The following is a 130137-nucleotide window of genomic DNA, read 5'->3' as shown; positions in this document are numbered from 1 at the left end:
GGTGGTAAGGAGCCAGGGGTCCCGACTGCGAGATGTCTGACTGCTGGCTCAGCCTGATCCCTGGGGGGACCAGGCCTAAGCTGGCAGGTGGACATCCCCTGAGGGTTCCCGGATTGCAAGAGGGTGCAGGCCCAGCTGAGGGACCCCTCCACCACCCCCAACCCCCGACCCAGTACACAAATCTCATGCACCGGGTCTCTAGTAATCATAATATCAATTTAACATTTTCCACCATATAAATTTAACATTCATATAAAACTTTCATTTAATTTATAGTTTATATTCAAATTTCTCCCATTGTCCCAATAACATATTTTATCACTATCTGCCCTCTATCCAGAATTATACTTTGTTGTCATGTTTCCTTAGTCACCTTTAATCTGGAATAGGACTTACAGGTTTAAAATCTTCTGTTATTGTTTTGTTTTTTATGACACTGACATTTTTTACAGTCTTCATCAGGCTTTTTATTTTACCTTTTTATTAAATTTATTGGGGTGACATTGGTTAATAAACTTTAAAATTTTATAATTAAAAAATTAAACCTTGGGAGATTAAAAATGGCGGCAGAGTAAGTGGATGTTGCACACTCCCAGGAACAAACTGGAATTAAACTAAAATACAGAAAAACTTCCTGAATAATCAACGGAAGAGAACTCTGATACCTGAGGACTGAAAGTGGACACTGCATACAGACCAGTAGGAGAGGTCGGGCGCCCGCAGACAGCAGCAACTGAAGTCCCAGAGAGATAGCTCAGCTGAGGGGGGTTGCCACTGAGAACTCTGGGATCTAATCCCCAAGATGGGCCCCCCAGCAGAGAGCACCAGAGCTGAGAAGAGTACCCACATAACATCTGGCTGTGAAAAGCAGAAGTATTGCTGTCTGCCAGGGAGTGAGGTTGGAAGGCACCCTCTTAAAGGGCCAATGTACAAAATTCCCTGTGGAGCCACTCACCTTGTGCTCCGGCAGAGGGAGGGCAGAGTGGACTGAAGCTGAGTGAGCAGAAGCCAGGGTTGGGACTCAGGGGTTAGAGTTCAGAAAGCAGACACCCCTGGTTTCCTATGCTGAGTCATTCCCTCACTCAGCAGAGGACATCTTTCCCACACAGACATTTGCTGTATAGGTGGCCTTGTCTGGAGGAAAGATAGTTGACCCGCTTTATAGGAAAACACCTTGCGTGGAGGTCACTTAAGAGACTAAAAATAGCCCTAACTGGTTTGGCTCAGTGGATAGAGCATCGGCCTAGGGTCTTAGGGGTCCCAGGTTCAATTCCGGCCAAGGGCATGTACCTTGGTTGCGGGCACATCCCCAGTAGGAAGTGTGCAGGAGGCAGCTGATCGATGTTTCTAACTCTCTGTCACTCTCCCTTACTCTCTGTAAAAAATCAATAGAATATATTTAAGAGAGAGAGAGAGAGAGAGAGACTAAAAATAGGCCTACCTCAGTGATGGCGAACCTTTTGAGCTCGGCGTGTCAGCATTTTGAAAAACCCTAACTTAACTCTGGTGCCGTGTCACATATAGAAATTTTTTGATATTTGCAACCATAGTAAAACAAAGACTTATATTTTTGATATTTATTTTATATATTTAAATGCCATTTAACAAAGAAAAATCAACCCAAAAAAATGAGTTCGCTTGTCACCTCTGACACGCATGTCATAGGTTCGCCATCACTGCTTTAGCTGGTTTGGCTCACTGGATAGAGCATTGGCCTGAGGACTGAAGGGTCCCAGGTTCAATTCTGGTCAAGGGCACATGTCTGGGTTGTGGGCTCAATCCCCAGTAGGAGGTGTGCAAGAGGCAGCCAATCAATGATTCTCATCATTAATGTTTCTGTCTCTCATCCTCTCCCTTCCTCTCTAAAATCAATTTTTTTAAAAAAGAGAGACTAAAAATTAGCCTCCAGGCAGAAGCAACTGCCCCACCCTGCTGATAAAAAACTCTCCACACAGGGACTCTTTCCCCCACCCCACCTGAGAGTCTGTGCTGTGAGATTCTTTCTCCTTCCCCATGTGGGAGTCTGTACTTGTTCTTCAATAAATTTCCACCTTTGCTATAAAAAAAAACTCTCCCGCCCTGACCAGTTTGGTTCAATGGATAGACCATCGGCCTCTGGACTGAAAGGTTCCAGGTTCGATTCCGGTCAAGGGCATGCACCTTGGTTGCGGGCATATCCCCAGTAGGAGGTGTGCAGGAGGCAGCTGATCGGTGTTTCTCTCTCATCGATGTTTCTAACTCTCTATCCCTCTTCTTTCCTCTCTGTAAAAAATCAATAAAATATATATGAAAACAAAACAAAACAAAACAAAAACTCTCCCCACACCTGAGGATGATTGCCTGGGGCAATTCAAGTTGGAATCCTATCAGTCTGCAGGCAGTCTCTTCAGCAGCGGTTCTCAACCTGTGGGTCGCAACCCCTTTGGCGGTCGAACGACACTTTCACAGGGGTTGCCTAAGACCATCCTGCATATCAGATATTTACATTACGATTTATAACAGTACCAACATTACAGTTATGAAGTAGCAACGAAAATAATTTTATGGTTGGGTCACAACATGAGAAACTGTATTTAAAGGGCCAGAAGGTTGAGAACCACTGCTTCTAGAGGCATTGAGTCTTTGCCTAATCTAATTAGTCTGAAACAGTGTTTGACACTGTCTGCACTAAAGATTGAGAGGCGTAGAGGATCTACCTATTACATAGTCATAAACCCAAATAAGCAGCCAAAATGAGGAGACAAAGAACCCCCAAATGAAAGAACAAAAGAATTCTCCAGAAAAAGATATAAATGAAGCAGAGGTAAGAAATTTATCTGAAACAGAGTTCAGAGTAATGATGGTAAAGATGCTCAACAACATGAAAAAAGATAAAGTAATGATGAAAATGGAAATAAAGAATGACATAGAATAAATAAAGGGCACATTGGTTTGAGAACCTTTGAATACAAAACATCGAAAATGTAAAAAAAGAAAGAACACATTGGAAGGAATACACAGCAGATTAGGGGAAGCTGAGGATCGAATCAGTGAATTAGAAGACAGAGTTGAAAAATATCACTCAATCAGAAAACCAAAAAGAACAATTAAGAAATAGGAGGACAGTTTAAGGGAGCTGTGGTACAACATGAAATGTAACAATATTAGAATAGCAGGTGTGCCAGAAGAGGTGGAAAGGGAGAAAGGGATAGAAAATGTGTTTGAATAAATATTGGCAGAAAGCTTCCCTAACCTGGTAAAGGAAAGGGTCACACAAGTTCAGAAGGCAAAGAGAACCCCAAGCAAGAAGAACCCAAACAGGCCTACACCCAGACATATCATAATTAAAATGCCAAAAATTAAAGACAAAGGGAATCTTAAAGGCAGCAAGAGAAAAGCACTTTGTTATCTACAAAGGAGCTCCGATAAGGCTGACACCTGATTTCTCATCAGAAACTCTATAGGCAAGAAGGGAATGGCATGAAGTACTCAAGGTAATGAAAAGCAAGGATCTGAAACCAATATTACTATATCCAGCAAGGATATCATTCAAAATAGATGGTCAAATAAAGAGCTTCCTGGGGAAAAAGAAAAAAAAAGGATAAAGGAATACATCATCACCAAGCCAGCATCATAAGAAATGCTAAAGGTACTGCTGCAATGAGAAGAAACACATAGAGAAACCTAGGCATACAGAATTAAAATGGCAATAAATAAGTACCTATTAATAATAACCACAAATGTAAATGGATTAAATGCTCCAATCAAAATGCATAGGGTAGCAAAATGGATACAAAAACATGACCCAACTATATGCTGTCTAAATGTGACCCACCTCAGAACAAAAGACATACTATATAGGATAAGAGTGAAGGGATGGAAAAAAAAATTTGGAGTAAAAAGCTGGAGTAGCAATACTCACATCCAACACAAAAGACTTCAAAATGAAGGCCATCACAAGAGACAACAAAGGCCACTACATAATATACTAAAGGGATCAATCCAACAAGAGGATATTACCCTGGTAAACATATATACACCCAACATAGGAGCCCCTAAATAAATAAATATATATATATATATATATATATATATATATATATATATATACTTCTAGAGGATTTTAATGAAGAGATCGACAACAATACAGTCATAGTAGGGGACTTTAACACCCCTCTGTCTGCACTGGATAGATCTTCCAGACAAGGAAACAGAAATTGACATTTATAGAACACTAGAGGCCTGATGCACGAAATTCATGCAAGAGTAGGCCTTTGGCCCTTGTGGCCCCCGCTCCTTGCAGCCCCGTGGCCCCACCCCCTGCCCACTGGTCATTTCGGAAGGTCGTTCCATTGTCTGGTCTAATTAGCATATTAGCTCTTTATTATATAGGATTTCACCCCCAACGCAGCAGAATATACATTCTTCTCAACTGCACATGGATCATTCACAAAGATAGACCACATGTTAGGACACAAAACAAGTTTCTAAAAGTTCAAGAAGATTGAAATCATATCAAGCATCTTCTCAGATCATAGTGGAATGAAATTAGAAATCAACTACAGTAAAAACACCCAAAACATTCAAACACATGGAGGCTAAATAGCATGTTATTAAACAATGAATGGGTTACGAACGAGATCAAGAAAGAAATCAAAAACTTCCTGGAAACAAATGAAAATGAACACACAACAACACAAAAATCTCTGGGACACCACAAAGGCAGTCCTGAGATGGGAGCTCATAGCACTACAGGCATACCTCAAAAACAAACAAACAAACAAACAAACAAAAATAAACATTAGAGCAGAAATAAATAACAGATTAAAAAAACAATACAAAAAATCAATGAAGCCACGAGCTGGTTCTTTTTTTAAAAATATATATTTTATTGATTTTTTAGAGAGGAAGGGAGAGGGATAGAGAGTCAGAAACATCAATGAGAGAGAAACATCGATCAGCTGCCTCCTGCACACTCCCTACTGGGTGTGTGTCCGCAACCAAGGTACATGCCCTTGGCCGGAATCAATCCGGGACCCTTGAGTCTGTAGGCTGACGCTCTATCCACTGAGCCAAACTGGCTAAGGCAAGAGCTGGTTCGTTTAAAGGATAAACAAAATTGATTAACTGTTAGCCAGACTCATCAAGAAACAAAGAGAGAGGACCCAAATAAATACAATCAGAAATGAAAGTGGAGAAGTAACCACTGACACCACAGAAATACAAAGGATTCAGAAATGCAAAGGATTGTAAGAAAATACTATGAACAACTATATGCCAACAAGCGGGACCATGTGGAGGAAATGGACAAATTCCTAGACAAATACAATCTCCCAAAACTGAATCAGGAAGAATCAAAAAACCTGAATAGGCCGATAACAACTGAAGAAATAGAAGCAGTAATTAAACAAACAAAAGTCCAGGTCTGGACAGCTTCACAGGGGAGTTGTACCAAATACTCAAAGAGAACTAACACCTATACTCCTCAAACCATTTCAGAAACTCCAAGAGGAAGGAACACTTCCAAACTCTTTTTATGAGCCAGCATTATCCTAATTCCAAAACCAGATAAAGACACTACAAAGAAAGAGAATTACAGGCCAATATCCCTGAGGAACATAGATGCTACAAAATCCTCAACAAAATATTAGCAAATCGCATCCAGCAATATATTAAAAAGATCATACACCATGACCAAGTGGGATTTATTCCAGTGGTGCAAGGCTGGTATAATATTTGCAAATCAATAAATGTGACATATCATATAAACAAATTGAAAGACAAAAATCACATGACCATATCAATAGACGTGGGAAAAGCATTTGACAAAGTCCAACACCTATTTTTTTTTTTTTTTTTTAAATATATATTTTATTGATTTTTTACAGAGAGGAAGGGAGAGAGATAGAGAGCTAGAAACATCGATGAGAGAGAAACATCGATCAGCCGCCTCCTGCACATCTCCCACTGTGGATGTGCCCGCAACCCAGGTACATGCCCTTGACCGGAATCGAACCTGGGACCTTTTAGTCCGCAGGCTGACGCTCTATCCACTGAGCCAAACCGGTTTCGGCCAACACCTATTTTTGATAAAAACTCTCAGTAAACTGGGAATAAAGGGAGCATATCTCAACATGATAAAAGCCATATATGACACCCTGACCGGTTTGGCTCAGTGGCTAGAGCGTCGGCCTGCGGACTGAAAGGTCCCAGATTCGATTCCAGTCAAGGGCATGTACCTTGGTTGCAGGCACATCCCCAGTGGGGGATGTGCAGGAGGCAGCTGGTCAATGTTTCTCTCTCATCGAGGTTTCTGACTCTCTATCCCTCTCCCTTCCTCTCTGTAAAAAAAAAATCAATAAAATATATATATTTTAAAAAGCCATATATGACAAACATACAGCGAAGATCATACTCAATGGGTAAAATCTAAAACCATTTTCCCTATGAACCGGAACAAGACAGGGATGCCCACTTTCACCAGTCTTACTCAGGATAGTACTGGACGTCCTAGCCACAGCGATCAGACAAGAAGAAATAAAAGGCATCCAAATTGGAAAGGAGGACATAAAACTCTCATTATTCACAGATGACATGATACTGTACATAGAAAACCCTCAAGACTCCACCAAAAAACAACTAGATTTAATAAATGAATTTGGCAATGTAGCAGGATACAAAATCAACACCTAAAAATCTATGGCTTTTAAAAAATATATATTTGTATTGATTTCAGAGAGGAAGGGAGAGGGAGAGAGAGATAGAAATATCAATGATCCTGCACACCACCCACTGGGGACTGAGCCCACAACCTAGTCACACGCCCTTGACCGAAATCAAACCCAGGACCCTTCAGTCCTCAGGCCAATGCTCTATCCACTGAGTCAAACTGGCTAGGGCTTGATGGCTTTTTTATATACCAACAAGAGGCCCAGTGCATGAAAATTTGTGCACTTGGGGGGTCCCTCAGTCCGGCCTGCACCCTCTCACAATCTGGGACCCCTTGGGTAGGGTCGCTAGGCGTGGCCTGAGATCAGGGCCTAGCAGGGCTTTCCTTCCCCTGGCTGCAGGCAGCTGGCCCCACTCCCGCTGCTGCCATTGTTTGCTATCTGTGCAGCGCTGCCCCCTCTCCCCTGCCACTGCTGACCTCCTTCTGTAGGCGACAGGCTGGGGTGCGATGGCTTGGCTGGCCTGGGCCTCCCTCTATCTTTGCTGGGGGGCAGGGCCAGCCCTGCAAGGGGCAGTCTGCCTACCTGATTGCCCCTAACTGCTCACCTGCCTACATGATCACCCCTAACCACTCTGCCTGCCTGCCTGCCTGCCTGATCACCCCTAACCGCTTGCCTGCCTACCTGATCACCCCTAACTGCTGGTCTACCTGCCTGATCATTCCTAACCGCTGGGCTGCCTACCTGATCCCCCTAACCACTCTGCCTGCCTGCCTGATTGCCCCTAACTGCTTGCTTGGGGGAGGGGCCATAGTGGTCTGGTCTTTGGTCATTCCAGTCGTGACACCTGGCCTTTTATTAGTATAGATGATGAATCCTCAAAAAGAGAAGCTAAATAAACAACCCCATTTACCATTGCAACAAAAAAAAATAAGATACTTAGGAATAAACTTAACCAATGAGTCAAACGACCTGTACTTGGAAAACTACAGGATGTTGAAAAAATAGATAGATGAAGATATAAACAAGTGGAAGAATATACCGTGTTCATGGATTGGTAGGATCAACATCATTAAAATGTCCACACTAACCAAGGAAATCTACAGATTCAATGCAATCCCTATTAAAATACCAACGGCAGTCCGACCAGCATGGCTCAGTGGTTGAGCATCGACCTAAGAACCTGGAGGTCACAGTTTGATTCCTGGGCAGGGCACATGCCTGGATTGTGGGCTTGATCCCCACTGTGGGCCATGCAGGAGGCAGCCAATCAATGATTCTCTCTCATCATTGGTGTTTCCATCTCTCTCTCCCTCTCCCTTTCTCTCTGAAATAAAAAAATATATATTAAAAAATAAAAAAGAAATAAAATAAAATACCAATAGCATATTTCACAGAGCAAGAACAAATATTCCAAAAATTTATATGGAATCAAAAAAAGACCCCGAATAGCTGCTGCAATCTTGAGAAAGAAAACCAAAGTTGGAGGAATCACAATACCAGATTTCAAGTTATATACAAAGCCACTGTAATCAAAACAGCTTTGTACTGGCACAAGAACAGGCATAGAAATCAATGGAACAGAACATAAAATGACCCAAGCCATTATGCTCAATTAATATTTGACAAAGGAAGCAAGAGCATACAATGGAGTCAAGAGAGTCTCTTCAATAAATGGTGCTGGGAAAATTGGACAGATACATTTAAAAAAAATGAACTAGACCACCAATTTACACCATACACAAGAATAAACTCAAAATAGATAAAAGACTTCAATGTAAGTTGTGAAAATCAGACCGTCAAACCTCAGAGGGAAGGTAGGAGAGTGTGGGGGTAAGGGGGAGACATCAACAAAGGACTTGTATGCATGCATATAAGCCTAACCAATGGACACAGACAATAGGAGGGTGGGGACAGGAGTGGGGGGGGCAATGGGGGGATAAGGACACATATGTAATACCTTAATCAATAAAGAAATTTTAAAAAATCTTAGAAGAAACCATAGGCAGCAAAATCTCAGACATCTCTCATAGCAATATGTTTACAGATACATCTCTGAGGGCAAAGGAAACTAAGGAGGAAGTAAACAAATGTGACTACATCAAAATAAAAGGCTTCTGCACAGCAAAAGAAACCATCAACAAAATGAAAAGAGAGCCCACTGTATGGGAGAACATATTTGGCAATGATACATCTGATAAAGGGTTAATATCCAAAATACATAAGAAACTCATACAATTTACCAAAAGGAAGACAAACGATCCAATTAAAAAATGGGTATACCTTAGCAGGTTTGGCTCAGAGCATCAGCATGTGAAGCAAAGGGCCCCAGGTTTGATTCCAGTCAAGGGCACATAACTTGGTTGCAGGCTCCTCCCTGGCAGGAGCCCTGGACAGGGCTCATGCAGGAGGCAACCAATTAATGTGCTTCTCTCACATCGATGTTACTCTCTATCTTTCCCTCTCTCTTCCACTTTCCCTAAAAATCAATGGAAAAATATCTTCTGGTGAGGATTAAACAAAAAACAAAACAAAAAAACAAAGAAGGGCAAAGGACCTAAATAGACATTTCTCCAAAGAGGACATACAGATGACCAAGAGACATATGAAACAACTAGAGGCCCAGTGCACAGAAATTTGTGCACTCGGCGGGGAGGGGGGGGTCTCTTAGCCCAGCCTGTGCCCTCTCGCAGTTTGGGACCCCTCAGGGGATGACCACCTGCTGGCTCCCTGGGGGATTGGGCCTAAGCTGGCAGTCAGACATCCCTCTGGCAGCCCGGGAGCCCTCGGGGGATGTCCACTTGCCAGTGGGGAGCAGGCCTAAGCTGCCGTCGGACATCCTTAGCGCTGCTGAGGAGGCGGGAGAGGCTCCCACCACCACCGCTGTACTGGCAGCCATCAGCCTGGCTTGTGGCTGCAAATATCAAAAAATTTCTATATGTGACACGGCACCAGAGTTAAGTTAGGGTTTTTCAAAATGCTGACACACCGAGCTCAAAAGGTTCACCATCACTGTTATAGAGTGTCCCTCATTTTGGTGTCTCATGTTTTCTCATGATTAGGTTCAGATGATGGATTTTTTTGGGGGGCGGGGGGCAGGAAAACCACAGAGGTGATGTTGTGTCCTTCTCGGTGCATATCAAGAGGCACATCTTGTTGATCTGTTCCGTGACTGGTGAGGTTAACTTCTATCACCTGGCTAAGGTGATGTCTGCTGGTCTTCTGCACTGATACTATTTTTCTCCCTTTATAATAACTAAGTAATCTGTGGGAAGACACTTTGAGACTAGATAAATGTCCTGTTCCTCCTTGAATTTGCATCAAAGGTGTAAACCTCCCTTCATGATTCTGGGTGGAATCTCCTGTTTAATATGCCAGGACCATCACAGACCCTAAGAGGCCTGGGTCTCTTGTGATCTCTTGAAAGGGGTGGGGCTGGGGAGACAGTACAAGGCTGATGGTGGCCAGAGAGATCTAAATGGAAATGAATAAGTCACTAGGGTGGCCTAGGGGGACGAGGGACCCGCAGAGCTTAGAGATTCAGTGAAAAACTGAGGCTGGTGAGAATTCATGCCCCCAAATATGTATAAAGGCCTGCTTTGTACCAGGTGCTGAATTAGGCCTGAGGCACAGCATTGAACAAAATCATTCAAGTCTCAAGCCTCCTGCAGCTGACACTGACGTGGGAGGGTAAGACAACAGGAACATATACAGGAGGCCCTTCTCCCCACCCCTTCATCCCTGGTTTTGCTTTCTGCTGCTTCACTTACTTGAGATCAACCATGGTCTAAAAATATTAAATGGAAAATTCCAGAAATAAACAATTCAGAAGTTTTACTAGTAAATTGTGCGCCATTCTGAACAGCGTGATGAATCCCACCCAGGATGTGAATCATCCTTTTGTCCGGTGTATCCCATGCTGCATACTCTACCCACCCACTAGTCACTTAGCAGCCAGCTCGATGACCAGGCCGATGGTCATGGTATCAAAGTGCTTGTGTTCAAGAAACGCTTATCATAAGAAGGTCGATAGTAGCCTAAAGTCACAGTGCCTTCATCATCCACCTCACTTAACCTCATCACGGGGGCATTGTCTCATCTCACATCTTCAAGAAGATGAGTACATTACAAGATATTTTGAGAGACTACATTCACATAACTTTAATGACAGTATATTGTTATGTGTCCTATTTTCTTTTTTTATTAGTTATTGTTGTTATCCTCTTACTGTGCCTAATTTATAAATTAAACTTTATCAAAGGTATGTATGTACATATAGGAAAAAGCATTGTACTAGTATATACAGGTTTTGGTACTATCCACAGTTTCAGGCACCCACCCAGGGTCTTAGAACATATCCCCTGTGAATAAGGGAGACTACTGTAATATGTTTCAGTAGCCAAGATGGAAAACCAATGAGAGAGAGGTTAAGAAGATAGAGTAACGGGGTATTTCTCCCAGACAAAGCAATCCTGCTCCCTTTTTCCTCTCATCTACCCTCCCATAGTCTCCCTGCAGCTGCCAGACACTCTGGCTGATTCAAGTGCTCTCCTGCGGAGTGGGGTGGTGCCAGCTCCAGCGCAGGGACTCTTGGCTCAGAGCCGCCTGCGCACCCCCTCCCCTCCCCTGGCTGGCCCCACATCAGGCAGGGAAGCCTCCAGTTTGGCTGACAGGGACTGGTGAAATGGAGGGCTTCTGGGAAAGGGAAGCCGGTGCAGGCTGAGTGGGCTCCATGAAGGAGGAGAAGACCCGCAGGGTGAGGGGAGTCCCCTACTCAGACTGATGGAGATGGATATAATTAATAATAATAATAATAATAATAAACATAATCAAACATGTTTCCAGTGCTTACCTTGCCAGGCTTTGGGTGAATATTGGACATTGTAATCTCACCTAATTTAAGTGGCTGATGTATGTCATCACCTCTGCAGGCAGGGAGCAGTGACACCATTTTACAGGTGAAGATATTGGGTTCAGAGAAGGGATGCCATTTTGCAGCGGTCACACAGCAAGTGATCTGAAGAGCCTGGAAAGGAACTCAGGGCCCTGTGGGTCCAAATACTGACTCAACCACCGCCTGTACCATCTGATGACCAGCACAACCCCCATCCCAGGCCCGTCCCACCTCATCCTCCTTTCCTGGAAAGCCCCCAGGTCACCTTCTGCCTTTGCTTCCTCCCCTCCCCTTGACCAGCAAGGGATACAGCTCTGGGGTGCAATCTGCCAGGCCTAGTTCCAGTTAACCTTGGCCAGGTGAGCACACATCTCTGAGCCTCAGTTTCTTGATCTGCAAAATAGGGATAGAAATAGAGCTACTGAGAGGAATCAATGCGTTGATGCGCTTAAGCACTTAACCCAGGAGGTAGTCTGCACTCAGTGAGCTGCAGGAGGCGCGCACCTAAGCCTCTCTGTGCCTGCTTCCTCCTGTGTACAACGGGACAATAAACAAGAGTGCCCTTGCCCTGGTCCACTGGCTCAGTGGAGAGAGCACTGCCTGTGGACTGAAGGGTCCTGGATTCTGGTCAAGGGCACGTACCTTGTACCTCGGTTGCAGGCTTGATCCCGGCCCGGGAGGCAACCAATGGATGTGTCTCTCTCACATCCATGTTTCTGTCTCTCCCCTTCCCTTCCTTCCACAATCTCTAAGAATGATTGGAAAAATATTGAAGATTGAAAAAAAAAGAGTGCCTCGTTGGTCGTTCTGAGGATGTATGTGCACACGCCTCCGCCCGGCAGCACTTAGGCCAGGTCTCGGGGGCTCAGAGCTCGCAGTGCCGGCCACCCTCCTGCTGCCACGCACTCGGAGAGTCAGGGGCCCACGTCTCGTGTTGAGGTCGGCGTTCAAGGCCCCCTTCCAGGCCGCCGCGGAGGGCGGAGTCCGGAGTCCGGAGCCCACCGCCCCGCCCTCATCCCCGCCCCTGCGCGCTGCTGGCCGGGACCGAGAGGGGAGCCAAGCGGACCGCGCAGACTCCGCGCCCCCAGGCTTGGGCGGGGGAGCGTGGTGCTCACTGAGGTTCCCAAGCCCAAGTGGCAGGGTCGGGGCCGGTGTCGGGGTAGGGACCCGGGAGGTCCCGGCTTCGAGCCGTGGGCGGTGAGGGAGGGGCACAGGTAAGGGCACCGCCCCTCCCCCGGGTCCTGGTGTTGGGGATGGGGAGGCAAATCCTTAGTGAGGGAATCGGCTCAAACCAGGTTTGGAGTGAAGGCTGGAGGCTTGCGGGGGTGGGGGATGGGGGGTGGGGAATGGGGGGTGGGGAGTGGAGGGTGGGAACCCTTAGGGGGATTGTGGGGCGAGGAGAATATTCTTTGTTGAGTACATACGAGTGTCTGGTGGGTTGGGGGTGTTATGGGGTAGGTATGCCAAGGTGGATTCTGGTAAAACTGGAGGTGCCTAGGAGGTGTTGGGTGCGCAGGGGATTGTGTGGGGTCATCGATGTGGGTGGAATAGGTGAGGGGTACAAGGACTGGTCTTTGGAGCAGGTGTGCAAGGAAAGTGATGGGAACAGGGGAGGGTGTCCTGGGGTGCATGTGTGGGAAGCTTGTGCGTATGTGTGCATATGGGGGGATCTGATGCTGGGGAGATTAGGAGTGTGCAAGGAGTCACTTAGAAAGAGTGTGTAAGAAGGTTGGGGCTCAGAGGGTATTTTCTGGGAGCTGATGTTGCCTGAGGCAAGTATGCAAGGCGTCTCTTGGGAGATGAATGCATATAGATGGAGGTGGGGGTTGGGCTTGTCTGGATGGGTAACTGTGGCCAGGGACTTGGGTATTGAGAGTGTGCAGGCTTGGGGGTGGGGGGAGCAGCACAGGAGGTGTGAACTAGAGTAAAATGCAAAGTGTCATTGGGGAGGGGTCTGAGGGGAAGGGATGGTGTGTGAACCTGGGATGGGAGTGTAGTTCATGGGGCAAGTAGGTGTGTAAGGCACGGTTTGGAATAAGTGTGCAGCAGTGGGAGGGGCTGCAGGTGGGCTTCCTAGATTTCCAGTTGTGGTTTTCCTGTTCTCCTTCATCCCGGGTTCTTTGGCTTTTCCTCTCCAGATTTGCCTCTCATCTTTTTTAAAAAATATATTTTATTGATTTTTACAGAGAGAAAGGGAGAGGGATAGAGAGTTAGAAACATTGATGAGAGGGAAACATCAATCAGCTGCCTCCTGCACGCCCCCTACTGGGGATCGGGCTTGCAACCAAGGTACATGCCCTTGACTGGACCCTTCAGTCCTCAGGCCCACGCTCTGTCCACTAAGCCAAACCAGTTAGGGTTGCCTCGCATCTTTATTCCCTAGCCTTTGGCTCCGTTTGTCTTCCATCTGATTTCCGACTCCCCTGCTCTCTAACTGTCTATCTCTCGCCAGATCCGACACACCTCTGGCCTCTGCTATGGTCTCTTTTAAAAAAAATTGTCACTTTTATAATTTTTTATTCCTTATCTTTTATTTCTCAAACATGGTTTCCAGGTCATTATCTATATCTATAAAAAAGGATAATATGCCAAAGTGTCCCCATGGGAGTTCAACCGAGAGAACAGGAGTTTGATTGCTTGCTATGATGTGCACTGACCACTAGGGGGCAGCACAGAACATGGTGGGCGACCATCCGTGGCAGCAGGGGTGCTGAGGGAGTGAGGGAAGGAGGAGGTGGGGAAGCAGGGAACCTGATTGGCCCTGATCGACCAGGCCTAGGGACCCAATCCGTGCACGAATTTCGTGCACTGGGCCTCTAGTTGTTGTATAAGAAACCACTACAAAAATTAGTAGCTTAAAATAACAGCAATCATTATCACTCACGGTTTCTTTGTGTCAGGAATTTGGGAAGGCTTCAGTGGGTGGGTCTGCCTCAGGTCTTTCATGAGGTTGCAGTGAGCCAGTGTAAGATCTGGAACAGTCAGGGTGGTTAGTGTCTCTCTTCATGTAGTCTCGGGGTTTCTACATGTGTCTCCCCATGTGGGCTGGTGTGGGCTTCCTTCCAGCATGTTGGCTTCAGGGCAGTTGGACTATTTCTGTGCCTCCAGTCTCCAGCAGGAGCGTCAGCAACACAGGAGCTGCCTCACCTTCCTGACTTAGGAATGAATTTTGTGGAATCAATTCCACTACATCTATCAATTATGAGTGAGTCACAGTCTGTCCAGATTCCAGGAAAGGGGACACAGAGCTCTCCCTTGACGGGAAGAGTATCAGTCACACTTTAAGAAGAGCATGTGGGATGGGAGAGATGATTGTGGCCATTTTTGGGGAAAACACAGCCTGCCACATTGTTGCTGTAGGCATCACTCTGATATTGTGTCTATTTGGTCTTTTATCTCTCATGTTCTCATTCATGGTTTCTTCTATGCCTGGTTATCTTTGACTGCATGCTGGTCATCATATTTGAAAAATTATTTTGAGGCCTAGAATGAAGGTACCTTCCTCCAGAGGATTTAGTTTGCTTCTGTGAACTGCCTAGGGCCATTAGCAGTTAAAGATCATTTAAAATCTAGTTCAAGGTTTGAAAGGTTAATTATTCTGTGCCTCATTTTCCTCATCTCTGAAATTGGAATAATTCCTGCCTCAGGGTCATTGTGAGGATCAAATGAGTTAGAATGGTGGCATATACTAATACACGTATACTAGAGGCCCAGTGTGCACGAAATGGCGTGGTGTGCGAGTAGCTCGCTTCTGTTTGCCCAACGCTGGTAGCTCGTGCCCTGCCCTCCGCCGCTTGTAGCTCGCACCCTGCCCCGCCAGCCCTGAGAGCCGCTGCTCGTTGGGTCGTCACCACATTAGGGCCACGGGCCTTTTATAATATTAGATCTTATTAGTCACCTGGAATCCCCAGTGCCCAACTGTGCCTGACCCAGTGATGCTCCACTTTTAGAATATATGGATGAATGAACACATGGTTGTATCCTGTGGGGAAGGGGCTCAGGCTTCAGGAAGCAGGGAGAGCAGAGGGGATGCCGGAGTCACTGATGCCCAGCACCTCCACAGACCAAGACTTGGGCCCAGGGGGATGTCCAGGGGGCAGGGGCCACCTCCCGCCATGCCTTCCTGCTTGGGGTTCTGGCTGTAGGACTGGGCGTATGCACACGTGGCAGCCCTGGTGACCCTGGCTACCTACCTTGCCTCCCGGGACCTGCCCTAGCAGCCCCCGCCATGAACCAGGGGCCGGTGAGCCAGAGCATACATTGGTAGAGTGAAGAATCCAGGTGGATGTGGCAGTGTTAGCATCCAGCAATGGGACAAGCTGGACAACTGCCTCCCGCCACCCCCTCCCCTTTCCTGTCCACTGCAGTGTGGGATTAAACACCAGACACTCTTGTAGTCAAAACTGTATCCGTCTGTGTGTGTGTGGGGGGGGGGGGGTGGGGGGCTGGGAGCACCTGACAGGCTGTCCCCAGGGTGCTCCCGGACACCTCAGAGCTGGAGGAGGAATCTGAGGGGTGGAGGATTTCCAAGTTGCAGAATGTTCTCTTTACAACTGAGGGTGATCAGCAGAGAATTAGAACCGGGTGCCAAGGACTTACTCCTCCACACATTAGGTGTGTGACCTTGGCCTGAGCCCGAGTGACTTCACTTTTTGTCATCTGCAAAATGGGACGAATTTTCCCCTCCTGGGAAATGGGTCACACAAGTAAAAGGCAGTCTCCTCTTGGGCTCTTTCAACACATGGCAGAAAATCAACTCAAGATCACCTTACACCCTTACACACAAAACACACACACACACACACACGGGAAGATAAGGTAGAGCAGGATTCAGGACTCAAATGAAATCAATGTTGATTGCTCCAGCTTCTTGGCTCCATTCCACGCAGGCTCCCCCTTCTGGAGGAGAAAAATGGCTGCGGTAACTCAGAGGACTCCAGAGGCCCCTTTCCCAGGGGCCCACTCAGAGGCAGCCCCAGTTGAATCACACGGCCTGACACTGGGGTGTGGGTGGGGAGAGAATGGAGCCTTCCTTAAGGTAATATCAAAGTGCTGGCTTCTGGCAGGTAGATTGGAGTTCTGCCATGAACAGCGCTTTGCAGAGGGGCTGATATGCTCACTAAATGGGGCTTACTATGACCAAGCAATGAGGGACAATTTGGTTTTCTCACTCCGTTCACTGCCATCCCAGTGGATCTTCCTAGAGCACTTCCCCATTTGGCATTCTGCTGAGCATTTCATGGAGCACAATTTCAAGCTAGACATATTTATGCATTTCCTCCCTTTCCAGGATGAACATGGCACTGCCCAAAGGGGCAGTTGTGGGAACTTCGAGCTAGTTCAAACATGTGAAGCCTGCAGCACAGGGCCCATCACGAACCCCCAAACATAAGCAGCCAACGGGACCTGGCAACCAGGTGGCCCACTTGTAGGAGTTATTCCTTGATGCTCACATATTCTTGGTTCCTGCCCACTAAACAAAAGGATGGGGAACAGTCAAACGGCAACTAAAAATGTCCCGTGTATTTCCAAATGCCCCCTAGGGGGTGCTACCAGCCCTGAAAACCAGCAGACCTGTCATATCCCTGTGCGGATGGGGAACCACAGTAGTGTGCTGGCCTCCCTGGGTTGTGAATATCTAGGGCCTGGGGCGGGGCTGAGCGGGACCCATGATCCACTGCTGACAGCAAACTGGCTTCTGAGCTTTTCTTCATCTTAAAATGTGGACTTTATGCCCTGACCTGTTTGGCTCAGTGGTTAGAGCGTCAGCCTGCGGACTGAAGGGTCCCGGGTTCGATTCCGGTCAAGGGCACATCCCCAGTAGGTGTGCAGGAGGCGGCTGATCGATGTTTCTAACTCTCTATCCCGCTCCCTTCCTCTCTGTAAAAAAAATCAATAAAATATATTTTAAAAAATAAAATAAAATGTGGACTTTATAACAGCCCCACCTCACTGGGTTATTGGGCTCAGAGACAGACCCTTTCCAAGCCATGTTCTCTCCCTGACCATTTTTCCTTCTCCTGTCCTCATGTGCTCAGCTCCAGCCACACTGGCAGCCTTGCTGGTCCTCCACTTCCATGGGTCTCTTTCTGGGGCTTGTCCCCATGTCTATGAGCCTGCTGCCCGGCTTCCTCCTGGCTTCCCTCAGCTATCTATGAAGGTGTCCCTGACTGATGTATTAAACTTGCCTTCCCTCAGCCCCCTTCCCCGCTTTTTTGTTTGATCACAGCATTTACCATCATCTGACTTTTTATTTGCCCATCACCCCAGTACTCCTCGAACCTGGGTTTCTCGTTCACTGCTGGGTCTTGTTCACTATAGAGAAGTGGGTCCTCAATAGATATGTTAGACTAAATGAATTCATTCAATAAATGTGCAATCCTAGTACTGTTTTCCCAGTGGAGGTGTCTGTGTTCCCCAACCCCCAACCGTCAGGGACTGCAGGTAAGTGCTCTCCTCAGGTGGCCAGGTCAGCGGCCCTGCAGCTACAGGCCCACAAGCTCCCCAGGCACACAAGGACGGAGAGGCAAGGCTGGGCTGCTGGTTTATTTTGTGCTTGAGGTAGTGGGTGGTGGCAGCGGGTGGGGCACCTTGCCCCAGCTTGCCTCAGCTCTTGGAGTAACGCCTCTGCAGCGATTCCCGGTAGAAGCGGAAGACGTGCTGTGAGGCGGCTTGGGCTGCAGCCAGGCACTGCTGGAGCTGGGTGGGGAGAGACTGGTCAGTGCGGGGGACGAGGGGGGCATCCCTGCACCTACATGGCCTGGCTGGCGCATCTGATTTCTAGAGCCCACAAACATACCACTTCCCCTGCACCTGGCCACCCTCCCCCCACCCCCACCCCCACCCCCAGGTGAGGCAGGCGGGGAGGGGATTATTCCAAGTGCATCTCCTTCTTCTCTACTGTAGGATCTTTTAGAGGGGAAGTGAAGGAAAAAAGAGAAAGTGAGGGGTTCAGGGACCAGCTTCCGGCAGCTCCAAGGCCTCACATCAACGGGATCAGGCATTCTGACAGCTGGAAGGGACCGTAGCTCAGGAAACTTAGAGCTCAGCTCATGGACCTGGAGAGATCCTAGAATTTTAGAGCCACAGGCCCCGTGACACTGAATAATGTTGAGAGCCATGGAATCTGAGACCCCAAATCTGTATTGCCACAAATCCCTAGATTCTCAGGAGTCCAGACTGGAAACGCTTTTGGAGACCATTTGGCCCAACAGTTTCCAAACTCTTCATACCTGGGATTGGGGGGGGAGGGGGGGGGAGCACTGCTCTGAACTGGAAGCTGGTGTGGGCCTTCAGGTGCTCCCACCTCCTGATTTCAACCTGAGCTCTTCTCCTCTTTTCCCGTCTCATTAATTGGGCTTCCCCTTTAAAATTCTCAGAGGTTTCTGTGGCTACAAAGTTTACAAACTCTATTTACAGAAGGAGTGCAAGGAGGGAGTTTTCCTTGAACCCCCGAGTGTAGGGCAGAGTTGGGACAACACATGGGGCGGGGCGGGGGGGGGGGCGGGGCTAGGGTTCACCCGCATCTGCATGCTGGTACCTCAGCATTGGAGTAGAGCCCCTTGGTGGTGGACATGAGCAGCTTCTGGTCCACACTGTCGAGTGCAAAGGTCAGGACTGCCCGGGCCTCCTAGGGATGAGGGAAGAGGGTGAGGGACCTGGATCTCCCCTCAGACACACTCTCAGGGGATCCCAAGAAGGGACTCGCCTTCCCTGCAGGCAGGTGCTCTTGCATGGAGTGTCTATATACCACCCCTCCTGGCTTCCTGCCTTTCCTCTGGATCTACACCTGCTTCCATCCACATGGTCCTGACAGGCTTCCAAGCAGTATCCCTGCCTGTAGGGTGGTCACAGCGCACATCATTTACCAGCGCCTCCTAGCTTCTCTGCTGGGAGACTGGCAGGAGGGACAGCATCCGCGTCCTTACTCTGATAGTGGCAGGTGTTGTGGTTGTGGCAGCTGCCACAGTAGCTGTGAGGGTGCGACAGGTTCTGGACTTCTGTAGCCAGTGCAAAGCCAGGATGTCTGTGCACCTAGAACTGGCTGCAGTGATGCCTTTAACAGCTTAAGTGCATGTTGGCTACAGGCTGCTGATCTCTGGGTGACCCTCCTTCTTCCTTTTTGCTCCTTCAGCTCTTCCAACACTGTTGTAACCAGTTCCCTGCATTAAACTCTCCGTGGGAAATCCTCCAGGTGGTTTCTGCTTTCCTGACTGGATGTGACTGGGCAAATAACTCAAAGTAACCACAGCCCGAGGGCACTGTGAGCTTGAGCGATGAGGAACGCTCCCTCCTCCTTTGCTTCTGAGCCTCTTAAGATGTAAGCACAGAGCTTAAGGGGCCAGTTGCAGCCTCAGGAGAGATGCTGACCAGAGAATGGATCTGATATGCAGAAAAGAGCAGCCTAACAAAGGAAGGAAATCCTGATGGCGTTTGAGGTCCTGGCTCTGGCTCAATCTCTGTTCTGAGTTTGGCATCGAATGTCAATAAATTCCTTTTGCTCAAGCAGTTTGAGTTGGGTTTCTTGCACTTCCCTGATGAGCAAAGCAGACCTTGCTAGTTGGGACTGAGCTGGTAGCCAACTGCTGTAGAGAAGCGTGGTCTAGAGAGAGGGACAGGGTCCCTCTTCTGGCAGGAATATGGTAGGCAGCCAGCCAGCCGCCACCATGACAGTCCTTCACCACCCCGGCCTTCATACCTACCTTTTCTTGCTTGGCTGTGGGGTCCAGCACGAGAGTCCCATCAGAGTCCAGGGCACAGGTGACCCCACAGAAGAGGGCTTGCATGGGCACACCTGCGTCGACCAATGCCATGCAGGTGGCGTTCAGGCAACAGGCCATGAGCTGAGTGCCACAGGGAATGGTTAAGAGATTCTACTGCAGGTCTGGCCAGCAGAGTGTGTCCTCGCCTCCACCCCCTGCCAGTGCTGTGGCTGCATCACTAACTGGTCACAGGAAGGCAGTGTGGCCGAGTTCCAAGTGGTTCCTTGGGTTCCAGAACTGCCTTTGTGACCTTGAGCAAGTGACTTACTCTCTCTGAGCCTCAATCAGGGAACATGATATTCACCAGTTATGTAATGGCCTGTGCCAAGCACCTGTAGGGAAACTGAGTGCAGAGAGGGGGAGAAACCTTCCAGATCACACGGGAGGTATTGGCAGAGCCAACCTGGAGCTTGGATATCTGGCAGGCAGGCAGGCGGCTGCCACCATGACAGCCTGGCAGGGACATGGAGGGAGGAGTCATTATCGCTGCCCGCAGGGAGCCCACCATCTGGGGGAGGGGTGTGGCTGTGGCGAGGTGGGAGGCAAGCCCAGGGCTGAGCCAGACAGCTGGCCCCACCTGTTTGCTCCCCAGGTCTATACAGCAGGTAAGGGCCCGGCTTTAGAACCCATCCATCCCACTTCTGCCACTGACCCTCTATTACTCCCTCCGAGCCTCGGTTTCCCCCTCTGTGAAGTGGGGCTACAACAGCTCTTCCTTCCTCCTGTCTATGAAATGCCCGTTTCTGGTCCTCAGCCTCAACCTGTCGCCCAAGCCATAGGGATCTCCAAAGATGAGCTGTTGGCCCAACTACTCTGCTTGCTCATGGCTCTCCCAGCATTGAGTCTCAAGCATAAGCTCAGGGTCAGAGTGCAGGTCAGTGGCACAGGCTTTGGAGTCAGGAGTGAGCATGAGTTTTGTCTCTGCTGTCTTCAGCTGTGTGACCTTGGACAAGTGACTTTCCCTCTCTGGGCCTAGTTTCCTCACCTGAAACAAAGGAACGTAAGAATTCCACCTGCCAGGGGCCTTGGGCTGTGGCACCAGATGACCTGGGTTCAAGTCCTGGCTCTGCCAATTACTAGTTATGTGAGTTGACTGTGCTGTGCAGATTAAATGGGTTAACATGTGTACAGCACTCAGAATAGTGCTTGACACACAGTAAGCACTCAAGCTGTTTGCTAATCTTTTTCAACAAGTTGGTGCCTATCAAGTGCTTGGAGCTCTTGTCCATCAGCAAGGGAGGTGATCAGGGAGATTCTGGAGAACTTCCTGGAGGAGGCAGCTTGGGAGAAAGGATACAGAGCCAGCATCGCTGATGACCTGCAGCACGATGGTGATGGAGGTGCGGGGGTGCAGCGCCCCCAGCACCACCGCTTCACACGTGTTCCTGATCAGCCGCTCCCGGCTCTTCTCTGCTACACCTGGGAAGTCAGGGGTGGGGAGGAGTCAGGCTCTTCCCTTTCTCCATATGCCCCACCCAGGCCTCTGGAAAGGACCTGCAGTCTCAGCCTGGGTTGGTGCAGGACCCTGCATGGATGACATGGATTCTGAGTGGGCAGGAGGCAGGGTCTGGCTGCTGCCCACCCCACCCCTGCCACCTCCAGCATCTAGCAAGGGAGCCTCCTGGGGGAGGAAAACCCAGAGTTCCCATGTCCCGTGCTACTGCCCAGGCCCATCCCAGTGGGCTCAGTCGCAGAAGTGAGGGAGATGGGAGTTAGAGGGCAGAAAAACAGGGCAGAAAAACAAATTAATGGAAAGAAGGGAAGGTGGAGCCAGGAAGGAGAGGAAGGGAAGACTTAGAGAAACAGAGAGAGGCAAAGAGAGGAGTAACAGAAGCACAGACACAGAGACTCAGAGGCAGAGTTGGAGACAGACAGGAACAGCTGAGGGGAAACGAGGGGACAGTAGACACTGGGGACAGCAGTGAGGGAGGAGCTGGGCGGGAGGTCCCAACAGAATGGACCTCTGGAGACCAATTACCAGGCAGCCCGATCTTCGGCCTCAGGATCACTTCCAGTGTGGCCTTGTTGAAGATCTCTTTGCTGACCTTCACCTCAGCTGGCCCGTACACGCCTGCCAGGACAGAGGTATCCCCTAGGGAGAGAGCATGGAGGCCTCACCCACACATGCCCTGCCTCGGGCCCACTGCGAAGCACTTAACAGTGTGGGTGCTGAGCCGGGTGGCCAGGGTCCCCCCTACCCCTATCGCCCTGGTCCACCATTTGTTGGCAGTGATTCTTTGAGCACCTGCTTCATTCCCTCCCTCCACTTCCTCACCTGTAAAATGGGGACATTAACAGTACCTCCCTCACAGCATTGCGAGGACGAGATAATCCATGACACTGCCTGGCACATGCTGAGTATGCAACAGGCTTTAGATAATATTATTAACTTTAATAGGAAGTTCTTAGCACCTTCCTTTTTTAAAATATATTTTTATTGATTTCAGAGAGGAAGGGAGAGGGAGAGAGAAACATCCATGATGACCTGCAGCATGATGGTGATGGAGGTGTGGGGGTGCCTCCTGCACACCCCACACTGGGGATTGAGCCGTAACCCGGGCCTGTGTCCTGACCGGGAATTGAACTGTGACCTCCTGGGTAATAGGTCGATGCTCAACCACTGAGCTACACCGGCCGGGCTAACCTTACTTCTTCTTACTGCAGCTGGTCTCGACTTCTCTCAGAGCTTCACCCAGCCCCACTCTCCTCCCTCACCCAGACTCTTGTCCCCAAACTCTGCGGCAGTCAGGAAACCTAAGAAAAGGATAAATCTCTGGGTGTGGGTCCTGGCTGCTGCTTAATTTCCCAGAGTGGGTATGGACCAGAGAAGAGAAGCAAGACCTGGGAAACCAAAAGCCTGGCTTGTAGTTCTTCCTGTCCGCCTCCTCCTGGCTCTGCTCTCTTGGCTGATTTTGATCACTTCTCTGGACCTCAGTTATACCATCTGCAAAATGGAGAGACTGGACCACAGCAGCGGCTTCCAAACTCTTCTGACCATAGCTCCCAAGAAATACATTTTACAGCGGGATTCAAAACGCCCACAGACCTTGTGTGTGTAAATGGAACAAAGGCCTCACAAAACACCTGACCATTACTGCTTTGATATGCTGATATTTTTCTACTCGATTCCAGCGGAAAAATGAATGCGGTGCTTCTCAGCCCTGACTGTGCATTAAAATCACCCCGAAGCTTTAAAGACACAGATGCCAGAGCTGCACAGGCCATTCCGATGTGTTGGGAGGAAGGGGGAACCTGCGACTGCGGTGTGAGGAAATGAGCTCAAGCAGTGCTTTCAAACTCTGGTCTGCAGTCAGCACCCCAAAGCACTTAGTGAAAAATGTGGAAGGCAGCCTTAGCAGGTGTGGGTGGCTTCAGGCTCTGCATTTTAAGCTGACCACAGGTTCCGAGGCCAGAAGCACCTGGAACACACGTTCAAGGGTCTTTAAGGACTCCCCTTGTGCCTGGGTCCCGGGGCTCTGGGGTTTTAGAACACGGAAGAGGCTACCCTTACCAGTGTTGCTAAGTTCTAAGACATCTGAGGCATCTGGATTTAGCAAGAGAGCTAAGCCTATGGGCGGGCCTGAGACAGTTCCCAGTTGGGGCTGTTTTTCCTGGGGTTGGGAGGGGGGACTGCTGCACTACCAAGGGCTTCTCTGTGTTCTAGGAGAATTTGCCCCAAGTGGGGAAGTTTCCTAAGAGAATTTGATCCATGCTGGGGTCTTCATTCCTGTTATTCCCGATGAGCTGTCTGTGGTACAGGGTCCCTCCCCTCTCACCTTCTCCACGACACGGCTCCAACAATTCTCTACCCACATCCAGCTTCAACTCCTGCCCCATAGATCTCATCCTCTTAAAGACAGACTCCCAAAGAGCTGTCTCTATTCACTGTCTCCTTTTCCTCCTTGACCCCACCACCCCACGGGAGCAGCTCTTGACAGCGCCCACACTGTTCAGTGCTTCGCATACATCCAAACTGTCAACCACAGGTCCGTTCCATCCTCACAGGATGCAACCTGTCAGTGGTTGGCCCCTACATCTCAAACACGTTCTCTGGGCTCCAGGTCACTGCCCCCTCTCGGTTTTCCGCTTCCCTTACTGGCTCCTTCTCAGTGTCTTTCTGTTAGCTCCTCACAGTGAGACGACTCAGGGCTCAGTCCTGGGACCTCTTTTCTTTCCCATCTATCCTCAGGTTGTTGGTGATTTCATTTAATCAGGAGCTCAAAATACTACCTATAGCCAGAGGATTGCGAATTGTATGTCCGTAATGGGTCTCACTTCTGAATTCCAGATTTGTATGTCCAACTGCCCAGGCCACCTTGACACTGTGATATCTCCTAGGCAACACAAACTTCATATTCCAACTGAATACCTCATCTCTCCCCAGCACAGCTGATCTGGGTAAAAAACTTAGTGCTGTCCCTTTCTTCTCAAACTCCAAAACCAAACCATCTGCAAATTGTGTCAGTTTTACCTTCAAAATACATCCAGAGTTTTACCACTTCCATTGCTTCCACTCTAGTCTGAGCCATCATCATCTCCCCATTTCCCCCATACCCTTTACAGGCAACACTGAAGCCAGAGACTTTGTTGAAATATATTCAGATCAGGTCACTCTTCTGAGCAAAACTTCCAATGGCTCTCATCTCACTTACTAGGCCTTATATGATGTGCAAGTCTCCTTACCTCTCTCCAAAACCTCCTCTCACTGCTGCAGCCATACTGGTCTCCCGACTTCCTCAAGCATACCAGGCAAGTTCTGCCGTAGGGCCTTTGCGCCTGCTGTTCCCCATGCTTGGTATACTTTCCCTCCTGATAGTTTCAGGGTTAGGTCTTTATTCAAATGTTGCCATCTCATTGAGGCCTTTCCTGACCTATTTAAGATCGCAACCCTTGCCCTGGCCGGTGTTCTCAGTGTTTAGAGCATCGTCCTGAGCACTGAAGGATTGTGGATTCAATTCCCGGACAGGGCACATACCCAGGTTGCAAGTTCTATCCCCGGTTGGGGCATGCATGGGAGGCAACCAATTGATGTTTCTCACATCGATGTTTCATTCTCTCTCTCTAGAATCAATGAAAAAAGAAGAAAAAAGAAAAAAAAAAAGGAACACACAAAACATATCCTTGAGTGAGGATTTAAAAAATGGTAACCCTCTCTGGCACACCCTATCCTCCTTCCCTACTGTATTTTTCTCTGTAGCATTTTACTTATTACTGTCTATCTTCTTTATTAGAGTGTAAACTCCATTAGGTCAGGGGTTTATTTATTTATTTATAGAGGAAGGGAGAGGGATGGACAGAAACATCAATGAGAGAAGCATCACCAATTGGCTGCCACCTGCACATCGCCTATTGGGGATAGAGCCTGCAACCTGGGCATATGTATGTCCTGACCAAAATTCGAACCAGCGATCTCTTGGTTCATGGTTCAACGTTCAACCACTGAACCACACTGGCCAGGCAGTGAAGATTCTTCACTAATTTAAAAAATATATTTTTTTATTGATTTTTTTTTTTGAGAGAGGAAGGTAGAGGTGGAGAGTGAGAAAAACATCGATGCTAGAGTGGAACATTGCTCTGCTGCCTCCTGCACACCCCCCTTGGGGATGGAGCCTAAAACCAGGGCATGTGCCTTGAGCGGGAATCGAACCAGCAATCCCTCAGTGCACAGGATGGCACCCAACCAACTGAGCCACACCAGCCAGGGCTAGGTCAGGGATTAAAAAAAAAAGTATTGCTATATTCTCAGTGCCTAGAAGAATACTTAGTACAAATACGTACCTCTTCAATGAATGAAAGCTGGTTTGTAACTGAGTAGAAGGTAGTGCCCTAGGGAAGGCACTAAGGCATCTTGGGGGTGATCATTAGGCCTATCTGCAGAGGAGTATTTACCTGGGTCAGGGAGTCTGAAAGGTATTTAGCTAGAGGAAGGGGATGGTGAGATCTACTCCAATCTCTGGAATATTTATTCATATGGAGAGAAGTGTATCCCAGTCAGAGGGGTATTTACCCAATTGGTGGGGTAGGGGTGGGGAAAATCTTTCTAAACCCAGGATGTGGACCTCACCCTCAATCTGAAAAGTATGTACTTGGGTGAAAGGTCTGCTAATGGCAGAAGTAGGCCGGGAATGGTGATCTGCCAATCTACAGGGGATTTATACAAATAGGCAGGTTTGCCTCAGTGTGGGATGTATGGACCCAGGGTATGTGTGTGGGAGGCGGAGAAGGGATCTAATCAAGGCGTTATTTACTCTGGTGAGATTTTTCCCTATTCTGGAGTATTCATGCTTGTGGGGAGGTCTGCTCCTCTCTCCGATATCTTCGGGAGAGGGGGAGGGGGAGGAGGAAGGGGAAGGAGGAGGGAGAGAGGTGAGGGAGGTACCCTAGAGTATCTAGTGGTATTCACCTGGGCAAGAAGAAGTTCTGTACGAGTCCTGGAGGGACATTTACCGGCTAGTATCAGAGGAGGTGGGCACTCCTTTGCAAGATACACCACAGCCATTCCCTAAAACAACTACGACCTGGATGAACGTGGCCCGGGCAGTATCCAGTTGGATTAAGTTCTCACCTTGCAGGAACGAGGCAGAGCCATCCGGCCGGGACAGCAGGTTCTGTTCGCAAGCAAAGTGCCGGAGGCTGCAGCCGGGACCCTGAGGACTGGAATCCGTTCCATGCTCAGTGTGGATCTTGGCCTCAGACTGCATGGCCCGCTCCCTCCGTCAACACCACGAGTGCAGTCGCTTCCGCACCGAAGCGCGCGCCGGCGTGTAGGCTGCGTCCCCAGTGCGCACGCGCCAATCCCCCGGCGCCAGTACCCTGGGCCCGCACGTGTCTTCCCGTTTACTAACAATTTGATCCCGCCCACTCCCGCCTCGAAATTCCAGAGAAGCCATTGGACAATGGAAAAGAGGGGGCGGTCCTTGGCCAGGGCTAGTCCTACCCGAGGCCCCGGGCCTCAAAACCGCGAGGCTCTGGCCAGGTTGTCCTCTTCTTTGCCTGTTATAAAAACAACTACGATGAGGCGACCAGAGTAATTTTGGGGGGAAACTAGTTCGTTTTACCCACTCATAGATGTATTATAGAAACATCAGGACTAGTAACAGGTGCTATATTTGCAGGGTGGTGCTGGCATTTGAGTCAGGCTCATGAAGGGGCAGCCCCCAGTATCGCGGAGGAGAGGGGCGGGTCACCACTGGGTTGTTTAGTCAAGATGGCGTTGGCGGCCGGTGCGGCGCGGGTCTGGGGACCAAGTAGAGGCTTGGGCCGGGCTAGCCTTCAGCTCCTGCGGCGGCTGGGCACTCGGGGGCTGGCTGTATCTGTGAGTACTTGAGGCACCAGGGCGTTTTCCCCAGGGGGAATAGGAATGTCAGTGCCGTCTTCAGAATGCGGGTCCTGCAGGGAGTGAAGGAAGGGCTGTCACAGGAGGGACAACTTGGAAAGAGTGAGGGGGTTCCTCTGTCGTTGCCACCCATCCCCAGGGAAGCGGGTGGCCACTTGGAGGGCCGCTTGGAGCGAGACCTTTGCCTCAGAGTTTGGGGAGTGAAACTGCCTTATGAGGAGGAAGGACTTCTCCGTAAGGACCCTCCCCTTCAAGAGGAGAAAAGGGAGATCAGGTCTCCAGTCACGGACTTTTTAAAAAATAGGGCCCTGTACTTATTTGCTCTTTTGCCGCAATTCTGATTTTAAAATGAGTTGCATAGAAAGTAGTTTGGTCCCGTGTCCCCCTCATCAAATGCCAGGACAAGGACCTTGTCTGTTGTGGTCAGACTGGAGGAGATGACCCGTGAATACTCGTTGAATTAGAGAGGAGGGGGAAAGGGGTCCTCAGGGGCCCTTGGCCCACATTTCTTAGAAACAGGTCTTATTGGAAGTCCCCGTGGGCTGCACTGAGCTATGAACTAAAATCCCACAGGAAGAGGTTCTCAACCTTCTGACCCTTTAAATACAGCTCCTCATGTTGTGACCCAACCATTAAATTATTTTCGTTGCTACTTCTTCACTGTGATGTTGCTACTGTTATGAATCGTAATGTAAATATCTGATATGTAGGATGGTCTTAGGCGACCCCTGTGAAAGGGTCGCCAAAGGGGTCGCGACCCACTGGTTGAGAACCGCTGGTTAGAAGGTTATGAAGCTCGGTCACGTTGGGTCCTATCCCTCATCTGCCACTTTCCAGCCGTGTATCTTGGGCCAGGGCTTGGTGCTCCCTGGGCCTACCCCTCACCCCCCCCCCCCCTCTAAAATGCTAACAGTGGCACCTCACGGGGTGGTTGTGAAAATTAAATATGTAGAATGCCAAGAACTGGTATACGATGTGGGCAGTAGGAATGCAGGCCGCTTTTGAAAGTGAGGCTGTAGGGAAGGGAGGGAGGAGAAAGGTGGTTTTTGGAGGGCCTGGATTGATGGGGCCCTGGAGGGAGATCTGTCAGGATCCTGTGGGGTTGGCCCTCCGACCCTCCAATCCAGAAGGAAGGGAAGCTAGACACTCTTGGAAGAAACCCTATGCGGGAGAAACGGGAGGAGGGTGCAGAGGATGGGCTGGCAAGGCGGGGCGGGGTGTTAGGAAGGTAAGCGTTGCTTGATGGGGGTGGGGCAGTCTCCTGCCTTTAGGTTGGTCTTTGTGGCTTTTTTTTTTTTTTTAGCAATCAGATCCTCTGTAGCCGCTGCTGTCAGTCCCAGGAGCCCATTGGCTGGGCCAGGGGGCGGGATGTGGGCAGGACTGGGGCAGAGCTGGGAAAGGTCATTCGTTTGATTAAATCAGCTTCCTTCTGGTTCAGTCTCCCTGCGGCCCTTCCCGGTTGACTCCCCTCTTTCATATTTTGGGGATGGGTGGAGGGAAGGAAGAGAAGGTCTCACAAAGTCCTACTTTTTATGTATGTATATTTAAAAATGTATATATTTTTGGAGCCTTGGTTTTTCTTCCCCACTTTTATTTCTCTTACTTGTTCTTTCTAAAATTAAAAAATACTTCTTTTTTTTTTTTGAATGGAGGGAAGGAGTGGAAGCATTTAGTCAAAGAAGGTTTTAGGCCAGGGCTGTCCTGCAGAACCTCTTGTGAAGATGGAAGTGTTCTGTGTCTGGGCTATCCAGTACAGTAGCCACCTGAGCACTCGCAACATGGGTGTGCCACTGAGGAACTGAAATGTTCATTTTACAGATGGTTCCTAACTTATGATGGTTTGATTTACAATTTTCCGATTTTACAATGGGGGAAGATGAAACACATTCGTTGTAAACCTTACTTTGAATTTTGATATTTTCCTGGACTAGCAATATGTGGTTGTGCTGGGCAGAGGCAGCGGCTATAGCTCTCAGTCAGCCACAGGATCACGAGGGCAGACAACCGCAGTGTACTGTGGCCAACATATTTTGGATATTGTGTTTTGTGTTTTCACATCCCATGATGTCTACAAAAGGCCCATCTATGTCTCCTGCTTCTGGTGAAGAAAAACTCTTTTTTTAAAAAAAAATTAAATCTTGCCCAGCTGGTATGCTTAGCAGTTGAGCATCAAGCCAGGAACCAAGAGGCCACTGGTTCAATTCCCAGTCAGGTCACATGCCCAGGTTGTGGGCTTGATCCCCTGTGCAGGGCGTGCAGGAGGCAGCTGATCAATGATGTTTCCCTCTCATTGATGTTTCTCTCTTTCCCTCTCCCTTCTTCTCTCTTTAAAAAATCAATAAAATATATTTAAAAAATTAAATCTTTATTGTTGAGAGTATTACATATGTGCCCTTTTCCCTCCCATTAACCCCTTCTAACCCACCCTAGGCCTTCACCATCCTATGGTCTGTGTCTATGGGTTATGCATATATGCATTCTTTGGATGATCTCCCCCCCACCCCTTATCTCTGGGGTTCCACAGCCTGTTCTATGCTTCTATGTCTCTGGATCTATTTTGTTCATCAGGGTTTTTTTATTCATTAGATTTCACATAAGAGTGAGATCATATGATATTTGTCTTTCTCTGACTGGCTTATTTTGCTTAGCATAATACTCTCCAGGTTCCTCCATGCCATCTCAAAGGGTAAGAGATTATTCTTTTTTACTGCTGCATAGTATTCCATGGTATAAATGTACCACAGCTTTTTAAAAAATTATTATTTTTTAATATATTTTATTGATTTTTTACAGAGAGGAAGGGAAAGGGGTAGAGAGTTAGAAACATCGATGAGAGAGAAACATTGATCAGCTGCCTCCTGCACACCTCCTACTGGGGATGTGCCCACAATCAAGGTACATGCCCCCGACCGGAATCGAACCCGGGACCCTTCAGTCCGCAGGCTGATGCTCCATCCACTGAGCCAAACCGGCTAGGGCTACCACAGCTTTTTTATCCACTCATCTACTGATGGGCACTTGGGCTGTTTCCAGATCTTAGCTATTGTAAATTGTGCTGCTCTGATCATAGGGGTACATACATTCTCTCTGATTGGTGTTTTGGGTTTCTCAGGATATATTCCTAGAAGTGGAATCACTGGGTCAAATGGCAGTTCCATATTGAATTTTTGAGGAAACTCCATACTGTTTTCATAATGGCTACACCAGTCTGCATTCCCACCAGCAGTGCACTAGGGTTCCCTTTTCTCCACATCCTCACCAGCACTTGTCATTTGTTGATGGTATCCATTCTGCAGGTGTGAAGTGATAACTCATTGTCATTTTAATTTGCATCTCTCTGATGATTAGTGACTTTGAGCATGTTTCATATGCCTCTTGGCCATCTGTATGTCCACTTTGAAGAACTGTCTATTTAGGTCCTTTGGATGGCAGTTACCTCTTGAGATGAAACTCAAGATAATGCCCAGCTATAGGTTAATGTAAGTGTTCTGAGAACATTTAAGGTAGGCTGTGATGTTCAGTAGGTTAGGTTTTTATTTTATTTTATTAAATATCTATTTTTTCTATTTCTACTTTTTAAAATAGTTTATTGAGAGGAAGGGAGAGGGAGAGAGAGAAATATCGATGTGAGAGCAAAACATCAGTTGGCTGCTTCCTGCATGCCCCATACCAGGGGATGGAGCCCGCAGCCCAGGCATGTGCCCTGACCTGCAATTGATCCGGCAACTTTTTGGTGCATAGGATGACACCCAACCGAGTCACACTAGCCAGGGGAGTAGATCAGGTGTTTTAAATACATTTCAATTTATGATGTTTTCAATTTATGATGGGTTTATCAGTACTTAACCCCATTTTAAGATAATTAGCATCTGTATTTAATTTTAATGAATTGAAATTTAAATAGCCACAGGTGGCTGCTGGCTGCTATATTGGATGGTGCAGTTTTAGCTGATCACAGTGGAGCCAGGCGATAGTGCCTTGGGAGAAGGTTGGGAGGCTGTGTTGCAGTGGACTGGTTGGGTTGTTGGAACAGGCTGGATTGGGAGGAAGAGTGGGGCTGCCTTCTCCCTGCCTGCTTGCCCTTCCTTTTACCTCGGAGGCGTTTGCCTGGTTCTGTCTCCCTTCCTCCCCTTCCAGTTGCTGGCAGATGTGTTAGTGCTCAGGGAGAAGAGAAAGGAGGAAAACTTGATTGTCAAAGTGTCCTGAGTCAGTTTCTCAGCCACCATCCCAAGAAGCAAGTGGGACCTTGGCCAAGATGCTTCACTTCTCTGAGCTTAGCAAGTGGGTAACTAGAGTCCCTGCCCTGTTGGAAATTAGGAAGCACCTAGATCAGTGATGGCGAACCTTTTGAGCCGTGTCACATATAGAAATTTTTTGATATTTGCAACCATAGTAAAACAAAGACTTATATTTTTGATATTTATTTTCTATATTTAAATGCCATTTAACAAAAAAAAATCAACCAAAAAAATGAGTTCGCGTGTCACCTCTGACACGCGTGTCATAGGTTCGCCGTCACTGACCTAGATCTTGGTCTGTGCAAATTAGAAGTATTTCTCCTTCCCAAGGGCTCCAGTGTCTCCAAGTGGTTGGTGTCCAATGTGTATTGTGGGATGAATGGAGATGGACGTTACTGGCCTCTAACTGTATGTGTCCATCTCCTTGGCCTGTGTCTTAAGGAACCCAGTCTCTTTTTTCACATCATGAAGCATTTTATGATTTACAGTGCCCACTCACACCCATATTATATTTATTATAGCCACACTGTAAGGTACCTATTGGTAGTTTTCTCTCATTACAGGTGAGAAAGTTGAGACACAGAAAGGTGAAGTCTGAACTTGGAGCTCTGGACTCCAAAGCCCAGTTTCTTTTCATAGTACCAGGCTGCCAAGAGGAGAGTATTAGGGCTTTCATTTAGGTCTTACAACATCCTGCTTAGTCCAGTCTTTACTTGTATTAGGGCTTTCGTTTAGGTCTTGCAATATCCTGCTTAGTCCAGTCTTTACTTGTATCACCAGCCTTTGCCCAGGTCGGCTGGTGGGAAGCTGGGTGACAGAGCCGGCCTCAGCCCTTTCCTTCCCTCCCTCAGCCCCGCTGGCCATTTCCCCCATTTGGATGAGCCCCTTTTACCCAGAGGTCTTTGTAGGAATATGGTCTTTCACCACTCATGACCTCTGTGGCCTTGGACTAGTCACTTAACCCCTCTGAGCCTCAGGACCACCTCTGCTTTACTGTGGTGTGATAGTAGTGCCTGTCTCACCTGGCTGCTGTGCGTGTTTAGTGAGCACTGGGCAAAAAGAAAGTGCATGGAGTGGCGCCCAGCACCGTGACAGTTAGCTATTAATGTGTTGCAGCCAATCTGGTCTCTAGCGTGCAGGGTGCTAGGCTCTCTTCTCCTGCCTCAGAGCCTTTGTTGTTCCCAGGGACTGAAGTGCTCTTTCCGCAGCCTTTACCTGGCTCACCCCTGCTTGTCCAGCAGGCCTCAGCTTTACACCCCGCCCCCCATTTCTCTAGGAAGCTTTCATCACGCTCCATCTGATGCTGGTAGTAAAAGGTTCCCCCCGAGCTATGGCAGGGCTTTATACTCATCTCACCACCGTGCCTGCGAAGTAGTAATCCTTATTTTTCCCATAAGGGGACACAGGGCCAGGGAGACTGTCTCCTGCCCAAGGTGACATAGCTGGAAAGGGACAAAGTCAGGATTCAAACACAGGCAGTTTAGCTTTAGTGTCTCTTCCTACCCTGCCCCGTGTTAACCATTAAGCTATCCTGTCTCCTCTTAGTTCACCCTTCTTGAATGTAACTTGCTGTGTTACCAGTAAGTATCTGTCATCCATCCTTTCCCTTCATCTCCAGCCCTCCGTTCAGGCCTGACTTAGAACAAGTATTCCGTATCTACCTGTGTGACAACAATTGTCAAATACATTATTTGGTTACTTGGGTGTATTGCATGTTCATTATGTGCCAGGTGCTGGACTAAGTACTCATACTATCCATCCGCTGTTTACATACGAGGAAACGGAGGCTCAGGGAGCTTTAGTTACACAGCCAGGGGACAGCAGTTTGTTCAAGTCCTTGCTCATAACCTTGATGCTGTAGGGAGTGACTCTATGAGGGGCCACCCCAGCACTGATGTGGTGGGCAGACCAGACCACCCAGAGCAGGTTTCCCTGTTTCCTGTGTGGTGGGGGAGGATGTGGCTTCAAGGCTTTGTGTAAATGTGTGTAGCCTCTGCCATTGTGACTCCCTGGCCACCAGGACAAACCCACCCCCTCACCAAAAACAAAAGAAATGGGTGGAGTCCCATCCTTCCTCTGCAGGCATTTACCACCCACTCCCTCCCATAATGGAGCATTTCGAGGAGCTCATTGAATTAGCACAGTAACCCTGAGATGGCCGTAGAGAAGGGGGATAGCCAAGGCTCAACTCTAATGTGCGGGGTGTGCCACAGTGCCCTGACAGTAGCTCTCCAGTCTCTAGTGCTGTCCTCACACCCTGAGATGCTATGGTCCTGACCTCTGCTGGCCTCTGGACTACCTTCTTAGAGCCCCTCCCCAGATTGCAGCCCTCGTTCCATCTGTTTCCCGTGGACCTCAGACCTACTCTGGAATGATCTGGCGTCTCAACCCAGTTTGAGGTGTAGCCAGCCCTTCTCCCCAACTCCTCTTTGTCTGTCTTCCTCCTGTCATTTCCCTTTTTCCCATTTCCTACCCTCCTAGACTTGGTTTTTGCGCTTCTACCAATTTTCGAGCACATGGTATGTCCCATACCTGTACTGAACCCTTTGTGTACCTTATCTTAGGAACTTTTCACAGCAGCCCCCTGCAACCTCTTACAGAGGGAGAAATTAAAACAGATACAGTGTCTAGCAGAGGGCCATACAGTGAGCTAAGAAATTGGAACCCAGGCCAGTGGGATTCCAGTACCAGTGAATGTTTGTTCATCCATCTGTTTGTTCAGTAATTGCCTGCTTCTGTAACCAACCTGGACATGATCCCTGCCTTCCCAGAGCTTGTTATGTGTGTGTGGACAGGCACAACACAAAAGGATCCTCTAGGTCAGTGGTTCTCAACCTTCCTAATGCCGCGGCCCTTTAATACAGTTCCTCATGTTGTGGTGACCCCCAACCATAAAATTATTTTCGTTGCTACTTCATAACTAATTTTGCTACTGTTATGAATCGTAATGTAAATATCTGAGATGCAGGATGTATTTTCATTGTTACAAACTGAACATAAAGCATAGTGATTAATCACAAAAACAATATGTAATTATATATGTGTTTTCCGATGGTCTTAGGGGACCCCTGTGAAAGGGTCTTTTGACCCCCAAAGGGCTCGCGACCCACATGTTGAGAACCGCTGCTCTAGGTGGATGGAAAGGTCCGGCCATTGAGTGCTCAGGGGGAAGCACAGTCTGCAGAGTTTGTTCTGCAGTTTAGTTGCTTCCCTCGCACGCAGAGGGTAAGTCTGCCGTGATGTCGAGCCTGGACCTGCCCTGCTGTTGGGAGTGGAGTTTCCTTCATTTCCTCACAACTATAATCACAGATAAACGCACACATGTTCATGCTCCCCTCTGGAACCTTGGATGGCTTCTTCACTGCAATTAAAGGAGAGAGGGAAGGGAAACACACTTGAGCACCAATGTGTGCGGTCCAGCTCCTGGCAGATCCAGTTATTCCTCTTTAGCTCCTGTTGGAAGTAAAGCCACCATTCTGAGCTAAGCCGGACCTGGCGTCCAGCGGGAAGTACAGATGTAGACATGTGGAAACAAAGCCAGCTGCCGCAGTTGGGTTAGGAGCATGGGTTTAGGGGTCTGAATGTTGGACCTGCCCAGGTTTGAAGCTAATCCTGTTTATTTAGTTTTAGCTCTGTGGCCCAGTGCAGGTTATTTTATCTCCCTGAGCCACAGTTTTCTCATCTACTCAAGGGCAGTATTAAGATTGTGCATGCAGAGTTCAGCTTGGCACCCAGCAAGTGCTTAATCAAGGGGAGCTATTGCCATATTGAGACCTGTTCAAGGTTAGTTCAAGAGCTAAGAAATGGAATTGGTTCATATCCTGTGACATATGTAGACTTCTCACGGGCTTATCCAGCCAGGTGTCCTCTGATCCCAGCAGGTGTGATGCTCCCCACAGAGCTCTTCCAGCCACTCTGAGCTCCTTCCAGGTTCCTCAGGGACACGCCACTCCTCACATTTTGCCTTTTGCATGTTTTGTTCCCCTGGTATCGAATGCTCTTTCCCTGACTCGTAGATATCCTTCAGGTCTCAGCTCTCATGTCCCTTCCTCAGAGAAGCCTGCCCCTCTTTCCACTAGGCTGTGTGGAGGCCCATGGCTTCTAGGAGAATGTGACTCACCCTCATCGGTACTTGTTCAGCATCTGTCTTCCATGCTGGGTCCCCAGAACCCAGCACAGGGCTTGGAATGAAGCAGGTGCTCAAATATTTGTTGAGTGAGTCAGGCTGGGCTTATGGGGGGAGTTGGGCCTGGTGTGGAGAGGGCACTGATGTGTGTGGAGCAGTTTGCCCAATTATGGGGGAAGAAATAGGAAAGAGATGAGTGCAGTGATATGGTGGTATAAATGATAATCAACATTTTTTTGAGCATTTACTGTATGATTTATAAGTGCTCTGCTAACATTTACATGCATGATCTCATTTTAGCCTCATAACATTTCTTTTTTTAAAAAATATATTTTTATTGACTTCAGAGAAGAAGAGAGAGGGAGAGAGACATAGAAACATCAATGATGAGAATCCTTGATTGGCTGCCTCCTGCACACCCTCTACTGGTGATCAAGCCCACAGCCTGGGCATGTGCCCTTGACCAGAATCTAACCCTGGACCCTTCAGTCCCCAGGCCAATGCTTGGAGCCAAACCAGCTAGGGGTAGCCTCATAACATTCCATAAGGTGTTCTTGTTCTCCATTTTACAGATGAGAAAGGACAGACTTGGAAAAGGGGAAGTCACTTTTCTATGGTCACCCAACAAGGAATTTGAACTCAGGCAGGCTGACTCTTAAAAACTCACAGATTTAGCTCTATTTTGGGTGGCCTCCCTGGTGGATACAGATGTCAGTAAAGAACTTAGCTGGCTGACTTGAGGGCACCCTGCAGAGATGTCTGTGCCTGTGGTAGCGTGGGCGATTGAAAGAGGGAGGCAGTCCTCTGTGGCCAGACTAGGGAGGTCTTGAATGCCGGGGTGAAGAGTTTGGGTCTCTGATAATAATAATAGCTGCCAGTTCTTGAACTGCCTGTCATTTTATTGAGTTATTTAATCTTTACAAAAACCCCGTGGGATTTATTTTCACCCCAATTGGATGAGGAACTAAGACACAAAGACACTCTGGTAACTTGCCCAAGGTTTTGCAATGGGAGAGTGGTGGAGCTGGAATTCACACCCTATGTGTCAGGCCCCAGAGTCCACCTGAGCCACGGTGACTTATCCATGAGGCCATACTGACTGTCCCCATGGAGTTGAGCCAGTGGAACCTGGGTGCTGCTCCTGACTCAGGCGTTCTCCGTTTCCCTCCCCAGCATCCACAGAGGCAGCAGGAACAGCACTTCTCATCCCTGGATGACAAGCCCCAGTTCCCAGGGGCCTCAGCAGAGTTCATAGACAAGCTGGAATTCATGCAACCCAATGTCATCTCTGGGATCCCCATCTACCGTGTCATGGATCGTCAGGGCCAGATCATCAACCCCAGTGAGGATCCCCATGTAAGAGGCCTTCTCCCCCACCCCCTGCTTCCCATGCCCAGGCCCTTTGCCCATGTCCTCTTTGGTCCCACTGGCCCCACATATCTCTGTGCCTCTATCTGCAGCTGCCGCAGGAGAAGGTGCTCAAGTTCTATAAGAGCATGACGCTGCTGAACACCATGGATCGCATCCTCTATGAGTCCCAGCGGCAGGTGGGTGGGGACAGACTGGGGGTGGGGGGAGCTTGGAATTACCTGAGGTCCTCCTACTTGTGTGTGGGCCAAAAGACAGCTCCCAAGGAGGAGAGAGTGGAATGGAGATCCTTTGTCTTGCGGTCCTTAGAGTTCTTGGGGTTCTTTTGGGGCTCTGGAGAGAGAATGTGGGAAGGGCCATGCCCAGGGGCAGAAGGATGGACCAGATCACTGAAAACACCTAATGTGCTCCAGATTGGGGACTTAACCTTGCAGGGAGAGGGAAGGTAGGAGATGTGAGGGCCCTTTTCGGGAACACAAAGTCCTGAGAAATGGTGACCCTTGGTACTCCCCGGAGTTCCCATGCCAAACATGCTGTGATCCTCAGTGGGCAGAGATCCAGTCAAAGAGGGAAATATTGACTCAAGTAACTAAAGTCCAGAGGGCACAGCTGGGTCTGGGGGCTTGAAAGATGTCATCAGACCTGTTTCTCTGAGTGTCTTTTCTCCTCTCTTTTGCCTTGGCTTCCTTCATTCTCGAACAGTGGTGGTCTCTGGCTCCAGGCTCATGGAGAGGTGGTGGAGAAAGGGTTCATGGTGTGATTGAAGTGCTCATCTGTTACTTTTCTGGTTTTGCTGCCCTGGGAAAGCTGCTTAACCTCTCAGTGCATCAGTTTTCTGGTCTGCATGTGGTTGCCATGAGGGTTGATGGTGGCATATGTAATGAATGGTCTTAGGAACAGTGAACTTGGCATTTAGTCAGCCCATGATCAATATTAGCTATTTGTCATGATCTTACCAGCCTCATGATAATTAAACCTGCTCCTTAGTGGTGGGAAGAAAGTAGTCCCTAATGTTTCAGCAGCAGAAGGCCTAGAGACTGATGCTCATTGGCCAGGCTTTGGTCACAGACACCTCCCTGAACCAGCTCCTGTGATAGGCCAGGCTGGGGCCACCCCAAGAACCAAGGGAATAGAGGAGTAGACTGAGAGCATGAGTGCTGGGGTTCCTGTTAGAAAAGGGGGAAGAATATTGAGCAGGCAGGTCCTCAGATGTCACCACCCATGATAGAAATTTGCATTTCCATCAAGCCTTAGGTGACTCTGCTGTGTTCTAAAGTATGAGGCTCACTGGCCTAAAAGACAGGACTGAGCAAATCAGATAGGCAGTCTACTCCCAGATTCTTGCTCTCAGGAGTACTCTCCTCTTAGCCCCAGATCTCCTTGGCTTCTTGCCCTGATTCCCACACCAAATACCCTGGCTCTCCGAGTTAGGGTAGTGTCTCCACCCTGCCCAGAAACTTCCTGTGGCTCCCATGTCCACAGGATTACGTCTGGTCCTTCCTGTCCATTCTGTCTCCTGTTCCACTGTGGCCGTGGCCTCTCCATAGCCTCAGTGCCAGGCCAGGCCATCTTCCCACCCTCACACATGCCTGGGTTCCTTCCTGCCCCTGCATTGGCTGCACAAACAGATGGTCTGTGGGTCCAATCCCAGCTATGGCTTTGGGCAGATGATGTTTCTTGTCTTTGTCTCAGTTTCTTTAATATATTTAAAAAATGGGGATAATAAGAGAACCCGCCCTGTAGGGTTGGGGAAGGAATTCTATGAGAACCATCATGTAAGGCCCCTTGCCCATTGGCTGACAAGGGAGACCTCAATGAGCTCAACTCATCCATCAAGGCTTATCCTCTTAGCTAGGATTACACTCACCTGCAAGTAACAGTCCTCGACCCCCCTCAAAAAAAATCCTAACAAAAATAAAAGCAGTAGCGTCAACAGATTAATAGTTTTTTTTCCTCTTGCATAAAAGACATCTGGAAACAGGTGGTCTGGGCTGGTATGGTGGCCCCACAGTGTCTTTGGATACCCAGTGTTGACTTCTAGCCTTGAGGACCCCTCATGAATCTAATGGCTGCTGGGGTTCTCTCCATCACATTTCTTTCCAGGCAGGTGGAAGGAAGGTGGAAGGTCAGACATGCCACTTTCCAGGTATCTCCCATAGCCACCTATATAGGACGTTCCAGGTAGTCCTAATAATATCTCACATCTCATTGGTCACTTCTAGCTACAAGGGAGAATGAGAAATATAGTGTTTTAGTCTGTGCAGTCGCTGCCTGTGGTGAGTAAGATCTCTGTTAACAAAGAGGAAGAGGGGTAGGATACAGGGTGGCAACCAGTGACCTTTGCCAGTAACCCAGGTCCTGTTTCCTCAGGGGACCCTCCCCTCACCAATCTCACAGCCCTGCCAGGCACTCAGCACCTGGCATCCACCCACTCACTTGGCTCTGGGAGGTCAATTAACTTTTAATTGGCTCCCCACCTAGAAGAAAGCATTATTCACCTGGTTCACCCACCATGACAGAAAGCCAGGCCTGCAGAACACATGAGGACTATGCAGAGGGCATCCTGCAGGTGCCAGCACGGGCTCTCTCTCTTTCACTTTACATGTCGTTCTAGGGAGCTCATGTCTATCTTTATGCCAGGGGCTTCCCAGATCTCTAATCAGACCTCTCCTCTTAGCCCCAGATCTACTTGGCTTCTTGCCCTGATTCCCACACCAAATTCAGCCTGTCCTGACTTGGCCTCTGCGCCTTCCTCCCAGACCTGCTTCCCTCCCACCCTTAGGCCAGTTCTCAGTGAAGGGTGCCCCACCATCCACCCATTTGCCCAAACTGGAGGCCTGCATTTAATCTCTCACTCCTTCCTCCTCCTTGCTATCACTTTCTCTGTCTCTAGGCATTTAGTTAGAAATCCACTCCGCTGGATGAGTTGCCTTTCATCGATGTTTGTTGCGTCATATTCCAAGATGGCTGCCTCTGGTCCAGGCTTCAGGGCTGTGTGCCAGGCAGGAAGAAAAAGAAAGCAAAAGCAGACTTTCACTTAAATATCTGGCTAGACCTGTGTCCTGTGGCCACCTCTGGCTGCGAGGGAGGCTGGGAACCTATCATTTGGCTTTTCCAGGCTCTGGGGTTGGGCACCAGTATAGCCAGCCAGGGGGGTCTGCCATAGGAGGCTTTTTTAAAAAATTAAATTTATTATTATTTTGGTTAATCCCAACCCGAGGATATTTTTCCATTGACTTTTAGAAAGAGTAGAAGTGAGGGAGTGAGGGAAAGGAGAAAAGAGAGAGAGAGAGAGAGAAGAGAGAGAGAGAGAGACATCGATATGAGACACATTGATTGGTTGCCTCCCGTATACCCCCTACTGGGGATTGAGTTGGCAACCAGGGCATGTGTCCTGACCCAGAATCAAACCTGGGACCTCTTGGTTCATGGGTTAACACTCAACTACTGAGCCGCACCAGCTGGGTGAGCTAATGTAATTTTAAAAAATTTTTATTTTTCAATTATAATTGACATTCAGTATTATTTTTTAAATTTATTTTATTTTATTTTTTTAAAATATATTTTGTTGATTTTTTACAGAGAGAAAGGGAGAGAGATAGAGAGTTAGAAACATCGATGAGAGAGAAACATCGATCAGCTGCCTCCTGCACACTCCCCACTGGGGATGTGCCCGCAACCCAGGTACATGCCCTTGACCAGAATCGAACCTGGGACCTTTCAGTCCGCAGTCCAATGCTCTATCCACTGAGCCAAACCGGTTTCGGCTTAAATTTATTTTTATTCATTATTATTTTATACTAGTTTCAGGTGTACAGCATACTAGTTAGACAATTATATAATTTACAAAGTGATCCCCCCAATAATTCAAGTACCCACCTGGCACCATACATAGTTATTAGAGTATTATTGACTCTATTCCCTATGCTGTACTTGACATTCCCATGACTATTTTGTAACTACGATTTGTACTGCTTTTTTTAAATTAATATATATTTTATAGATTTTTTACAGAGAGGAAGGGAGAGGGAGAGAGAGTTAGAAACATCGATGAGAGAAAAATATCGATCAGCTGCCTCCTGCACACCCCCTACTGGGGATGTGCCTGCAACCAAGGTACATGCCCTTGACTGGAATCGAACTCGGGACCCTTCAAACCAGTCAGGGCTGTACTTCTTTTTTTAAAAAAAACTTTATCGTTTGAGTTTTAAGAGATCCATATTGATTTGTTGTTCCACTTATTTATGCATTCATTGGTTGCTTCTGTATGTGCCCTGACCAGCAATCAAACCCACAACTTTGGCGTACTGGGACGATGCTCTAACCAATTGAACTACCTGGCCCGGGCTGTTTGTGTTTTGTTTATTTTGTTCTTTAGATTCCACATATAATTGAAATCATATGGTATTTCTATTTCTCTGACTGACTTATTTCACTTAACATAATACTCTCTAGGTCTCCGTTCTTGGAAATGGTAAGATTTCATTTTTTTTTTATGGCCACGTAACATTCCATTGTACATATGTACCACATCTTCTTTGTGCACTTGTCTATTGATAGGTACTTGGGTTGCTTCCATGTCATGATTATTGTAAATAAAAAATATGGAATGCTTCACGAATTTGCATGTTACCTTTGCATAGGGGCCATGCTAATCTTGGTATCATTTCAGTTTTAGTATATTTGCTGTCAAATTGAGCATGGAGACTGCTTTTTTAAAAAAAATTTCTTTATTGAATTCAGAGAGGAAGGGAGAAAAGGAGAGAGATAGAAACATCAGTGATGAGAGAGGATCATTGATTGGCTACCTTCTGCATGCCCCCTACTGGGGATCGAACCCGCAACCCAGGCATGTGCCCCTGGCTGGAATCGAACCTGGGACCCCTCAGTCTGCAGGCCAATGCTCTATCCACTGAGCCAAGTCGGCTAGGGCGAGACTGCTTTTTAAGATTGTCAACCATCCATTCCTCTCCCTGCTTTTCAGCACTAACAGGCCAGGCCACTGGCCCTTCTGCATAGCTTGTTGCACTCAGTCCTGTTTCCTCCATCCATTTCCCACATAGTAGCCTGAGAGACCTTTCTAAAACATCACTCCCCAAAGAGAACCATGAGCAGGTTACCACCATTCTCCGGGTGAAGTCCAGATGTGTCATTCTCTGCACTGCCTGGGTTCTGCTTCTATCTCCTGCCACATCCTTCCCCACTTTTCCCACTTCATGTCCCAGCCCTTCCAGTCTCCTGGCCTTTATTGTTCTCTCTGCCTTCACTCAGCTTAGGCATTGCTCCCTGGTGCCCCTCCCTGGTGGGGTGGGTATGTCCTTACAGCTTCCATCACACAGCTCCCTCACTCTGGCTCTAACCAGTCTTGCAGTTCCTCCATGAAGGGTGAAACTGTGGCCTGGCCCAGAATGGCCTTTAGGAAGTTGATCAACCGAGTCATCAGATAGTCAGGATTTGGATGGCTCTCTGTGGTTCCCCAGCATAACTGAGCCTGGGCCTCTGGACCCCCTTCTACCCCCAGGGCCGGATCTCCTTCTACATGACCAACTATGGTGAGGAGGGGACGCACGTGGGGAGTGCAGCAGCCCTGGACAGCACTGACCTGGTGTTTGGCCAGTACCGGGAGGCAGGTACGTCTGCCCATGGCCCTGCCCTGTGGAACACATGCCAGAGGCCTGGGTCTGTGGTCCCCATCAAGGCAGGTCAGGCCCAGTCCCTCCTGGCGTGAAGGCGCAGCCCACATTAGTTACTCCGTGTGCTCTTTGCGGAGCGACAAGACGTCAGGGAGGTCCAAGGAGCTGGAGGAAGAGCTTTTCAAGCAAGAGAGAGCCAAGCCAGGTATGGGAGTTTGGAGGGGGTGGGCTTCCCCTCTGTGTAAGCCCGGCACTGTTGTGGTTAAAAGCTGTGCTCCTAGTTGGTCCATGGCTACCAGTTGTCAGATTTGGGGCAGGTCATTTCCCTTCTCTGAGTGTCAGTTTTCTCATCTCCAAAATCAAGATGATGATGGTATTGTAACCCCTGCACTGGGGGTTGCTGGGAACATGCAGTAAGGGCAGGCCTAGCTGCAGGTGTGGGCCCTTGTCCACACCATGTGAGCTCTGCTGGCCTCCCTCCATGTGCCGCAGCCTTCAGGGACAGAAGCAGATGGGAAGGCCTGGCAGGTCCCAGCCAGGGAGCTGGCTGACTTCTAAGTGAACAAGTGCAGGGAAGGAAGCATCAAAGGCTAGGACTGAAGAAAATCAATGTGCATAAAAGAGTGATGCGGGTGAAGAGTTAGCCTGGGGAGCCCAACGGGTGGTTCCAGACTGGTTGTTGGTGTGGGGGCCTTGCCAGAGAGCCTCCCCTCTGGGGCTTCCAGGGAGACAAATCTGAGCCTTCCTCATAAGTACTTCATGACCGAGGGCAAGTTGCTCAACTGCTCCTTGGTTTTCTCATGTATAATGGGAGATGGCGAACGCTTTCTTTCAATATGGTTGTTGAGGGCGTTTGTGGGAGAGATGACGCAAAGCCGTTAGTTCAGGGCTTGGCCTGGGGTAAGCACTCAGTGTGGAGTGATATTGTGACTGGCTGGGTCCTCTCAGCCTGGGATAGCTTTTCAGGAGGGAGGCAGGACTTGGCCAGGCTGGCTGTGCAGAGCCTCCATTGACCAGTAGGGTGTTCTGGTCTACTCTTGGACTGTCTACTCCCCTCTCCGCTGCACCTGACCCCCAACCCCACATGCTGTAAGAGGACAGACACCCTGTGATAGGCCGTGGTTCAGCATTGTTAGCAAGGAAGATTTCCCCAGAAACGACTGCAAGCCGGGTTTGCAGAGTGCTTCCTGCCCGTTTTTGCTGTTGGGGTCTCCAGGCAGGGCCAGGTGAGGGTCCTGGACTCGTGGTGGCAGCTGGGCACTCCACACAGGACTGTTTGGGCCCTGGCACCACAGTCAACACAAGGCCCTGCTTCTGGGCAGCTGCTGAGGCAAGGTGAGGTGGACTCTGCCCATCCTTGACTCTCAGTCTCCCCGCTGTGGAGTGGGGAGAACAAGGGTACTCAGAACAACATGCCTGGATTGTGCTGCCTCAGGGAACCCCTCATCAGCCAGGCGAGGTGGGCATCACAGTTCCCTGTCAGAGCCTTGTGGTCGGCTCTCTTTGATGGTAGGTAGGCATCCACCAGAGATTTGTTTAAAGAAATTAGGTATGTTCTCATTTAAAAAAAAAAACAAAACAAAGCAAGCTGGATGTCTTTGTCTTTTGAAAAACTGAATGATATAGCCTCCCTGGGTAGCAATCAGTTGGTCTGAACAGTGGCTTCCTTCAAAAATTTTTTTTTGCATTAAAATCTTTACCGGCGGATATTTTTTCCATTGATTTTATTATTATTATTTTTTTAAGAGAGAGTGAAAGAGGGGGGGTGGGAGAAGAGAGACATTGATGTAAGAGAGGCACATTGACTGGTTGCCGGGATGGAACCTGCAACCGAGGTACATGCCCTTGATTGGGAACCGAACCCTTGACCCTTGAGTCTGAGGGCAGACCCTCTAACCACTGCGTCAAACCAGCCAGGGTCAGGCCTGGTGTTTTCTGGCCTGCCCACCTGGTTCCTGCACCTGCTGGTCTCCTAAGCATGACAGTATGCCTCCCTTGCTCTTGTTCAGCTCCCTTAACTGTACAAACAGGAAATTTGGAAGTTTGGGCAGGAAGGGCCTTGCCCTGGGACCCCCACAGGGTTTGTCTACCCCCTTAGGCCCCCCTCCCCCACTAACTGCTGCCTCCTCCCCATGCAGGCGTGCTGATGTATCGGGACTTCCCCCTGGAACAGTTCATGAACCAGTGCTATGGCAACGTGAACGACCTGGGTAAGGGCCGCCAGATGCCCGTCCACTATGGCTGCAAGGAACGTCACTTCGTCACCATCTCCTCTCCACTGGCCACACAGATTCCTCAGGGTGAGAATGCGTGTGCGTGTGCGTGTGAGGGCGATGAGTATTCATGGTGCCCTGCTCCTGCTTACCACCCTCTCACTGCCTGCAGCGGTGGGAGCAGCCTACGCAGCCAAGCGGGCCAATGCCAACAGGATTGTTATCTGTTACTTCGGTGAGGGGGCAGCCAGTGAGGGGGATGCCCATGCCGGCTTCAACTTCGCCGCCACCCTTGAGTGCCCCATCATCTTCTTCTGCCGGAACAATGGCTATGCCATTTCCACACCCACCTCTGAGCAGTACCGCGGCGATGGCATCGGTATGGACCTGTGTCATCTCCTCTCTCCCCTCCTGTCCTCTTCCTGCGACACAGGGAGGTCGCAGGAGACAGTGAATGGAGCGCTGCTCTGTTGGCTCTCCTCCCCTTTCCTTCCCTGCTCACTGTCCTCATCAGAGCCATGGGGTTTGAGCTGCCTCTCTCTGTTCCCACAGCGGCTCGAGGCCCCGGGTACGGCATCTTGTCAATCCGTGTGGATGGCAATGACGTGTTCGCCGTGTATAATGCCACCAAGGAGGCCCGGCGGCGGGCCGTGGCAGAGAACCAGCCCTTCCTCATTGAAGCCATGACCTATAGGTGCCTGCCTCCCCCCATTCCCATCAGCCTTGACAGCCACCATCTTTACCATCTTCCCCACATTGATCACTGGGGTCTCCAAAGCCTGACCCTATCACCCCAAGTTGTATCCCCTTCCTTGCCTTGAGCAGGATTGGGCACCACAGCACCAGTGATGACAGCTCGGCATACCGCTCGGTGGATGAGGTCAATTACTGGGACAAGCAGGACCACCCCATCTCCCGGCTGAGGCACTACATGCAGAGCCGTGGCTGGTGGGACGACGAGCAGGAGAAGGCCTGGAGGAAGCAGTCCCGCAAGAAGGTGAGGGGCTCCCTCTGTTGGAAACTGAAGTCCCAGGTGGTGTCTGGAGCTGGTGCATTATGGAGAACCCTGGAAGGTTGGAGGCTGGGATTTGGGGGACATTGAACTGGGAGACTCGGGGATCACCCCAGGGACACCTGTAAATGTGGCCTATGGAGCCAGGCTGCCTGGACACATGCACCTCAGCCATGTTCTTGGCACAATGTCTGCCCTCTGCTCTCTCATCTCTGAAGAGGGATCCTGGGTACGCGCTTCAGAAGGTTGGGGATGGGATGACTTAATCTGCATGTGGTGTAAGTGTCCCACCCACGGCCAGCCCATGTCCTCCCTGGCCCTGGTCATCAGGAGCCAGAGGTAAGGGCCGGCCCTGGCGTCAGGCAGCAGTGTGTCCAGCTCTGTCCCTAACTACATTGTCACGGGCAAGTCTCTTTTCTGAGCCTTGGTTTCCTTATCTCTAACCAGCCTGCTTCTTAGGGCTGTTGAGTCTGAAACCATTCTATAGGCTTAGGTCAGTACCTAGTCCTGGAAGGATGGAAATGCTGGGGTTGGGGGCATTGATGGGGATGATAGCTATCACCACTGTGATAATGATTGTCTTCGTTGTCCCAATGGGAACACAAAGGCTCAGGGGGGTTAATGCCTCACTGGAGTCCTACAGGTAGGAGGCAGGGCCCTGGATGGGAGGCCAGTTACCTGCCCACCATCCCGTGTCCTCCAGGTGATGGAGGCCTTCGAGCAGGCCGAGCGGAAGCTGAAGCCCAATCCCAGTCTGCTCTTCTCGGATGTGTATGAGGAGATGCCTGCCCAGCTCCGCAAGCAGCAGGAGTCCTTGGCCCGTCACCTCCAGACCTATGGCGAGCACTATCCCCTGGACCACTTTGAGAAGTGAGGCCTGCTCGCCCCACCCCACCCATCTCAGGTACCCTGAGAGGCAGTCCCAGGCTGAGGGGTGGAGGCAGCTGGCAGGATACCACCCTCTTCCCCAGCCAGCACCCTCCAAGGAGCCAGGGCAGGACTGAGATAGTAAGGGGGGGCTTCTGCTCACCATCCCAGCTCCTCTAGGCTATTACATTGTTGGGGGGCCTTCTCAGCCCCCACTTTGTGGTTGCAGTGCCTTCTCTCAGGAGCTAGGTAGGATGCCTCCAGGACTGGAAGCCCCTCTGGGCTAGGGGCAAGCACTTACTCAAAGTGAGGGGTGATCAGCAGGCAGTGAATAAACTGTCTACATTTGGTTCTCTGACACCTTTGGTCTCTGTTTCCTGGAGTTTTGGAGGTGGGAGTCCTGCATGACTGGTTTGGGACCCTGCCCCTTCGGTTAGATCAGTGGTTCTCAACCTTTTTTTGTCCGTGCCCCACCTAAGCGTCTCTGAAATCCTGATGCGCCCCCCCGCCCCCTGTGACATATAATTCTTATTATTCAAAAAGTGAGCTCCTATTCACGTGGAGGAAGCCTAAAAAGGCTATTAACTTGGTCTAAACAAGCTCCCAAAGAACATGGCATCCATAAAAGAGAAAAATAAAAGAATGAAAGGACAGTTGAAGTACTGAGGAAGAAGAAATCACTAAGAAATTGTTAAAAAAATAATATGAAGTGATATGAAAAAATAGCAAAGTTTCAAAACAAGAGAACTGGAATGCATAAATATGTCACAATATGTACTTACATACTGTATATGAGGCTCCTAGAACCATAAAGATGCAAAACATTTACTGTTAATAACTCATTCTCAAATTGCCCCCTTAAAAATCAAATTGCCCCCCTGTGGGGCACGTGCCCTACGTGGGGAACCACTGAGTTAGATGGATAAGGCCAAGGCTGTTGAGGTATCTACTTCCCTGGAAACTTTCACAAGGTGGGGGGCCAGCTTCAGCAGACAGGGTGGTTGGGATGTTCCAGAGTTGGACTCCTGCTCTCCCATGGAGTGAGGCAAACCTGGTGTCCAGCAAGGTGACCAGGAGGCTGTTGGAGCTGGCCCTGTCCAGTAGGGGTGGGGAGGGTGTCTAGTCTAAAGGTCAGGGTGTGCAGGGTATGGGTGGCTGAGCTCTGCTCTTATAAAGTTCCCAGGGCCCCATAGGCACAAAGACAACTCTAAGCCTCAGAGTGGGTTGTTCATATTTTTCAAAAACAAAAAGTAGACAGAAACAGTCCTCTGCCTCCTGCTGCTCGGTCCCATAGCCTGGGCCAGCCCAGGAGGGGCTCAAGCAGTCGTGATTCTAGGACCTCCTCACAGAGAGGCTGAGCAAGGGGCAGGCAAGAGGCAGGCACTGAGGCCCTGGCCCAGGCCAGGTTGACCCTCCCCGCCCAACCCCACTGAGGCTCAGCAGTGGAGCTGAGGGTCCTGCAGGTGTTTCCAGAGCCAAAGGCTCTCCTGGGGTCTGATGGGTCGCACCAGCAGCAGGTCACGGAGAACGCAGGGGTCAGCCCTGCGGTCTGCTGGCCAGGCTGTGAGGAAGCCTATGTGGGCCCTGGGCGCTAGGCCAAGAGCACGGAAGCACAGGCCAATGTAGACATCGTTGAAGGGGAACGGTGCCACACGGGCTGCTGCCTGCAACAGCCAGGGTGCCAGGCGCCCAGCGATGATGTAGCCACCCCCGCTGGCATAGGCCGGGTAGTCACCTTCAAAGAAGGACATGGGCACATAGAAAGGTCCTCCAGGCTTCCGGAGGGGCTTGGCCTGGGAAAAGACCTCACCCAGGTAGAGGCCTCGGGCCCAGCTGGGTGGCAGGGCCCGCAGGTAGTCCAGCAGGGCAGGAGTGTGCACAAAGGCATCGTCCTGAGCTTGCAAGACGAAGCTCACACCAGCGCAGTGGTGGCCCAGCCAGGACAGTAGCAGCAGGTCCTTGAGTGTCTCATTGAAGGGAACGTCCAGGAAGTCCCAGAGCAGCAGGTCACTGTAGCGGTGGCTCTCCCAGGCCACCAGAGGGCCTAGGTCAGGACCCCCCTCACCTACTGGGGACCCCAGCAGGAAGAGCAGGCGGATTCCAGGAGCGGGACCACCCCAGGTCTCCCTCACGGCCTGTCGTTCAGCAAATCGCCCTGGTTCCGACTTGACAGCCAGCAGCAGGTAGGGGATATTGGTTTCCCCACAGCTGGGCACTTGGCCACGGCCACCTCCAGGCAGCCACTGAGGGAAGCTCCGGCAGGCTGCTGACAGCAAGAATCGGCGGAGGTCCTCAGGGTAGGAGGTGAAATCGGGGATTTCAGCAGCCGCGGCAGCCCCCCAAGCCCGGCAGTCTCCCTCCTCAGTGCTGTTCCCACTGGGCAGGGCCCCCAGCCGCCACTGCTGCTGGTTCCAGTAAGCCAAGGGCAGTGGGCCAGTTTGGCCCAGACGGGCTGAGAGGTTAGCTGGCAGGGTGGGCTCAGGACTGGCTGGCGAGGGGCCTGGCAGGGTGCCCTGGGGTCCCAGATAGACCTTGCTCAGCCGAGACTCGGATGTCCACTCGATGTACACTTTGAGGCCCAGGAGCGTGAGCAGTGCTGACAGGCAGAGAAGGCACTTGGGGCAGCGCATGACCCAGCCCGGGGAAGGGATGGCCGCCGTGGGAGCTGCAAAGGAGCCACAGAGGCCTTTGGAGTTCCCACCAACCCAGTAATGGCCTTAGTCCCAGACCCTAAACCAGCCCCTATTCCTGAACCTGGAATTACTGCTCCAATCCCATTCCAACACCCACTCTTTCCCCTCTCAGCTCAATCCCACAGCTTGTTCCATTCCCCCATTCATCCCCCTCTCCAGGAATCAGGATCCCTGGGGTCAGCTCCTTCCAGCGTCAGAGAAACCCAAACTCCCTCGCTCCATCTGCCCCCACCCCAGAGACTGGGGAGCCCTCTTTACCTCTGGGTCCAGCTCCGGCACCCCGGGCCTCTGGTCAGGCCCTTCCAGCTCCCTCCCTTTTGCCCAGGTCGTGCAGGGGCTGAGTCTTCTTTCTTCGTATGTCATTGTTCTTCAGCCCAGCCCAGCCCAGCCCAGCCCAACCAGAGGGGTGGGGCGGGAGGGGAGCCGGCAGCTGGGAGGGCCCCAAGGGCTGGGAGGGGCCGGGGCGGGGCTGAGGGAGGCAGGGGAGGGGGAGGGCAGGAGGCCGACCTAAGAGATGGGGCTCTGGCTTGTTGGGGCTGGTTTTCTGGTGAAGCAGAGGGAATTGCTGCAGAGATTGGGGCACCTGGTGAGGCCTGGGACAGGAGACCCAGGGGCCTGGGAGAATCGGAGGGAGGGTGAGACTGAGAGCTAGGCCTGAACCTGGGCTGGGTGGTATTGGAATGGCCCAGAGACAGGCACAGTCCCAAAGTTGCAAAACTGGAGGCGAGGGGCTAATGATTGGTGGAAGGAGGAGGTGGCAGAGAATGTGCTGAGAGGGAAAGGGTCAGCCTGCTAGAGATGGCGGTGGCGTTGCTGCCCAGAGTCCGGGTGGAATGGGGAAGGGGGCTGGTGAGGACAGACAGCTGGTGAGGGAGACTTCATGAGGAGGCAGGGAGAAGAGACAGGAGATAGAGACTCAAGAATGCAAAGAGGGGAGCACTGGAGAGGGAGGGAGAGAGGAGAGAGGAGAGGAAAGAGTGGAGAGAGGTGTGTGAGGATGAAAGAAATGGAGACAGCCAGAGATAAGGGGTGGCCAGGAAGCCTCTGAGGGGGGAGGGTCAAGGGGAAGATTTAGAGGCAGGTGGAGGGGCTCAAATGGAATCAGAGGAGGGAGTCTATAAACAGCCAGGCCCAGGGAGAGCCTGAGAAGGGAGCCGGGGAGGAGCAGCAGGAGAGAACCAGATGGAAGGAGAAGGGGCAGCTGCAGGTGGAACCAAGTTAGAGGGCATTAGGGGGGGGCGGGGGGCACAGGAAGCCTTCAAGCTGAGCCAACCCTGCACCTTCATCCTCTTTGGAGCCGGGCTGCCTGACTAGCAGGGTGGGAACCTATTCCTACCCGGCCCCACTCCAGTCCTGCCCATAGCTGCACAGGGACACGAGAACACTCACATCCGGCCCCCAGGGACAGGAGGGGTTGTCTGCCTGTTTACACCGGATGCCCTCCCGAGGATTCTGCTGTTGGGGCTGCAGCAGCTGTCTGGGGAGGGTAGAAGGTGGGGCCTCCTCATCCCAGACCTCCTGGAACCTGGGTTAGGACTAAGCCTGGCCTGACCCCCTTCACTCCACTTGGGGACCCTGTCTGTTAGCCACAGCAGTGGATTATCTGTCCAGTGCTGATTTCCTCCCCTTGAGTTTGAATAATAGAGCCCATGGGACCAGCTGGAGGAAGACAGTGTGGAGGAAGTGGGGAATATTAATGGAATAAAAGCTAGAGTGGGAAATGACAATCAGGGGCAGGGGTCAGGGGCCTCAGCACCCCTGGTGGGGGTCTAAGCCTTCCCCGGGGCTTGGAGAGAGGGGTCCAAGCCCCCTGAGCTCTCCCGGCTCAGCTATCTACTCCCAGGGGTTGCAGAGGTTCTCCACAGGGGAGACACTATCCCTTCTGGGAGTGTTTTTGGAAATCTCGGAGGGTACAATTTTTATTGTTTTGTGCATCAATCTGGGTCCAATCAGGAGGGAAGGCACAGCAATGGGAACAGGGACAGTTGCGTGTCAAGAGGTGCCTTCTATGGAACAGGGGTGGGGGGGATGGTGGTGAAGGGGGGGTCGTGCATGGCGGAGGCCGGCAGGTAGAAGTGCAGGTCAACCATGATCAACCCAACATCCCTTCTGACTTCTTTGCCTCATTACCTGTAGGCCAGTGTTGAATCCAAGTCCAAGTCACCCAACCAAGATAGCTGTTAGAACCACCCCCAGCTGCACAAGCTAACCCACTAAATCCAGAATCTCTAGTAAGTACCCTTGTACCAGTGACTTCCCACCCTCACTGTTACACCCTTAGAATCCATTCCTGCACCGGTCCCCCAGGTTCTGACTGTACAAGTGCTTCAGTGTATAAGCTGTTGCTCCTGGGTCACAGGGAGCACCTGGCCCCTGGGCTTGCTGAGGTTTGGCCCTGGGTTTTATGGGTGTAGTGACGGCAGGGTGCTTGTGATGACTCTTGAGAAGGGACACTCTCAGGGCTTCTTCCCCATTACATCCGGGGGTTTCAAGCACAGGAAGACTGGTGTCCTCCTCAGATGCTGCGGAGGAGGCTCAGAGTGAGGTGGGGTTTCAAGATCGTGTTTCTTCTGGTCCAGCGAGACAACCGCATCCGAAATTTCAAGATCTCACTGTTGACCAGTCAGCACCCTCACTTTCACATGAAGAGACTGGAATTCAACCATCATCAACCTGCAGACTTAAATGCTGTGTCGTATTTTCAGTTCTATCAGCCCTGTGGCTACGAGAACTGACTAGGGGGCTGTCACAGAAGTGCTCCAGTCCGCAGATAGTGGTTTGAGCTGAGGTGGCAGACCCGAGCTCGTCCTTGTCTATCTGTAGGCACTCAAGGGCACTGCAGAGAATCTGTCCAAGGCCTATCTTTAGAATAGTCATCACTGCCACCGCAGTCAGGCGTTGCAGCCAGAGGGGCTCCTGGGGCTCGTGCTTCGGCTGCACCTCCTCACAATAAACCTGCGACGGCCTGACTGGGACTGCGTGCCACGGACTGTAGTCCCATCTCCGTGAGCCTGTCTCCTGGAACACTCTGCATACCAGTGCTGTACCAGTTTGGAGCCAATCAGGAGAGGGAAAAAAACCCCAGTAATCTGAACAGGGAACGTTTAATATAATTATTGACTTCAACAGCGAATTGAAGTGACGCAGGATTCACTGGTAAGGTGCCTTGGAATTTACTGGAAATCACCTCTGGGGTGTGGTGGAGTCATTCACAGGAGGTAGCCCAGTGAAAGTATGCCTCTAGGAAACTGCCAGGTGGGGCAGGGTGGGGTTTCAGGGGAGGCTGCTGACACACATGCGTGTGTCCCCCCCCCCCCCCCCCCCCCCCCCCCCGCCCCAATGGAGAAGCCACCAGAGAGCTAGCGAGGCAGGAGCCTGCACACCTGAACAGGAACCAGGAAACAAAAGCCTTGCTTCCTGCAGTCTCTCGAGCGCCTCCTACTGACAAGGCTTATGCCAGTTAGCAAAGGAAAAATATTTCAAAGGCCCAGATCAGTTGTCACAGTGCAGATAAAAAGTTGAATCTGCAGCTAAGTCAGTCAGTAAGCCGGAACACCATAGGACTTGGGATGCTACTGGCATTTAGTGAGTGTGGGCAAGGGGGCTGTACCCTGCGGTGAGCTGACTAGACCCACCCGGAACAACCATCCCTTTGGAATGCCAGGAGCACCCCCTATATCAGTAGGGAAACAGCACACCTAAATGAGGTTAATTTGAGAAGTCTCGACACAGTAGTGGGCAAAGAGGAGGCCACAAGAGAGAATGCAGCTCTCTGGGCTACTTGAGAGTCCTACCTGCCCCAGGCCTGGCCAGGCAGGAAGTTACTAGAACTACAAGTGTGTGGGAAGGGCTGCCTGACAGGATGACAGGAGCTGTGGCCTTCAGTCCAGAGTGTAGCCAGTCCATGAGGGGGGGACCACATGCTCTCCTTCCCCCTGACCTGCCAGTGCCACATCCCTCGTCCCACCCCAACCCTCCCAGTGAGTGAGCCCAACTGGGAGCCAGAAGTAGAACTGTCGGCTGAGATCCACCTGGATGGGGAGCGGGCTGTGACTAGGCAGGGATGGGGCTGGCTGTGTCCTGAGACTGCTGTTCCGGCCCCGACTTCAGGCCCTGGGCCCACTCAGCCCCCAGGACCTCACACCTGGGCAGCATCTCCTCCACCAAGATCTGAGTGAGGCCTGGGTTGGACACAGCAGGGAGGTCTGAGATGTCCAGCCTGCGGAGGTTCCTGAGGAAGCAAGGAGGGGGAAGGCCCGCATAAGGACAGCATCTGTGAGAGAGTGTGTGGAGGGGGTGCAATGGCCCCCATTCAACCCCTAGCTTCTTAAAATAAACATCTTTAACTGTCTAGAGAATGCCCAAATCCATGAATCCAGTGTGTTAATTACAAATAGACACCTCTGGCTCCTATGGTTCTACAACAGTGTAAATATCATGGAGTTTTCATTAAAACCAAAAGAAAAACTAGGGAATCTTTTAATTCCCCCAGAGACTCACTGCCACTGCTCATCTGTGCTTACCCACCAGACACTAGGTTTGTCATGGAGGCAGGGAGACAGGGAACTGCCTGACACTGCTCCCTCCCCACTTTCCCATATGTGAGCTGGGTGGGAGCTCTTGTCCTGGCTCAGGGGAGGGGGGATGTGGGGGGAGGTGGGGCTGGGGGTCAGCTGAGCTGAGGTCTTACTGGAGGTGATGGAGGCAGGCGAGGCCCCTTTCAGAGATTCGGGGGCAACCAGCCAGCGAGAGCTCCTGCAATGAATTGGCCAGCTGGTGGAGGCGGCTGAGACACCAGTCATCCACATGGGGACAGCGCTGCAGCAACAGGGATTGCAGCTCCTTCAGGGCCACTGCAGGAGGGAGAGGGCAGATGGCACTGAGACCCCTCTGGAACCCACCACGAAAGGGAAAATGCAGAGCCCACCCATCTCTACCCCACCACCCCACTCACAGAGGTTGTCCAGGCCTTCGTAGTTGATGGCACAGTCACTGGCATCCACCGCCTCTATAGGTACCGCCTGGAAACTCAACAACTGGAGAGGGGAGTAGCCATGCTTGGACCGAATCCACTCTTCGCCCTGGAATCTGGAAAGGAGGTTCCAGGTGGGTACCCCACTTATCCCCAAGCCTCCAACCTCCTGAGACCACTACCCAGCCCGTATAATACAATGATGGTACTGTGTCTGCTCTTGTTCTAAGGGGTATACACGTCTGGTCTCATTGGATCCCATGATGATCCTATCAAATATGGAATGTTTGGCCAGTTTTATGTACCTAGAAGCTGAGGGCTGGAGGCATTACTGATAACACAAAAGAGCTATGATGTAAGAACCTTTCTAGATGGGCAAAAGTTGAGACATTTTCAGATACGTAAATCATTTCTAAGGAAGGTGCTGGGGGAAATGCACAAACCAAATAAAAATTTTAATTAGAACGATGAGAAGTAGATAAAGTATACATGAATTTTGCTTTTCAAGCAAGAAGAAAAGAAAAGGGCCCTAATCGGTTTGGCTCAGTGGATAGAGCGTCGGCCTGGGGACTGAAGGGTCCCAGGTTTGATTCCGGTCAAGGGCATGTACCTTGGTTGCGGGCACATCCCCAGTAGGGAATGTGCAGGAGGCAGCTGATTGATGTTTCTCTCTCATCGATGTTTCTGACTCTCTCTATCCCTCTCCCTTCCTCCCTGTAAAAAATCAATAAAATATATTACACCAAAAAAAGGTGGTGAGAGGAATCTCCCAAAGGTCGGAGGAGGAAGAGGGAAGAGAAAAGAAACTAGTATTTATTGAACACCTGTGCCATGCGTTTACATTGCAAAATGTGTTTATAGGTTAGCTACAACTACCATTCCATGTTACAGATGACAAAATGGAAGCTTGGGACCAAGCCCCAAGCCCCAAGCCCCAGCCAGTAGGGGGCAGAGGCTGGGGGACTCACAGGGAAGCCTGCCTGACTGAAGAGCCTGAGGTTAGAGAGCCCATCGTTGGCCTCCCCCATCCCCGTTTTGACACCTTTGCTGTCATACTTGACTGCTCCTCCCTGCTTCAGGACAAAATAGGCTCCTGCGATGTATGGGCCGTATTGTTTCTTGATGCCGGTGGAGGATCTGCCGAGAGAACAGTAGCTGAGGGTGAGGCCTGGGAGCACTGCACCCCTCACCATGCCCGTGCTGCTGACACGGTCAGAGTCCACAGTATCAGGACCGACGGGCACACGGAGTCAGGCTGCAAATATTTACTGAGTGCCTATTAAATGCTGGGCACAGGGGGGCAGTGGTGACCAAGGCAGATAACTGTCCCTGCCCTTCTGAAGTTAATTTACAGGGAGAAGCAGTAATAAACCAGGAGAGCGAGTTGCAGGCAGTATCAATTCCAGGAGGAAAGTAGAACACAGGGACTGACTAGGAGTGGCTTGGGTCAGGGGTGGGGGTGGAGAAGGCTAATGTAGTTTGGCTGATAAGAAATTTTTCTTGGAGGTGGTGAAACTTGTGCAGAGATCTGAGCGGCAGGAAGGAATGCAGAGGTCAAGGCATGAGGCTGCCAGGTCAAGGGAACAGCTAGTGCAAGGCCCAGCAGCTCAAATTAGGACAGTTGAACAAACAGCAATAAAGATACCATGTTGCAGGGGTGAGGAGAGTCCCTAGTAGGCATCTCAAAGCTCAGTAGGTACCAGGTTTTGGGCTTTCGAGTTTGGCTTTCATTCTAGTTGCAACTGGAAACCATTTCAGGGTTTCAAGCAAAATGGCAGTGTTCTCTATTTTACTTTCTAAAAAGTCCTTTGGCTGCTTTGTAACCTATAAATAGACTGTGGGGGCAAACAGTGACCAGCTAGATGACTGCAGTAATCCAACCATAAAATGAAGAGTCTCTGCTCTGGCTACAAACAGTGAAGGAGGTGAGAACTGGTCAAATTTGAGATATTCTAGTATTTTATTGACCAACTGGACGTAGAGGGCAGAGAAACAGAGGAATCAGGGATGACTCCTTAGAATTTGGCCTGAACAACGGGGTGGGCAGTGGTGCTGTTGACTGGGATGGGGAAGGCTTGGAGGTAAGCAGGCCTTTTAGGGGGAAATCAAGCATTTGTTGTTAACCACGTTAGGTCTGAGGAGCCGGCTAGACCAAGAGATGATGGGCAGCAAGTTGCCTGCATGAACTGGAGTCCTTGGAAAGGGTATGAGCCATAGACGAAGACAGAAGTTGGCATGGCTAGTACTGGAAGCCACAGGACCACCTAGGAGTGGCAAGGGCAGGGTCTGGATTCTGATCAGTGAGGCAGAGCAGTAGGGTCTTGCAGGCCAGGGGTTCTCACCGATTTTCCTTGTGCACCTTTGACACCTGCTTTTGGAACAGGTACTGCCTTATGGCCTCCACATCATAGAAGCGGTCAGTCAGGAATTGGAGCAGCATCCTTCCCTTCCTCTGATTGCCCTCTGGGGTCACTGCACTGCTCAGACCACGGATACCGCTGGTACCCAAATTCCATTTGGGGGCCACCAGGTGCAGGGACTGGGGAGGAAGAGAGGAGAGGCTGAGCCTGGAGAGCCTCCTGTGAGACTGAGCTGCACCCCTCTGTTCTGTTCTTGGTTTATGAACACCCCCCCCCCCCACACACACACACAAAATGTTCTTGATTCACTAAATTCTTTCAGAATCTCGAAATTCCGCATTTTGGATTCCCAGATTTCCCTCCATGTTTTCCCCAAGTTCTTCCTCTTAACTCTAAATTGTCTCTCTGATTTAACCAAACATTCTTGGTTTTCCCAAATTCTCTATTTTCCCCTCAAATGCTTATTTTCTCTCAAAACCTCCATTATCTGACCTGTTAATTTCCCACAGTTTCTTCCCTTAATTTTACCCAATTTTCCCTGGAGTATTCCTGAATAACCAAATTCTTTCCCCCAAATATAATCTTAATTTGTTTAGTTTGTTTCCAAACCACCCTCAAACTCTTCAACTTCTCTTCAAAGTCTTCTCTTAGCCTGCCCCCAATTTTTCTTTTTGCTTTAACCAACTTCTCTCTTTTCCCTAAAACTTGCCCAAATCTTTATTTTCCCTCAAAATTCCTCATAAGCTCCCAACCTCTTATTTTAATTTTCTCTAACTGCATTGCTGCTTTTACCCAATTCTCTCCAAATTTTCTCCACAAATACTGAAAAATTTCCCCTTAATCCTCCCACGTATTTTCCTTGGAACACCCAAAGTTACCTCTTGGTTCCCCCATCCCATCAACATCCCTTTGGTTTTCCATCAAAATTCCTAACTGTCCTAAGTTTCCCTTACTGGCTTTCTGTGGAGTCCTACCCTTCCAAACCCCTTCCTTTCACTCTCTTTTTGGTTTGTTAATCCTCACCCGAGGATATTTCCCCCCATTGTTTTAGAAAGAGTGGAAGGGAGGTAAAGACTGGTTGCCTCCCTCAGGGTATCGAGCCAGCACCCCAGATTCGTGCCCCTGCGAGAATCGAACCCGCGAGCCTTCGGTGGGTGGGGAAACGCGCTACTTTATCCACTGAGCTACCGGCCAAAGCACAAGTCCCAGTCTCGCCGGCTCATCGTCCCTCATCCCTGCCTCTGATTGGCTGGGTGCGCCCATCGGAACGCATTCTCTGCTCCTTTATTGGCTTCTTTCAGCCAGTCCCCGCCCCCTCTTCTCGCTGAAGCTCCCCAGCAGCCTGCGACCCACAGCGTCCTTCCCGGCCCCCAGCAGCCCCGTTTCCACTGCCAGCGCGAGGCCTGGCCGGGGTCCTCCTGCTGCCCCGCGCCCCTCGCTGCCTGGGCGCCGGCAGAGGCCCTGAAGGCAGAGGCAGCCGAGCGGACTTCAATTTGGGGGTTCTAGGAACCCCGAGACCTACCGCCCTGGGCGCCGCCATCTTGTTGAGATTATGTAACCGGAAGGGGCCGGTCCTTTCTTGTCCCACCCACCTGGCTCTGCATCTTTTTTTATGGTTGCATTCTCCTCTTAAAGGCACACGCACTTTTTACTCGGGTTGAGAGATTGCCCTGCGTGCCCTGTCTGTAGACTTTATAATGGGACCCTCTCCGCTTTCCCGAGGGGAGGGTGGGCAGTGCTTCCTGTCAGAGCACCTTCCTTCCTGTGACTGCAGCCTCGGTTCCCTGAGCTCCCTCTTCTCCAGCTCTCACCCGCTACCTCCTTGCAATGATGTACCTCAAAAGCCGACCAGCATTCTTTTTCCTGGGAGGGGAAGAGGTCGGAGTGGGTGGTGAGGTTAGACTTCAGGTAAGAGGAGGAGGTGAGATCTCAAGGTTAATATTGTGATGTGTTTGATTTCAGTTTGGAGCTCAGAGTGAAGCTTCAATGTGAAGACTTGTGGATAGAATTATCCATCCATCCATTCATCCATCCATTCATTCCACAAATATTTACTGAACAAGTACCATGGGGCAGGCACTGCCCTGGGTGCTGAGGTTACCGTGGTGAACAGGACAGACCCAGCCCCTTTCTCAGGGAGTCGGCATTCCAGGCAAGGAGAGGATGGATAAGAGACATGAATAAGCAGCATACTTTCAGCTAATATTTGATAAGAGGCAAATAAACACAGGTCATATAATAGGGAGTGACCGTGGTAAAGGGCCATCGGAAGAGGTGACAATTAAGCGGAGGATAAGAAGGAAACAGCCATTCAAAATTCTGGGAGGAGAGTGTTCCAGGCACTGGAATGTAACAGCCTGTGCAAAGGCCCAGAGATGGGAACCATCTTGAAAAGAGGTAGAAGACGGGGTCTGACAGGTGGGCAGGGAACTGACTGTGCAGGCATGGTAGGATTTTATTCCACTCACACGGCAGATCTGTGTAAAGATCATGTCTGCCAGGCTGAAAACTGATCTTAGAGGGCAAGGGTGGAAGCAGGGGGCAGCAAAGAGGCTACTGTGGTCATCCAGACCAGAGATGAGGGGACAGGAGCAGGATGGGGCAATGAGCATGGTGAGAAGTGTTCAGTTTATGAGTCTGTTTTGAAGGTCGGGCCAACAGCTTGAGCAACTAAAATGATAGAGATGGGGAATAGCAGGTGTTTGGAAGGACAGGTGTGGTAGGCTGAAAATGACCTGACCCCCTCTCACTGCTCCCCCTTCCGCCCTGCCCCGCCCCAATATCCATGTTCTGATCCCTGGGACTGTGCCTGTTACTTTCTATGGTAAACAAAACGTGGTTAAGCTGAACAATCTTGAGATGGGGAGATTTCCTGGATAATTGAGGGGGGCCCAATGTAATCATGAGGGTGTTATAAAATGAGGCAGGAGAGTCCTGATGATAGATGCAAGAGGCTGGAGTGATGCAAGGAAGGGGCTATGAGCCAAGGAATGTGGGTGGCTTCTAGAAGCTGGGTAAGGTTAGGAAACATTCTCCCCTAGAGCCTCCAGAAGGAACCGAGCCCTGTGAACCCACTTTAGACCTCTGACCTCCAGAACTGTAAGAGGATAACTTTGTGCTATTTTAAGCCACTAAGTTTGTGGTAATTGTTATAGCAGCACCAGGAAACTAATACAGTGGGGTAGGTCCCGACTGAGAGTTCTGTTTTGACCATATTCACCTTGAGACATCCAGGTGGAGAGGCTGAGCAGGGGTCTGAATCTCAGGAGGGAGGTCAGGACTGGAGTCAGGAACTGAGGAGCCATTGACACGTCAAAGGAATTTGAACACCTGTGCCTGACAGAGGGGCTCTAGCCGAGGCCTGGAGTGTGTTCCAACCGTTTCCCTGGCAATGCTGATAGTAATAATATCTGTGGGCAAGTCTAGAGTCGGCAGAATTGGTTGCTCAGTGAAAGTCAACAGCCTGGACACGGAGGCAGCCCTGCTGAGGAGGGACCATTCTCTTGGAAGCCACTCCTGGCTCCTCAGATGACTGGTTGAGAAGCCCTGGGATGGCCTGAGTGGAGAAAGGCAAGAACCACCCTGGGGTTTGAGGATGAGTGGTGGGAGGGACTCAGGAGAGGGCTAGATAGGATGGGCCAGGCATCAATAGACACCAAACACAGGGAGGGGTTAGGCCTGAGAAGAGGTGGGGGTGGGGGAGGGAGGTGGAGTTGGACCCTTGTGAACAGAGTTGAGGTTAGACTTCAGAAAGAAAAAATTGCTGATTCTCACTGAAGAATGGACTTTGGGACGCCATGTCAGACCCTCCTACCACCACCCTCCCACTGCCCTTTACTCCCCTACCCCCCAGATCCCCAGGGGGTGGGGTCATTCTGGACCTTGCTACTTCCTGCTCCTGGCAGCCACTGGTCAGAGACTATGGAGCTGTGGAGACAGCTGAGGCAGGCTGGACTGGTGCCCCCAGGGCTGGGTCCACCCCCCAGGGCCCTGAGGGGTGTACCCCCATCATGGAGAGCTGGCCAGACCCTCATGTCCCCAGGGACAGACACTGAAGGTACCAGGGAGTGTCTGCTGTGGATCTGGGAGGAGCTGGTGAGTGAGGAGTTTGGAGGGGCAAGAGATAGAGGGTGGGGGGAGAATGAATGAGTGGCAATGTATGAAAATAGAAAGGGCCAGAGGTTGAAAGACAGAAATTGAGAGACATGAATAGAGAAATAAACATACACACACACCGAGAGAGAGAGAGAGAGAGAGAGAGAGAGAGAGAGAGAGAGAGAGAGAGAGAAACAGACACATAGACCCAAAGAATGAGAGATAAGAATAGAGACAGAGATACAGAGAGGGACCCAGAAAGAAAGAGGTAGAGTTGGAAAGTAGAGATTGAGGATAGCAACAGGGACAGAGAGACTCAGATTAAATCCGAGAGACAACGGCAGAGAAATAGAGACAGAGAAAGATGGATATGGAAAGACATAGAGACAAAGACAGCTGGCGACAGAGAGAGAGAGAGATAACAAGAGAGGGAAACAAGAGACAAAGAGATTAAGAGTCAGACACATACAGAGGGAGGCAGAGACAGGGAGGGACAGTGAAATACAGAAACAGTTCAACAGACACTGTGAGAAGCAGGGTGACAGGTCCAGGGACATAGTGAGGACCTGCCCAAGAACACGTTACAGGTGGTAAGGTGATGGGTATAGGGACCATTGTGATGGGATTTTGCAGTGGAGGAGAGAGAGAGAGCTCAACTCCAAGTACAGCATGGGCAAGTGGAAATTTACAACCTAGGAGCCGCTGGGGGTTAGTGGATAGAAAATTACATTAACGGAAAGGGGCATTTTTGGTAAAGTGACTCAGCAGGAGTCCCGCTGAAGGGAGGCCAGGGTGATCAGACATCACCTGGGGGAAATGGGAGGATGGGGAACCCGCTTAGATAGAGTATGGAGAGTATTCAGGTGTGGAGGCTGGGGATTCCGGCTAAAAGTGGATTTTACAGGGAGGTGCAGAGGTAGGCCTAGGAAAAGATACAGGAGCCTGACTAAAGTTTTGTCAAGCAAAGAATCTCTGTTAGGTCTTGAGCTGGGACTTGCTCCCACCCAGGTTGGGGGGGCAGGGGAGGGGCAAGGGAGGATGCTCTCTGGGTGGAATGCCTATGACTTCCATTTCCCTCTGGCAGGAGAAACTTCGAAGAGTGGATGTCCAGCTGCTCGGCCAGCTGTGTAGCTTGGGGCTGGAGATGGCGGTGCTGCGGGAGGAGCTGGTTGATTTCCTGGAAGAGGAGGAGGAGGAGGAGATCTTCCAGGAAGAGGAGGAGGATGAAGAGCCACAGGGAAAGCAAGAGGAAGCACATCTGGGGGTCTCCTGCCCAGCATCAGGCCACCGGCTCCCCGACTTTGAGATGACCATCTGAGGCCCTGCCAGGGTGTTTCTCATTGGCATATGGGACTTCATGAAAACGTATGCAGAGGAGTGATTTGAAGGTCAGATCAACCTGCAAAGGCTCTGAAGATGCCTGCAGTGAGATTCGGGGATTGGCCTGGAGCCGTGGCCGTGTTTGAAGATGGTGTGGGAAGTTTTCAGAAAAACTGTAGGTGTGTTTGCAGATGAGCTGCAGGAGTGTTGGAGGGGAGATGGGGGCCTTTGCAAGTAGAATGCAGATGCTTGCAGGTGAAGTTTTAGAGCCAGGCATCCACTGGCTCCATGTGGCTGTTGAGCACTTGAAGTTGGCAAGCCCTAACTGAGGTGCACTGTAAGTGTAACATACATGCTGAATGCTACATTTTCAAAGGCTTAGTATGATAAGAATATAAAACATTTCAATCATATTAAAAATTACATATTGAAATGATAATATTTTGAGTATATTGTAATACATAAAATATTACTCTATTTCATCTGTTTATTTAAGATTTTTGTGGTAAATTATACATTAAAATTAACAATTTTAACTATTTTTTAAGTGTACAGTTCAGTAGTGTTAATTAAATACATTCACGTTATTGTGCAACCATCACCACCATCCACCGCCAGAGCCCTTTTCATCGTACAAAGCGGAAACTACCCATTAAACAGCTGCCCATGCCCCTCTTCCCTCAGCCCCTGGCAGCCACCTTTCTACTTCGTGTCTCCACGAATTTGGCTACTCCAGGAACCTCATGTAAGTGGGATTATACAGCATTTGTCCTTTTGTGTCTCACTTATTTTACTTAGCACAATGTCTTTAAGGTTCATCCATGTTGTGGCATGTGCCAGAATTTTCTTTCTTTTTTATGCTGAATAATATCCCTTAGTGTGTACATTCCACATTTTGTATATCATTCATCTGTCCGTGGACACTTGGGTTGTTTCTACCTTTTGGCTAGTATGAATAATGCTGTTATAAACACGGGTGTACAAATATCTGTTCAAGTCCTTGCTTTCAATTCTTTTGGGTCTATAACTAGAAGTGGGATTTCTGGATCATATAGTAATTCAGCATTTAATTTTTTATTTTTTTATTTTGAGAATACGTTTATTAAAGCTGGGGACAGTGAAACCAGGAAGGGCTTAGGATAGAATAAGCAACAGGAGGGCGGGACTATTTTAGCTCTCTAGTAATGTTATAGGAAAGAAGTGAGCCTGGGTGGGGCTGCTTTGGCTCATTGAAAAGTCAGAGAAAAGGGTGCTTTGGAGATGGGGTGGGGGGTGGGGGTAGCACAGGATGAGTTGCTGCTGCCCATATTTCCCCTGGTTGCAAATGTGTGGGGACCCTTAGAGTTTAGGAGATGCATGCCTGTGGGGGAAGAAGGGTGTGGGCGTGCTCCCCAGAGGGAGAATGGCCTATGTTTAATTTTCTGAGGAACCAGCGGACTGTTTGCCACAGTGGCTGTCTAAGCTTAGATGTTAATAAAGAAAGGAAGCAAAGGGAATCAAGCATTGTTAGGCCTAATCTACAGGGCAGCATAAGCCTGCTTCCCTAGGAAGCTGCAGCATTCATATCATAGGCACTCCAGGGACCACAGGGCTGCCTGCCAAGGGCATTCTCACTCCAGGGACCACAGACTGAACACTGACCTTTGTTCTGGGCTTGGTGAAGACAAGGCTGGACTTTTCTTGGTGAAGACAAGGCTAGGGGGTGGGGTGGGGGTGGGGGGGGGCGGGGAGCTGAGACACCACAGCTGAACCTCGGACAGTCCTTCCTGTTTATGTCAATAAACCCAATAAACCTTACCATTCCTCCCACATGGGAGTCTCCCCAATGTTTTCGGGGAGGCCCCCTGAAAGGACGCATCCCACTAGCAACATTGCACCATTGACATTTCTGCCAACAGTACACCAGAGCTCCAATTTCTCCACATCCTTTTTCTTTTTTTTCACAATAGCCATCCTAATTAAGCATCTTTTCAAGTGCTTATTCATGTTTCTTCTTACATTTTTAAATATGGCTGCAAGAAAATTACAATTACACACATAGCTCCCACTGTATTTCTATTGCCCAGCTCTATTTCAGAGGTCTGACCATAGAATATGGGTGTGAGCCAATGAGCAGTGAGCGTTTATGACGTCCCCAGAGGTGTTGCAAATGAGTCACAGCTCCACCTGCAGGAGACGGCAGGTGTCGGCATATGGTGGCTGAGGAAGAGCCGACTGTAAATGCCCCTATTGCCTAGGTCCACATTTGCAGAAAAGATGCCCAAGACAGAGGTGGAGAGCTCCAGCCTGAGGGGAGACATCGCTTCAGGAGAGATATTTAGGCATTCACAAAACCAGATGCCCATTTTTGCAATTCCTTATCTAAGCAATTTCTAGTAGGGAGTGAGGATGTTCACAGAGAAGTGAGGTGTTGGCAGAAGAGGTGCTGAGTTCCTCTCCATGGAGATTTCCTTCTTAAAGACAAGCTGCCTCCTTTTGTCCAGTAGAGTCCCTCAAGACTGGAGCCCTTGGGTGGGGGGTTGGGCATTCAGGCCCAATCCCCCAACCTGGTCCTCCTTAGCCAATCTTAGCCAGGTCTGAAGCTTCCGGGATCTCTGCTGAAGGAGGTGGAAGGAAGGAAGGCTGGGGAGAATGCTGAAAGTCAGACCAATACCCAGTGAAGGGGAAAGACAACCCCAGAGCATGGATGTGAGCAGAGCTCCCTCCCCCTCACTTGGCACTCTAGAAAGAGGCTGGACAGTCTGGGGCCTCTTGGAAGCTACACCCAGGTGTGCCTGGGTCCATGCCTCACAGATGCCAAGTCTGTTGGGAGAAAGGAACTGGGGTTGGGGAAAGGCACTGAGGGGAGACTGGAGGGAGTGACTCGGGAGGGAATGCTCACTGTGCAAGAACAGCATGATGAGTGGCCCCTGACATCTGGGTGGGAGTTGCTCTCAGCCATGGCCTGGACCATGGAGGTGACCTCTATGGGGGAGGCACCCAGGGAACTTGGTTGGATGTGGCCAGTTCCACCTGTATTGTCATCAATGCCAATGCTACTGAGCTACATACGGCAATGACCAGGTGAGCACCGGGTCTGCCCTCCTGGGCCTCTCCTCCCAGCAAAAGGGGAGAAACCCCTCACCACACAGGGGCTGGGATGGCGGAGGCACAGGTGGCTGAAAGGACTCAGAAGAAACAGCAGGCCCTGCCCAAAACATTAGGAAAGTGATCTCAAAGGAAAACTGAAGGAATAATTAAAAATGAGCCATTTGTAATACCTTAACTAATAATAATAATAATAATAATAATAATAATAATAATAATAATAATAAATGAGCCAAGCAAAGAAAGGAAATGGGAAGAGTATAACAAGCAGAAAAACAGCACACACAAAAGCTGGGAGATGATCTAGTGATCTAACCCCTGGCTACTCCAAGTGTGGTCCATGGACCAGCAGTATCGGCATGGCTACAGCTATCTACTGATGCAGAACAAACAGCCCCAAACTCAGTTGTTTTTCAACAATGACAGCATGTATTTTGCTCATGAATCTGCAATCTGCAGGGATAGCTTCAGCTAGAACCATCCAAAGGCACATTCACTCACACGTCTGGCAGTTGATGCTGGTCTCCATGTTGTTTCTCCCATGGGCTAAATGGGGCTTTCGTGGTGGGTGGGTTCCAAAGGCAAGAGCCCCAAAGATGAGCCAGGAAGAAGCCACATCCCCTTGCATCACATGGCCTCAGAAGTCGTGCAGTCATTCTTGCCACATTCCATTTGTTAAGGCAAGGGCAAAGTCCTAGCCGGTTCACGTCAAGGGGAAATGGACTTCACCCTTTATGGGGAGTGCATGTGGGGCAGGAAATATTGCTGTGCTCATTTTTGGGAAACACACTGCCACAGCATCACCTGGGAAGTTGGTAGATATGCTGATTCTCAGGCCCCACCTCAGACCCATTGAGTAAAATATTCATTTAGTAAGATTCCTTTTTAAAAGATATATATATATATATATTTGATTTCAGAGAGGAAGGGAGAAGGAGAGAATGATAGAAACATCAATGATGAGAGAGAATCATTGTTCAGCTGCCTCCTGCATGCCCCATACTGCGGATTGAGCACACAACCTGGGCATGTGCCCTGACTGGGAATCAACACATGACCTCCTGGTTCATAGGTCAATGCTCAACCACTGAGCCATGCTGGCCAGGCAATAAGAATCTTCTTTGTTGTTATTGTTAATCTTCACCCGAGGATATTTTTTTCATGAATTTCCAGAGAGCATGAAAGGGAGGGGGAGAGACAGAGAAAGAGAAACATCAATGTGAGAGAGACACATCAGATTGGTTGACTCCGATGGGGACTAGGGGTTTAGCCGGCAACTGAGGTACATGCCCTTGACTGGGAATCAAACCCTCGACACTTCAGTACGAGGGCCAATGTTCTATCCACTGAGCCAAACTGGCCAGGGCGCATTTAATAAGATTCTAAAGTGCTTCTTAGAAGCACTGTTCTAAATCACAAATATGGCACTGTTTTGGGCAGGAGGGGACATGAGTTAAGTTGAGAAAGCCCCCTCTGGCTGCGTTGTGCAGCCAGCCTGTCCTGGTAGTTTGAAAATATTTTCAGGTGGTAATGATGTAAAGCAGCTTTTCGGACCTCATGGACCACCAGTCGTCCACGGACCACTGGTTGGTGGCCGCTGATGTAAAATATAGATAAGATTTATTTTTTTTCATCAAGTCAATGCCAGAGAGAGAGAGCCCTTTGTGCCACATAGGGTCAATGGAACAAAACCAAATTTCCAAAGGCAAATATTGAGTCCTCAGTTCTACAACCTTTCGTGTCCCATTTTTCTTCATCTTCCTTCTTGACTTTTTAATCCTAGGGATTCATGGCCACCTTTCACTCCCTCTTTTTTTTTCCCCTTTCATAATTGAGATTTTATTGTTTTGAGGATCTGTACACAGACATTTCAATTTGTACACAATTCTTAACATTCATACCAAAATGTAAAGTCATGTAGTTGTGATTCTTTTCTAAACAGTTCTTTCAGTGACTTTCCAGCTTAAAATTTAGAGGCTAACTTTCCTTAATAGAGTATCAAGTACCAATATCTTCAAATGTTGATGCGCTGTTACATCAAAATCCCACTAATTCACAATTGAATATCATATATACCACATAATCAAATGTTCAATCTTTCACAGCATATTGACGAAGTTACTAGGAAAACGGGACTACCACACCAAAGATGTTACAGATGCACAAAATTCTGATAGGGAGAGCCAAGATCAAGGAGTGGTTTTCTTTAGGAAACAATTCTACCAAAAACATGTGAATAGAAGTAATTTAAAATGTTCAAGACATAGCAAACACATGACTGACTCCAAATTGCCATTTAGTATGCTTTGTATTATCTAATCTAATAAAAGAGAAACATGCAAATTGACTGCACCTCCACTACGCCCCAAGCCACACCCACCAGCAAATCAGAGTGACTAATTGCAAATTAACCCAACCAAGATGGCAGCTGGCAGCCACCAGGCTGGAGCAAGCAGGAGGCTTGGTTGCCCTGGCGATAGAGGAAGCCAAGCTTCCTGCCTGCCCTGGCTGGCTGTGGCCTCTGCTCAAGGCAACAAAGTCTCAATTATAGAAGATAAATAAATCCCAGATACCTGCTTCCAGCCCGCCTCTACTGGGAGTTTGGGTGGCTGGGGGCTGTGGCCAGTCTGCAAACAGCCATCAGCCCCTCACCCAGGATGGCCACACTCTCATGGAGTTAGGGTCCCTGCTGGGGTGCTTGCCAACCTGCAAATAGCCATCAGCCACTCACCCAGACTGGCCAGGCACCCCAGCAGGACCCCCCTCCCTGAAGGGGGTGTGGCCAGTCTGCAAATGGACCTCAGCCCCTCACCCAGGCTGGCCAGGCACCCCAGTGGGACTCCTACCCTGATCCGGGATACCCTTCAGGGCAAACCAGCCGTCCTCCACCCATGCACCAGGCCTCTTTTCTATATAATAAAAGGGTAATATGCAAATTGACCCTAACAGCAGAATGACTGGGAATGACTGGTCACTATGACACACACTGACCACCAGTGGGCAGACACTCAATGCAGGAGCTGCCCCCTGGTGGTCAGTGCACTCCCACAGTGGGAGCTCTGCTCAACCCCAAGCCAGGCTGATGGCTGCCAGTACAGCGGTGGTGGTGGGAGCCTCTCCCACGTCCTCAGCAGTGCTAAGGATGTCCAACTGCAGCTTAGGCTCAATCCCCTGGGGAGCAGGCCTAAGCCAGCAGGTGGTCATCCCCCGAGGGGTCCCAGACTGAGAGAGGGCACAGACTGGGCTAAGGGACCTCCCGAATGCACACATTTTTGTGCACCAGGCCTCTAGTAAGATATAAAAACGACCCCCATCTATGGAATGTTCAGCTGACACCCAAGATAATCAAAGTCTCCCATATTCAATATCCCACTATTTTCTGGTTGTACCAAAAAATAAACAACCAGCAAATGATTTCACCTCTTTAAAAAAAAAAGCATTTACACTTCCAACAATGAGGTGAGGTGGAATTCCCTCCTTCTTAAAAATGTTTCTAGAGCTACTGAAAAGCTTGCATTTACAAAATAGTTGATAAAAATATTCCTCTGGGTTGTACAAGAAGGGAGACAGGGACCACTGATAAGACATGGCATATGACTTTAATCAGACTTGGCTTCGTTTTCTCCTGATTCATCGAGGTTGGACTCTCCTCGTTTTTAGTTTCTCCATTTTCCGCAGGTAGGTCTTCTTTAGGTTCCTGGTCAGCCATTTTGGCCTTCTTTCCCTTTGCTCCCCCTTTTTCTTTTGTTTGCACTTTTTTTGTCTGCAAACTTATCCTGAAAGATGGTGTATGGTCAGGTTGACTATCATCTAATGAGTAGCTAAAAGGATCAATTTTACTTTCCATCATCGGTTAAAGCAAGTCTTTGTTGGAAGGTGATTTTGGTCAAAATCTCACAATGGTCTTGGCAACAAGTGGCTAGGTGATCTCCTTAAAGGTTGGTGCCATGCTGCTGGCACAGTATCGGTCTGTTTCTGTAAAGTTGGGCATTCAGTGGTGGCACTGGCTTTGACAGCCCGCCAAGAGGAAGCTCATGCTGTGGGGTCATGCACAGCTTCCATCTGTGCCACATTCATGAACTCATTGTGCAAGCACTGGGGAGGGTAAGGACCATTTCCCCTCACGAATGTCTCTCCATCGAGGCTGTCCATGGGTGGGAGTGCAGTACACTCTCTGTCCGTTTGAGCTCAGCGGCCTTTACCGAGCTTCCACCTGTGAACAAGCTCAGGCCTTTTCCCTTCTCTGTAGGCTGATGAGAGAGAGAGAGAGAGAGAGAGAGAGAGAGAGAGAGAGAGAGAGAGAGAGAGAGAGATCGGTCTATTTATCTATATCATACACCTATCAATGTCTATATATCTGCTCAAAGAAATTTATTATAAGAAATTAGCTCTCAGGATCATAGAGGCTGAGCAGTTAGGTCCAAGAGTTGCAGATTGAAGGCATGAGAACCTGGAAAGCTGATGGTGTAAGTTCCAGTCTGAGTCCAGAGACAGAAGACTGATGTCTCAGCTCAAAGATCATTGGGAAGAGAGAGCAAATTCTCCCTTGCTTAGCCTTTTTCCCCCCATTTATGCCTTCGATGACTGGATAAGACCCACCCACACTGGGGAGAGCAGTCTGATTTACCCAGTCCTCTTACTTAAATTTTAATCTCATTCACACACACACACACACACACACACACACACACACACACGCACACACACCAAGAATAATGCTGAACTAAATATCTCGGTATCCAGTAGCCCAGTCAAGTTAACACACAAAGTTAATGATCAGAGCTAGTTACAGGGAGCTTATAGGTGTGAATGGAGAGGGTCTTAGTCACCTGTCCATGCCTGATTCTGTATGTATCACTCCTGTTGTATGATGGATGTGCTAGGTCTGCCTGAACAGATGATTTGGTGTATCTGATGGAAGCTAGAGCATGATGATAAATTCTGTCTACCGGGTCACTCTATATCCCAAGTTCCGACATAGCATCACTTTTAAGGCCTAAAAGCATGTCAGGAGCTCTTTTCCTATTGTTGCAGAGGAATGGCCTTGCTCCAGACCCCCAGGAGTCTGCTCTTCTACTCTCATTAGGTCCTGATAGAGGTTCCATACATGATTTTTCATCCTTCCAACATGGGTTAGAGGAGATACAAGGTGCAGTAATGTGCCCCTTTTTTGGAGGGCATGTCAAGCATGCCCCAACAATGGGAGCCTTAAAAACATAATAGACACAGCAGATCCCTAAATGATCACAGATGTGGATAGTGCACAAGGCCATTAAACTCTCACAATATGGTCTAAATTGCTGATGACTAGATGCATCCATTTCCAGAATTCGAGAATTCTCAGGAAACAGCTAGTCTTTTTTCATCTATATTTCCATTCACTGTCCAGGGAGTGCTTTCTGGTCTAGGTCTTCTCCCAACAGAAAACTTGAAAAAGAACAAAGGAATCCACAGACAGGACCCAATCCTAAGGGACAGAGGCTCCCACTGGGCTGGTGGCCCCATCCAGATGTGAGGGACAGGGAAAGGTCCCAGATCAGGAGAGGCAGTGAGCAGCATCCAGGTGGTCCTGTGGGGACAGCAGAAGGACCTCTGCCTGTGGGAAAGGAAGAGGAACAAGCCAAGTCACAGAAATACATGAAAATGTCAGCAGACAGTGGAGGTCAGGAGAGGATAAGGGCCAGGGGGTGGCTGTCATGAGCTTCGGGAGGTGCAGAGCAAGAGGCAGGTAAACTCTGTATTAGCTTATGGGACACAGGGTCCCAGTGCAGGGACTGGCCAGCTAAGGGTCTCTTTTTTCATTCTTTGGCCAAGGAGTAGCCAATGTGTGACCTGGTCCGGAGGCTAGGGTCAGTGGGTTGGCAGTGGTGAGGTGGAGAAGGTATCCAATTCCTAATGGGGTCCTTTCTGTAGCTCCCCTCAGGGCATCTAATTAAAAATCATCCTCTTCTCTCCATAATGAAGACAAAGGGTAGATCTCCCCATGTGGGCAAAACCTCTTGGAGGTTCACGTTTTGACATTATTGTGCCAGCACTTTTGCTCCTGATGTAAAAACTGGGAAGTATGTAGGCTTCTTTAGCAGTTCGTTGCTCTCTGGCTTCTGGCACTTGGGAGGAAATATGAGAGGAGCATTCCTTGCAATGAACCTCTTTTCTTTTTGTCATCAGAACTCTGCTTGTCTATCCGATTTCTCGGGTTCTCTTCCTATAGGAGCTCAGGGGTCAAATGATTGATTCTGCTAAGTACTGGAGTGCAGGGGCCCTCTTGGAATAATTTTATTTCTCATGACTTTCCTCTTTCCCTCTTCGCTCCTCTTCCACTCCCTCTCTTGGGGCACTTCATCCCTTTGTTCCTCCATCTGCCTCTTCTCATAACCCTTTTGTTCCCAGGACATCGGTTTGGATTTCTTTTCAAAGAAGAAGGGACATTCTACAGACAGCCAGGGGTGGGGTGACCTGCCGGGTAGAAATGTCAAGTGTGGGGAACAGACATCTATCCAAACAGAAATCAGAGACCACGCAGCTCAGCTGGGCTGGAGTGCTGAATGGCCCAGGCCAGGCCCCCTCATGCAGTGTGGGGACAGGGACTGCAGTGGGGGTGTGACCTACTGGTCTCTGGCTCTTCAGTAGCATTTTCCAAAGTAACCTTGTTGACAGATGATTCCTGTGACACCCCCCACCCCATGCTTTTTACCAAGCTGTGCTGTGTTTTCACCTGTAGGCTCAGTAGTATCTCACCAGGGTGGCTTCCAGGGATCCTAATGTGACCCTCACTGGTCTCTTCCCTCACATACACCTAGCCTGCCAGTCATCACCTTTTCCCCTGGTGCCCTGGTTGTTCCTGTCCTTTGCAAGAATAGAGATGACAAACAGGTAGGTGTGAAGTGGGTCCCCTTCAATAGTGTGACTGCCTGTGTAGGTTTAGGAAAAGAGGAAACTATAGAAGAGGAAGGGTGGTTAAGAAAGAGATCATTATGGTTAGGAAAGGGACAGAGTACTGTATCTGTTATCATCCATGGTGTCAGCTTGCCACATAAAAACCTAGTGACCTTGCCGGACCCCAGCGTGTATACGCATTCATTTTTTCTCTATTCTGTCATGCTCTGATGCCCACCTGGGATCCCTGAGCAGGAGAGGGGGCCTTTGGAGGCCTTGGACCTTGGACTCTGGAAGGATGTCCACCAAGCCTGTCTCTAGTGTCATTGTCATCAGTGTATGCCAATGTCACCAATCAATATTAGCAAGCATCAACTTTCACCCTTTGGAGCACATGTGTCTTACTAGACATTCCAAATACTTGCCACTTCTCGTTTATCAGGTCTGATTATCATGTGTTATCAATACAATAGATCAATGTGATGTTGTGCAGAGTGTCCAGATAGCCTCGATCCCTTAGGTCTACAATGGGGCAAGACTATGAATGTATATTGTTTTTGGTCCCATATCCATGCAAACTTTTCCTGATTCATCTTCCTGATGAATTTTGAAGCATACAATTTGGGAGAGATGTAAAAGCCAAGGTCAAGAAAAGTTCCAGATGCTAAGCTCTGTTGTCTTCTCCCTGTGTAGCGAGGATGCCACCCTTTCCTGGCACGTTGATGTGTTCACCACCCAGGACCTCACCCTGTTCCCCGTGTCCAGAGTTTTGACTGGGGTTCCGTCATGCAGACATGATTTTTTTTCATTTTCAACCGTGTGATGGAGCCCAGTCTGCAGATTCCCCTGCCCTCTGTGAGACCAGGCTGACCCCAAGCCCCAACCTTCCTGTCATTTGATTAGTCTTTCCGGTGACCCAACCCCTTCTGGATCTTGTTAGCATAAACTTAGGTGTAATCTAAGAGGTTCACACATAACAAAGACACTGCTATAATGAGAAAATGCCAAGAGTTTTAGAATTTACCTCCCAGGAGCCAGGGAGAAAGGCCAGACAAATCATTGTACAAAATCCAAGTCTGCACTTTAGGAATTCATTTGGCATTCACTTATTTTAAGCTTCCAAGGGCTATCTCAATGTATCTACTCCCTGGGGCCATTGCCAAGGGGTTAAATCCTGCGTGATAGGAGTTTGTCCATTATGGTTCCTCTTCCTTAGGATCGTCAGAGTCCTGGCTCCCAGGAATTCTCTCCTGATCCTTCTCCAGCACATTGGTGTGATTCTGTAATTCCTTTGCAGTATAGTCCCTCCCCTCCTTTTATTTTTATAGATTTTTTTTTTGAGAGAGAGAGAGAGAGAGAGAGAGAGAGAGAGAGAGAGAGAGAAAGATATCCATGTGAGAGTTAAACCATGCCCCCTACCAGGGCAACCAGGGCAACCAGGGCAAGTGCCATGACTGGGAATAGAACCAGTAACCTTCCTTGCATGGGAAGATGCCCAACCAATTGAGCCACACCCACCAGTCAGGGCCCCTCCCCTGCCTTTAGCCAAGGCAACAATTCCTTCTTCTGCGAAGATATGGCCCTCATTGTGGGTATGGTGACCAGAAGGGCTGGTGGGTACAATTTGTGATGGGTCCAGCATTGTCTTGTAAGGCAAGTTTGTCTGGCTTCATTGGAGGCATTGGCATAGTATTTCAAAAAGCAGGGTGTGCTAGTTTTCTATAGTTGCTGTAACAAATAGCCATAAACTTAATGGTTAATATAATGCAAATTTATAAGCTTACAGTTTTGGACGCCAGAAGTCAGAAATGAGTTATAATAAAGGTGCTGGAAGGGTTGCTTTTTTTTGAGGCCCTAAGGGCAAATTCTTCTCCTTCATTCATTGGCTCATGGCCCCTTCTTCCATGTTCAAAACACAAAAACCAACCCCTGCCTCACCACATCCCCTTCTCTGACACTGCCCCTCCTGCCTCCCTCTGGTAAGGTCCCTTGTAATATATTGGGCCCACCAGGGTAGTCCAGAATTATCTTCACATCTCAAGATCCTTAATTTAATCACACTTCCTATAGGGGAAAGCCCTAAAGTCTAAATTTAGGATGGATTCCGAAGAATTGACATGGAGACTTATTCAAATTCATAAGAGCTTTAATAGGAGAAACTTACATACGTGGGCATAACAGCTGCTTCCAGTGGTGATGGGCCAGGAAAAATCTGCACCCCTCCAGGCCAGGGTCCCTTTTTACAGGAGGCTGATAGTAAAACCAGATGGTGGGTAGTCACACAGACCACCAGAAAGAACAATGCATTCCTAAGTTAACAGATAACATCAGGCAGTTACACTCTATACATTCATTAACCTCCTTCCTGGGGCCATGCTGTTGGTCTTGGGCATCATCCCAGTTTTCTGGGGAGTCAGCCGAGTGTGAGGCTACAGAAAATTAAACGATCACATAGAGTTCAACATTTCCTAGATGCCTTTGCTGCTGGAGCCATATTGCATCTTTAAAATGAGTTCCCCTTACACTCCACCCCACTTGTAACATGGGTCCTTCCATTCTACAACACAATCTTCCGTAAATTCCCTTGGACCCTTAATACCAAGCATGTCAAACTCAAAGGCTAACATGGGCCAAATAAACAAGGTTTAAGTTTATGTGGGCCCCCCAAAAACAAAAGCTTCAATTTTCATAGAAACATAGGTGTATTTCAATAGAATACAAAGGGCTGAAATAAATGAGTAACTGTTAACATAAAATAATAGAACATTTTAATAAAAATTAATATATATTTTCAGACATTAACTTACCAGACACTGAACAACTGCACAAATTAATAAGTGTAATGCAAATAAACACATTTTTCTTCTTCCCCGAAAGCAAAAATTTCCTGTTGCGCACACCAAACAAGTCAGTCCAAGGCTAATGACGTGGCAATCGGCTGCTAAAATATTCGCTGCTAGTATTAGTGGAGAGAAATGGTGCGCCTGCACATAAGATGTAAGGGAAATGAATGCAACACTATTATAGTAACCAGTCATTAGCGAACGTTGTAGTTTGTTATTAATAATTACGTATAACAGGATATTGTAAAAATTAAGTGACAAAATTTTTATTAAAATGTTTCTTATATACCATTATATTGGGTGGGCCACAAAAATATTTGTTGTGGGCCACGAGTTTGACATGCTTGCTTTATACCATAATGAATTGGAGTCTGAGAGGACAGCAATGTTATATTCCACAGAGGCCTAGCATAATCAACACAGAGATAACAGCAATTCCCATTAGAATCCCGGTAGTAATTTCACCCACAAATAACTGTTAAATATCTACAACTATAGTCCACATATCTAAATCCAAGAGTCACCACTTGTAAACAATGTTCAGCGAATGACTTGCTCACGATCTCACTGCATCGCACGTAGTAACTGGTTCTGTTGCCGAGTGGTGTGACTTTCTGCAGCGGTGTTAACAGCTGCCAGCTGATGCTCCGACGTGTGCTAAGCCACGCTCCAGCCGTGCGCATTTGTTTACTGTCAGTGACTGGTGAATGTATGCATTTACTAGACCTATTCAGTATACGTTTAAAATTACAGTAATACATATAGAAACTTTTCTGTGAAACAACTTTTCATGCATACTTAACTTTAATTACACAAACATGCCTAAATGAGTAAAAACGGGTAAATTAACTAATTTGTCAATTGTTTAACATACACATTCGGAAAACCTACTTTATTATATAACAAACTTTTGGCTTTAACGGACACCCCTTACCTGAATTAGTCCATTATATCGAGCTTTTACTATAATCCAAATCATCGCAAAGGGTGTGACCTTAGTCAGTGTTTGGTCTGATGTGTTCTGCACCACCAGCCGACGAGGGGTATTGGAAGCAACCAAGGTGTTATCGTCAAGTTAATACTTTGTCTCCCCCCATGGGCTCCAATGAGCCCAAACCATCTGGGGGGAACTTGCCATACCCAAGGTAACCCGTAGGTGACTGGTCCCTGGCCCTAGGTCGTGTGCAGCTGTCAGTAAGATGGCATTATGTGGCCTCAGTAGCAGAGTCCATTCAGCAGTCGAGCTCTCCAGCTGCATCCCCATCGCTGTCAGCGGTCTGCTGGTTGAGAGACGATGTGCACTAGGACCTGCTTGTCTGGCGTAGCTGTTGAGCCCATCAGAGCTTCTTGCAACCGATGTGTCCACCCCTTTGAAGAGTGGGTTTCTCTTCACGGATCCTGTTCCAACAGTCCGTTCATCCTCTTAATCAATCCAGCAGCTTTAGGGTTGTAGGGCAGATGGAAGTGCCACATTATAATGTTCTCATTGGCTCATTCTGCACCTGGTGACCCATGAAGTGAGTCTTCTGGTCACTGTTGATATCTGTGGGTTGTCTGTATGTAACACACAGTTGCCGAAGTCTCTGTATGGTCCTTCTTGGTTGCTTTCTTACTAGGATATGCTTGCAACAGCAGTATCACGCATGCCAATGCACAGCTGCAGTTTTGATACAGTGGCAAGGGTCTGATGTAGTCTACCTGCCACCTCATGGCTGGCGTTCCTACCCTTGCTATCTGTCCAAGATGCCACGGCAGTTGTCTCTTGCATTCAAGAGAACAAAGAGTACACTCCTCGAATGCCTCCTTAATATGGGCATGGGTGAGGTTCATGCCCATTTGTTTGGCATTTTCCCAAAGCGTATGTACCCACTGTGTCCAGTCTTTCTATGCAGCCAGCAGGGTCACGGTTTGAGGGGCACTGCTTACCTCTGTGTGTTGGACCTGGGCCAGCTGATCTGCCTTCTGATTCCCCAGAAGGGACCTACGTTGTGGGCTAGTGCATGGTACACTGTGACCTCAAGCTTCTTGTCCTTTCCCAGACCTCGTCCCACCTTTCAGCTCCCCATAGTGGGAGGGGCTGGACTTCCCAGTTGTCTTTTTCTGTTGTCCTAGCCACAAAGTGAGGCCTAGCGATAGGACTTGGTTCACGCATCAGTATGATCCAAGCTGCTCACAACTCAGCCCATTGACTGCTGACTTCCTCCATCCAGCCATATAGCGTGTGTACGTGGCTATGTGGCCAATGTAGTCCAGCGGGGCGGCTTGTCCTTAGCATATCCATCGGTGTACTAGGTCTAGTACCTAGACAGGCACAGGGATTGGTGCCTGGCCTTCTGTAATAAGTGATTCTTATGGTGGGTGTGTCCACAAATCCATGGCAGTGCCTGCAGGCATTTCGCTAATATCCGTGACTGGGCATAGGATGGCATGCTGCTCGGCACTATGCGGACTAGCTGGTGGAGCACATTGTTGATGCAGTAGGCATACCATAGTGCACTGAGCCACCCCCAGTGGGGTTTGGCAAATTCCTTACCCATCCAGCGGTGGGGAATTGTGTCTTTGATGTCCCTGGCAGGGCTTTCATGATGCTCTCCACATGCCGTATACTAAGGTACGCTGCAGCAGTTGCTTCTCCATAGGACTATATTTTGTTCAGGTCCCTTCCATATCTGGGACCAGAAACCTAGGGGTACCTTCCACCCATCCTGCTTTTGCCATAAGCCCCGCCCAAAGCCCTCTGGAGAGACCGAAACATCTAATTCATAAAGGTTGGCTGCATCCACTACCCCTAATTCTTGAATTTGTTTTACTGCCACCTTTGCACTGGTAAAGGCATTAACACCCTCTGGTCTCCAATCCCAAATGGCTCCTTTCTTTACTAATCCATACAAGTGACATAACAGGAGTGAAAGATTTCCAATATCCAAGCAAGCCCAAGAACCTTTGTAGTTGTTCAACTGATTCTGACATAGGATACTGTTGAATCTTATCCAGCACAGAAGCTGGAATGACTTTTGTCTTACCGGACCAGACAACTCCCAAGAACCTTATACCTTGTTGTGGTTTACGACCCGTCCCCCTCCTTCTAGGTGCTCCAGCAGACTCTCCAACACCTTATCTAAAATAGCAAGGTCATTACCAGTTAGCATAATGCTATCAATATAATGATGCAATGCTACCCCCTCCCCACCTTTCCATATCGATAATATTTTGTTACTAAACCATAACAGATTGTAGGGCTATGCAGATAGCCTTGTTGCAACAACCGAAGCATCCAGTGTTCTTCGTTCCAGTGGAGGCGAATCGATCCTGACCCTGAGGGTCTATAAGATACTAAAGAAGGCATCAGCAAGATCAAGTTCAAACGAATATGTTCCAGAGACCCACTGACTTTTCAGAAACCCAACAGTTTTTTCTTTTGTGGATTGAAGCCCCTATGGGTCTGCATATAGTAATAATCAATAAAAATCAGCTGCTGCAATTGCACCAGTAAAATGATATAGTTTAAAATAATAACTTCAATGAAAAATCACCCTCTTGGTGCCTAAAGTAAAAATAACACCACGCTTGATATTTTGGAATTACAGCAACATATTTTGTAATTATCCCAGGCAAACTGAAAAATCTAATTCCTTAGATGCCTGGCAGCAATGTAAAGAAAGAATTTGCTCCTTTACTTTTGCTTTTTAGCATAACCACTATTACCTGTCTCATTCTTGTTCTTATTTCTTTAATTTTAGTCTGCAGATGCGGAATAAAAATCTTAGAAGAATTGAAACTCTGCAAGCGACATATCAACCTCTATTAAGAATTTAAAGACTGCCTAGACCGGTTTGGCTCAGTGGATAGTGCGTCGGCCTGCGGACTGAGGGGGTCCCAGGTTTGATTCCCGTCAAGGGCATGTACCTGGGTTGCAGGCACATCCCCAGTGGAGGGTGTGCAGGAGGCAGCTGATCGATGTTTCTCTCTCATCGATGTTTCTAACTCTCTATCTCTCTCCCTTCCTCTCTGTAAAAAATCAATAAAATATAATAAAAAAAAAGAATTTAAAGACAGGGGAAATGTTGGAAACCAAGATCAACAGTAATTGATATAAATGTGAGGAGAATGGCAGAAGGCTAGCCGGTACTCCTTTTGATATTCACAGGGTGAATATTTACATTTTATTACTTGCTGCTGACTCAATGGCCCAAAGCAAACTCCCCCAAACCCTGACAATCTTACTGTTTACTAACCATTACCATTGATATGTCTGTTTGCATTCCTAAAGGCAATTGTGTATTCTAGTAAATAAAAGCAGCTGGGAACGGAGACTCAGAGAGAACTTGACTGCTATGGTTGAGTTTTTCTCTGGTTTCCCCCAGTATCAAAATTAATATTTCGCCTTGTGTGTCATTTGTGCATCAGCTCTTCCTCCAAGCCTTTGAACCCCGAAGCCACGCTGGCCGTGGACTTTCACACGAACCTTCTTTCCACAGTTAGACACTGTGCCTGTCCATACAGTAATCAGTAGCCTCTAGCCCAGTGGTCGGCAAACTGATTAGTCAACACAGCCAGATATCAACAGTACAACGACTGAAATTTCTTTTGAGAGCCAAATTTTTAAAACTTAAACTCTATGGGTAGGTACATTGTTATTAACTTAATTAGGGTACTCCTAAGCTGGCCTTTGCTAAAAAAAGTCCTCAATCTGATTGAGGTACGTTCGCTGAGGTCGACCCCTTCCAACTCTCCCATCCACACTCGTCTTGTATACTTGTTTCGTCTATCTCCTTTCGTGCATCCTCTCTATATGTCCAAACCATCTCAACATACCTTTCTCAATCCTCGACACTACATCTTCTTTCACTCCACAACGTTTCCTAAAATTAACTTAATAAACTTTACTTAAAGTTTTAAGTCTTAGTTAAACTATAGGTACGCTGAATAAAACTTGATATCATACTCAATAACGATATTACTTATTGATAAAATTAAATTCCTTACAATTTACCTTACAATATCCATAAAATTAAATCATGACAATGATTGACAAACACTAATGTGAACAATGGCCTTGCATCTCCTTGGAAAGTTTGGGTAAGTCAGGTTTGTATGTTGTTGTTTTTAATTTTAGGCACAATTCCAGGTTCTCATCAATAAGACGACTTCTCAATTTACTCTTGATAAGGTTCATGCTTGAAAATGATTATTTGCATAAATATGTAGACCTGAATAAGGAAAGAACAGCAAACGCTAGTTTTTTCAGTTGATTATATGAGTCAGGAATACTATTCCAGGTGTTAAAAATCAACATATCTTCCTTCTCCAGGTCTTTCAAAGCAGACCACTTGTGCTGTGAACTAAGTTCACATTTGGTTTTCTCCAATATTTCTATATCAGCACGAAGACGTTCAAATTTCGAGCTCCACAGTTCTTTGTTGTTTAAATCCAGCAATTGCATTTCAAAGTTGCCAATGTCAATATTAAAGGGAGAACAATTTAATTCTGTTATACTAGCATTCAGAGGGTTTTTAACAAAGGCTAATGTTGCTTTGCTGTTTCTGAATTCCTGTTGAGAAAAGCTTCCCTCATATTTAAAAGTGTTGTTTTGAAATAGCAAATGTCAATATCAGAATTATTTTCTTGGCAATGTTTCAACAGGCTTGGAAAGTGAATCAAAGTTTCTCTTTCATAATCTTGAGCAAAAAGAGGTAATTTGTTTTCGAATGAAACAGCTTCTAACATAGAAAAAACTGTGTTTCCTTTCCCCTGTAGTTTACGATTAAGCTGATTTAGATGAGACGTAATGTCTACCATGAAATAAAATTTTTGGATCCACTGATGGTTTGTTAGTTCTGGACAGTGAACACCCTTCTCAAGGAGAAATGCTTTAATTTCTGTTAATAAGGAAGCGAACCATTTCAAAACGTTTCCTCTTGATAACCAGCGTACCTTGTTATGCAGCAGAAGATCTGCGTACTCACTCTCCATTTCAACTAAAAATTCTTTAAATTGGCGATGATTAAGAGCTTTAGCTACAATGGAGTTGATAATCTTAATCACCAATTCCATAACTTTGCAAATTTCTTCTGGAAATGTCTGTGCACAAAGCACTTCTTGATGAATGATGCAATGGTAAGTAAGTATCTCGTGATTAATTTTTTCTTTCAAAATAGCAACAAACCCGTTTCTTATGCTGGTCATATTTTTTGACCCGTCTGTTGAAATTGAGACAATTTTATCGAGTGGAATATGATGTTTTTCAATGCACTCAATTACAGCATTTGCTATATCCTCTCCACGTGTTTGACCTTTGAGTGGCAATAATCCTAAAAGTTCTTCTTTAGGAACTGTAGATGAAATAAATCATACAAAAAGTGAAACTCGCGCTGTATGATTTATGTCACAAGACTCGTCAACTGCTATTGATAAAGCTGAAACCAATTTAAGATCTTCGACTTGCTGGTTGGTTATATTCGAAGACATTTTGACTGTTCTATCTTTCACAGTTTTAGCAGACAATGGTAACTCTTTAATTTTTTTTTAGAATATCTGCTTTGTTCTTAAAATCCCAAAATAGCTCTTCGGATGCATTTATAACACAACTTTTTATGTATTCGCCGTCTGTATATGGTTTTCCTCTCTTAGCAATCTTTTGACTAACCTCAAAACTTGCAATATTAACATTGTTGGAAAATTGCATCCAGTAATTAAATACAGAACTTGGAGACACAGCTGATTCTCACAGCCAATTGGCCTGGAGGCCAATCCCTCCCAGTGTTACTTACAACAATCAAGGCTTAACTACAACAAGACTGTGCACAAAGATCCCAAGGGGGAGCACCAAGAGTGTCCTTCTCCGGAAATTGGGGAGGCTGAACCACTGGGCCCCAGAGGACACTTAGCACAGAAAACCACTTTATCAACACAGGGAAGCATAAAAAATGTGGAGTCAAAGAAACAGGACACAAATGAAAGAAATGGAGGAAAGCAAATGACTGGATATAGAGTTCAAAACCACACTTTTAAGGTTTTTCAACAATTTTCTAGAAATCACCGATAAGTGTAGTGAGATCCTCAAGAAATCTAGTGAGACCCTCGATGTTGTGATAAAGGACCAACTAGAAATTAAGCATACACTGACTGAAATAAAGAATATTATACAGACTCCCAACAGCAGACCAGAGGATCGCAAGAATCAAGTCAAAGATTTGAAATACGAAGAAGCAAAAATACCCAACCGGAAAAGCAAAATGAAAAAAGAATCCAAAAATACGAAGATAGTGTAAGGAGCTTCTGGGATAGCTTCAAGCATATCAACATCCGAATTATAGGGGTGCCAGAAGAAGAGAGACAGCAAGATATTGAAAACCTATTTGAAGAAATAATCACGGAAAACTTCCCCTACCTGGTGAAAGAAATAGACTTACAAGTCCAGGAAGCACAGAGAACCCCCAAACAAAAGGAATCCAAAGAGGACCACACCAAGACACATCATAATTAAAATGCCAAGAGCAAAAGACAAAGAGAGTATCCTAAAAGCAGCAAGAGAAAGAAAGTCAGTTACCTACAAGGGAGTACCCATATGACTGTCAGCTGATTTCTCAACAGAAACCATGCAGGCCAGAAGGGAGTGGCAAGAAATATTCAAAGTGATGAATGCCAAGAACCTACAACCAAGATTACTTTATCCAGCAAAACTATCATTCAGAATTGAAGGTCAGATAAAGAGCTTCACAGATAAGAAAAAGCTAAAGGAGTTCATCATCACCAAACTAGTATTATATGAAATGCTAAAAGGTATCCTTTAAGAAGAGGAAGAAGAAGAAAAAGGTAAAGATACAAATTATGAACAATAAATACACATCTATCAACAAGTGAATCTAAAAATCAAGTGAATAAATAATCTGATGAACAGAATGAACTGGTGATTATAATAGAATCAGGGGCATAGAAAGGGAATGGACTGACTATTCTTGGGGTGGAAAGGGGTGTGAGGGATGCGGGAAGAGACTGAACAAAAATCGTGCACCTATGAATGAGGATAGTTGGTGGGGAGTGAGGGCGGAGGGTGGGGTGGGAACTGGGTGGAGGGGAGTTATGGGGGGAAAAAAGAGGAACAAATGTAATAATCTGAACAACAAAGATGTAATTAAAAAAAATAAATACAGAACTTGGTTTTTCTTGACTCTTCTGAAGTTCCTCAACTGCTTCTTCCTTGCATCACCAAAAGGATATATAGTACTAAATGACACGTGTTTAGTTGTAAAGTGTCTCTCCAAATTTGATTTCTAGTTATGCGCCAATTTTTCCTGACAAATAAGACAGGTAGGGAGGCCATTTAAGTTTTGAATAAACGCGCAAGTCTTGGTCCATTCAACTTTAAATTCACAGTTTTCATCTTCCATTTTTCTTTGCTTCTTCTTTGTAGCCATGTCAAACAGGGCACCTAAAAAAGTTCCATTTTATAATAATAAAGCCACCAACACAAAATAATTACAATTCTTAAATTGATGACAAAAATACCTGTAGGATTTGCTGCCGGTTGGAAAAATACAGGTAACTTTATGCTTCGAGTAGGTACTTTTGTCACCTGGGCACGATTTGCAGACACGACTAGCACTAACCACTGCACATGAGACTGCTGACTGACTGGCTCACTAAACTCATGCATGAATCGCAAGCACCTCCCCCGCGCTGCGTATCCACGGCCGCCTGCGCCTCGTCACCTGTCGCCCGACCAACCAACACCCCCCACTTCTTCTAATGCCACTTCTGCAAAATAGACTCGCCCAGGCCGAAAACCGACTTCTGCGCAGGGGCCACGAAGTTTCAATCGCACTGTATGTGCGCGTCCGCACATGGTACTTCTGGAAGAGCCACACTCAAGGGGCCAAAGAGCCAAATGTGGCTCGAGAGCCGCGGTGTGCTGAACACTGTCCCAGAGGAAGAATGGGAGACAGGATTCAGGAGGTTAATGGATGGGGTGCTGGAAGCAATCAAGGCAGCACACAGCAAGGCAGCACATAGGAAGGGTCAGGTATGACTTGGGACGGAACCTACTGCAGCCTGACCATGGGGTTCTGGAGCACACACTGCAACCCAGAGTCATCTCACTTTGTGCCACTCCAGAGCCATGTGCCAGGCAATCCCTGGCTGCTGGCTGCTCTCAGGAGTGGGTGTGGGGCAACCACCTGGGGAAAAGACACTGGCTCAGCTGAGGGAAATCTATGCTGCAGAAGTATCTGTGGGGATGAATGAGCAGCTTGGCGTATAGGAGCTGCACAGGGAACCAAAAGCATTCACTATATTGTGTAAGTACTTTAAAGACAACTATCAGGTACTTTGGGGCATGAGGGGGCGGGGAAATCAGCTACTTTGGAAATCAGAAGTGGCAGTGAGTGGTGATAAGGAAGGATAGGGTTCTGGGCAGAGGCGAGATGGGAGGTTGTGAGGGCACCAACGCATGAGCAGGTTTAAAGGGAGTTAGTAAGAAAAAGGAATAACAGAGAGAAAAGAGAGAGAGAAGAGAGAGAAAAACATTGATGTGAGAGAGATACATCGACTGTTTGCCTCCCACACACATCAAAGCCCAGAGGGAAGTGTCTTTGATGGACTGTATCAAGAGCTTAGGGGGAGAGCCCTCTGGGCTGTGTGTGTGTATGTGATTGTGTGTGTGATTATGTTGGTGGCGAAATGGCACCAAGTTTTAGATCAGTGGAGTCAGACCAAACCTTGGTACTTGAGTTCTGGCTAAGAAAGAATTCAGAGCCAAGACTCAAACTATAAGAGAATGTTTATTTAGAGAAAGTCACAGGTAGAAGTGATCCTGATCTGTAGAAGAAATGGGCTCAGAAAACAGGTTACAGAGGCAAAGAAGGGCCCATGGGTGGAACTCAGGAGAAAGAGATGCAAGGGAAAAATGTGCCAAGGGGGAGCGGGGGAGGAGGAAAGTCATGGGCATGCTCCCCATACAGAGAGCTGTGTGAGGTCTTCCCTTCTCAGGGTGTTTAAGGGAGGAGATTATAGGGGAGATCCCATGGGCGGATCTCAATAGAAAATTCATTAGCTTTTCAGGTGTGCCCTTTCATGGCCGTGGTCTCTACTGATTGGTCAGTGCCAGGGTCATTAGACAGTGCACTGATCCTAATGCCTGCCATGATATTGCTTGCCTGGTTTTGCTGCTTTTCTGGGCCTAGAGCTGAAACACAACTGAGGCCTAGATATATTTCATGTAAATCAGAACCTCATTGTCCTGGGGGCTTATTGCTTACGGGCTCTTCTCTGGCTCCTTGTTCATTCCCCCTCTAGAGGGTCTACAGCATGACCAGCAATATGCTAGGGGAGAAAAGGTTACCCTGGGGGCAAGATAGTTGTTTTCCCAGTTTTTCTTGTTGCCAGGCACCCAGGGATTTCTTCCCAGGTGACCTTCCATACCTGACCTATTGTCCTTGCTCTGCTCATGTCTAAGTGCCTACCACAATTATATGTATGTATGTGTAATTGTGAGTGTCTGTATGTCTGTGTATATGTGTGTCTGTGTACACATGTGTATATATGTGATTATTTACATGTATGTGTAACTGTGTTTTTGCCTGAATATGTCTGTATATGTCAAATTACACGAAGGGACACAGGCACAAATTTCAGGGGCACAGGACCCGGCAGGTTGAGGCATAAGGCTCATTGGACAGGCTGACAGGGGACAAGGGGACAGGGAATAAAGTGAAGAGGGAGATTCAATTGCAGCTGGGGCTAGAAATCCAGAGTGAGCAGGAATGGGGAAATGACATCAGGACTCTATGGAGAGGGAAGCTCTGAACTGAGGGTGTTGGTCAATTCAAAACAGGAAGGGAGTTGTGTGGAAACAAGGGTATTGTGCAGAAGTGCGTTGCTGAACCTTGGGGGAAGGGCAGCCAATAAGGTTGGGGTGAGCACAAGGAACGTCCCACACAGTTTCCAGAGCCAGAGAAGGGTTTCCATGTCCAGCTGCCACAAGACTGAGAGGCACGCAGTTGATCTCAAAGCCAGGTACAGGTTGGGCAGTTGTGGCATCTCCGGTGTGTATAGGAAAGCGAATGCGAACCTCCAAGCTTCAAGATGTCCTTCGGCCCCGCTTTCAAGTTAGCAAGATGCCATGATCTGTAAGTGAAACTGACTGCGGCCCGTATGGGGGCTGAAAAGGAGCCTGGAAGAGGTAAGGGGGCAGGGTGAGGGATGGAGGGTGGGAAGACCTTGGAGTGTTCTGAAGGCAGAAGAATGTAGAAAACATTCAGAAGGAGGGGTGTGGTGGAGGGCGATAGAGGACCAGGGAGACCTGGAGTGTGGGGAGCCCAGAAAAATCTAGAAAATGGAGAGGTGGAAAAGGGGTGGTGTGGAGGCCCAAGATGGGCAGAGCCTAGAGGAATATAAAACAGAGGGGGGGAGGACAAGAAGAAAGGAGGAAAGAGGAAGAAGAAAGGGCCACTACTATGGAGAAGGGTGGTAAATCTCGAGCTGAGGAATTATCTTACCGGGGTTGGACTACTTGTCCACACTTTTATTGCTTAATACAAACAGAGGCCTCAACCATATCCCATGCTGTTTAAACTGTAGGACTAACAGGCTCCTTTAGGATGGCATAGGGGCTTGTTCAAGTTCACACCCTTCCCCAACCAAGGTCTGTCTTTAAACGTCTGAGGGATCCTCTGCAGCATGGAGCTTCATCTTCCCTCTGTCTCTACCATAATTTGTCCCTGCCCCCCTTTTTTTGTTAATTCTCACCTGAGGATATTTCTTCCATTACTTTTTCTGAGACAATGGAAAGGAAGGAGGGTGGGAGATATATATATATAGAGAAACATTGATGTGAGAGAGACACATTGACTGTCTCCCTCACACCTAACCGGGGGCGGGAGTAAACCCTTGACTGGGAATCAAACCCACAACCCTTTGGTGCAGAGGCTTTAACCACTGAGCAAGGCCAGCAAGGCCTTGAAGACCTCCTGCCCCAAAGGCCGCTCGCTGGGTCTGATTCACTGCGTTGATTTCCTTTGGCTGCCATTTTGTTGAATCTTCCCCTCAAATCTGGAAATGCCCTCTATCAGCCCCTGTGATCTGTACTAACAGTGCCCTCTCCTGTTCTTCATGCTAAGGCAAGAGGTTTTCAATCTCCTCAGGATTCCACTCCAGAATTTCAGCTCTAAAACCTCCCCATCCCCTAAACCAGTGGTTCTCAACCTTCCTAATGCCGCGATTCTTTAATACAGTTCCTCATGTTTGGTGACCCCCAACCATAAAGTTATTTTCGTTGCTACTTCATAACTGTAATTTTGCTACTGTAAACAATATGTAATTATATATGTGTTTTCCGATGGTCTTAGGTGATCCCTGTGAAAGGGTCATTTGACCCCCAAAGGGGTCAAGACCCACAGGTTGAGAACCACTGCCCTAAACCCTCCTGCCCCATGGAGATGTCCTCATGGCTCCTCATGGTTTCCCTCCAGATGGGGACACTTCCCCAGCTCAGAACCCAGGCCAGAGACTCACCTCAAAATGAGAAGGAAGTCACCACAGAACCATCCCGGAGACCTCATTCTTTTCTTTCTTTCTTTAAATATATTTTTATTGATTTCAGAGAGGAAGGAGAGGGAGAGAGAATCACTGATCGGCTGCCTCCTGCATGCCCCTCACTGGGGATCGAGCCCGCAACCTGGGCATATGCCCTTGACCGGGAATCAAACCGGTGACTTCTTGGTTCCTGGGTCAATGCTCAACCGCTGAGCTACACCTGGCTGGGCTGAGACCACATTCTTGTTGGGCAATCCTTTATCCTCTCAGCCTTAAGTTGGGGTTAATATGAAGATGAAAACATAGTCCAGAATGAAAATTTCACACCAGTTGTTTTTGTAACTACAGTTGAGGAATTGGTCCAGGCAGCCAAGACAGAAATCTGTTTGTCTTTCTAAGATGATTCGTGTAATGTATGGGAATTATATTTAGTAATGAAGTAGCAGTCTCCTCTGTTAATATCCCACAAAGGCTCATAAAAAATGTCAGCTTATCTTTTAAGAATTCACAAGGATTGTGTACACACAAGCAGGATTCATAAACAGAAATTAAGGCACAATTACTTTTTCTGATTGGCGAAGTATTATCTTTTAAAGAAATATGGTGTTTTCTAAAAATTTCATGGTCTACGGGTTAAATGCAGCTTAAATTATCTTGCCAAGCACAAATCTCAGAGTAATGTCAATGACATCTGGTGCCCATGGGTCTAAGAAGCTCACGGCTTTCACCATTCCTCTTGCTATTAATTTGGCTCTTACCGAATTCCATATGTGCCTAGAGAGAGCAGCAGAAGTAGCGGTCACAGTTTCCTCTATGCACCTGGTGAGAGTGGTAGCCACAGTTTCCTCTATGCGCCTGGCGAGTGTAGTAGCCACAGTTTCCTCTATGCGCCTGGCGAGTGTAGTAGCCACAGTTTCCTCTATGTGCCTTAAGGCGGTAGTAGCCACAAATTTTAGTAGATGGTCCATGGCCTTGTCCTTGCTGATTCAATCCCAAATACGATTGCACTGACTTTTATATTCCTATTGCTCCTCCCTCCCGCCTTAAGGAGCCTTGGCCAATGAGAACCACTTGTGATCCACAGTTCCGTGAATAAGGTACTAGGTCATTTCCGTCATGTGGGTCCGGGCGCCATAATGGCTAGCATCGCAAGTGCCGGAGGGAGTGAGAGGCAATGCGAACCCCCAATGCAAACAATGCCGGGAGAGCATATAGCAGTTCAACTACAGGACCAGCATTGCTTATACAGGAAGATTGACCATTTGGAAGTTGTTTTTTTTTTTTTTTTTTTTTTTTTTAATATATTTTTATTGATTAAGATATTACATATGTGTCCTTGTCCCCACGTTACCCTCTACCCCCCACACCCCCCACCCCCGCTCATGCCCTCACCCCCCCGTTGTCCATGTCCATTGGTTAGGCCTATATGCTTGCATATAAGTCCTTTGGTTGATCTTTCCCCCTTACCCCCACCCTCCCCTACCTTCCCTCCAAGTCCCGACAGTCCAATCAATGCCTCTCCGTCTCTGGATCAGTCCTTGTTCATCAGCTTATGTTGTTCATTATATTCCACAAATGAGTGAGATCCTGTGGTATTTATCCGCTCTCAAGTTCCATCCATGCTGTGGCAAATGGTAAGAGTTCCTTTTTCTTCTTCCTCTTCTTAAAGAATACCTTTCAGCATTTCATATAATGCTGGTTTGGTGGTGATGAACTCCTTTAGCTTTTTCTTATCCGTGAAGCTCTTTATCTGACCTTCTATTCTGAATGATAGCTTTGCTGGATAAAGTAATCTTGGTTGCAGGTTCTTGCTATTCATCACTTTGAATATTTCTTGCCACTCTCTTCTGGCCTGCATGGTTTCTGTTGAGAAATCAGCTGACAGTCGTATGGGTACTCCCTTGTAGGTAACTGACTGTCTTTCTCTTGCTGCTTTTAAGATTCTCTCTTTATCTTTTGCTCTTGGCATTTTAATTATGATGTGTCTTGGTGTGGTCCTCCTTGGATTCCTTTTGTTTGGGGTTCTCTGCGCTTCCTGGACTTGTAAGTCCATTTCTTTCACCAGGTAGGGGAAGTTTTCTGTCATTATTTCTTCAAAAAGGTTTTCAATATCTTGCCCTCTCTCTCCTTCTGGTACCCCTATAATTCTGATGTTGGTACGCTTGAAGTTGTCCCAGAGGTTCCTTACACTATCTTCATATTTTTGGAATCTCTTTTCTTTTTTCTTTTTCGGTTGGGTATTTTTTGTTTCTTTGTATTTCAAATCTTTGACTTGATTCTTGGGATCCTCTTTTCTGCTGCTGGATCTCTGTAAATTATTCTTTATTTCAGTCAGTGTATGCTTAATTTCTAGTTGGTCCTTTTTCATGTCCTCCATGGTCTCCCTATACTTATTGAGGGATTCATTAAATTTATCGGCGGTTTCCATAAAATTCTTGAAAAACCTTATAACCGTGGCCTTAAACTCTATATCCAATCGTTTGCTTTCCTCCATTTCTGCCATTTGTGACCTGTTTCTTTGTCTCCGCATTTTGGTTGCTTCCCTGTGTTGATAGAGTGGCCCTGTGCGCCAGGTGTCCTGTAGGGCCCAGTAGCTCAGCCTCCCCAGTTACCTGAGGTGGACACTCTTGGTGCACCCCCTCGTGGGCTTTGTGCACAGTCTTGTTGTAGCTATGCCTTGGTTGTTGTAGGATCACTGGGAGGAATTGACCTCCAGGGCAATTGGCAGCGAGAATCAGCTGCCCTGATGATGCTCAGCTGTGTAGCAATGCAAGCCGCTGTGGGGCCTGGGCCTTCTCTTGGAAGCTCTGAGTCTATCTGGCCCGGCTGCGGTTAGGTAATTACAGGTTGCAAATGGCCGGGGCATTCATATGCAAAAGCCTCTGCCGCAGCCTGGGTGGGGCGGGGTCTCAAGGAATCAAAGGGCTGAGAAAGCAGCTATGGCGGAGCCTCAGCCCTGCCCTAAGGAGTCGCGAGTCCCAGTGTCCCGGCAACGGCTGCAAGCACCTCTGAGGGAAAGCCGCTCTCAAGCTCGCCCGCTGCCAGACAGTCCAGTATTTCCCCGTATGAGCCCTGGGTCCCCAGAGACTTCCCGGAACCGGATTTCAGAGCCGTCGGGAGCTTGTGTCTCCCTCCGGATTCAAAAAGACAGCCGTGTCCTCAGGTGCCAGACCCTTTCCGCGCGCGCGCGAGCCCCCGTACCTCTGCACGCCACCTCCGCAGCTCCTCCCGCTCGCAGTGTGCTTTTCTCTCCTTCTAGTTGTAGAATTTACACTCAGCCAGCCCTCCTGTAGCTCTGGATGATGTCCACCTTGTGTTTTTGATGCATTTATCGATTGTTGTGGGAAGCAGAAATTTCCCGGTGTTTATCTATGCTGCCATCTTAGTTTCCTGGAGGTTGTTTTAATGATGGGTTAAATAAGGGCCCCCAAAGTGCTATCCTTCGTCTGCACAAGTGGAAGCCTGCTGAAGTTGCAGAGGCCGGGAAGGGCAGCACTGAAGCAGCACTAACCGCCAGCACTGTTGTAATTCCATGTACACTTTCACTTCACTTTGAGGAACAGGATCGCACAGCCTGACAGCCTGTTTATTGTAACGATCCCTTAAAAAGCCATCGGCCATCACTCTCCGGTGCAGTAAGGATCCTGGCTGCTGTCAGCTGTCCCACGGCCTCACTGCAGGCTCACTCCCCATGTTCACCTGGGTTTCCACCTCTGGGCTGATATTTGTGTTCTCAAGTATGTGCTTTCTTAGTTTATTCACAAATTCGATGTGCCTATCTGAAACAGAGGGCAAAAGCAGGACTCAGAAGATGAGGAATAGCTTCTACCATATCGGCTGTCTTGCTTTTTGCTCATGATAGCTAGTGAACATTGGGTTGAATCCTAGAGGACCTGCCCCAGAGATAGGTAGTTGAAACCTGAGATGGGCAGCAGGTAAAGGCATGGAGGGATGAGCTTCTATGCTGAACTGTAAAGCCTGGGAGGGGTTTGAGATGTTGGATAGATTTGGGATTAAGTAGATCAACTGGTGCCATGGAAGAGGGCTTTGGGGAGAGGGGCTTAAGGATGAAGATGAGGACCCTGAGTGGGGGGTGGACCTATCATTTGAGGGGGTAGCAACTGAAATTGCTTTTTTAAAATTTTATTTCAAGAAAAACGATTTTTATGAAAAATATATTTTAATTGATTTCAGAGAGGAAGGGAGAGGGATAGAGAGATAGAAACATCAATGATGAGAATCATTGATTGGCTGCCTCCTGCACACCTCCTATTGAGGGGGATCAAGCCCACAATCCAGGCATATGCCCTTGGCCAGAATCGAACCTGGAACCCTTTAGTCCACAGGCCGACAATCTATCCACTGAGCCAAACCTGCTAGGGCAAGAAAAAGGATTTTAAGCATTCACTCATTCTCTCTCCTAGCAGCCACAGGGGCCCAAGCACGGGCCTGAGTATGGCATGCATTGCCGGCCAGAGCACTGCTGGGAACAGACTAAGCTAGCCAGAAGGGGACAGAGGCTGAGCTGGACTAAGTTTTGGCATGGAATGAACCGAACTACACCCCGCCAGTGCCAGGCCAACAGCACAACATTTCTGGACCCCGGCCCTTCTTCTGGTCTTGGTGACGACAAGGCTGGACTTCTTGCATAACAGGACAGAGTCGGAGAACCTGGCAGTGGATGAGTCATAGTCTCTGGGCACCTGGCAACAGTCCTTTGTGTTTGCTTCCGCTTCAATAAATCTTACCACTACCCCTCATCATCCTCCCTTGCTTTTATGTTGACTGTGTGGAAGAGTCCTATTTCCACTGGCAGCATAAAGAACAGTTGGAAAATCAGAACTAGCGTTTGAATCCAGAGTTGATCCCAACGTTTTGATTCTTAGTACAAAAGGAAGAATTAACTCAGCAACAATTCTGAAGTTCTTTTCCAGGTTGACTTGGATAACAGTGATACTTGCTATTAATTAAAATGTAGAATAAAAACATAAATGAAGGATTAAAGCAGGTAAAAAGGGAAATAGGTAGGAAAATATGAAAAATCAGAAAAGCTAAGCTGAAGAAGACCAAGTTAAAGACTAACCCACTACAAGCTGGGAGAGAGAGAAGGAAGTAAGACTAGAAAGTGAGGATGATCAGAGAGGGAGGAAGGGAAGAAAAGGTAGAGAGGAGCAAAATAGTAAAAGCAAGAGAGAAAGCAGTTGGTCAGCAAACATCCACAACAACACATTTATGTAGTTAATTTATTATAAAAAAGATCTCAAAAATAACTTTAATAAGAGTGTCTACCCCACATAGAGAATAACTACAGCACTGGATTGAGCAAGACTAAATCAAGGATATTTGGCTACACCAGTCCTGGAGAAATAGCATCCATTTCAGATTCTGGCAAGATAATAACTTACTAGTAGAAGTAGGAAGGTTCAGAAATAATGCCTTACAATAGCCCCCCGCCAGGCACTCCCCTCCTGTAGTAAACATACCAAGGCCAATGGGGGTTTTCCCTAAAATAGCACAGATATTATTTTATTATGATTCTATTACTTTCTAGCTATATAGTTATAATGATTTCAAAGCCAACAATGAAGTTCAATATTCTATTAGTAGAAAATGTAAAAAAAAAAAAGGATTTTAAGTATAATAATGTTATATGCAATAAACAATATTTCAAGAAAACTATTTTAAATATAATAATATTACATGCAATAAAAATTAATATTTCAAGAAGAAAAATATTTTTTTAAAAATGTATTTTTATTGATTTCAGAGAGGAAGGGAGAGGGATAGAGAGATAGACACATCAATGATGAGAGAGAATAACCACACGCCCCCCACCAGGGATTGAGCCTGCAACCTGGGCATGTGCCCTTGAACCCGGGACCTTTCAGTCCACAAGCCGATGCTCTATCCACTGTGCCAAACTGGCTAGGGCAAGAAAAAAGATTTTAAATATAATAATATTGCCAAAACTGTATTAACATAGTATAATATCACAAAATTTGTAGGAAATATTAAAAATCTGCAAATAATAAGATTACTACTATTATATTCTAATTTTTTTTCCTCTGGGCCTATTCTAGGTAATCAGTTTATGTTGCTCATTATATTCCGCAAATGAGTGAGATCATGTGATATTTATCTTTCTCTGACATGCTTATTTCATTTAGTATAATACTCTCCAGGTCCCATCCATGCTGTTGCAAATGTTAAGAGGTCCTTTTTTCTTTTTCTTTTTCTTTTCTTTTTTTTTTTACAGCAGTGTAGTATTCCATTGTGTAGATGTACCAGTTTTCTAATTCACTCCTCTGCTGATGGGCACTTAGGCTGTTTCCAAATCTTAGCTATTGTAAATTATGCTGCTATGACCATAAGGGTGCATATATCCTTTCTGATTGGTGTTTCTGATTTCTTGGGATATATTCCTAGAAGTGGGATTACTAGATCAAATGGGAGCTCCATCTTTAACTTTTTGAGGGAACTCCATACTGTCTACCACAGTGGCTGCACCAGTCTGCATTCCCACCAGCAGTGCAAGAGGATTCCTTTTTCTCCGCATCATTGCCAGCACTTGTCGTTTGTTGATTTGTTGATGATAGCCATTCTGACAGGTGTGAGATGGTACCTCATTGTTGTTTTGATTTGCATCTCTCTGATGATTAGTGACTTTGAGCATGTTTTTATATGTTTCTTGGCCGTCTGTATGTCCTCTTTTGAGAAGTGTCTATTTAGGTCCTTTGCCCATTTTTTGATTGGATCATGTATCTTCCTTTTGTTAAGTTGTATGAGTTCCCTGTAAACTTTGGAGATTAAACTCTTATTGGAGATAGCATTGGCAAATATGTTCTCCCATGCAGTGGGCTTTCTTGTTGTTTTGTTGATGGTTTCTTTTGCTGTGTAGAAGCTTTTTATTTTGATGTAGTCCCCTTTGTTTATTTTCTCTTTAGTTTTCAATGCCCTAGGAGCTATATCAGTAAAGATATTGCTACGACATATGTCTGATATTTTGCTGCCTATGAATTCTTTAAGATTTTATGGTTTCCCGTCTTATGTTTAATTCCTTTATCCATTTTGAGTTTATTTTTGTGTATGGTGGTCTAGTTTCATTTTTTTTGCATGTATCTGTCCAATTTTCCCAACACCATTTATTGAAGAGACTATCTTGACTCCATTGTATGCTCTTGCCTCCTTTGTCTAATATTAATTGAACAAAATGGCTTGGGTCAACTTCTGGGTTCTCTGTTCTGTTCCATTGGTCTATATGCCTGTTCTTGTGCCAGTACCCGGCAGTTTTGAGAACAGTGGCTTTGTAATACAGCTTGATGTCTGGTATTGTGATCTCTCCAACATTGTTCTTCTTTCTCAGGATCGCTGCAGCTATTTGGGGTCTTTTTTTTATTTCATATGAATTTTTGGAAAATTTGTTTTAGGTCTGTAAAATATTCCGTTGGTATCTTAATGGGGATTGCATTGAATCTATAAACTGCTTTGGGTAGAATGGACATTTTAATGATGTTGATTCTACCAATCCATGAACACGGAATATTCTTCCATTTGTTTATGTTTTCCTCTATCTCTTTTTTCAGCATTCTGTAATTTTCTGAGTACAGGCCCTTTACCTCCTTGGTTAAATTTATTCCTAGGTACCTTAATTTTTTCTTGCAATGGTAAATGGGATTGTTTTTTTTAGTTTCTCTTTCTGTGAGTTCATTATTAGTGTATAAAAAAAGCCAAAGAGCCCTAGCTAGTTTGGCTCACTGGATAGAGGGTCGACTTGGGGACTGAAGGGTCCCAGGTTCGATTCTGCTCAAGGGCATGTACCTTGGTTGCAGGCACATCCCCAGTGGGGAGTGTGAAGGAGGCAGCTGATTGATGCTTCTCTATCATCAATGTTTCTAACTCTCTATCCCTCTCCCTTCCTCTCTTTTTTTTTTAAAAAAAAATCAATAAAATATATTTTTAAAAAGCCATAGATTTCTGTGTGTTAATTTTTTATCTGGCTACATTGCTGAGTTCATTTATTAAGTCTAGCAGTATTTTGATGGAGTGTTTGGGGTTTTCTATGTACTATGTCATATCATCTGTGAATAATGACAATTTTACATCTTCTTTTCCTTCCAGCTTATTGGCATATAGTTGTTCATAGTATTTTCTTTTCTTTTTTAAAAAATATATATTTTATTGATTTTTTACAGAGAGGAAGGGAGAGGGATAGAGAGTTAGAACTGGTCAGGGCAGTATTTTCTTACAATCCTTTGTATTTCTGTGGTGTTGGTGGTTACTCTCCATTTTTGTTTCTGATTTTATTTATTTGGGTCCTCTCACTTTGTTTCTTGATGAGTTTGGCTAACGGCTTATCAATTTTGTTTATCCTTTCAAAGAACCAGCTCTTGGTTTCGTTGATTTTTTGTATTATTATTATTTTTTAATTGTTTTATTGCTTAAAGTATTACAAAGAGTATTACATATGTCTCCTTTTTTTCCTGCCCTTAACAAACCCCTGGCCTCCCCTACCCCCCAGTGTCTTATGTCCATTGGTTATGCTTATATGCATGCATACAAGTCCTTCAGTTGATCTCTTACTCCCCCTCCTGCCCCCCAACCCTCCCTGGCCCCCCCCCCCGCCCCCCGCCGCCCCTCAACCCTCCCGGCTTTCTGGCTGTAGTTTGACAGTCTATTCAAGGCAGCTCTGCCTCTGTATCTATTTTTGTTCATAAGTTTATAATGGTCTTTATTATCCATGAGTGAGTGAGATCATGTGGTGTTTTTCCTTCATTGACTGGCTTATTTCACTTAGCATAATGCTCTCCAGTTCCATCCATGACGTTGCAAATGGTAAGAGTTCCTTCTTTTTTACAGCAGCATAGTATTCCATCATGTAGATGTACCACAGTTTTCTAATCCATTCATCTACTGATGGGCATTTAGGCTGTTTCCAGATCTTAGCTATGGTGAATTGTGCTGCTATGAACATATGGGTGCATATATCCTTTCTGATTTCTTGGGATATATTCCTAGAAGTGAGATCACAGGGTCAAATGGGAGTTCCATTTTCAGTTTCTTGAGGAAACTCCATACTGTCTTCCATAGTGGCTGCACTAAGCATAGTCTGGATTCCCACCAGCAGTGCACGAGTGTTCCCTTTTCTCTGCATCCTCTCCAGCACTTGTCGTTTGTTGATTTGTTGATGATAGCCATTCTGACAGGTGTGAGATGGCACCTCATTGTTGTTTTGATTTGCATCTCTCGGATGATTAGTGACTTTGAGCAAGTTTTCATATGTCCCTTGGCTTTCTGAATGTCCTCTTTTGAAAGGTGCCTATTTAGGTCCTTTGCCCATTTTTTGATTGGATTGTTTCTCTTCCTTTTGTTAAGTTGTATGAGTTCCCTATAAATTTTGGGGATTAGGCCCTTATCAGATATAACATTGGCAAATATGTTTCCCCACGCAGTGGGCTTCCTTGTTGTTTTGTTGATGGTTTCTTATGCTGTGCAGAAGCTTTTTATTTTGATGTAGTCCCATTTGTTTATTTTCTCTTTAGTTTCCAATGCCCTAGGATCTGTATCAGTGAAGAAATTGCTTCGGCATATGTCTGAGATTTTATTGCCTTTGTGTTGCCTTTCTTCTAGTATTTTTATGGTTTCCCGTCATACATTTAAGTCCTTTATCCATTTTGAGTTTGTTTTTGTGTATAGTGTAAGTTGGTGGTCTAGTTTCATTTTTTTGCATGTATCTGTCCAATTTTCCCAACACCATTTATTGAAGAGACTATCTTGACTCCATTGTATGTTCTTGCCTCCTTTGTCAAATATTAATTGAGCATATTGGTTCGGGCTGATTTCTGGGCTCTCTATTCTATTCCATTGATATATGTCTATTCTTGTGCCAGTACCAGGCAGTTTTGAGAACAGTGGCTTTGTAATACAGCTTGATATCTGGTACTGAGATCTCACCTACTTTGTTCTTTCTCAGGATCGCTGCTGCTATTCAGGGTCTTTGTTTATTCCAGATGAATTTTTGGAGAGTTCATTCTAGGCCTGTGAAATATGCCATTTGTATTTTAATGGGAAGTGCATTGAATTTATAGATTGCTTTGGGTAGTATGGATATTTTAATGATGTTGATTCTACCTATCCAAGAACATTATATGTTCTTCCATCTGTTTATGTATTCCTCTATCTCTTTTTTTCAACGTCCTGTAGTTTTCTGAGTAGAGGTCTTTTACTTCCTTAGTTAAGTTTATTCCTAGGTAGCTTAATTTTTTTGGTGTGATGGTAAATGGGATTGTTTTTTTAGTCTCTCTTTCGTAAGTTCATTATTGGTGTATAGAAATGCCATAGATTTCTTGGCTGACCATCTATTTTGAATGATATCCTTTCTGGATATAGTAATCTTGGTCTCAGATCCTTGCTTTCCACTACCTTGAGTAATTTATGCCATTCCCTTCTGGCCTGTAGAGTTTGTGGTGAGAAATCAGGTGTCAGCATTTATGGGAACTCCTTTGTAGGTAAAAGTTTTCTTTTTTCTTGTTGCTTTTAAGATTCTCTCTTTGTCTTTAATTTTTCGCATTTTAATTATGATGTGTGTGGGCTTGGGTCTGTTTGGGTTCTTCTTGTTTGAGGTTCTCTGTGCCTTCTGAACTTGTGTGACTTTTTCCTTTACCAGGTTAGGGAAGTTTTCTGCCATTATTTCTTCAAACACCTTCTCTATGCCTTTCTTCCTTTATGCCTCTTCTGGTACAAGTGCTATTCTAATATTGTTATGTTTCATGCTGTCCCACTGCTCCCTTAAGCTGTCCTGTTTTTTAATTGTTTTTTTTCTTTTTGGTTTTCTGATTGACTGATATTTTCAACTCTGTCTTCTAATTCACTGATTTGATCCTATCCTCAGCTTCCCCAAATCTGCTGTGTTTTCCTTCCAATGTGTTCTTTATCTGTGTTATGTTATTCTTTATCTCATACTTATTTTTTCATAGTTAATATGTCTTTTTTCATGCTGTTGAGCATCTTTTCCATCATTACTCTGAACTCTGTTTCAGATAAATTTTTTTAAATCTCTGCTTCATTTATCTCTTCTTCTGGAGAATTTTCTAGTTCTTTTATTTAGGGGTTGTTTGTTTGTCATTCTGGCTTTCTGCTTGGGTTTGTGACTATGTATTACACCTCTACACCTCTTAATCTCTAGTGCAGGACAGTGTTAAAAGCTATTTCTGACTAATTAGATCAGGCAGAGGCTCAAAGCCTCCAGAGATAGCCTCTGTCTACAGACTGATAGGATTTTGACTTAATTGCCCCCCAGGCAATCATCCTCAGGTGTGCTGAGAGTTTTTTTTCAACAGAGTGGGGCAGTTGCCACTGCATGGAGGCTAATTGTTACTTTTAATCTCTTAAGTGGCCTCAGGGCAAGGTGTTTTCCAATAGTGTGTCAACTGTCTTCCCCCCAGGCAAGGTAGATGTCTATGTGGAAAGATGTCCTCTGCTGTGTAAGGGAATGACTCAGCCCTGGAAACGGGATGTCTGCCTTCTGAGTTCTATCCCTCGAGTCCCCATTCCTGGCTTCTGCCCTCACAGCTCCAGTCCACTTCACCCTCCCTCTGCCAGAGCACAAGGTGAGTTGCTCCACATGGAATTTTGTGAGTTGGCCCTTTAAGAGGGTGCCTGAATTTTCAGCTGTTACTCTCTGGCAGATAATGCCCCACTGCTTTTCACAGCCAGATGTTATGTGGGTACCCTCCTCAGTTTTGATGCTCTCTGCTGGGGGACCAAGCTTGGGATTAGAACCCAGAGTTCTCAGTGGCAATCTCCCACAGCTGAGATACCTCTCTAGGACTCAAGGTGCTGTCTGTGGGTGCCCAGCCAGCCCTTTTGCACCTCCGCCCCTCATGCCAGTCTCTATGCGGTCTCCACTTTCGGTCCTCAGGTGTCAGGGTTCTCTCCTGCAAGTTTTGTTGAGTATTCAGGAAGTTTTTCTGTATTTTAGTTGTAATACCAGTTTGTTTCTGGGAGCATGTCCTGTGTTGCATCCACTTACTCTGCCACCATTTTTAATCTCTCATAATTGCTTCGATGAAGTCCAGAGTACTATTCTTCCAGACTGAGATGGGTTTAGGGTTGCAATATAGAGAATGAAGGAAAGGATAAGGACTTGAAAAGTCACATCAGTATCCTGACATTAGGGACAAGAGGGAGCCCCTAATGTACAGGACAACAGGGGGCATGGGAAAGAAGCCAAGTGGGAGAGGGAGATGAGTATCTAGTGGGGTATCTATGAGGCTGGAGCTCAATGAAGGATTGGAGGAATGAGGATACCATGAACACAGAAGACTTGAGCTGAGGGTGTTTGGTGACTTGAATCAGGAAGGGAGTTTGAGTGGGAGGTAGTCAGACTAGAAAAGAGATTAGGATAGCAGTCTGGGGTAAGGTGGTGAATGGAGAGCAAGGAACAAATATACAGCAAGCAGAGTGAGTGCCAAAGTTTTACAGTGTCTACCTGTGACCAGGTTGATGTGTGCAGCTTGCTTTAAAGTGTGGTCTGGAGTTAGAAATTTCAGCATCTCTTTGGGTGCTCTGTAGGAAAGCAAGATGTTGCCCTCTTTTCAAAGTCCTTCTTTATTCAAGTGAGCTGAGGATTTGTATGTGAGTGAATAAAGCTGAATAGCAATTTGGACAGGTGGGGGAATTGTAGATATGCCAAGATTGAAGTAAAGAATCATTTGGAGTATGGGCCTCCTTTTCCTTCTTTGTTGACTCATCAGAGTGAACAAAGACGTGTGTCAGGTCACAGTGCTGGTGTCAGGTCACAGTGCTGGAGTAGTAGGTTTCAACTGCCTAGGACACCTGTCCTTGTCTAATACAAGTTGTAACACTTCTACTTGTTATGGATGCTGTTCTCCCCACCTGACCTTACTAGTATATTGGTGGATGTGATAGGACATGATGAGGAGTTCTGGATACTCTGACATGTTACATTCAAATACTTCATGTCTTCTGAAACCTAGAGGTAGGTCAGGAATGTTGTTCTATTGCTGTAGAACACATGGCCTTGCTCCAAACCCTAGGAGTCTGCATGTAATTTTCTTATGTCCCACCAGAAGCTTCAAAAATCATTTTTCATCCTTCTAACATGGATTAGATGGAGGTACAAGTACAGTATCTTGACCTTTACTCCGGAAAGTACGTCCAGCACAGCCCAGACTATTGGAGCCATATAAGCCTCATAGATGTAGCAGATCCCTGAATGGACACAAATGTGGATGTCCCTATGTTACTAGTGAGATCACAAGACCTTGATTCTTGTTTTCTTGAAGGAAAGATTTCAATCAATAGACATAGTGTAGCAAAGCAGGCAAGATTTTATTGGCCACAGCAAAAACACACTTAGGACAGTGAAACAAGGAAGGGCATAGAAGAAGCAATAGGAGAGTCTAGGCTGGGCTGCTTTAGCTCACTGGAAAGTCAGAGAAAAGAGGGCCTTTGAGACATGTTCAGGGGTTTAGCATGGGAGGAGCTGCTGCTGCCTATTGCTCCTTCCCCTGGGTTGCAAGTCTCCTGGTGTCCCTTGGAGTTTAGAAGATACATGCATGTGGGGGTAGGAGAGGGGAAAGGCATGCATGGGCATGGTCCCTTGTGGGAGAGCACACCCTGGGTCCTTTCTGTTGAGGGTACTTATCTTTCTCTTGCGGGTGAAAATCCTATGGGAGATCTCAGTCAAGAGTCTCAAAAGAATATTTATCAGCTTTCTAGGTCTGCTCATTCAGGACCTCCACTGATTGGTTGGAGACAGGGCAGGGGGTCAATGAAGCTGGTCCTGGGGCAGCCACGGTGTCACTTGTCTGATTTTGCTGCTTTTCTGGTTTGTGGAGCTAAAATACAACTTAAAGGCCAGGAGGTCTAAATTGCAGGACTAGCAATGGAAAGGTCAGGGATCCAAACTGCATGACCAGTGATATGCTAAGGGAGGAGAGGTTACCTGGGTTGAGGTTCTTGTTTTCCCCCTTGCTAGGTACCTGGGGCTTTCTGCCCTGGTGAGATTCTGTACTTGGCCTATCATCCTTGCTGTACTCATGTCTGTCTCAGCGGTTCTCAACCTGTGGGTCGCGAACAATGAAAATACATCCTGCATATCAGATATTTACATTACAATTCATCACAGTAGCAAAATTACAGTTATGAAGTAGCAATGAAAATAATTTTATGGTTGGGGTTCACCACAGCATGAGGAACTGTATTAAAGCAAGGTTGAGAATCACTGACTGCCTATTACACCTACAGCTCATGCAGCTCTCACACTTTGCTTAAATTGCTGATCACTAGAGCTGTATCTGAGAGTGGCATTATTCTTTTATTTTAAAAAAATCTTTATTGTTTAGAGTATTACAGATGTCTCTTACTTTTTTCCCTACTGCCCCATTCCACCCAATTCCTGCCCCACTTCAGGCCTTCACCACCCTATTGTCTATGTCCATTGGTAATACATATCTATATCCTATCTAATAAAAGAGAAACATGGTAATTAATGTACGACCACTAACCTTCCCATTGGCTAATCAGGGTGATATGCAAATTAACTGCCAGCCAAGATGGTGGCCGGCAGCCAGGCAGCTGGAAGCTAACATGAGGCTTGCTTGCTTCAGTGACGGAGGACTCCAATGTTCCCCGCCTGCCTTGCAGGCCTCTGAGCTTGCAGTTTGAAACATTGTAACAAGTATAGAAGCTAAACAAAACCCCAGAAACCTGCTTTCAGCCCACCGGGATCTCAGAGCTGGAGTTATACATTGTTTCGATTATAGAACCGAAACAAACCAATACCTGCTTTCAGCAGCAGAGGCCTCAGAGCTGGAGCCAGAGGTAAAGCTGGCCCAGAATAAAAAAAAAGAAATAAAGGAGCAGTTGGGAGCTTCAGTCACCCGCCAGCCTGAAAACAGCCCTCAGCCCCTCACCCAGACTGGCCAGGCACCCCAGTGGGGACCCCCACCCTGAAGGGTGTGTGACCAGCTGCAAACAGCCATCATCCCCTCACCCAGACTGGCCAGGCACCCCAGTGGGGACCCCCACCCTGATCCAGGACACCCTTCTGGGCAAACCAGCCAGCCCCACCCATGCACCAGGCCTCTATCCTATATAGTAAAAGGGTAATATGCCTCCCAGCACCGGGATCAGCGGAGCCGAGAGGCCTCCCAGCACTGGGATCAGCGTGACAGGGGGCAGCGCCCAAACCCCCTGATTGCCCTGCAGCTCTGTGTGTGACAGGGGGCAGGGCCACAACCTCCCTATCCGCCCTGCTCTGTTCGTGACAGGGGAAGGCGCCCCAACCCCCTGATCAGCCCTGCTCTGTGCCTGATATGGTGGAGCTCCCCAACCCCCTGATCGCCCTGCGGCTCTGTGTGTGACAGGGTGTGGCGCCCAACCCCCCCCCAACCCCCCAAGGGCCCTGCTCTGTGTGTGACGGGGTAGAGCCATAACCTCCCCATTGGCCCTGCCCTGAGTGTGAGAGTGGTGGCGCCCCAACCCCCTGATCGGCCCTGCTCTGTGTGTGACAGGAGGGAGCTCCCCAACCCCCTGATGGGCCCTGTTCTGTGCATGACAGGGGGCAGCGCCCCAAACCCCTGATCGACCCTGCTCTGTGCGTGACAGGGGGGAGCTCCCCAATCCCTCTGATGGGCCCTGCTCTGTGTGTGAAAGGGGCAGCGCCCCAACCCCCTGATTGGCCCTTTTCTGTGCATGACAGGGGGTGGCACCGCAAACTCCCCATCGACCCTGCCTTGAGTGTGACAAGGGGCGGTGCCCCAACCCCCCAATCGGCCCTACCCTGAGCGTGACTGAGGGTGGCATCGCAACCTCCCAATCTGCCCTGCTCTGTGCATGACAGAGGGCGGCGCCCCAATTCCCCAATCGGCCCTGCTCTGAGCCTGACCAGGGGCTGCACCTATGGATTGGGCCTGCCCTCTGCCACCCGGGAGCAGGCCTAAGCCAGCAGGGCGTTATCTCCCGAGGGGTCCCAGACTGCGAGAGGGCACAGGCTGGGCTGAGGGACCCCCCTTTCCCCCCCCCCCCCCGAGTGCACAAATTTTTGTGCACCGGGCCTCTAGTCTATATATAAAGAGGTAATATGCAAATTAGGCCGGGACACTGTAACAGATAGCGACAGTGAAGCCCTGAGCAGAGTTGCAGACAGAGACAGGGGGGCCGGCCCAAGCCACCATGGCTGAGCGCAGGCTGGAAGAGGAGAGGGAGAGCCTGCCCACAGCCTCCCTGATCGCAGGCACTGAGTGGAAAGGATGGGCCTGCCTGTAGCCTCGCTGGCTGATTGGAGGCCCTGAGAGGAAAGGGTGGGTCTGCCTGCAGCCTCCCTGGCTGATTGCAGGCCCTGAAAGGAAAGGGCGGGTCCGCCTGCAGCCTATCAGGCCAATTGCAGGTCCTGAGAGGAAAGGGCCAGCCTGCCTGCAGCCTTGTGTCCTGACATAGGCCCTGACAGGAAAGGGTGGGTGGGCCTGCAGCCTTCTGTCCTGACATAGGCCCTGACAGGAAAGGGTGGGTGGGCCTGCAGCCTTGTGTCCTGACATAGGCCCTGACAGGAAAGGGTGGGTGGGCCTGCAGCCTTGTGTCCTGACATAGGCCCTGACAGGAAAGGGTGGGTGGGCCTGCAGCCTTGTGTCCTGACATAGGCCCTGACAGGAAAGGGCGGGTGGGCCTGCAGCCTTGTGTCCTGACATAGGCCCTGACAGGAAAGGGCGGGTGGGCCTGCAGCCTGTGTTCTGACATAGGCCCTGACAGGAAAGGGTGGGTGGGCCTGCAGCCTGTGTTCTGACATAGGCCCTGACAGGAAAGGGCGGGTCGCCCTGCAGCCTTGCATCCTAACATAGGCCCTGAGAGGAAAGGGTGGGTGACTGCAGCTTTATGGCCAATCACAGGCCCTGAGAGGAAAGGGCGGGCCTGTCTGCAGCCTCCCTGGCCAATCACAGACCCTGAGAGTAAAGAGCGGGCCTGCCTGCAGCCTCGTGGCCTAGCACAGGCCCTGAGAGGAAAAGGCGGGTCTGTCTGCAGCCTCCCTGCCAATCACAGGCCCTGACAGGAAAGGGCAGGCCTGCCCACAGCCTTCCAGGCCGATTGCAGGCCTGGAGTAAAACTTTGACAGCAAGTCCTTTCAGCATAATTTGGGCATCAGAGGCCCACATAATGGTCATTTCCTTTTCTATGAAACACATACCTCTGATACACTTTTTACAATTAAGTAAGTTCCATATATTTTGACATTTTACAGCCCTGGAAAGTTACATATAATGATCAGCAAAGTGAGAGATGAAAAGAATTTTTAGGCGTTTAAAAACTGTGGTCAGTAACTAATTTCTGTCTAGAAGACAAACCAATTCAAAAAGTGATGTTTTTATTGTCCTATAGGACATTAGCCAGATTGTATCTCATTTAGCAGTTTTACTTCAGCTTTCATCTTTGACAATCTCCTTTGAACAGCCTTATCATCCTACCAGTCCCTTCACTGAGTTAAACAGAACTTTTGCATCTGCTATTATGTATTTGAATAAGAATTATGTATTTCACACATGCAAAATTTTGTTTTGACACAATAAAACAAAAGATCATTTGATTCTTCCCTGGAACACAGAAAAGCACAAACTTGAATCATTGGTGTGGCTTTGGCTAATTTTCCAAATATTGTTAATAAAATTCATGTAGGGATCTTCACAGAACCAAGAATTCTCTCTTTCAGGCCTACATATTCAGTATCTCCAAGGAGGAGGCCTGTTATTCTCTGTTTTGTTTTGTTTTTTAAATACTCACCATAGGATATTTTTTCACTGCTTTTAAGAGAGAATGGACCGGAGGGAGAGGAAGAGGGAAAGGGAGAAGGAAAAGGAGAAGGAAAGGGAGAGGGAGAGGGAGAGAGAGAGGGTCCACTTGCAGCTGAGGGCAGGCCCTCACCAGCAGTCCTGCCTCTGCACGTGAGCTGCAGAGGAAACACCTTTTCTTATTGCTCACTGGCTAAGCTCCCCGTACGCTACTCGCAGTGTTCTTGGTAACTTGGGTAATAAGAATCCAAGAAGGTGATGTAGGGTTTTTCCACCTCACGCCTGGAGGAAAAAACGAAGGTCCGCTGCTGGGGAGGCTAAGAAATGTCATATCCTGCCCTAGCCGGTTTGGCTCAGTGGATAGAGCTTCAGCCTGCCGACCGCAGGGTTCAATTCTGATCAAGGGCATGTACCTAGGCTGCAGGCTCCTCCATGGCTGGGGCCCAGGTCAGGGCTCATGCAGGAGGCAACTAATCACAGTGTCCCTCTCACATTGATGTTTCTGTCTGTCTTTTCCTTTCTCTTCCACACTCTCTAAAAATCAATGAGAAAATATCCTCAGGTGAGGATAAAAAGAAAGAAAGAAAGAAAAGTCATATCCTATGAAAGAGACATCTTGAAAATGTCTAAAGAAAGTTGTCATTTTTTTGTGGTGAAGGGACTGGAGTCCGTGTTGATGAAAACACCTTGGCAGCTGTGGCGGCCAGGTTGCCAACTTGATCAGCCAGGTTGCCTCCTGCAGAGGGAGGCCTACTGATGCCTTAGGCCCACAGGGAGAGGGCTTTTCTTGTTGTTCTCTTTCTAATTCTTTAATTTGTAGGGTTAAATAGTTTATTTTTAACCTTTTTTTTTTTTTTTTTTAGGCAGGCCTGTAGTGTTATGAACTTCCCTCTCAGGACTGCTTTGCTGTGTCCCAGACATTTTGGGTTGTTGTGTGTTCATTTTCATTTGTCTCCAGGAAGTTTTTGGTTCCTTTCTTGATCTCATTGGTAACCCATTTGTTGATTAGTAACATGGTACTTAGCCTCCAGGTGTTTGAATATTTTTGAGTGGTTTTACTGTAGTTGATTCCTAATTTTATTCCACTGTGATCTGAGAAGATGCTTGATATGATTTCAATCTTCTTGAACTTGTAGAGACTTGTTTTGTGTCCTAACATGTGGTCTATCTTTGTGAATGACCCATGTGCGCTTGAGAAGAATGTATATTCTGCAGCTTTGGGGTGAAATGTTCTATACTGAATGTCAATTAAATCCATCTGATCCAGTGTGTCCTTTAGAGTCACTGTTTCCTTGTTAATTTTTTGTCTGGAAGATCTATCCAGTGAAGTGAGCAGGGTGTTAAAGTCCCCTACTATGACTGTATTTGTGGTCAGTATATTTCTTAAAGTCCTCTAGAACTTCTAAAAATATATAGTTAGGTGCTTCTATATTGGGTGCATATATGTTTACCAGGGTTATATCCTCTTGTTGGATCGATCCCTTTAGTATAATGTAGTGATCTTTGTTGTCTCTTGTGATGGACTTCATTTTGAAGTCTATTTTGTCAGATATGAGCATTGTTATCTCAGCTTTTTTTCTTTTCCATTCACATAGAAAAATTTTTTTCATCCTTTCACTCTCATCCTGTGTGAGTCTTTTGTTCTGAGGTGGGCTCTTGTAGAGAGCATATAATTGGGTCATATTTTTGTGTCCATACAGTTACCCTATGTCTTTTGGTTGGAGCATTTAATCCATTTACATTTAGATTATTATTGATAGGTACTTATTTATTACCATTTTAATTCTGTGTGCCTATGTTTCTCTCTGTGTTTCTTCTCATTACAGCAGTCCCTTTAGCATTTCTTGTAGTGCTGGTTTGGTGGTGATAAACTCTTTTAGCCTTTTTTTTTTTTTGCCTGGGAAGCTCTTTATTTCACCATCTATTTTGAATGATAACCTTGCTGGATATAGTAATCTTAGTTTCAGATCCTTGCTTTTCATTACCTTGAGTACTTCATGCCATTCCCTATTAGCTTGTAGAGTTTCTGATGAGAAATCAGTTGACAACCTTATGTATCAGTTTGCTTTTCTCTTGTTGCCTTTAAGATATTCTCTTTGTCTTTAATTTTTGGTATTTTAATTATGCTGGGCATGGGCCTGTTTGGGTTTTCTTGCTTGGCACTCTCTGTGCCTCCTGAACTTGTGTGACTTTTTCCTTCACCAGGTTAGGGAAGTTTTCTGCCATTATTTCTTCAAACATGTTCTCTAACCCTTGTTCACTTTCTTCCCCACCTGGAACATCTATTATATGAATACTAGAGGCCCAGTGCATGAAATTCATGCACTCGAGGGGATCCCTCAGCCTGGCCCGCACCCTCTTGCAGTCCAGGAGCCCTCGGGGGATGTCTGACCAACAGCTTAGGCAGTCAGACATCCTTAGCACTGCCGAGGAGGCGGGAGAGGCTCCTGCCACCGCCGCTACATTCGCTCTGCAATCACCAGCCGTCAGCCCAGCTTCTGGCTGAGTGGCACTCCCCTTGTGGGAGCACACTGACCACCAGGGGGCAGCTCCTGTGTTGAGTGTCTGCCCCCTGGTGATCAGTGCACATGATAGCAACCGGTCGTTCTGCTGTTCAGTCAATTTGCATATTAGCCTTTTATTATATAGGATTCTTATGTTTCCTATCCCACAGCTTCCTTAAGCTGTTATACTGTTTTTTAATTGTTTTTTTTTCCTCTTTGGTTCTCCAATTGAGTTATTTTTTCTACCCTATCTTCTAATTAACTGATTCAATTCTCAGCTTCCCCTAATCCAGTGGGTCTCAACCTTCTGGCTTTTTAAATACAGTTCCTCATGTTGTGGTGACCCCCAACCATAAAATTATTTTCGTTGCTACTTCATAACTGTAATTTTGCTACTGTTATGAATCATAATGTAAATATCTCATATGCAGGATGGTCTTAGGAGACCCCTGTGAAAGGGTCGTTTGACCGCCAAAGGGGTCATGACCCACAGGTTGAGAACCACTGCCCTAATCTGTTGTGTATTCCTTCCACTGTGTTCTCTATTAGTGCTGAATCATTCTTCATAGTTACTATATCTTTTCTCATGCTGCTGAGCATTTTGCCATCATTATTCTGAACTCTCTGTCTGATAAATTTATTATCTCCATTTCATTTAGCTCTTCTTCTAGAGAATTCTCTTATTCTTTCTTTTTTTTTCTCCCCATTTTGGCTGCCTCTTTGGGTTTGTAACAATGTATTAGGTAGCTCTACATACCAGTGTCAAACGCTGTTTCTGACTAATTAGATCAGGCAAAGGCTCAAAGCCTCCAGAGCCCTGCCTCTGCCTGCAGACTGATTGGATCCCATCTTGAGTAGCTTCAGGTAATTGTCCATAGATGGGGCAAGAGGTTTTCTAACAGGGAGAGGCAATTGCTTATGCCTAGAGGCTATTTGTTATTCTAAGTCTCCCAATGGGCCTCAGAAACTCCACAGGGTAGGGCAAGGGGTTTTCCAATAGAGTGGGGTAACTGTTTCACTCCCTGGCCAAAACTGCCAGGATAGCAATGTTTTGCCTGAGAAAGATGTCCTCTGCAGTGTGAAGGAATGACTCAGCACAGGAAACCAGGGTATCTGCCCTCTGAGCTCTAACTCTAGAGCCCCCAACCCTGGCTTCTGCTCACACAGTTCTAGTCCATTCTGCCCTCCCTCTGACAGAGCCCAAGGTGAATGGCTGCACATGAAATTTTGTGCTTTGTCCCTTTAAGAGGGTGCCTGCATTTTCAGCCATCTTTCCCTGGCAGATAGCAACCCTGGTGCTTTTCCCAGCCAGATGTTTATCTAGATACCTTTCTCAGTTCTGGTGCTCTCTGCTGGTGGGCCCAGCTTGGGGTTTAGACCCCAGAGTTCTCAGTGGCAACGCCCCACAGCTGAGATATTTCTCTGGAAATTCAGCTTCTGTCTGTGGGAGCTGGACCAGCCTTTTCATGCCTCAGCTCTTTCTACCAGTCTCTATGCAGTTTCCACTTTCCATCCTTGGTAATCAGGGTTCTCTCCAGCTAGTCTTCAATTGATTATTCAGGGTGTTTTTTTTGTTTTTGTTTTTTGTTTTTAATTTTAATTGTAATTCCAGTTTGGTCCTGGAGAGTGGATCTGTGTAGCATCCACTTACTCCATCGCCATTTTGAATCTCTTCTTTCACTTTCTTAATGAGGTCCTTTAAACCACAAAATTTTAAAATTTGAATGAGGTCCAGCTTATTTATTTTCATTTTTGTGCTTGTTCCAAAATATATTTTGTGACATTTTTGTAGCCATGATCTAAACAAGGCTCCCAAAGTGCATGTGATGTCAATCTAGAAAGCCCCCCTTTTTCTATAAACTTGACTCTATGTGGACCTAGGCTGGTGGTCTTTGGGGCACATGTCTGGGTACATGTCTGGAAGCTCTCTCCTGGCATCTCTCTATCTCCCCTCCAAGTTCCCTACTTCTGTAAACTCCAGGCAAAGCCTACACTCAGTCGGACTCGTTGCATGGTTTAGCGGAGCTCCCATGGATGAAGCTCTGCAATCAACCCAAATCCCAGCATGGACTGGACCACAGAATCACTCTGCCTATAGAGAGTTGAGTGGGGGCTCCCCACAAAATATGTCCACATCCTAATTCCTGGAATTTATGAATGTGATCTTATTTGGGAATATGTTCTTTGCTGATGTAATTGTTTAAGTTAAAGATTTCGAGATGAGATTATGCTGGGTTATCTGCATGAGTTCTAAATCCAATAATATATTCCTTCTAAGAAACAGAAGATGAGATGACATGCCGGGAGAAGTCCACATGAAGATGGAGGCAAAGATGGGAGTGATGCAGCTACAAGCCAAGGAATGCCGGCAGCCACCAAAGATGTAGATAAAAGGAATGGAATCTTTCCTAGAGCCTGTGGAGAAAATGAGGGCTTGCCCATACTTTGATTTGGATTGCTGGCTTTCAGAATGTCAGAGAATAACTTTTTTATTTTAAGATATTCAGGTTGTGGAAATTTATTATGGCAGCCACAAGAAACTAATGCAGTGTCTCCCTCAAGGAAAAGGAGATCATCTCCCAGTACAAATAGACAACTCTGTCTCCCAATGTTAACTTCATAGCCTCTTAGATGCTGTGGGAACCTGACTGGACACTTAAGCACCGGAGTGTGTCACATCCTCTGCTCCACTGCTGCATCCCCACCGTGTTCCTGACCTGAACCCATTGTGTTCTGGTGCACAAGGATAGTCACTGACTCTCTTGTCCTTCCTGCATTCAGATGCAGGCACCTTCAGATGTGTCACTGGCAAATATGTTCTTCCACACAGTAGGCTCCTTTTCATTTTGATGGTTTCCTTTGCTGTGCAGAGGCTTTTTGGTTTGATGTAGTCCCATTTGTTTATTTTTTTCTTTGTTTCCCTTGCCCTAGGAGATTTATTGGCAATAATAATGCTACGTGAGCTATCTGAATTTTACCGCCCATGTTTTCTTCTAGGATTTTTATGGCTTTGTGACTTACATTTAAGTCCTTTATTCATTTTGAGTTTATTCTTGTGTATGGTATAAGTTGGTGGTCTAGTTTCATTTTTTTCATGTATTTGTCAAATTTTCCCAGCACCATCTATTGAAGAGGCTGTCTTTACTCCATTGTATGCTCTTGCCTTTTTTGTCAAATATTAATTGGCCATAGAGATGTGGGTTCATGGGACAGCCATGGGCAAACTACGGCCCACGGGCCGGATCTGGCCCTTTTGAAATGAATAAAACTAAAACCAAAAAAAGACCGTACCCTTTTACGTAATGATGTTTACTTTGAATTTATATTAGTTCACACAAACACTCCATCCATGCTTTTGTTCCGGCCCTCCGGTCCAGTTTAAGAACCCATTGTGGCCCTCGAGTCAAAAAGTTTGCCCACCCCTGGACTATAACATTCCTCCCCAAGGCTCCAGGTCACATAAGGAATGTTCTCCAGTACTGATGTACTTCAGAGATGAAAATTTTTGACTCCACAATTCAAGAGGTTTTAAAAAAATCACAGCTATTTGGATTAAATGTGAACAGCATAACATAGAAATAAAGTCCACACAAAATATTGGGTTTTAAAAAATTACTGGCAAGACAGGATGGGAAGAATGTGTGTGTGTTTTGGTGATGGGGAAGAAAGCTAAGTCCTCGTCTTCTGAGAGGGACCATCTTGGATAATACCTAATATGAAAGAAAGGGAATATCTCACCTGTGAAAAATTGCATGCTAGGAAGTGAGTAACATCTCTTCAGATCTCAAGCACTTTTTCTTCAGTAAAACTGAAAATCTATACCCATTAAAACAGTGACCTATTTTCTCCTCCCCCAAGTACCCCACAGTGACCAATGTTCTTTGTTTCTGTAAATGTGAATACTTGAGGTACCTCATATAAGTGGAACATACGTCTTCCGTCTTCCTGTGACTGGCTTGTTTCACTTAGCATCATATTGAGAATTACTCCCGCCCCCCAAGGCTGAATAATATTCTGTTGTGTATGTATATACCACATTTTCTTTTTCCAATACTCTGTGTATGGATAATTGGGTTGCTTCTGCCTCTTGGGTATTATGAATAATGCTGCAATGAAAATGGATGTGCAAATATATCTTCAAAATCCTGATTTCCAATCTTTTTTTTTTTTTTTTAACATAAAAGCAGAAGTGAGATTGCTGGACCACATGATAAGTCTATTTCTTATACAGTACCTGTACCATTTTGCATTTCCACAAAAAGTGGGCCCAGGTTCCAATTTTTCCACTTTGTGCCAAGACAGGCTACTTTCTGTTTTTGTGATTGCTGTTTTCCGTTGAGGGGATATTTCATTGTTGTTTGAATTTATTTCTTTTTTTAAAAAAATGTATTTTTATTGATTTCAGAGAGGAAGGGAGAGGGAAATGGAGATAGAAACATCAATGATTAGAGAGAATCATTGATTGGCTGCTTCCTGCACACCCCACACTGGGAGCCCGCAACCCAGGCATGTGCTCTGACCAGGAATCGAACTGTGACCTCCTGGTTCGTAGGTCGATGCTCAACCACTGAACCACACCAGCTGGGCAATATTTTCTATTTCTAAAAAATAGTCATTGGGTTTATAATATATTACATGGAATCTGTAGATCACTTTGGATAGTATGACAGCTTAACAATATCAAATCTCCCAATCTATGTTTTCTTTTTTTTGCTAATGAGGGTGGATTTTCAAAGTAGCAGTTGCTCTTGTTCCCTTCCCTGTAATCTCTCTGTACTCAGCCCTCTGAGGGGGTTCATGCAGCCCTCGCACAGCACTCGGTGAGTCCTTGGGGTGAGACAGGCAGCGGTTCGAAGGCTTGAGATCCAGGGGCTGTGTGAGGAGATTAAACAAGCTGCACTCTCTCCCTGCTCCTTCCATGTTTTCCTCTTTGGTTTAACTATCTGTTAGCCTCATAGGTAACTATTCGATAGTCCATCCCCACTCTTCTGTCAACTCTACCTCGACTGGAACCATTTTGTTCAGTACAGATAAGAACTTTATTCAATAGAAAACTTCTGGAGGAGGGAAAAGAGATTTTGCTTGGGGCAAGGGGACACAGATGTCATGTGTAAACGATGCTTTATTCAGTTGTACACTTAACCTATATGGTTTTATGAACCAATGTCACTCCAATAAATTCAAATGAATGAATGAATGAATGAATGAATAAATAAATAAATAGAAGTAGACAACTTCTGATGTAAGAAGGCTGGTGACGGGTTCATTGGACACATCATTAATGTGTCAGAGTATTTAAAATTCATTCATAAGAAATGTAGTCAAATTGTCCATTAGACATTCTAAAGCTTTGTCTTTCATAAATGAAGTAACTGAATCTTTGGAAGACATCATGAGCATGTCTGTGCCCTTCAGTCCCAGGAATGATTTCAGACCTGGAAGGCTGGCTTCTTACAGAGTCACCAATCTGACATGAGCAACATCCCACACCCTTGGGGAATGCTCCAGGCCAAGGAGCTTGTGCACCAGTGCCCAGTCCCCTTTTCATTCCAATGGAACCAGATTGTCTGGAAGGATGTCTGACAACACAAATGTCCAAGGGGGTGGGAAGCCATGGTACCCTCCTCTAGAGCTGGGACCATGAAGAGCTTCAACTGCGGTGACAACACTTACCCCATTCAAGAACACAGGAATGAAATAGGTAGTTTTAAAAAGCTTTTTATAATATGAAGAAAAGACATTTTGAAGTTCTTTGAATACTGTGGTAGGGACAATCATTGTACTCCTAAAGATATCCAGAGTTTTATCCCTGGAACCTGTGATTGTTATATTCCCTGCACAATACACTTCGCACATGTGATGAAGTCATAGATGGTGAGATGGAAAAACTACTCTAGATTTTTCAGGTGGTCCCTCCATGTAATCTCAAGTGTTCTTATGAGGGAAAGATTGAGTCAGAGGGAGATCAAACAACAGAAGGAAAAGAGCAGATGTGACTATGGGGGCAGGGGAGGGAAAATGCGTGTGATGGGGGGACATGAACCAAGAATGAGAACAGACTCCAGAAGCTGGAAAAGGCAAAGACAGATTACTCCAGAGAGTCTGTGCATGGAGCAGGGTCCTGCAGACACACGTCAGGATTCCAGCACAGTGATGCCCATTTCAGGCTTCTGGTCTCCAGCACTGTGAGAGATTGTGTAAACAGGCTGGATGTCTTATCCAAGCAGATGTGCTTTGGAGACACCCAGGTGACCACCTACTCACTCCTTAGTTTCTTGTCTAAAATGTTTTTCACAGCCTCGATAGGATCACAAATCAGAACAAAGGTAATATTTAAGGTCTCTGAAAGGACAAAGCAGAAACACACTCTCCTCCCTTTCAAGGACAAAGCAGAAACATACTCTCCTTCCTCTCCTCTATCTTGTCCTGTAGGGCTGGGCCCTCAGCCCAAGCCCCCTCCTTTTCTGAGAGTGACCACCAGAATGCCGGTATTGTCCTAACTCCCCCAACCACCACCTGAGTGGACCAATGAAGCTCCAGGAATGCAGCTAAGGTCCTAATAAGGCTATAGTGGGGGACGGCCCAAGCCTCAGAATGTGCTGGTCACTTCCTGACCTTTGTGCTGTAAGACCCTGTTGAAAAACCCTGACCTAAATGACCAATCTCTGTAACCCACGTCACCCCCTAAGCCCACCCAAATAACTAGCTCTATATAACCTTTGTTCTCCTGGGACATGCGCTCTTGTCTCACTGCTGCGTCGGAAGGAGGCTGGGAGCCAAACCCTGGGTTTGAATAAAGACCCTTTGCTTTTGCATTGGAAAAGGCTCCCTGGTGGTGCATTATTGGGGACCCCCGAACTCTGGGCATAACAGTCTCCTCACTTACATTGCCAAGAACATTGAGATAATTACATGTGTGGTAAATGACCCACTATTGGCTAGAGAGCTGGAAGGACCCTAACCACCAACATTGTTCCAATTCCACATGCATTTTCACCTCCATGTAAGAAAGCAGAAGCACAAATCTTTCAAAGATATTTTGTCATAGAATCTTGATGGTGTGTGGAGTATAAGGACTCCTTAAAGAGGCAGCAGGTTAGAGGCCTCTACTAGACAAACACATGTCCACTGGGCCTGTGCTCCGAATCCCTTCACTGCCCTGTGATCACTGCCATCCAGGGGTGCATCAACAACACAGAAGACATTCTTGGCTTTCAATGTCATTTTCAACAACTTCCTATGCTTGTTTTAAAGAAAGTCCACAAGCAAAATACAAAGTACTGGAAAATAGACCCTATCCTTGAATTTCTGTTGGGATTTGTTGGCTCTCGTTAACATCTGAGAATAGAGAAAATCCTAGAGAGACCTGCAGGCCAGATGACTGTTAGAAACCAGGGTGCTTCAAGAAGGGCAGAATTACATTAAAAATGGTAATCATTAGAGAGGAAGAGAGGAAAGGAAGGGCATAGTTTGTTACTTTGGTTTAGGATGAAGAGAATGTGGAAGAAATAGGGAGGGGAGCAAGTGTTCAGGAGAGGCTGAGGGCTCCAAATTGGGGATGGGGTGGGGGTGAGGTAGACAGAGTCACTGGAGCTGGAGGACAGGGTTGGGAGGAAGGGGAAGCCACTCTCCAGACCTCCGTGTGGTCTTAAGAGGCAGAATGGCTTTTTGAAAGAAAGAACAAGATTCTTGAAAATCTTGATCCTGGGACCAAACAGTGGATTTGGGGGAGTCCCTGATAGGGTGTGTTCTTTAGATGGGGTGAAAACACAGGAAAACATTTAAAGAAAATAGAATACGGGCTTGGAGTGGCAGACCTGGGGGGCGGGGTGCAGAGAGAGAATGTGACCCTAAAAACAAGATGGGGAACCTTCTGACGCTGCTGGAAAAGTTCTATGTCATACATGTTTTTCTGGATGGGGGGCGGGGGGTAAGGCGTCACTTTGTGAGCTGACAAAGATGAGGCTGTGTCCTTTTATTAATTTTTAGAGAAGACTTTCAGCATTTGTATTTGCCCTTGGTAAACACTTTTTATGGACATGGGGAAGGTGGTGCTCCTTAGGTAAGAGAAGCTTTTAGTCAATCTTTTAAAAAAGCCCTTTTCCCCATTTCCCCTTTGGTTGTTTAGCCTCAGGGACTATGGGCTGTGTTTTCATCCCTGTTATCTGTAGGAAGGCCTTACACATTGCTGAGAAGGCTGCTGAAACCTTATTAGACTTTTACTTTTGCCAAACTTCTGATCCTAAACTTATTAAATTCTTTGAAATATCTTGTCAACTTTCAGACAGAACAAACAGCAAGACATTTTTAAGCACCTGCTCAAATGCTAAAAGTTCTTTTAGAGAAAATACTTTGTTTTTTTAAGAAGCTTCTGCTTATCAACCAACAAACGTATTCCATTGTCCAGGAGAGGTTTCGATTCCTCTTCTTATGAAATCTCTTTCTCAGGACAAATAACATAACAGACATGGACAAGAAATGGAAACAAAACAACACACAACCAAATAAATACTCACCCATCAGGAACCCCTGTGAGCTGCTACGGGGCACTTGGTAAAAGTGTGAGAGCTGTGACCAATCCCTCCTGAGACAGAAAAGATTCTTTTCCCTGTGGTACAAGCTCCTGCGGATCCCACCCCATGCCACTGCCTGGACCACCATCCCCTGAGGGAAACCCCTCCCAGCCTCAAATAGAGACACTTGACCTCACCCAGGAAGGCAGGGAGACCCAACCAGGAGGGATGCACAGTCAGAGCGACAGCAGCCCATGGAAGCGTGAGCACAGAAGAGGCTCCGCAGGTACCACAGCCCATTCCAGGGATGCTGGCCCCTGACAGTGAGGCCACTTTAGGTCCCGGTTCCTGAGCCAGATACTAGTATGTTAAACTAAAAATAAAAGGCCAACGTGAGGGACAACAAGCTTTTATTTGAAATTAAACATGAGAATAGCTGCTTAAAAAGCACTGATTCAGGAAGAAGCACAGAGTGTTTATTTATAAGAAAGGGAAGGGAACGCTAATATCAACAGAGGGACGGCCTTTCTGTTGGTGCCAATAAGCGAACATAGTGATGCTCATTCTAAGAATGTTTTTAATTTTCAGTTCGGCAATTACCTGTCTGGTAGTCATAATATTTGCTTTCTTGTCATCTTCATAAACAGATTTTTGGTCACAATGTTGCGTTAGACCCAGTTCAAAGGATACTTCACCCTGTTTTAGCATCCCAATATTTTAAGGCATAAGATACGCAAGGCAGTTTATGTAGAATGGCAGCTCGGGCCCCATTAAAAATGGCTCCATGTGTGTATATATTTTACAGTTTCCTTTGCTGTGCAAGAGCCTTTTAGTTTGGTGTAGCTTCACTTGTTTATTTTTACTTTTATTACCTTTCCTTTGGTGTCAAAGCACATATGCTATGGGGGTAATTAAACCACAACCACAACGGCCAGTTTAGGAAACAACTTATTCTTTTGGAAACCATACAAGGTATTTATGAAAGATTTATCCACAATCAGATTGTGTACAACCGGAGCAAGACCACTCAGGGTGAAAATAAGGGTCGTCTTCAACAGAAACGTGCACATCTTTTGAAACATCACATGGACAGCCAGTGGTTCGCCAGAGATTTCATGATCTGTTCTGGGCGATACATGCTTATCTTACCCAGCCATGCCCGCCACCACCAATTCCATGACATTGTCTTTTATAAGAAACTTGATCTAATCCTGGGAGAACATAGAACCATGCCAGGCTGGGGTCCTCTCAGGATAATGACTGCAGGCCTGGAGGTCCTGCGGTTACAGCCACAGGAATGAGTCATTCATCACCCTGCCCCCATTACACAGAGGAAGGACTTCTGACTCTTGAGCTTGTTTCCCTTGTTGCACTGCTTATATTACAATCAATGGTGTGCCCAAACTAGGGTTGTCTCAACCTGTCACTGCCAGTGAGCACTTGGCATAATAGTAATGCATTTTGGGGGGGGGGGGTGAATAGACTTTTAAACTTTTATTTATTTTTACTTATTTATATATTTTTATTGATTTCAGGGAGGAAGGGAGAAGGAGAGATAGAAACATCAGTGGTGAGAGAGAATCATTGATCAGCTCCCTCTTGATCCCTTCTAGGGATCAAGCCCACAACCAGGGCATATGGCCTAACCGGGCATGTGCCTTGACCAGAAATGCTCAACCACCGAGCCACACTGGCTGGGAAACGTTCTCTCTTTTTTCTTTTTTAAACTTTATTGTTGAAAGCATTAGAAATGTCCCCTCCCCCCTCTCCCATTGATCTGCTCCACCCTGCTCCCACCCGCTCCTTAGACCTTCCCCATATAATTTCTTTGTTTAATCTCTTCCCATCCCCTCTGAAATATGTCAGTCTGTTGCATGTTTCAACGTCTCTGTATCTACAGTGGGGCCTTGACTTACGAGTGTCCCGGCTCACGAGTTTTTTCTGAGATACCAACCGTCTCTTGGCTGATTTTTTGCTTTGAGTTGAGAGCTAAAATTCGGGTTATGTAAGAGCCAGCTTCAGATACCCCACCGCTCGTTGGTGCAGCGAATGTCACAGTGATTTGACATACGAGTAATTTGAGTTACGAGCTCCGTCACGGAACGAATTAAACTCGTAAGTCAAGGCCCCACTGTATTTTGTTTGTCAGTTTATTTTGTTCATTAGATTCCACATATATGTGAGATCATGTGATACTTGTCTTTCTCTGACTGACTTATTTCACTTAGCATGATATTCTCCACGTGCCTCTATGCTGCTTCAAAAGGTAAGAGGTCCTTCTTTTTATAGCTGCACAGTATTGCATTGTATAAATGTACCACAATTTTTTAATCCATTCATCTGCTGATGGGCACTTGGGCTGTTCCAGATCGTAGCTATTGTAAATAATACTGCTATGAACATAGGTGTGCATATATTCTTTCTGATTGGTGTTTCACAATGTTCTCTTTTTAAACTTTTGAATTCTCTGAGAGAGTTTGTTGAGGATGATCTTTAACTTGAAGATCTGTTAGAACTCACCCATGAAGACTCCAGGGCCTGGCATTGTTGTGTTGGCAGAGGGACAGTACTGGCTCTCCCTTTAATTTCTTTAATAGTTAATGCTGTATGCATATTATCCATTTTTTTCTTGATTCAGTTTTAGTGATGGACATTTATGTAGATAACTATTCATTTAACCTAAAATTTAAACAATATTGGCGTAGCTTTCGTGGTTGTTTCTGATAAATTATAAACTCTCTCTTTTTATCATCCTGATATGTCCTTTATAAATTTATATTAATATATCAATTCATGCCTTTCTCTCTCTCTCAAAACCATGGTTTGGAGGTGAATGGTACAGGATGGAGGGAAACACAGAACAAAGATCCTCTCTTTGACCAGACTTATTCAGGATCCTCTGAGCCCTCTGCTAGACTAGGCCTGACCTTGAGTTTCCATCTTCATTCTTGTAGAGTCCAGATTTGCAAGAATCCCCCTAAGTGAGTTTAGCCAGAATCCCCTGCACTTGAACTGACCTCACCATTCCAGGTAATACCTGGTCAGGCTGGCCTGCCTCTGGTAAGAATCCTGTTAGGTCCGTTTAGCAAGAATTACTCCACTCTCCTGGTAATTTTCCATCCACTGACGGCCCATCCTGCTCCTTGGCTATAAATTCCCACTTTTCTTTGTTGATTTGGTATTGAGCCCAAACTCTGTCCCCTGCTGCAATTCCCAGTGCAGTAGTCACTCTGGATAGAGTGTGCCTTACTGTCTTTCACAAGTGAGAGAATAATTTTTTAACTCATGTGAACAAATAATGATAAAATGTTTTATGAGTGCTACAGGAAAGTTTATAGAAGGGGCCCTGGGTTACAAAGAAATTAATTGTATGGTAGGGTTTGTAGAAGTCTAAGTTTTGGAAAATATTGAGAAAGGTGGTAGTACCCAGGTTTGGTGGGGAATTGGGCACAGGCAGTGCTAAGCACTGTTAAGACCAAACTGATAGAGGGTATGTGGGGCAGTTCAATAGCACTCAGTTACACATGTGCATTTCCTAAGAGGAAGCAAGTACACTTCTAGACACTCCCTCACAGACATGCACAAGCACTTTGCATCAAATACCCATGGAGTTGACTGCAGTCGCATCTGAATGGTCATTGAATCAGTGACACCTGAGTCCCAGATACAGCGAACAGCAATTGAGCATTTGCTGCTGCACAACAAGGCACCCCATTCTCCAGCCTGTGGTGGAGGTGTGGCTGCGAACCCCAAACTCAAGCCTTTGCACATTTTAGGGTTCTGTCCTGAGGATGAATTTCTGGGTCGGTTAGCACCTACATTTGTTTATAAATAACCCAGCACAAGCTGACTTTAGCTGCAAAGGGGGCTGTGTCAGCTCATGAAATTGGAAGTCTGGCCACCAACTGGGCATGTGGATGTGGTTCAAGCAAGTCTCCAACAATCTCACTGCCTCTCCTCACAGTAGGGAAGGTAATGGTTTAAAAAAAAAAAAAAAGAGTGGTGGGAATGGGCAGTGTGGAGTGAAGGACAGGAAGAGGCTGTAAGTTTTTTCATCTTGGACTCTGCAAACTCTACATCGCTTTGTTTCCGGTCCCTCCTCTAGTCTCAGCGTTGCGTGCACTCATCCTGTGACATGGTGTTGATGATGGATGGGTGAGGCATGTGACTGAAATTTTAGGGACCAGTGGTCTTCAAGGACATGACCCTGGGTGTGGCTCCCGGACCCTCTCCGAGAGGCCTAAACAGAGACATGAGGCTGGAGAACTGCAGGCACCTGCTCTGAGCAGCTGAGGACAGATTCCACTTCCTCACACGGCCCCTTGTGTGGGGTCTCTATCTCCTCAGGTGTCAGGGCTGTGGGAGGCTTGAAAGGCCCATAAAGGTCACAAAGTACCAAGCTCATAACTTTGGGTCTAAAATTCAGGGACTAGGATGTCTAAAACCTTAACAAATAGAGAAAGAGACATTCTTTTTCACTCTTGGGCAAGGATCATTTTTGTAAAGTTGTAAAGGGCTGTTTCACTGGGTTGCTTCTGAAGCCTTATCTTACCTGTCTTTGAGAGATTTCAAAGATCATGTGTGGCTAGTACTCCATTTGGGGTAACTTGTCTCCTGCATGCTTTCCCAGGCCCTTATGGCTTCCCTCATTCTCAGGGAATCTACTCTTTTTTTTTTTTTTTTTTTTGCATTTAAAAAAAGAAAACATCAAATTTAATTTAAATTAAAAAAAAATAAATTTTCAGGAAAAAACATTGGAGCAAATAAACTCCTAAGAAAGAGGGCTGCATTTTGGAGATCACATTTATTGGAAGGGTTGGAGAAAGAAAAATGCCATTTAGCTTAAGAATTTGTGAGTTATGTGCAAATAAACTCATTTCAGGAGCAGAAGAATCCTTGGTCATTTCTAAATATCAAAATTTACACAGGGTTCACTTCTGCATATCTTCTACGTTTAAAGACGCAATCATATAAAGTCTTCTAATTGCCACACAGGATATATTCTTTGTTTCAACCAACTCTCAATGGAGGAGCAACTAGCACAACACCATCTCCCCGGACAAAAAGCATTGGAATATTCCGTTTTGTTGACTTATATATCTCTTCATATGTTTCTTCATCAATTTCTATAGTGGTCAAAGTTTCTCCCACATCTCCCAATAGCATATTTAAATGTTGATCATAAGCATATAATCTTCCTCAAAGCTTTCAATTTCTCATTTTCACATAAATTCACTCATCCAGGCTGAGGCTGATAAGATCCAGTGTTGGTAATTTGTTGCCGTTCCACGTCGTCTCCCATGTTTCAAATCCTGCCGGAATCTACTCTTTCCAGCAGACTTTACATCCCAACTGGTCCCAGAAGAACAGCTTTGCATGTTGGAGTGAGAAGCCTCCCAAGAAGCATGACCTGGTAGGAACCTTGGGCTGAGAGTTCTGGCAGGTAACACTCAGGTCAGCCTGTCCCGGGGAGGAGTCAGTCCCTACATGTGGTTGCTGAGCCCTTGAAACAGGGGGTTCAGAGCTGACAATAGTATTCTTATCTCCTGAGTGTCCAGGTACCTCTACACAGCTGGTTACATATTCGCTTGGATATTGTGGTTTTGTCTTATGGATTAGGATGAGGAGGACTTACTTGTAAAACTCCTGTAATCCATAACACGGCAACATCTGTCCTACTAGTGGAACCTGTAACTTATACCATTTAGGGAAATGTTTCTCAAATTTCCTGTGTCTCTGAGAATTTCCTGAGGTGCTTTTTGATATGGAGATCCCTGGACTCCATGTTCTTTTGGCCAAGCCTGGGACAAACAGGGCTGGGGTGGGGATATGCTATCCTGTAGTGGGAAGAGCTGCAAGGCGCAGGTAAAGGGGTGGGTGTGTCATTCTACCATGGGAAGGCAGGACGTTAAGAAGAGTAATTCATCTACAACATGAACCTTTGTTAATTGGATGTGGAAGACCTAACCATGAATTCTTGTGGAAGACCTAACCATGAATTCTTGCATTTAAAATAAATAGTTGTTAAATGGATCTCAAATACCCTTACCTCGAGATTCACATGTGTACAGAGGCCTATCACACACCCACATGCGCACACACATATAATCCTCAGGGAACCTTCGTGGTCATGGACAACACCAGGCAGCCAACAGGAGCAGAGCAAAGAGAGTGAATGGCCCACACGATGCCCCTGGGCAATCAACTCAGAATCTGCTCTGAGGGCTGAGATGAGGATGGAGAAGGGGTAGGACCTGCAGGAAGGGGGGAGGGCACCAGGGGGCTGGGTACTGCTGTCCAGAAAGGAGCACTATTCCCAGCAGAGAACACATCTGTCTGCAGAGGGGCCCCAGGACTGGCTGTCCCTGCCTCATCCCAAGACCAACCCTGAACCAGGGTGCTGAATTTGCAGTCTGTGTCCCAAGTGGGTAGGACTAACAATGACCGTGGCAACCAAGGGAAACCTGTAATTCCAAACTCAAAAGCCTGTCCTCCAAAATAAGAAAACATCCATGCATTTTCTATTAAGTTCCCAACACGTACACTCCTGACATCTAAATTAGCAGGAAGTTCCGTCATTTCCTGGACTCCTGCCCCACATGTCCACTTGCAGACACAGCGGGTGATAACAAGTGTCCCTGCATCTCTCCTTTGTTCAGCTGCTGCCACCTCCTGGCAGGTGATGGCAATCAGGACATGGAGCCTGAGAGCCTGGTCCCACAGCTGACCAGGGAGGCAGGACTGGGTCTCCAGACTGGTGGGGTCAGGGGCAGCAGTGACCATTCTGCAGCCCTGGGGGACTGGGCAGTTGGGCAGACAGAGCTGCCCGAGTGTGAGGGGGACAAAGAGTTGGTGTAGGACTGAGTGGGGAAGGACTGAGGCCTCAGCTGGAAGTGTGGTAAGCAGTTAGACGAGCAGAGCAAGGATGATGGGGCAGGTAGAGAAGGTCACCAGGGCAGAAAGCTCTACCAAAGAACAATCATAGTGTGGGTCCTTGTCCCCAGGGTGACTTTTCCTCCCTTAGTATATCGCTGGTCATGCTACTTGGACCCCCTGATCTTTCCTTCCTGGAGATGACATCTAGGCTTCAGTTGTATTTCAGCTCCAGGCCCAGAAAAGCAGCAAAACCAAACAAACAATGTCATGACCAAGGCTGACCTCAGGACCAGCTGCGTTGAATAATGACTGCCTGCCTTGGCACGGACCAAGCAATCAGTGGAGAGCACAACTCTGAAAGGACACACCTGGAGAGCTGCTGAATCTTCTACTGAGATCTTCCCCTGGGACCTCCCCTAAAATCTCCACCCTTAAAACCCTGAGGACAGAGAATCCAGAACACGCTACCTCCTGGGAGCATGCCTGCACTTCCCTTCCTCCTATCTCCCTCCATCCCCCCAGACATGTCACCTTTACCCTCCTCACTTCTAAGCTTCAAGGGCCCTTCCTTTACCTCTTTAACTTGTTTCCTAAACCCATTTCTTCTACAAATGACTTTGTCTACTTCTGTTATTTTCCAAATAAATGTTTTCTTATAGTTCGAGTCTTGGCTCTGAATTCTTTCCTAGTCAGAACTCAAGTACCAAAGTTGTTGAACCCAGGTCCGTTGAGAACCCATGAGTCTAACACAGAGGTGGGCAAACTTTTTGACTCGAGGGCCACAATGGGTTCTTAAACTGGACCGGAGGGCCGGAACAAAAGCATGGATGGAGTGTTTGTGTGAACTAATATAAATTCAAAGTAAACATCATTACATAAAAGGGTACGGTCTTTTCTTTTTTAGTTTTATTCATTTCAAACGGGCCGGATCCGGCCCGCGGGCCGTAGTTTGCCCACGGCTGGACTCTAACACCTGGTGCTGTTCCCACTGCTCACATTATGGTGCCGTGACTCGGGATTGTGTGGCAGAGGAGCCCACCCAAGACCACCTTGCAGATCTGGACCAGTGCTGGGTACCAGCAGGGACCCATTGTGTCCCACAAGCTCCTTGCTTTGCGGTGGGTGAACTTGGGTGAGTTTCTTGGAACTCCGAACCTCTTTGTTTTAAGCTGGAGGCCAACTTTCTTTGAGCTGGTTTTTTTTTTTTTTTTTTTTTTCAACCCTTGAGGTAGAGCTAAAGGCTAAAGGTTAGGAGAACCGAGGCTAAAGAGAAGAATTGAGATAACTAAGGACAGGAGGGGGGAAAAACGATGACTGCTCTGTAACTTTGGCTTTTCAATTAGAATTGCTTTCTGAGAGTCTGCACGAACTTTTGCTGGATAAATGAGAGCCTGAACTCATTCAGCTTCAAAGATAAGGAGCACCAGGCAGTTTCTTATCTTCTTAGAGAAGGCTGACAGGGTTCGTCCTCAGGGCCCGAGGTGCTGCCTCTGTCTGGCTAGCCCAGCTAACATACATAGGACACCAGGAATCTTCTTGGATCCCTTGCAGGTTCCTTGTCTTTTAAAACATCTTTTCTGTGTGCTCCCTAAGGTTCCTGAAACCAGGGAATGAGACCACCCTCAACTCCTTCAACACTCTTTTAACCATCTTTTCTTTATTTCCAACTTCTATGAAAGCCTCAGGGATAACTTCACAGGGACTATCCCTTCCCTTCGAAGGGCGGCTGCTCTGCCTCTCCTAGGCCTCCTGCAGGAGCAGGGCTTTTTCAAACATTATAGGCAGGGCAATAGCTCGACAAATGGAGACTAGCATTTGTAGGGTGATTTTTCCGTTGGAGGCCACCGAGATATTAGCACCCCTTGTATGGACAGACACAATAGGGGAGACCTCTAAGTCCAGAGGCAGACCAGCAGGGACACCTTGCTTGGGATTGGCTACATTTGAGTGGAGTTCAGCTGTCTGAGTGGAGGAAGTCCATTGTTACAGTGCCCAGCCATCACTGTGACCCCTGGTAAGCCTGCCCTCAGGGCATGGGGTGACACTACACCTGGGTGGCACCTGGATGCCGGGGTATCCCTGAGGAGTGGAGTCCACCTGTGTGAGTGGAGTAAGCCCACCCTCCCCATGATGGCTTTTGGCTTTTCAATTAGAATTGCTTTTGAGAGTCTGCACGAACTTTTGCTGGATAAATGAGAGCCTGAACTCATTCAGCTTCAAAGATAAGGGGCACCAGGCAGTTTCTTACCTTCCTAGAGAAGGCTGACAGGATTCGTCCTCAGGGCCCGAGGTAATGGGGATCATTGGTAAGTCTGCCCTCAGAGCACAGGGTATGCACTCCACACCCCAGGTAGTTTCCGACCGATAGGGAACCTGCCCCCAGTGCGGTTCTCAGACCACAGGACAGCCCAGTACATCCCAGAAACTAGTAGGGATGCCTCTAACTCTCAGCTTGGAATTCATTTGTGTTTCCATGGATGGGGAACCGGTCCACAGTGCCTCTCGATACCCCCTTGGGAAAAATTTGACCCTGAGTCCCTCAAGCTTCTTTTGCAGCATAGCCTGGCCCCACTATAAAGTGGGCAACGGAGAGGTTTGGGCAGTTAATGGCAACATTAAGTTTGATATTATCCTGCAGCTAACCTGTTTTCTCATTCCCAAGGAACTGAATGGAGGATGAGGCTTCATTAGATCGATGTGTCTTTTCCATGCGTGCAAGCTGTTATGGCTCTCAGAAATGACCCCGGCTATCTGCTACCTGTAAACTAGGTCTCTCTATAATTGCTGCAGATCCCAAGAAAAAAATATACCCAGATGAAAAATAACATTTCAAAACTGGATGAATGAGTTTGTTAGTCATTTGCCAACATTTGCCAATGCTTGAGGTGTTAAAAATGACTGTCCTTGTTTCACTTGACGCTGACTTTTCCTGGGTCTGCCCCTCGGAGTGACCCTGGGTTGGAAAAAATGGCTTGACCTTATTGGGAGGTGTAATTTGTAATATAACCACCAGAGGGCGGCACCACAGCAATGTAACCTGGAGGGACTGTGAAAGAATGTGGAGTTTTTGGCGTTTTCTACTCTATTTTTGTCATTACAAGCATCTAATGGGCAAAACCACCCCATCTACAATTCTGTGGCTCACAGAAGGAAGCTTCTTCATCTCTGATGTGCTTCAGAGATCTAAATTTAAAAAAAAAATCACATTTAGTGGGCTCACATGTGAATAGCATTAAACAGACGCAATGAAGACTACACTAAATAATGGTCTTTAGAAAATCCTAGAGAGACTGGATGAGAAGAATGTGTGTGTGTGTGTGTGTGTGTGTGTGTGTGTGTGTGTGTGTGTGTGTGTGTGTGTGTTGTGATATGAAAGAAAGCTGCTGAGTCCTATCTTTCAAGAGGGAAGACCTTGGATTAGATAACAACTAAAAGTGATAAATCAGTAAGTAGTTTCAAAGCATGTTGTTGAGACCTCTCTAAATAACTCCCAGGAAGCTGAAATTGTCTGGGGCCGATGTCCTCAGCGTGGCCCAGAGAGAGAAGCCAGAACCTTCCCGTGATCACTTTGAACAACACACAGAGACACAGGGCTTATCACAGCAACGTCTAGTGTTGTCACAAATACAAGAAAGAACATCCAACAGTGTGAATATCAGACACAGAATAATAATTTCATGTTCCAGCCACAATGGGAGTTAGAATCTGTTTGAGGCTGTAAGGGATCACGTCAAAACAATATGCCCTCTTTGGATTTTATACACTGATTAAGATTTATCTGAGAAGCCCAAACTTTTTGGCTCTTTGTCCAAATGGCATTGGCTGGGCACTGACATATTCTTTGTGTTTGTTTTGTTTTTGATATCAGGAACATAGGATTTAAACATTTTAATCCTCAGTTCATTAACCAGCCCACAATTGCTCTGCTTTCCTTTGTAGAAAAGTACTCCTTGTTTAACTTTATTTTTATGTATTTGGAAGCAGACTGAAGTTGCAGCTTCCAATGATATCCAAGGCCTCACTAAGGAAGTGGCCGCCAATTCCCAGATGAAAACACTGGGAAATGGACACACGGCATTGGTCTCAGGCCATGGCCCCTCTGCAGCCTCTATAGTGACAGTCTAGGACCCATAAGCCCCATGGCCCTGAGTGCTGAGAGAGGCACAACATGCACCTCACAAAACCACTTTCCTCTTCCAGACTCGCAGTGAATCTGCTGTTAGAGATTCTGGATTTGCTATCGTCAGCTTCCTGGTTTTCTGTGTATTTTCCAAGGGGTTTAGGCGAGAATGAGTTAAGCCAATCTGGGGCATCTCTCCTACACAGCATTGGGGTACCTTTAATGTAACATGTGCACAACCAAGATCTTTATTCTCCCCACCTCCCAACCTGATGTATCCAGAGCCTTCCTCTTCTCAGTCAAGGTCAACACCATCCTTCCAGGTGCTCAGGTTGGGAATCTTGGCATGACACTTTCTGTCTCTCTTGCTCTTGCGGTAATCTCTAATCCATCAGCACACCCCCAGTCAGTCTACAAAGATAGAACCCAAACACTCAGGTCCAAGCCACCATCACTACTACATGGGGTTAGCATAACAGTCTCCTAACTGGTCTTCCTGCTGCCTCCTTAACCCACCTTACAGCAATCTCCCCAGAGCAGGATCTGTGAATTCTTAGAGATGAATTCTTTAAAAACCCAAGCCAGGTCATCCTTTTTCTTCTCAAAGCCTGTCTATCACGTCACTCACACCTCAACCACACCAAAATCCAAAGTCTACACCACAACCCACAGGTCCCACATTAGCGCTGCTCAAAGGGCTGGTCTGCACAAGACAGGGAGTTTCCACCAGAAGGTCAAGCAACTCAGTGCTTTGGTTGAGAAAGTCTTGCAATGAAGACCATGCCAGCAGAAATAAACAGGGCACTGAGCGATGTGGTTGGCCTACTTTCTGTCCCAGGCTCTTTAGCTCCTTGCAGATCACCCTTTGATAACAGAGCCCTAAAAAGTCTGGTCCCTGTCTACACTTCTCATGTCATTCTCCTCACCTGGCCACAGTGGCATCCTGACCTTTGAACATGGCGAGCATTCTCCTGCCCAGGTTTTTGCCCTAGCTGTTTCATCTCTCTCAATAATTTTTCTTTAGAGACCTCCATGACCCCTTTCTCCCTTCTAGGTCTTGCTCAAATGTCACATAGTCATGGAGGGTTTCCCTGACCATCTTATATGAGAAAGTAAACCCCAACCCACCCATTCCCTCTCTCCTTCACCCCACTTTATTATACTTCAGAGCACTTATCGCCATTTGAAATACTGCTAGTTTATTTCTTGACTAGAGGCTCACTGCATGAATTGGTGCATGGGTGGGGGCCGGACCGGCCAGGGGGGAAGGGATGTGGCAGGTTGGCCTTGCCCCCAATTGGAGTGGGGCCAGCCAGGGGGAGGGGCCGTGGGAGGTTGGCCAGCTGATCATTCTGGTTGTTCTGGTCACTTGGCTTTTATATATATAGATTGCCTTTTCCTCTTCAATAGAATATCAGCTCCATGAGGCCAGTTCAAAAGTGAACTGGCAGGTTCATTTTTGTGTCCTTACAACTACCCTAAGCCTGTGCAGAATGTGTGCCCATTGTTCGAAAACTGAATTAACTCACCTGTGAATAACTGCATGCTGGGAAATGAGTAACATCCCTTCAGTTTCACGGTCTGTATAATGTGAATAATTCCAGCTCCATCAACATGTAGCAATCATGTAACAATAAGCCTCCTTCCTGATATCTATTGCTATGTAACCAAAGACCCCAAACTTAAAATCGCTGCATGTCTGACATGATGAGGGACCTGGGATGACACACTCAAATCATGATGATAAATGGTCAATTTTTGCACAAGGTACTAAAGGCACAAAATCTTGGGTGAAGCTCCCTGGAGAAGGGACACTGGGGTCCTTTGGAGGGTCAGCCCTCCTGGCTTTTCATGCCTCTCTTCACTCCATCTCTGGAATGACCCTAAGGCCCTGGTCGGCAAACTGCGGCTCACGAGCCACATGCGGCTCTTTGGCCCCTTGAGTGTGGCTCTTCCACAAAATACCACGTGTGGGTGTGTGTACAGTGCGATTGAAACTTTGTGGCCCATGCGCAGAAGTCGGTTTTCGGCCTGGGCAAGTCTATTTTGAAGAAGTGCTGTTGATATTTGGCTCTGTTGACTAATGAGTTTGCCGACCACTGCCCTAAGGGATATGCACTGTCCTCACACTGGGTTTCAGAGAGAAAGCAGGCTTGTACTGGGGTTGTCACTTCACAAGGCACAGGACTCAGTGGGACTATTCTGTCATCCTCTGTACTTACCTACATACACTACATAGGTCAGACACATGGATCAGAGCTGCTTCTTCTCTGAGATACATCCCAGTTGGCATGTGTGGTCTTATTCCTCTCGTTGCCATCACTACAAGATTTTTACACTTTCCCAGGAAAGGACACATTTATTAAAGGCAAGATCACTAACTGATTATGGGACATGATCTGGATATATATTTTAAAATTTTTATTGTTGAGAGTATTACAGATGTCCCC

The 130137-nt window shown here is 47.2% G+C and overlaps 5 protein-coding genes, 1 long non-coding RNA gene, 1 other non-coding gene and 2 pseudogenes across 9 annotated transcripts; 3 read left to right on the top strand and 6 right to left on the bottom strand.

Moving 5' to 3' along the window:
• Positions 1–18072: 18072 nt before the first annotated feature.
• EXOSC5 (exosome component 5) lies at positions 18073–27109 on the bottom strand. 2 transcript variants are annotated; one of them, XM_036346596.1, is made up of 6 exons: positions 26869–27107; positions 22282–22395; positions 21601–21722; positions 20244–20384; positions 19082–19171; positions 18073–18240 (listed from the first exon to the last, which is right to left on the bottom strand). In XM_036346596.1, the coding sequence occupies exons 1-6, from the start codon at positions 27002–27004 to the stop codon at positions 18148–18150; spliced, it is 696 nt and encodes a 231-aa protein (XP_036202489.1). In that variant the 5' UTR covers positions 27005–27107; the 3' UTR covers positions 18073–18147. The 2 variants fall into 2 exon arrangements, with proteins under 2 accessions (XP_036202489.1, XP_036202490.1); XM_036346597.1 differs by lacking the exon at positions 22282–22395 and having other exon boundaries at positions 18074–18240; positions 26869–27109.
• On the top strand, positions 18194–20046 carry LOC118674601. Its single transcript, XR_004973673.1, has 2 exons — positions 18194–18258; positions 19676–20046. It is a non-coding gene; the product is annotated as an uncharacterized LOC118674601 (long non-coding RNA).
• Positions 27110–27479: 370 nt separating the features above from the next.
• BCKDHA (branched chain keto acid dehydrogenase E1 subunit alpha) lies at positions 27480–47456 on the top strand. The gene is made up of 9 exons (XM_036346152.1): positions 27480–27618; positions 37177–37359; positions 37464–37550; positions 42893–43001; positions 45143–45304; positions 45390–45596; positions 45770–45911; positions 46043–46214; positions 46933–47456. Exons 1-9 carry the CDS (start codon positions 27511–27513, stop codon positions 47101–47103), a joined length of 1341 nt encoding a protein of 446 aa, XP_036202045.1. The 5' UTR covers positions 27480–27510; the 3' UTR covers positions 47104–47456.
• LOC118674913 lies at positions 41970–42073 on the bottom strand. The gene has a single exon (XR_004973757.1). It is a non-coding gene; the product is annotated as a U6 spliceosomal RNA (small nuclear RNA).
• Positions 47457–47819: 363 nt separating the features above from the next.
• Positions 47820–50187, bottom strand: B3GNT8 (UDP-GlcNAc:betaGal beta-1,3-N-acetylglucosaminyltransferase 8). Its single transcript, XM_036346905.1, has 2 exons — positions 50048–50187; positions 47820–49761 (listed from the first exon to the last, which is right to left on the bottom strand). The coding sequence occupies exon 2, from the start codon at positions 49724–49726 to the stop codon at positions 48533–48535; it is 1194 nt and encodes a 397-aa protein (XP_036202798.1). The 5' UTR covers positions 49727–49761; positions 50048–50187; the 3' UTR covers positions 47820–48532.
• A 2003-nt stretch (positions 50188–52190) lies between these two features.
• DMAC2 (distal membrane arm assembly complex 2) lies at positions 52191–58693 on the bottom strand. 2 transcript variants are annotated; one of them, XM_036346358.1, is made up of 6 exons: positions 58644–58693; positions 57104–57300; positions 55818–55898; positions 54744–54877; positions 54480–54642; positions 52191–54020 (listed from the first exon to the last, which is right to left on the bottom strand). In XM_036346358.1, exons 1-6 carry the CDS (start codon positions 58659–58661, stop codon positions 53843–53845), a joined length of 771 nt encoding a protein of 256 aa, XP_036202251.1. In that variant the 5' UTR covers positions 58662–58693; the 3' UTR covers positions 52191–53842. The 2 variants fall into 2 exon arrangements, with proteins under 2 accessions (XP_036202251.1, XP_036202252.1); XM_036346359.1 differs by lacking the exon at positions 55818–55898.
• A 2181-nt stretch (positions 58694–60874) lies between these two features.
• On the top strand, positions 60875–63010 carry ERICH4 (glutamate rich 4). Its single transcript, XM_036346360.1, has 2 exons — positions 60875–61216; positions 62301–63010. Exons 1-2 carry the CDS (start codon positions 60902–60904, stop codon positions 62532–62534), a joined length of 549 nt encoding a protein of 182 aa, XP_036202253.1. The 5' UTR covers positions 60875–60901; the 3' UTR covers positions 62535–63010.
• Positions 63011–81348: 18338 nt separating this feature from the next.
• On the bottom strand, positions 81349–81995 carry LOC118674747 (annotated as a pseudogene).
• A 39681-nt stretch (positions 81996–121676) lies between these two features.
• On the bottom strand, positions 121677–121993 carry LOC118673988 (annotated as a pseudogene).
• Positions 121994–130137: the final 8144 nt, after the last annotated feature.

The sequence above is a fragment of the Myotis myotis genome, unplaced genomic scaffold, assembly GCF_014108235.1.
Source record: "Myotis myotis isolate mMyoMyo1 unplaced genomic scaffold, mMyoMyo1.p scaffold_m19_p_19, whole genome shotgun sequence".
NCBI lineage: Eukaryota > Metazoa > Chordata > Mammalia > Chiroptera > Vespertilionidae > Myotis > Myotis myotis.
This window is presented reverse-complemented; position numbering and strand designations above follow the sequence as displayed.

Excerpts from the sequence above, each read along its gene's own strand:
- EXOSC5 (XM_036346596.1), bottom strand. The coding sequence starts at position 27,004 with ATGCAGTCTGAGGCCAAGATCCACACTGAGCATGGAACGGATTCCAGT. Across the intron at positions 20,385-21,600 it reads TCATCAGCGATGCTGGCTCT|CTCATGGCCTGTTGCCTGAA; the intron begins GTATCCTTTCTC and ends TGTGGCACTCAG. Across the intron at positions 19,172-20,243 it reads CCACAGCCAAGCAAGAAAAG|GAGGCCCGGGCAGTCCTGAC; the intron begins GTAGGTATGAAG and ends CCTCATCCCTAG.
- BCKDHA (XM_036346152.1), top strand. The coding sequence starts at position 27,511 with ATGGCGTTGGCGGCCGGTGCGGCGCGGGTCTGGGGACCAAGTAGAGGC. Across the intron at positions 27,619-37,176 it reads CTCGGGGGCTGGCTGTATCT|CATCCACAGAGGCAGCAGGA; the intron begins GTGAGTACTTGA and ends TTCCCTCCCCAG. Across the intron at positions 45,597-45,769 it reads GTACCGCGGCGATGGCATCG|CGGCTCGAGGCCCCGGGTAC; the intron begins GTATGGACCTGT and ends CTGTTCCCACAG.
- B3GNT8 (XM_036346905.1), bottom strand. The coding sequence starts at position 49,726 with ATGCGCTGCCCCAAGTGCCTTCTCTGCCTGTCAGCACTGCTCACGCTC.
- DMAC2 (XM_036346358.1), bottom strand. Across the intron at positions 55,899-57,103 it reads AAGGTGCACAAGGAAAATCG|ATCCTCCACCGGCATCAAGA; the intron begins GTGAGAACCCCT and ends TTCTCTCGGCAG. Across the intron at positions 54,021-54,479 it reads GCCTGCCTCCATCACCTCCA|GAACCTCCGCAGGCTGGACA; the intron begins GTAAGACCTCAG and ends TTGCTTCCTCAG.
- ERICH4 (XM_036346360.1), top strand. The coding sequence starts at position 60,902 with ATGGACTTTGGGACGCCATGTCAGACCCTCCTACCACCACCCTCCCAC. Across the intron at positions 61,217-62,300 it reads TGTGGATCTGGGAGGAGCTG|GAGAAACTTCGAAGAGTGGA; the intron begins GTGAGTGAGGAG and ends TCCCTCTGGCAG.